The following is a 111,548-nucleotide window of genomic DNA, read 5'->3' as shown; positions in this document are numbered from 1 at the left end:
AGAGGTCCGGACAACAGGCCCTCCGATTTGACACACTGAACTCTATCAGAGAAGTAGTTGGTGAACCAGACGAGGCAGTCATTTGAGAAACCAAGGCTGTTGAGTCTGCCGATTAAAATGTGGTGATTGACAGAGTCGAAACCCTGGCCAGGTCGATGAATATGGCTGCACAGTATTGTCTCTTATCAATGGTAGTTATGATATCATTTAGGACTTTGAGCGTGGCTGAGGCGCACCCATGACCAGCTCGTAAGCCAGATTGCATAGCGGAGAAGGTACGGTGGGATTCGAAATGGTCGTGATCTGTTTGTTAACATGGCTTTCGAAGACCTTAGAAGAAGACATTTTACTGCTGCTCTTTAATTATTTGTTATTTCAATTTTTATTTAACACTTATTTTTCTTTCAACTGCATTGTTGGTTAAGGGCTTGTAAGTAAGCATTTCACTGTAAGGATTCAGCGCATGTGAAAAATACAATTTGATTTGATCTCAATTGGGCAAAGGTCCGTCCTCTCTTCCATTCTTCCATCGTCCTGTCCTCCGTGGCCCGGGAACAGATAAGTGGTCGAGTGTGTCAACAGAGACAGAAGAGCACGTGAGACACCTCTGGCTTTTTTCACCCTGGTACAATGAAAGTCAATGAACTTAGCAGACCAGACCTAGCTGCTATTGCATTGGTGTCTATGAGAGACCCACCCCGTACATACATTTGTCAATGCCTCGAGGCGGCAGGGTAGCCTAGTGGTTAGAGCTTTGGACTAGTAACCAAAAGGTTGCAAGTTCAAATCCCCCAGCTGACAACAAATCTGTCGTTCTGCCCCTGAACAGGCAGTTAACCCACTGTTCCTAGGCCATCATTGAAAATAAGAATTTGTTCTTTAACTGACTTGCCTAGTTAAATAAAGGTTAAAAATGGTAAACGGCTTTCATTTATCCACCATCTTTGGTGTCAATTCGTTAGTAGCCAAACCTGGGGGGTGAACGTTATTTATAATAAATACGGGTTACATGGAGAAAATGGGACCTCTCTGAAATGAAAATGGATGCCCCTCCCTTCAGTAAAATCTATTTTTCCTAAAACCCCCCCTAAACCAAAAACAATAATGAAAACAAAGTGGGTAGCAGAGAACATGTCTACTGTTTACCCTCACTTTGTAGATAGACCAGAGCCTTAGATATGCCGTTTTAGAAACTGTTATTCATGTTGTAAGCATTACATGGCAATGCAGGAATTTTGTTAGCACACTGGGCAGCGGGCCAGAAAGTTGTGGGTTCGCAGATCACCGTGGACAAGAGTAGTGGTGGAAAGATGTCCTTTATAGTAAAAGCATCGCATTAATCTATCATCGTATTTGCAGGTCCGAGAAAAAATTGCCTTTAATAAACATTTCATGCAATTCTACATCATTTTAGCAGAATATTTCTTAACCGAAATTACAGGCTAAGAATGGACAAAGAAATAGGCCTGTGTTCACCTTATCACATTTCTCCAATGCCAAATCAGTGTGTCTTGTTTGCAACAAAACTGTCCCTGTTTGCAAATAATTAAATCTGAGACGTCAATAGGAATCTGAGCATTGAACTTACAAAAGTTATGCCTACCTTTCCACCCCAGGGGCATTACGACGCAGAAAAACTTCAGCTTTAACTGCTGGCTAACTCTTTTTGCGTGGCATAACCCAACGAGAGGTCACAAGTGTTTCCCTAAAAGCTGTCTGGGTTTAAACATCTTCTATTGTACAGAATGTGAATAGCTTAAACAATTGATAGTGACATTATTATATTACTTCCCGCGCAAAGTGGATTTCTTTGTCTCCTCAGCTATAGGTGGTAGCTCAGCCTCTGAATGTCAAAGAAACAAAACAAAGATATCCCCATTTTTCTTAGCTATAAATTATAGATCACTTTATAAACAGGGTGGTTCAGCCCTGAATGCTGATTGGCTGACAGCCGTGGTATATCAGACCTAAGGGCTGTATCCAGGCACTCTGAGTTACGTCATGCATAAGAACAGCCCTTAGCCATGATTTATTGGCCATATACCACACCGCCCAGGGCCTTATTGCTTAATTATATTATATAATATGATCCAATATGTACCTTTAAGAGAGACCAGACCAAATGCACATAGAAATGTGTGTTATAGATATGTAATTATCATCGAAAGCTAGTCTAAGAAGTGGTAGTTCTGTTCTATGTGCTCTATTTCTATGCTTCCCGTTCTTAAGTCAATTTTTTGCATCTTTTACTTTTGTACACCAGCGGTTTTGTACACCAGCTTCAAACAGCTGAAAATACAATATTTTTGGTTATGGAAAGTATATTTCCCAGCGGTTTAAATGGTACAATGATTCTCTATACTTGCTTTGTCACATGAACTGATATCGAATTTTAGCAACCAGGAAATGGCAGAACGATTTCTGCATAGTGCATCATTAAGCTAACAAGGGGTAGGACTGTGCTTATTGAAATTTTCTTGAATAAAAGTTAGGTCTCACCCCTTCAATTCAAGTCTTGGTTCTAACTGAAAAGCCCTTCACTGACACTGAGATGGGTCATTTAAAGAGTGCGTGGAGGATTGACTGACAAATCTATGGATATAGCAGCGTATAGCCTAATTTAGTCTGTCAAACAGGTAGGCCTACCTCTTATTTATTAAATAGGAAGAAATATGCTACCAAACAAAGCCATCTTGTTGTTAGTGAAGTCTAATTAAAAGGAAGATGGTTGGAGTCAATTATGCATACTCAAATTTGCTTACTTTCAGCACCATGTGCTGTCCATTTCCGAATGATTGTGCCTCCGCTGCTGCTTCAATTTTCAGCACCACAATGTCAATTACTCAAATCTGGCTTATTGTGAGGTCAATAACTCTGTTGACCTCTTGTCCTCCTTATCAGCTTTGCGCTCTCTTTCTCCAACTGAACAGAACATAGGCTATAGGCTAGTCCGTGTGGAAGATAGTGATTTTTTGGGGGACTAGGCCTAATAAAAAAGTATTTTCGGAAGCCTATGACTCTCTTCCTGAATTGACACTAGGCCTACGCAGCACAGCCATTAGTTAGGCAGCACACAAAAAAGTTTTGGATCAGCAAGAGCAGAGCAGGCCGGGGCTCAGGGTTGGAATATCCATTGCAGTGTGTAATGTAGCCTAGTTTTATTTACATCATCCCAGCATTTATTGGGGTGGCAGGTAGCCTAGCGGTTAGAGTTTTGGGCCAGTAACCGAAAGGATGCTGGATCAAATCCAAGAGCTGACAAGGTAAAAATCTGTCGTTCTACCACTGAACAAGGCAGTTAACCCACTGTTCCCTGGTAGGCCGTCATTGTAAATAATAATTTGTTCTTAACTGACTTGCCTAGTTAAATAAATATATTTTTAGATATATAACTTTGCTCAGTTCTTCTCCGAGCATGCACTTCGTAGCCTATAGCATATAGGTTATGGATAATTTGATTGAACCACACTAAATAGGCTATAGGCGCACGTGATGGGGGGCGGCATTGGGCACACATCGATCAGTGGGGGCTCGTCAGAGGAGGAAATGGAGGACCATCCTCTTCAGTGAATTTCGGAAAAATAAAAATAGTGAAACATTAAAAAAGTTATCCTTTTTTAGATAAAACTATACTAAATATCATCGATATATAGCCTAATAAACAACAAATTCTAAAACACAGAAATATTTAAATGTCATCAATTACAAATTATATGACCCTTCCCTGGACTAAAATGTAAAAAGCATGAACCTCCTCCATTTTCCTCCAGGTAACCCTTCTGTAAATTTCGATCCATCCCTAAGTTAGTTGTGCAAGACAATTTATAGATCAGGGATGGGCAACTCCAGTCCTCGGGGTCGGAGTGCTGTCACACCTTTTCCCCATCCCTAGCAAATACAAACTGAAGATCACAATTAGTTGATTGGAGTCAAGTGTGTTAGCTGGGGCTGGGGAAAAAGTGGGACACCAAATCAGGCCCCCAAGGATTGAAGTTGCCAATCCTTGTCATAGATCAAAGGAAAAGTAGCAATACTTTCTTTTAAATGTGTGCATGCTTTTCTACTCCGACCATAGAACAGCTGATTCAAAGGGGGTGTGGCAGATTTCAAAACTCTAGCGGTAGGATACACTTGTGCTTCCTCGCCAAAAGGAGACTATTGAGGAGCGGAGGACCGTCTTCCATTTGCCTACTAACGAATTGACACACTCCTCCACCGAGAAACACTATTTTCACGCCACTGTGTAGCAAGTTAGGAGAACTTACGGAACAGGTTAGGATAATTAACATAGTAGGTTATGAAAATCACTTATAATCGAAGTGGAGTGAAAAGTGTCCCCCCTCCTTGACCATTCGACCACTTATTGGTTTCTGGGTCACGGAGGGGATGACAGACTTTTGCCCAAAAGAGAAAACCCATCTGAGTATTCTCCCCTCCTCGATAACCTACTTCAGCAGAGGATGCACGAGAATATCCTCTCAGCAGCTAGCATGGAAATGTTTTAAAGAGCAACTGCTCCTAAAAAACAACTTCTCATTTAGAAAATGGGTCGTCGATTTGAGTCAAACATTTATTCTACTGGCAAAATTGAGTACAAAGTGTAAATAGGATAATTTTTGTCATATGGTCAGTCTTGTCCAAAACTGAGTTTTGTGAGACTGGTGGTCGTGACAGCATCACAATGTAAATTATTGTTTTTTCCCCCTCCTGCCCACAGCTGGCAGCCCACAAGTAGTCTAATCATCAATTTGGAGTGCAGCTGCATGTGACCCAATCTCTAATGCCCATGGTCAATTTGGGTTTACTCTGGATATCCATATGGGGTAGTTAGGGGCCATCTATAAATTGCACAATGTCCTTGGGATAATGTTAAAATTCCAGTAGCTCCACATTTCATTGACTGTAAAAGCTCAAACCAACAATAAATTGTAGAAATGTATTTAAACATATTGAAAAGCATTCAATGAGAACTAAAAGGTGTGCAACAGACAAAACTTTTTATAACTTAGATTGTGAAATTTATTGACAATCCCTAACTAGCACACCTGCAGGCTAAAGCGAATCGTCAAAATAATTTGGCTAACTTTTCCCACCTGCAAACATACGACACCCACATCAAACCACACTCTGAAGCAAACTCATGTTTGAATTCAGTCACGGCCGCTAGCATTTCTTAACATCTTTGATGTAAAGTCCCCTGTTTAGGGGACCTGTGTGGTTCTGGTACCGGTTCCAACCTAGGTTTTTGCTTAAAAATCGATCTGTTGACACCGTAGATCGAAATGGCTTGCATTGAGCGGCAGCCCTGATTCACAAGGACACTGAAGTATTTGTCTTCTGCCTGTGTGAAGCAAGATGTCTGACACCACTTGAAGCTGGGATATCCTTCCTACCGCTCTTCCGACTGTCCATCAACTCCTGGCTGAATCCGACATCACAGCCACTGACAACGCATATGCCTGGAATCCTTACATCGTAACGCAGCAGGAGAGAAGTTTCGTTCCTGTAACACATTCTGAGATCGATTTATAGCCAGTAATAAAAAATAATTCATAGATTTTAAACAAAAACACTTTGTCATAGACAGACAAGATTAATATGAGATGAAAGGCGTGTTCCTAATGAGTTCAGGGCTAGAGCTCTGTGAGATGTTCAAGTTTTAATGTCACATGCATAGGTACAGTGAAGTGTCTTTCTTGCTAAGCAAAGTTGGGTCGGAGCTTGCAAGATGGCAGCATTCCAAGCATCTTCACAGCGAAGGGGGCAGATGTTTTGATCAGGAGATTCCTTTAGAAAACATGCACATTTTTTCTAACACTAAATATGCAAATGTATTTTACAGTTAAGGTGAAATCTTTGTCATTTTATACATTTAGAAAATTTTTAATTTCAAGCCTTATTCATACTTGTTGAAAAGGAAATCTTTTTTTGCATATTTATACTGTGTACTTCAGCTTGCACCTTTTTTACCAGAAAGGTGAGATTTTAACCTTTCTTGGAGTCTGTAGCATTACTATACTGAACAAAAATCTAAAACGCAACATGCAACAATTTCAACGATTTTACAGAGTTACAGTTCATATAAGAAAATCAGTCAATTGAAATAAATTAATTAGGCCTTAATCTATGGATTTCACAACTGGGCAAGGGTGCCGCCATCAGCCAGCCAATCAGAATTCATTTTCCCCCACAAAAGGACATAGTGGCAGCGGTGGGATGGCGCACCACAAATCAGTGAATTCCAAAAAGAGATGTAAAGGACCACATACAGGGTTGCGTTCTCAGCAGCAGCAACAACTTTCAGAAAAGGTACCTAAAATAGAAACGGGGTGGAATACCATGGTATCGTCCGGTGAAGAGGTAAATTATGAGAAACTTGGAGCCCGACCAAGGAGCCAAACTGAACAACTGCTCGAGCTGCCAACACAAGGACGATGGAGGATCGACGCAGCAGGGTCCCCAAGCAGTGATGAGGCCAGCCCCAGCACCAAGAGACCAGTCCAGCAGTGTTAACGTCCACCCCTCCACCATTCCTGAGGAAGGAGCAGAAGATGCCTTCATACCAGCAGGGGGAGGACATTAAACTACCTGCTGAGGTTTGAGCGAACGGCCAAGATGTGGCGATGGCCAGAGGTAGTGGGCCTGCAGGCTAGTCCCAGGCCTTAGTTTACACAGCAATGGATGAGGGGCTGTCCAACGTCAACAAGGACCTGAAGGAAGAGCTGCTGGTGAAGTTTGACATCTCCCCATAGACCTGCCATCGGGTGAGTCAATGGGCTTATGGCGGGTTTAGCTGGCACTGCAGTACCTTAATGCACAAAAAAGGGAGCCAGGAGAAGAGCTTCACTGCTGTACCCGAGTCAGAAGCTCTTGACCAGAGAAACCAAGTATTCGCCCATTGAGACGGAGTGCCTGGCTATAAAGTGGGCACAAGATAGCCTCCGGTACTACCGGAATGGGCACAAGAGAATTTGACCTGCACACAGACCCCTGACGTGGATCCAGACCATGAAGGACAGGCATGCTTGCGTGACCAGGTGGTATCTGGAGCTCCAGCCCTTCCGGTTCTGTGTCCATCACAAAGCAGGTAAAGAAAATGTCACAGCAGGCTGCCTATCCGGGCTTCCGAAACCTGGTCGCTTAGGGAGAGGAAGGTAATGTGATGGAGAAGTCCGTCAATGGCACCATTTGGTAAGCTAACACACTCATCTACCCCTCCCTGCTATGTTAGCAATGTGGGTCGACACAACTTAACGATCTCAGTTCATACATTACCTCCCTTCAGTAAGTTTGGTATGGTATAAAGGAATACAGACAAGCTTTCATGTTCAATTTGACATTGCACTTAATGTTCTGGATGAGCACTCTGTTTCTGTTCCAGTCTGTAGGTTATGGGTATGCTGGAATAAAGACCCGAGCTACGGCAATTGGGCTGGCTTTGTATTGCCTGTCCCGAATGGCGCGTTAATGTGAATAGGTATATTGGAAGAGACCATGCCAGTAGTGATGGGATTCTGTAAATGTGTTACATACCGATTGAAAAAAGGTTAAATTAAGAATTAATATGTTTAGCTAAGTGGAAAACGGAAGCTGATATTTGGTATGGGGACAGCTTTTTGATTGCGCTGTTGATGGGGCAGCACTGTTTAGCTGTCCTCATGTATACTTTGAGTTAGTGATTCCAAAAGAGAAATGGTACTATGTAAATGAACACCCTTGCACAGAAGTACTTTTGTGGCTTCGCCATAGTTTTATTTGGTAGAGGCTAAGGTTTTTCTGGTTTAGCCTCCTGGCTAACTCAGAGGCAGTTTCATTTAGGTGTTAATGAACAAAATCTAGAAGATTCTTCACACCCCCTTTGAAAATCAGCAGTTTTCTGAGAAACGCATGCACACTTTAAAAATAATATGCTTCTCATCCTAATCTGTAAAATGTCTTACAACTAATTTAAATGTATTATCACTTTACATTCATTCTCCTGATGACAGGCAAGTGGAGAAGTCATTAAATACAAGCACATTAGTTTCACAAAATGAGGGGAAGACAGGACAGGTGAGCAAAACCAATTGAGTCCTCTGGTTTCCCAGCTCTGAAATCAGTCTGTGAAGAATGAATGAAAAGCAACACAGACTGGAGCCATGTTCAAAACCAATATTGACTCAGGTAAGTCAGTGATATGCTCTAGACAAAAATCAAAATGTCAACCAGTTTAAAAAGTTTGGTTTATTTAGGTTTGCGGTACATTTCAGCAATGTAGTTCCACCTTCTCCCAAATATCAGGGAATATTCACTTTAGTATCCCCATTTCTAAAACATATTTTTTTCCCCCATATATTGTGGAAAATCTGATTACACATTTAAATAAATTCTTTCCGGTTAAAAAGTTTTCCATTTCATTTATTTTTTTGCTTTTAATCTTTTCATACAAATCTTCACTTCAATAGAAGGTGTAAGCTTGCAGAAACAAAAACACACAAAAAAAAAACCTACCCAAATAAAGACCGGTAGCTCTGTCACAATGCAGGACAACACGTTAGCCAGCTGTCACTTCAAATTATTCAGAAATAACATTTCAGAGTTCATAAAGACAAGCTTGAAACGAACATGGGATAAATGATTTAAAACTTAAAACAATCCATATAAAAAGCTAGACTTCCTTTTAATTCAACCATTTTCAATTAATGACAGATTCTGATGCATTTAATTCAATTAATGACATTGATTCCATCGACTTGAACGTAACTTAATTGCCCTATGAGCTTCTTACAATGCCTTACTCATATAACCCAAAATCTAAGGTTATTTTCCAGATTGCAGCTTTAAACTGTAGCTTTTATGAACCAGAAAAGAGCTACATCTGTATGTTTATCGATGTCAGCTGGCTAACGTTTTGACCATTGGTTGCGATCCACCCCTAGGTCAAGGCGAAGGCAGAGTTGAAAGTGGGAGGAGCCTGCCGCGGCTCTGAGGTAAGTCTTAGCATGGCGCCCCCAGTGGGCTGACCTCTGTTACCTCTTCAGACCTTTCTGGGCCTGCTTCAGTAAAGTGTCAAAGTCAAGTACATCAAACTTGCCCTTTGCAGGCGACGGGTCATACTCGCGGTTAGAATCTGGAGGGAAGAGAGAAAGAACATTAGTGTCACTGTTAACTCTCCTTGCATCACTGCAATCAATGTAGGTGCATATCAAGAAAGTTGCCAGAACAATAAATCTATGATCATTTTATCTGAAAACTGACAAGTTGTACCAGTGTTGACCATCCCCAAAAAAGTGTTCTACCTAGATCAGCGTAGCTGGCCTTGCAGAACTGTCTCCTTCCCCCAAAGCAAAGGTCAAAGGGGAGTTCGTCAGGCTTTCGGAGTTTGCCACCATTCTCGATGGCTGTGAACGCATCCTTCGTATCGTAGTACGTCACAAACCCATAGTTATCCCTATCACAGAGATGGAAAGCAAATATTAAAACACATGCGTAAGTCAACAAGGGTTGTATTGATTCATTAGGGCACACAATTGACAATATTTTAATATAATGCAGAGACTACAATAAACGTTATAGTCCAGGTAGTCCTGCTGGCCGGTTTTCTTCCATTTGGTGACATGAACACTACCGTGTGTGCCGAGGTGTGAGTTGTTCTTAAAAGAGCCAACTGGTGGTTTAGCGAAGAGGCCCCAGTTATAAACAAGCCAGGTTGTTGCTGTAGCAGCTGTAGATTGGCCTGAGAGACCACAGAAAGGGTCAACCAGGTTCAAAGACAGTGCACTGGGGGGGTTCATGTAACTGACAGGGTAAAGCCTAGGTGTTAGCCCTGGGATAAAATCTGGGCCAGTAAGCATAAAACCGAAGAAAATATTCTGTGATGAGGCAGTAAGACAGACTTGTTCTCTAGACACAATGTTTTTCGTTTCTAAATGTTTTCCATAATTGTGCCTACTGAACATGAGGAATTACTCGTTGTTGAAACAAAACATGACCTGTGTTTGAGAGTACTTACCCATGGTCTCTAAAGTGTAGAGTGATCTCCTCAATCTCCCCATAAAAAGAGAAGCGTTCCCTCAGCTCTTTCCGAGTCATTGTCCCCCGGATTCGCCCTACATAAACAACCCTACGCTCCTCCTGAGAGGGGGAGTGAGAATGACAGTCAGATAACATTTATTTTCCTGCGCCACAATTGGCTTAAAAGCAGCACCCCCCCAGAACTTGACCCAGAGACAAACTTTGTCCCGTTCCGATTTGTCATCGTGTATCAATGAAGAACCTCTTATTGAGGTTACAAATGGGCACAGATAGCAGCAATTCTTTTTAAAAAGAGCACAAACCGCCAACTTCACTTGGATAGAAATGTACTCACGATCGCTTTTTCTTTGAGTCTCTTCACCTCCTGGCTGTTTTCTCTAGATTCAGGCCGGTAGCCTGGTCTGAGAGAGGGGCTGTGGGAAGAAACAGAATGAGAGCGAGGTGGTCAATGTTGTATAATTAAAAAAAAATCTGTATCCATAAAGCCAAGTGCATTATCCCAAGTAGTCAGGAGAACATTGTGCCTTCAGAAAGTATTCATACCCCTTGACATTTCACATTTTGTTGTTACAGACACTGTTCCGACCAGCAAAATAAAGTTCTGAACCGGTTTCAAACCCCCAAAAAAACAGTTTATCGTTCCTTTCTCTGTAAACCTGAAATATTTTTTAAATTTAGCTAGACAAATTAAAACAAATCAGTGAGGATAGAGCAGCTTGCTGTGGAGCGGGTAAGCGATTTATATTGTGTATATGTATTTTGCCATAACAGCATGGTTTAATGATAATGAAAGACACTGTGCTGCCAGTCAGTGTAGGGCATGAGATTCAGAAATGGAGGGTGAAAAAGCTTTCCTTAAAGGGCAGCATCTGAATTAGGCCCACAGAATTATACCTACGGAGAAGCAGCGTTTACAGAGGAACTTTGAATGTCTTTGAACTTCCGAGTTGGTTTAGCATTGGACCAGAACAAACATTACCTGGCTAAAACACTTGTGTGCAGAGCAGCACTAGAATTAACGTCTTACCTTTCTGTAGTTAATAAATCCAACATGACATAGTATCCTTAACATCACTCCCTAATTTTGGTCAGAGGGGGAGAGGCAGGTAGCCTACAATACACACACCCACTGGTAAAGACTTCCAGCTGGCAGGCAGACACTGGAATAAGTTTGAGTTTGAGTGATAGTAGGGGCTTTGCATTTGCTCTTTGATTTGTGGGACTGGAAAATAACTCCTGAAAATGTAAAAGAACGTTATTAACCGGTTCCAATGCTTTAAATGGTTCTGTTCCAGAACAGATCACTTTTGGTTCATGGTTGTTTCCCAAATAGTTTAGAAATTTCAGTTTCCAGTTCTGTCCCTGAAACAGTTTCAACCCTCGATTTGCACATTTTTAAAATTCAAGTTGGTTGATCATTAAAAGACACCCATATAGTTGTCAAAACTCACTATGCCACTCAAGAACTCAGTGTATATTTCACATTGTGTTTTAAGTTATTGTACTGCTGAAAGGCAAAGTCGTCTCCGTGTCTGTTGGAAAGCAGATAACCAGGTTTTCCGCTAGAATTTTGCCTGTGCTTAGCTATATTCCGTTTCTAATTTGTAGCGACTGGGTGTATTGATACATCATCCGAAGTGTTGTTTTTTTTACCCACCTACCAACAGGTGCCCTTTGCGAGGCATTGGAAAACCTCCCTGGTCTTTGTGGTTGGAAATCACTGCTCTCCTGAGGGACCTAACGGAGTTGTATGTGTGGGGTAAAGAGATGTAGCAAAATCCTGCAGAGCCTTCACCGTGCACTGCCACTTTAAGAGCGCATCAGCAGTCAGGAGGAAATAAAAGATAGCTCTCTGTTGGCGCGGCAACTTGACAGTGTCCAACGCTGCAGAAGTCGTTTATGTTCCGCGTGCTTAGTTGTAAAGTGTTTAAGGCAAGTCAATCGCAAGTGTTACCACTCTAGGTCATGGCTGTAATCTTTTTGGAATGCTCCTGTCAATGTTCGCATGGAGTAGTAGCAACATTGTTGCGAAGCTTTGAAAAAACAAACCATCAGCTGTTGACTTCTGGCCTGAAGTTGCACTAAGACCCCTCTCTTTCTTTCATGTCCCCTCTATCGCTCCAGTGCTTTTCACTGCAGACTTTGTCCTACTTGCTCCTTTTTTATTTTTTTTAAACTCTGTTTATTAAGTTTTGAACATACACACATACAGACAAGACAAAGCAATATAAATAATATACTCAACTAGAAAAAAAATACAAATAAAAATACAAATAAAAAAATAGCTTTAAAGATACCATACTTTAGACAAGTTAAACACACCGGGCAGAAGGCTACAAAGTTTAAAGGGCAATCTATAGTACAGGGACAGGGCAAACACCTCACCATTGTTCCTGTAAACAGTCAAGGGATAAGGGTGGAGAAATGCAACCACTCACAGAGAGTCATGGCCACAGACCGGCCATCCACTGGACAAAAAAAAAAGTTTACAATGCTTTAAAATAAAAAAAAATAAATGATTATTCATGTAGGCGTGAACAAAATGTAAAAATAACTGGGAAAAACAAGCTCACACTTCAGTCTCTGCCTGGGCAAGATGAACAAGGCATCTGCGGACCACAATCAATAAGCACATGGATCTTAACCCCCCCCCCCCCCCCCAGCAAAAACACAGAGAGAAACTCCCCCAACCTTTAAGTCACAGACTTATTTTAGTATTAATTTAAATGCCATCAGAGGATGGACTGTTTAAAGTAAGACCGGAATGGGGTCCAAGCCTCAAACAGTTTGGGGTTCCCACGTGAATTGAATTTGATTTTTTCTAGTTTCAGAGAGCACAACACATCCCTCGCCCAATATTTATAAGATGGGGGAGCTGCCATCTTCCAGTTCTGTAGTATTAGCCGTCTAGCTAAAAGAGTTGTATAAGCAACAGTGTCCGACTGGATTCTTGATAGGGGGGTACCCATGGGCAGTACTCCAAAAAGGGCTGTAAGGGGAGACGGATCTATAACAGTGTCATATATATCAGAGAAACATTTAAATATTAATTCCCAGAAACCTGACAGTTTATGACAGCCCCAAAACATATGCAACAGTGTGGCTGGTTCCACCTTACATCTGACACAGTTTGGCCCCCGACCAGTGGATACGGTGAACCACCTTGAATTGAATGAGGCTGTGTCTAGTGCTAAAAGAGGACGAGTGCACCCTGTGCAGCACAGATTCCCAGGCGTCTTCCCCAAATCCTTTTCCCATCGAGTCTTTAAAGGCACCAAAGAAGGGTTCTGTAAGTCATGAATGATTGCATATACATCTGAAATTGCACCCCTAGGAAGCTTGTTCAGCTCCAAGATGCTCTCTACAGCTGTATTCGCAGGCCTATTGGGAAATCCAGGTGTATTAGCCCTGACAAAGTTTCTAGTCTGGAGATTGCGGAAAAAGTGGGATTGGGAGAGATTGAACTTTTCCTGCAGCTGAGAAAAAGAGGCAAATGTACCATCAAAGAATAATTGGGCTAGCGAGGAAAGGCCTAGTGAGTGCCAAATGCCAAAAGCCCCATCATTCAAAGATGGAGGAAATAAAATGTTCTGATTGATTGGGCCTGATAGAGAAAAGCCTCGGAGGCTAAAGGCTAAACGGAACTGATTCCAAATTTTAAGAGACTGCTTTACAATTGGGTTGGCACACCTTTTGCCTAGGGACACTGGGAGAGACGAGCACAGCACAGAGGAAAGTGCTGCAGGTTTACACGATTCAGACTCCATCTGGACCCTGAGTGGTCTAGGGCCAGTAGGATCAGTCTGCAGCCAGTACAGAACGGCTCTAAAATTTGCAGCCCAGTAGTATGTCTGAAAATTTGGTAGAGCTAAACCCCCCAATGACCTAGGCTTCTGTAAATGTTTTCTACCAATCCGTGGTACCTTGCCATCCCAAATAAAATGCATGAATGTTTGATCCAGTGAAATAAAAAAAGATTTTGGAATAAAAATGGGTAAACATTGAAATAAATATAGAAATTTGGCAAACACATTCATTTTAATGACATTAACCCTTCCGATAAGAGAAAGGGGTAGCAAATTCCAAAAAGTAAAAGATTGAAACAATCTGTCTGCTAGAGCAACAAAGTTTTCCTGAAACAAATTTGAATATTTCCTTGTCACTTTTACTCCCAAGTAAGTGAATTGATCCCGGACAATCCTAAACTGAGAACTTGTGAAAGAGCACTTTGAAGCAGCCTTGTTTACCGGAAAAAGCTCACTCTTGCCTAGATTCAGCTTGTACCCTGAGATTGATCCAAACTTTTTAAGAACAGATAGGGCACGTGGCAATGAGGTATCGGGATTGGAGATGAACAAAAGGAGGTCGTCAGCATATAGCGCGACTTTCTGCTCCCAGCCCGCCCTGATTATGCCTTGAATGGCATCATTAGAGCGTAGTGCAATGGCGAGAGGCTCGATTGCCAAAGCAAACAACAAGGGGGAGAGTGGGCAACCCTGTCTGGATCCGCAGTGCAAGGGAAAATAGTCAGAGGACAAGTTATTAGTCCGTACCGAAGCCATGGGGGAAAAATAAAGACTTTATCCACGCAATGAATTTGGGGCCAAAGCAAAATCAATAAAGGGCAGCTGTTAGGTAATCCCACTCAACGCGGTCAAACGCTTTTTCTGCATCAAGTGAGACCACCACCTCCGGGTCCTCCGACGCTGGGGAGTACAGTATATTCATAAGGCGCCTAATATTGAAAAATAAATGCCTATTTCTCACAAAGCCAGTCTGGTCAGAGTGTATTACTTGGTGCAGCAAGCCTTCCATACGGATGGCTAAAAGCTTAGCTAGGATTTTGTAATCACAGTTTAAAAGCGAGATTGGGCGATAGGATCCACATTCCAGGGGGTCTTTGTTTTTCTTTAGTAGTAATGAAATTGAAGCCTGATAAAGACTAGGCGGCAGCTTTGAAGTATTGAGGCACTCTGCAAATAGTCGGGACAAGAATGGGCAAAGCAGACCAGAAAACGTCCTGTAAAATTCGGTTGGAAAACCGTCCGGACCCGGTGATTTACCACTTTTCATTGCGGACACTGCTGTTACAATCTCCTCAAGCGTAAATTCTTCTTCTAGACAGTCATGGGAGTCTGTATCAATTGAAGGCATATTCAAGCCATTAAAGAAGGAGTCAATCAGCAAAGGGTCTTGAGGGGATTCAGAGGTGTATAGCGCAGAGTAAAATTGTTTAAATTGATCATTGATCTCTTTATGTATAACTGTGGTGGCACCAGACGGGGTCCTTATTTGTGGGATTAGCCGTGAGGCCTCAGATTTACGGATCTGATGTGCAAGGAGTTTACTGGCCTTGTCGCCTTGTTCATAGACTTTGTATCGAGCTCGCAAGAGTAACTGTTCAGCTTGCCTGGTAGAAAGCTCATCAAATTCAGATTGGAGTAGTTGGCGCTCTTTATGCAGATCAGAGGAAGGATCCGTAGCATACTTCTCATCCAATGTGGCTATGGACTCGCTCAGGTCCCGAAGTCGCTGGGAGCGAACTCTGTTTTGGTTGGCTGTATAAGAAATAATTTGGCCACGTAGGTTTGCTTTGAGAGACTCCCATATGGTAGAGCAGGACATACCTGGTGTTGAATTAGTTTCTAGGAATAAGGTAATTTCAGAAGAAATGAAATTGACAAACTCCTTATGAGAGTAAAATGGGGTTGAGACGCCATTGATAACACCTAGGGGGTCGCTGGGGAAACTCTAGTTCAAGCACTAATGGTGAATGGTCAGAGATAACAATACTCTCGTAAGTACACTGCCGAAGGTTAGGCAGAAGTTTTTTGTCCAAAAAGAAGTAATCAATCCGGGAGTATGTTTTATGAACATGAGAATAAAAGGAATACTGTCTATCTGTAGGATGTAGGAAACGCCAGACCTCAAACATAGCATATTTCTGAAGAAAGGATTGAATAAGTAGGGCACATTTAGATGGGCCTGTATTTATTTGTGAGGACTTGTCCAGAACTGGGGACATTTTACAGTTGAAATCCCCCCCTAAAATCAACAAATGAGAATCTAAATTGGGAATAGCAGACAGAAAGGAAGAAATGAAACTTGTGTCATCCCAATTGGGAGCATAAACACTAGCCAAAACAAGAGGGGTAGAAAACAGTTCACCAGTTACTATGACGTATCGTCCCTTAGGATCAGCAATAACCTCAGAAGCTACAAAGGGAGTAGCTTTATCAACCAGAATAGCAGCACCTCTTGATTTACTATGAAAGTTTGAGTGGAACACTTGACCAACCCAGTCCTTACGCATCCTAAAATGCTCACCAGTCCTCAAGTGAGTCTCTTGTAGAAATGCAATATTTGCATTCAAACCCTTTAAGTGCGTCAACACCCTCTTACGCTTCACCGGGTTGTTAACCCCTTTCGTATTCCAAGAAATGTACTTGATCGTATTATTTCGGCCCCTCTGGGCATTCCCGTTATTCAACCCTGTCATTAGAGCATAGAATGGAAAAGCAATGAGCGCCCAAAACCCCCAGAATAACTTGTCCCAGAGTAATAATGTACGGTGGTAAATGTTTGGAAAAAGTACAGAAAAAAAAAACAGAATAAAAAACTAAAAAGACAGAATGACAACATTAGAACTGAACAATTCAACCTGCCCCCCCACCCCCTCCCCCCATCCCAGACAATACCTCCCCAAACGAGGTACAAGCCTAAATAGAACATGTTCTCTTCGCACAGTATGTCTGTGAGAGTGCGGTCTTAAACCTAAACCCACAGTCCCGCTCTTTAAAGTCGTGTTTTGTTAGTGGATCAAGCAGCAAAAATAAAGATTTGTATGTATTTTTTCAAATAAAAAAAAGGCGAATCCCTTGTGCAAACGGAATGACAAAAGCACCACTTGTAGATGTATATAATTGTATTCACCCATCTTATAACAGGCATTGAGAGAGAAAATAAATAAAATGTATAAAGGCTCTCAGCCAAAAATCTAATTTGAAGTAAGGAAATCGTAGTTAGACAATCAAAAATAATAGTAATTATAATAGTAGTCTTGTTGAAGCTGAGACAGCTTACAACCAATACCAAAAAACTAAGTGTGCGCAACGTTGAACGTTTGCTGGGCATAAATGACGCTCAAAACTTTTAAAATGAAAGTGAGGCCCCAGAAACCGTGTAGCCTCGGGAGACATTTACTGTTTACTGGGTCAATGCAAACGGATGTAGTAAACAAATAACCAAAACTATTTTCAGTCACTGAGACAATGTGTAAACAAACTAAATAGGTGAGCGAGATAAGGCACGCACACTAGATAATCAAAACATTAGATCACATCAAATAAGCCTGAATAGTTTCACCAACTATAGAAGACTAGCCTGTTATATCTAAACATAATTGTACCACAAGTGGGGTACTTACAATCCACACTGTGAGCATATTCAAGACTTCTTGATGTGACGTTGAATGTGAGCCATAGCCTCATCCGGAGATTCAAATGTGTGGTCTTTACCCTCATGAGATATCCATAAACGGGCCGGGAATCGCAGTCCATACTTCACACTTGGATGGTCCCGAAGTACTCGTTTGGCCTGTCCGAAAGCTGCGCGCTGCCTGGAAACAGTGGGGGAGTAGTCCTGGTAAATGGAAAAGCTCTGTCCTTGAAAGTTCAGAGTGGTATTGCGGGCTCGTCGGAGGATCTCCATCTTCTCATGAAAAAAGTGCACTCGAAGAATTACGTCACGGGGCCTCTCCCCATCCCGGGGCTTTGGGCGCAGCGACCGGTGGGCTCGATCAATCAGGGGCTTTTCATCTAAGGCAAGAACATCCTTCAGCAGCCCTGAAACGAAATCCGTGGCGCGATGCATTTCAGCGGACTCTGGGACTGATACAAGTCTCAGATTATTGCGGCGAGAGAATCCCTCTAAACTCACACAGAACTCCCTCACCTTTTTCAAATCCGCAGCTAGGCGTTTAACTTCAGTCTCCAGGGATGTAGTTAAATCGGAGACATTAGTAGCGGAGGCCTCCAGTGCTGCAATCGTTGTAGTGTGTGACGCAGTTGTTGTTTTGAGTAATGTAATTGCCGGCACAGTCTCGTTCCGCAGGATGGTTAAATCTGCTTTTAAAGTATCAGAAACCTCCTGTATTCTGGCCTCAATCGTTGCAACCACCTGTGTTTTCATTTCAACTATCTCAGAGCGTAGTAGCCTGATGGCCTCGAGAATGTTCATTTCAGCGCCGCCAGGCCAAGCCGCGCCCCCGGGTAAAGTGTGCGTCCCCGGGCCCTCAGACTCAGGGGGTGATGGTGATGAGAGCGGGTCTTGTAGGCCGGGTTTTCTCAAAGTCATGCTCTTGGCCTTATGTTTGGTCGACATGCTGACATTCGGAAGCAAAGTAGTCTTGGTTTTTACGGAAAGGGATCACCAAATTAATATTTGAAAATAAATACGGTTTTGCTGCAGAATTCACATAAACTTTAAGAATACCACGGGAGCAAACGGAGAACACGTCAGTCACACATGGCGTCCCCTACCCTGTGTGCTACTTGCTCCTTTTGATGTTCAGTGTCGTTGGACTATTAGCTGCCGGCCAGTCGTATTTGGTGTGACATTTTAAAGTAAAGGGATTTTGCTCGAGGAGTTATTGTTAGAACTGTATTGATTTTGTGGGGGACTATTTACATTTCGCAGAGAAGATTGACATTGAGGCCTTTTGTTTTGTCTATGAACACACTACTGGGAAGTCATACAGAATATTGAAAATCCTCTAATGTTGACGACTGGGTTCTTTGTATATTGTTTCTATGAAACCTTTAAAATTCCTCTGCCATTATTATTGTATGAGGTGATATTGATTGTGATGTGTTTTATATGGTGTGCCTTAGCCAGTGGAGAGAAAAGTTAACTGGCAGGCAGCCTTCGGGTTTACTACCATTTTTATTGTTCAGAAATGTGGTGGGTACTCTTCGTTCGCAGGATTTTATCCTGCTTACTGTTCCGAATGGCCAAACTGAATTTGGTAAAAGGGCTTATGTACTCTGCGCCGTCGGCTTGGAACGCCTTACAAAATATACCTTTAAAACTGGAAGAACTTGTCCCGATTGGTGTTTTTAAATCACTGATGAAGGATTGAGACAGATTCCCTGACCTGTCAATGTTTTTAATTTGCTGTTTTATGATTGTTATACTCTTGTGAATTCTATGGTTTTTACTAGATTACCTGTAGTTTTTCACGTTGTCTGTAATTGTGTAATTACTTGGTGCTGCCCATCTTGGCCAGAACGCTCTTGAAAAAGAGATTTCAAATCTCAATGAGCCCTTCCTGGTTAAATAAATAGGGAATATGAACAGGTAGCAGTACAAAAAACCATATGAAGATACTGTTAAACAGAACTCCTGTTTTCCCAAGACCCCCTGCCACAGTTAAGAGCTCCCCCCATCAAACAGACCCCCCCCCCCACACACTTTTGGCAGCCCAGACGATGTTGAGCTGCTGTTTTTCCTAAGTGTAATGATACTTTCTATCCGGTCCCTTAACTGACTTAAAGGTTCTTGCCACCCTCCGCAGTGTTCTCCATGGTACAGCAAGAGACTGGTGGGAGATAGCCCATGAATTTGTCAACCTGGAAGGAGTTTCAAAATTATTCCTCTCAGAGGACTAGGAGGATGAACTGGTGGAATGGATTCAAAGTTCAGGGTGAAGCAGAGACAATAGGACGTTGCCAAATCCTATCGAGTTCTAGTCAGGAGATGGAAGGCTGACATTACTGAGCAGGAGATGGTCAAACTCATTCTTAAGAACATGGTTCCCCGCCTTGCCAGTCAACTTTGGGAACATGCGCAGAATGTGCATGAGCTGGTGCATCTTGGTGCTTCCAGCCCTTCTCAAACTCAAAACCCTGTTCCCTCATGGCGGTATGCAAACAACTCTCCTGGGGCTAACCCGTCTCGGCCGTACATGCCCACGATCCAAGACAAAAGTCCAGTGACATGCTGGAGGTGTAAAGTCACACACCCTCCAGGTTCTTGCTCCCTCTATGGCCAGCATCAGAATTTTTAAAAATGTCAGAAAGGATTGAAGACAATTGGGTCAGCCTCAATGTCCACCATGAAGCCTTTAGACAGCACAACTAGCTGTCTGTCTTCTATTTCGCAACTATTGTTTACTCTGGCTGTTAGGAACTGGAGAGGGAAGGCCATAATCGACACAATACAACTTACACCTTGATGCAGGAGGTCCCTGTAGCAAAATATGGCATTACCCCATGAGGAGCTTCAAATCTTGGAGGAAGGACCATTGTACTTGGCCAATGGAGAACCTACCACTCCCTCAGGCTGGATTTATATGAAAATAAAGCTGCATGATAGTAACCTTCCTGTGGCTATTCTTGCAGATACGAGCCTTGCATTTGCTGTAGTCCTTGGCCTGGACTTCAGTGGACTGACCATCTCGATGTCCGAACCTTCATATCAGCTGCGCTCTGACCACTCCTGGCCTCATCCATTTCAGGCTGGAGCCTGCTACCTTATCCAGAGTACTGGCTAGGTCAAGACAGACAAAAACAAGTTCTACCAGTGAAGCAAGAGAACCAGGCTATCACCCAGTTTACAGCTGTACCCCTCTTATCCGAGAGCTAAAGCAAACTTGATGCTGATTTCTACATCAAACAAGCATGTCTGTCAGATAACGAGAGTTGGCAGCTCTCCCAGATATTTGAGGGGAACAGTGAGGTCTGTGCTCTTACACCCAGACATGGTCTTCAAACAAAATCAATACCCAGCATGAAGTCCATAAAGCAGCGTCCCTACAGGCTAGCCCCAGCCAATCTGGCAAATCTCAGAAAGCATGTTGGATAATTGAGTTGTGGAACCTTTTTATGGATGGGCTTCGTCGGTTGTCCTGATTCCAAAGAAAGATAGTGGATATCGATTCTGTGTAGACAGGAACCAGAATGCCATAAAGCAATACCTACCCTCTACCGAGCATTAATGACATACTGGAATCTCTAATAGGAGCAGCCATCTTCAATGACCTCCTTCAAAATCATGCCTTTTGTTTTGAAGAATGCTCCAGCAACCTAAAGGCTGATGGACTGTTTAAACGCCACTAAGTGTGTACATGACACTGCAAAAAAAAATCCCCATGGGGACAATAAATAAGTAAGTCCTGGGGGATCTGAGAGGAAAGTCGTGTATCTAGATGGAATCATAATCTACTCCTGTCATTGACCATCTGCAAGACACAGTCCGTCTTCGACAGACTAGTGTTATTTCTGCTTGCCAGAACTCAAGTTCCTTGGTCATGTGATTAATGCTGAAGGTATCCATGTAATCCAGCCAAAGTTGCAGCAGTGCAGGAGTTCCCAATTCCCAGATCCTTCAAGGCTTTTCAGCACTTCCTGGGTATGGCACCACGGATTTGTGACTGACTTTTCAAAAGGCAGCCGAAACACTCAACCACCTTAAGGGAGTGAAATTGCGCTAAGTGTCTGGATGATGTGTGTAGAGAGCACAGCAGAATGATGCCACCATCACGGCGATCCACAAGAGTCTGTATAACGAAGACTGTCTCGCTTCAATGAAGTTCACTACTTTATCCTGAATTATGCTGAAAAACTCCAAGGGGAGAGGAAAAGCATAGCACCCATTAGCGTGTCGTCATCCCCTCTACATTGACTGACCAGATATCCAAGCTTATCATGCCAACCCCAATGAGTAGCCATCTTGGCGTTTAATAAGACCTACGGAAAACTACAGGAGGCGGCTTACTGGCCAGGCACGTGGGTTGATACCAAGAAGTTTGTATAGCAGTGTGAAGTCTGCAGTTTCACATTCCTGGCAGCAGACCGAGGTAACCATCCAAATGAAATGCTGGGAATTGACCTCATGGGACCTTTTCCTCCCAGCCAGGGGACCCAGAATGAATGTTTATTGGTGGTAGTAGACATCCACACACTGTGTGGAGTTGTTTCCCCCCCCCCCACAAAGCCACTGCATCTGCCATTGCTCCAATTCTGTGAAGGGAGGTCTTAACCAGAGTCAGGATTCCAGACCAAAATCTGACCGAGGTCCGCAGTTAACCTTTTTGGGATAGGGGGCAGCATTTTACTTTTAGATGAATAGCGTGCCCAGAGTGAACTGCCTCCTACTCTGTCCCAGATGCTAATATATGCATATAATTAGTAGTTTTGGATAGCAAACACTGAAGTTTCTAAAACTGTTTGAATGATGTCTGAGTAAAACAGAACTCGTATGGCAATAGAAAACCTGAGAAATCCAACCAGAAAGTGAGACATCTGAGGTTTGTAGTTTTTCAAAGCTTTGCCTATCGAGTACACATTGAGATATGGATGAGGTTGCACTTCCTAGGGCTTCCACTAGATGTCAACTGTCTTGAAAGTTGAAGATTTTACTATGAAGGAGGGGCTCATGAGACCTCTGAGTCAGTGGTCTGGCATAGTGCCTCGGTCTCATGACGCACGCTCCCGACAGAGTTCTCACGTTCCCGTGCTTTTTCTGAAGACAGGAATTCTCCAGTTAGAACATTGATGTTTTATGTTAAAAACATCCTAACGATTGTTTCCATACATCGTTTGACATGTTTCTAAAAGACGGTAACGGAACTTTGAGTTTTTGTCTGGATGAAGTGCCTGCGCCTCATGAAGATGGATTACTGGACTGAACACGCTAACAACAAGTGGCTATTTGGACATAAATGATGGAACTTTATGGAACAAAGTAATTTGTCGAACTGGGATTCCTGGGAGTGCCTTCTGATGATCATCAAATGTAAGTGAATATTTATGGTGTTGTTTCTAACTTTGTTGATTCCAAAATGGCAGCTTTTCCTCTGGCTGTTTGGGTTCTGAGCACCGTTCTCAGATTATGTTTTTTCCGTAAAGTTTGTTTGAAATCTGACACAGCGGTTGCAATAAGGAGAAGTCTCTTTAATTCTGTGAATAACACTAGTATCTTTTATCAATGTTTATTATGAGTATTTCTGCTAAAATCACCAGATGTTTTGGAATCAAAACATTACTGCACGTAAGGCGCCAATGTAAACTGAGATTTTTGGATATAAATATGCACATTATCGAACTGGAAAGCATTTTTTTTTGTTTTTGTTTAAATCGGACACGATGGGTAGATTAACAAGATGTTTATCTTTCATTTGCTGTATTGGACTTGTTAATGTGTGAAAGTTACATATTTCTAAAAAGTATTTTTTAATTTTGCGCGCCGCTAGTGGAACCCCTGCGCTAGAAAGGCTAATCTCAGGAATCTACAAAGAGCTCAGTACCTACTGGGCTGTAGCTGCCATGCTGACCACTGCCTACCATCCGCAGACAAACCTGACGAGAGGGTAAACAGTACCCTGAAGGGGATGATTGCTTCATTTGTGAAGGACCAGCACACAAGATGGGATCAGCATCTTCCTGAGTTTTGCTTTTCTGACTGACCAGCGTTTGATGCAGTACAACACCACACCTTGCTAGCCAGAGTGGCCAGCAGAATCAAAGCCAAACAACGATAGCTCAGAAACTATGACAAACTTAAGACGAGACGTGTTTCCAACCTCAGTCTCGTGTCAGAGTCCGTTCTCATCTGTCAAAGGCATCCTAGCAGTTAACTGCCAAGCTAGCATAGCAATGGAAAGGTCAATACGGTGTGGTGCAGCAATTGGGGCCGGTGAACTACTTGGTATGTTTGTAGGACACTTGGGAAGGTGTCAGGATAGTGCATGTTGTTGACCTAAAGCCCTGCTACCCTACGGCAGAAGAGCTGGCTCGCAGGCACAAGCAACACCCACAGGAACTCTTCTTGGATGACTGAGGACTTCCCTGGTGTAGCAGGAACATGAACCTGCCAAAGCCTGCATCCTGTTTCTTCGTGGGGGAGGAGTGTGGCGAAAATCTGCACGGACTTCACCATGCGCTGCCACTAAGAGCACATCACTATTGCAAAGCTTTGAAAAACAAACCAATCGGGTGTATCAGACAGAGACAGCAACTGCAGGCCAGAAGTCAATAGTCAAGAACAGCAATACAGCTATTCATTCTTAAATCCTATTAAACACAGGATTAGTCCATGCAACTTGTGAAAGCAAATATTTACTCTTGCCATAACGGAGTTGAATAATCAAAACATTTATGCTTTTCATTATTAAATAATTTCTCTAAACAAAATTCTGACTTGTGGTATTGTGTGTAGGCCAGTGACATGTTCAATTCAGGCTGTAGCAACAAAATGTGGAAATGGTCAAGGGGTGAATCATTTCTGAAGGCAATGTACACAGACCGCATGCGGTTCATTTCCAGATTCAAGTTTTTTTTTACCCCATGGCTATTTACAAGGAAAGTGCTTTAATTACCTGCATGGACTACTGCCTCTGCGCCATGCCCGTCTGTGGGGAGAGCGGGAACGGGACCTACTCCAGGATCCAGCTCGGGAAGAGGAGTAGGAATACCGCCGCCTGGGAGGAGAACGGGACACGGAAGGAGAGGAGGAACGAGAGGAGGAACGAGAGGAGGAACGAGAGGAGGAACGAGAGGAGCAAGACGAGGAACTGGAGCTGCTCTTAGAGTGACGAGGCCTGTACCTGGAGGAGAGGGGGGAATCTGTCAGTGATGTCAGATTAGGATGGACTAGATAGCCATTAGTCACATGTAAAACAATGACATCACCATTTTGAGTGCTACATTAGTATCAGATGGGGGAGGACAGATTGAGAACTCATACTAAGTGTTCAAAACTGACATCTGTGCCCATAGCATGAACCAGCCATTTCCCCCCTCACTGACCAGAGATGAATATGGACTTTCTCATCCCGTCAGACTTAAGACTCAGTGCCATTAGAGGACACTGCCTTGCCTCGTGAGAGGACAAATAGATTAAGACAGAAACAAAGAGGGGACGAGCATCTCACCTCTTCCTGGGTGGAGAGCAAGATCTAGACTGAGAAGAAGAGGAGTGAAAGTCAGACTCCGAGTCAGTAGAACAAGGGCTGGAGGAATGGTGGATTCTCCTTTTCCTCTCGCGTCCTCCCTTTTCTTCCCTGGGGCTGGGGGAGCAGGTAATGTTGTGGCCCCGGTAGGATCTCCCTTTCTTGGGACTCATCTCCAGGGCACCAACCTGTTGCTCCTGCCTGGTGGGAGAAGCGTCAGGGGTACCCAGCACAGAGCTAGTCCTATCAGTCCTTACATCCAGGGGTAGGGGAGCCTGCTGGGTCTTCGTACACAGGGCAGGAATGAGGGTCTGGAGGGAGGGGGCAGGGATCCTCTGGGGTGCCCTGGTAGTGGTGCTGCCAAGCGGCTCGATGGTCCTGATGGTGATGGCTGCTTGCTGTTTGACATTCCAGCGCTTGCCTGGCTCTTCAGCAATAGCCACAGGCTCCTTCTGAGGGAGGCAGTAGTCGTGGTCTGAGAAAGCCAGGGTGAGAGCCACCGTGTTGGGGGTGGGAGTTATAGGGGGGCTGGGAGGCTTGCTTCGGAGCTTGTTGGCGGGCAGAGGCCGCGCGTTTATCTGGATGGCCTTGGAGGGCGATGGTTTGGGGGTCTCAGCCACTCGGTTCTTCCCAAGGAGTGCCACAGGGACCAAGGGCTTCCACATCTGGTGAGGAGGAGTAGCTGGAGGGGTCAGACCTAGGAGACGGGGACAGAGAGTAGTCCACTACTGTTAAATCTGAAGCAGAACAACTCTGGTTGTCATTTGGAAGGTAGATTTTAGACCACAATAATGGATGTCAAGCATTTTACCAGGAGATACAGACCGGTGTTCCAATTACTCCATGAGTGACAGCAATTTATCTTTAGGGTGTTAACCTCTGACATGTTTTTAGTATGTTAGTGTATATGGCGGCAGGTAAACTAGCAGTTAGTGTTTGACCTACAACCGAAAGGTAGCTGGTTCGAAAACCAGAGCAGGGCACTTAAACACAATTTGCTCCAGGGGTACCATACTACTATGACTGATGCTGTAAAACATTTCATTGTGCCTATCCATTGTGTGACAATAAAACATGTTTTTTTATTTTTATTATTAGCATCGTACAGGCTGAATGGTTTATGATTAGCATTAGTAGCGTACAGGGCCCAGTTTCCCCACAGCAATGGAACTTAGGCTTCCGAGTGTTTTAACGATGCATTGTTCCTACAACGGCCAAAGATGTAGCATGCATTTCCCAAAACCATGGGAAAATAAAGTTAGTTAAGTGGATAGAGCATGCATCAATACCGATAGGCTCGAAAGGCAGCGCCTGCTCTCTGATCAGCTTTATCCATTCTAATCTTACCTTAATATTAGAATTAACCCACAATACTAACGACGGATCAGCTCCTAGCGATATCGCCTATGGCAGCAAATATCAACTTTGTAGTTATCGGCAGTCAGACAGATCATCTTGATTCTATGTTTAGCGGAGATTTGCGCATGAAGTGACGCGGTAGGGGGAAGAAAAAAAATATATACCTAACACACTTAGCCGTTCTACGAGTGGTCGAAAGCAGTCGGTATATACTAACTGTTTTCAAGTGCAACTTTCCTAATGATTGTTAAATCTCCCAAAAGTTTGCAAAACTATGTTCCTACGAAGGTTTGAATTATGAACTTAGCCTTAAAATGTTTTGGGAAACTAGGCCCCGGCTGATTGGTGTGCGATGAGCATTAGCAGTGTACAGGGCGATTAATACACTTAAAATCCTGGCGTTGCATAAATCATGCTCTACCAACTGAGCCATGCATGACCATTGGTGTATGACTAGCATTAGCAATGTACAATCAGCATTACAGTGTATTGTACTGGGCGTTTGGGATTCCACTAGATTTCAGCCACAAAGTCAAAATTGTCTATATGGGGGAGAAAAAAATTAAAAAGGCTTTGGTCACAATTTAAGGTTAGTCATAAAGTTAGCAGTGTGGTTAGGTTTAGATTTTGACAGGTTACATTTTAGAAATAGACCGGGTTTATGACCGTGGCAACTAGTGACGACCGGGTGATTGGTTTATGATTAGCAGAACACAGTTAGCATTAGCAGCTGACAGGGTGCTTAGTACCGTAGCTCTTACCTGCAGTGCTTGCCAGGTCATGTGTGCCGACTCTCTCCACAACTGTCCTGTCACATGGCCGCTCCACACTACAATAGAAACAAAAACACACACCTTGAACACTGCATCATTGAACAGGTACACTTCTAAGATGAAGTGTAAGGCTATGCCCAGAAGCCACACGGACTAGGACAGTAGAACAATTGGGTTGCTGGGGGGAAAAAAAATATTGTTTTTGGATAAAAAAAAAAAAACTAAATGGTGGATCCCTTGGCCCATTGTGTGGTCAGACAAAGGTCTTCAGTGTGCGGTAGGTCTCAAGATAACACATACATACAAAGTACCCACACGCACCCAGAGCAGCATGGGGCTGTAGGGTAACTCACCTAGAGTTTCCTACAGCTGCTGCTCTACCAGAGACCTCCAGAACATACTGCTCCTCTTTAGCTGGAGAGAGGGAAGAGAAGGAATGAGTAAAATCAAGGGAAGGAGGAGAGGTCAGTAAAGTAACATGCTCACCTTTCACCAACACATTCATAGGCATTCGTTTCCATGATAACATTTTGATTTTGGGCTAGATCTACACGTTTCAGCCATTATGCTAGGTAGGCCTGGACTAGTCAGTGGCAGTGCCACACACACACACACACACACACATCTGGCCAGTTGTTCTAGCTGGGGCCTGTACATCCAGCCGGACAAAGGCAGTGCTCAAAGTTAAATGGATCTGCGGACAGGGCAGAATTCCAGCTCAGTGGACATGTTTGCATAGCAGCCACCCTGACTATGCAGCACCTTATTTTAAAGGCACAGTAGCAATAGTATCAAATGTGAACCCAATTTCCCCCCCTTGTAGGGCTGGACAAAATGGCCAAAATATAATATATTCAAAGATATCTATGACTATATTTTTCATAGTAAGACAGTAACAGGTTTTTGAATAATTAAAAAGGCAAACTCCACCCACGTAACTTGCAAAATGCATCATGAGATGGCAAATTTTTATTTTGAAAGTTACATGCCATCTTAACTAGATTGCTGACATGCAAAACATTTGGGGAATATCAACAATTGACTAATGAAAACAACAATTTGGGTGGACTTTTCCTTTAAGTTCTAAATAGCAGTAGTTCAGGACCCTGGGGTGGCAACAAAATTTCAATGGGGCTTTCGCCCCGCTGAACAGTATAAATTAAATCTAACTTCAACCAAAAATCAACATTTCTGTTATAACTTGCACTGTTCCCACATAGGGCTGCATGATAGATATGGACAAACAATCTAGACCGAGATTATTGGTGAACTGCTGTAAATCATGGAAACGTAATTGTAAAATCTGATGGAAAATAATGGGCAGCACTTTTGTTATATTGTTGTTTGACATGCCAGAGAGGAATTGTGCCAGGGTAGGAAGCAAAATCTTGGTCAGTGTTTAACAGGGGACCACACACATGAGAGATTACTGCTACCGAGGATTCCTTTTCCCAAGCTATACAGAGGGTGCTCTAGCAAACAAACAGCAAAGACCTGAGGACACCAACCAACCTGGAACTGAGTGAGTAGTGTTGTCTAATGCTATTTTGAAATCAAAGAAAGAACATAAAAAACATTACAATATACATTGCTCAAAAAAATAAAGGCAACACCCCCCAATAAAGGAGTGGTTCTGCAGGTGGTGACCACAGACCACTTCTCAGTTCCTATGCTTCCTGGCTGATGTTTTGGTCACTTTTGAATGCTGGCGGTGCTTTCACTCCAGTGGTAGCATGAGACGGAGTCTGCAACCCACACAAGTGGCTCAGGTAGTGCAGCTCATCCAGGATGGACATCAATGCGAGCTGTGGCAGGAAGGTTTGCTGTGTCTGTCAGCGTAGTGTCCAGAGCATGGAGGCGCTACCAGGAGACAGGCCAGTACATCAGGAGGCGTGGAGGAGGCCATAGGAGGGCAAGAACCCAGCAGCAGGACCGCTACCTCCGCCTTTGTGCAAGGAGGAGCACTGCCAGAGCCCTGCAAAATGACCTCCAGCAGGCCACAAATGTGCATGTCTGCTCAAACGGTCAGAAACAGACTCCATGAGGGTGGTATGAGGGCCCGACGTCCACAGGTGGGGGTTGTGCTTACAGCCCAACACCGTGCAGGGCGTTTGGCATTTGCCAGAGAACACCAAGATTGGCAAATTTGCCACTGGCGCCCTGTGCTCTTCACAGATGAAAGCAGGTTCCCACTGAGCACGTGACAGACGTGAGAGTCTGGAGACGCCGTGGACAACGTTCTGCTACCTGCAACATCCTCCAGCATGACCGGTTTGGCGGTGGGTCAGTCATGGTGTGGGGTGGCATTTCTTTGGGGGGCCGCACAGCCCTCCATGTGCTCGCCAGAGGTAGCCTGACTGCCATTAGGTACCGAGATGAGATCCTCAGACCCCTTTGTGAGACCATATTCTGGTGCGGTTGGCCCTGGGTTCCTCTTAATGCAAAACAATGCTAGACCTCATGTGGCTGGAGTGTGTCAGCAGTTCCTGCAAGAGGAAGGCATTGATGCTATGGACTGGCCCGCCCGTTCCCCAGACCTGAATCCAATTGAGCACATCTGGGACATCATGTCTCGCTCCAGCCACCAACGCCACAGACTGTCCAGGAGTTGGCGGATGCTTTAGTCCAGGTCTGGGAGGAGATCCTTCTGGAGACCATCCGCCACCTCATCAGGAGCATGCCCAGGCGTTGTAGGGAGGTCATACAAGCACGTGGAGGCCACACACACTACTGAGCCTCATTTTGACTTGTTTTAAGGACATTAAAGTTGGAGCCGCCTGTAGTGTGATTTTCTACTTTCATTTAGAGTGTGACTCCAAATCCAGACCTCCATGGTTTAATAAATTTGATTTCCATTGATAATTTGTGTGATTTTGTTGTCAGCACATTCAACCATGTAAAGAAAAAAGTATTTAATAAGAATATTTCATTCATTCAGATCTAGGATGTGTTATTTTAGTGTTCCCTTTATTATTTTTGAGCAGTGTATTTTACTTTATAGGGACTGAATGCTGAGTTAAGGCAGCCAAGCTTGCTAGGACAGATCCGATACAACTGTTGTTCAAGAAATCGGCGTCCAGAAATAAGCCTCTCCCAAGTGGGTGACACCTACTCCCGTTGCCTGAAACTGGTGCTTGGATTCCACCTGGCAATCTGCTCACAGTCTGATTTGCTGGTTTTCAGCATTAAAAACTAAAAAGCTCTTTGTTGACAATTGCTGGGTTCTATTGTCCTCCATCAGCACCGGACTGTACCCTAGCTGCCCAAAGCTCTCTGCTGGCCCCTTACACTAGCTCTGAATGTGTCCTGCTAGGTGACCGAAACTGGGATATGCTTAAACCACCTGACCAAGTCCTAAAGCAAATGGGTCCCCGTAAATCTTTCTCAGATTACCAAAATCACACATGGTATGACTCCCAATACCCAGAAAAGGCTACTCAATGTTATCCTCACAAATATCCTCTGGTGTTTTCTGTAATGACCTTAATGGTGACTGCCTGCAGGGAGAAAATGAGTCTGAGGTGTTAAAAAGGAGCTCCTGAAACTTGACCCCCCACCCCCCCAAAAAAACATCTGGCTCAGATCTTTTAGACCCTTTTATAGTCCCGTGCACCTTTAAATTCAACCTCCAACCCCCTCTAGCACCATGGTCAGCACACTCAAATGTTTGTTTTTTTGCCATCATTGTAAGCCTACCACGCATACTATACACTGATTAAAACATAAGAATGAGTGTGTTTTCCCATGAGCCGGGTTGTGACAGCTCTTATAGGACCGGGGCACAAAATCAATAATTATGCTCTTTATTTAACCATCTTACATAAAACATTATTTGTTCACCGGAAATTGTGAATAACTCCCCACGGGTTAATTAAAAGGGTGTGCTTGAAAGGATGCACATAACTCTGCAGTGTCGGTTGTATTGGAGAGTGTCTTAAATCAGTTTCCACATAGTCTGTTTTTATTTAGTTTATGCAAGTAAGGGCAGAGAATCCACTCACATAGGTACATGGTTGCAAAGGGCATCAGTGTCTTAACAGCGCGATTTGCCAAGGCAGGATACTCTGAGGGCAGCCCTATCCAGAAATCATGCCGTGGCTTCTGACAAAATGTTCACAGAACCACTTGTTGCAATTGATGAGACGCTCTTGTTCAGATATCGGTAAGTGGACTGAAGGCATGAAAGGGATAACGAATCCAGTTGTGTCATCCGTTTCGGGAAAGTACCTGCGTAATTGTGCACCCAACTCACTCAGGTGCTTCACTATAATCACATGACATTGTCCGGAAGCGCAAGTTAATTTGCACAAAATAAATCATACAATAATGGAAAGACCTGTGTATCGTCCTTGTTAATGCAGACAGAGAAGAGCTCCAACTTCTTAATCATGGCCTCAATTTTGTGTCGCACATTGAATATAGTTGGAGTCCCTGCAATCCTAGATTCAGATCATTCAGGCGACAAAAAACATCACCCAGATAGGCCAGTCGTGTGAGAAACTCGTCATCATGCAAGCAGTCAGACAAATAAATGATGGTCTGTAAAGAAAACTAAGCTTGTCTCTGAATTTTAAAAAACGTGTCAATACTTTGCCCCTTGATAACCAGCGCACTTCTGTATGTTGTAAAAGCGTTACATGGTCGCTGCCCAAATCATTGCATAGTGCAGAAAATACACACAAGTTCAGGGGCCTTGCTTTAAAAGTTAACCATTTTCACTGTAGTGTCCAAACGTCTTTCAAGCTGTCAGGTATTATTTGAGCAGCAAGAGCCTCTCGGTGGATGCTGCAGTGTACCCAAGTGGCGTCGGGAGCAACTGCTTGCCCGCACATTACCACTCCACCATGTCTCCCTGTCATGGCTTTTTCACCATCAGTACAGATACTAACATCTTGACCACCAAAGTCCAGTTGATGTCACAAAGCTGTCCAATACTTTAAAGATATCCTCTCCTGTTGTCCAGAAGAGGATGTCTTCCTTAATTGACTGCCCAAAAATGTAACAGACATTCCAGGAGCTGTGCCAGGCCCACCACGTCTGTTGACTCATCCAGCTTTAACGCACCTAAAATCACTTGCTTGTATGTGACGCAGCAATTGTTTCAAAACATCTATGTCACTGATGAATCATGAAACTTGTTTGAGGCCTTCTCCCCCTAGCATTGTCCCAGCCATATCCGCGTCAGGAGGAAGAATTAAGTCCTCAACAATAGTACAAGACTTCCCTGTCCTAGCCACTCGGTAGCTCACCATATAAAGACACTTCTAGCCCCTTAAATAGTATGTGTTGCTTTTATACACATCTTACTCGAAAGCAGTCTTAATTCTCGCTCAAAAAACTCCATGGCTTATTTTCCAAATGGACATGTTTTGTTTCTAAAGGCCTGCACAAGAGTGAAGGTTTCATCGGGTTGAGAGTACTTTTGCACATATAACACACTGTGGCTGAGGAATGGCACTCCTCCCAATATAAGTGAACCCCTAAATCAATGCAGTTCTCATATTTGCGCCTCTGATGGTCCAACGTCCCCGTCTGTTCGGTGCTTTCCGGGGAAGGGGGCAGTAGCTCTTCGGCTGCATCAGATTCACAACTGTCAGTGTCCATGCTAGCTGGGCTAACAACAAAATGTAGAATTACTGACGCTAGCATTGGACGTGCTCGTGGAAGCAGAACTTGTCGTCAACAGGTGCAGCACTGCTGGTATGTCTATGGGCCTTACTTTTAACCATTTATCAATTTAAGCAAACGGAATGAGCAGCAGCTACATATGGACCATTAGCGGAATTCCCGTGAGAGTGTTAATTATTTGACTAGGCTACCTGTATTTGACATTGTGTTATTTCGCTGAACACTAGACATTTCACTGCCAGAAATAAAATTAAACTGAGGCCCCTCAGGGGAAATAAAACACCCACATGTATAGCCCCCAATGGAAAATATAAATTGACTATTTGAAAATGTTAAGTACTTTAAATGTATTTTTAAAACGTGAATCACATTTTTATTTGCTGGACCCATGACGGCATTGCACGTACACCAGTTTGGGAATACCAGCAGTAGACCATTCCATTCTTGGAGTATTGGTGTCTGAGGGGTCTTTGGCCTGGTTTGCTAACTACCCATCTCAAAAGAGTGCAGTGTATAAAGTCAGAACATCCGTCTCCGCCACTACCTGTCACCAAGGGAGTACCCCCAAGGCTCGATCCTCGGCCCCACGCTTTTCTTAATTTACTTCAACATAGCTCAGGCAGTAGGAACATTTATACGCAGATTGTCTTATTGATTGTCTTAGCTGGCCCCTCCCTGGATTGTGTGTTAAACACTCAAAGCTTTTAGTGTCCAACAAGCTTTCTCTGCCCTTAACCTTGTTCTGAACACCTCCAAAACAGAAGGTCATGTGGTTTGGTAAGAAGAACAAACCCTCAGGAGGTAGTAGTCACACCTGTGGGGAGAGGGGCGGAGCTTGAGGTAGTCACCTCATACAAGTACTTGGGGGTATGGTACACTGTCCTTCTCTCAGCACAAAGCTGCAGGCTAAAGTTAAATCTAGACCTGGTTTCCGCTTTCGTAATCGCTCCTCTTTCACCCCAGTTGCCAAAACCAACCCTGATTCAGATATGCTAGATTATGGAGACAATTCATAGATTGGCAGGTAAGGGAGGTCGAGTGCCTTAGATGGGCTTTACCATTCGGCCATCAGATTCGCAAACAGTTCTCCTTATAGGACACATCACTGCACTCTATACTCTTCTGTAAACTGGTCATCTCTGTATACCCGTCGCAAAACCCACAGGTGTATGCTTATTTATAAAACCCTCTTAGGCCTCACTTCCCCCCCCCTACCCGAGATGCCTACTGCAGCCCCATCATCCACCTGCCAGTCACATTCTGTTAAAAGGTCCCCACAGCACACATCCCTGGGTCACTCTTCTCAGTTCGCTGCAGCTAGAGACTGGAACAAGCTGCAAACATTCAAACTGGACAGTTCTCCCTCTTCATTTACATTTTTACCTTGTCAGCTCGGGGATTTGATTTTGCAACCTTTCGGTTACTAGTCCAACGTGCTAACCACTAGGCTATCTACTGACAGTTGTGGCTGCTTTGCGTGATGTATGGTCTTTACCTTCTTGCCCTTTGTACATAATGTTTGTACCATGTTGTCATCTTGTGTTGCTACCATGCTGTGTCATCTTTAGGTCAATGTAGCGTTGTCTCGTGGTGGTGCGTTGTGTCCTATATTCTTCATTTTTAATCCCAGCCCGTCCTCGCAGAAAGCCTTTTGGTTGGCCATTATTGTAAAAAATAATTTAACAGACTTTCCTAGTTAAAAAAATAATAATAAAAGACATTACATGTTGCTTGCTAGCTCTCTAACTAAACATTCATGCTTGGCCTATTCCGCTGATTGTGCAATGGTATCTTCTAAATCATGCTGCTTTAGGCCTACACCAGCACTTAAAATCACTATTAGCTAGCTACGTTTACATTTGGCTAACAATATTTACTTTAGCCACAACATGCTAAGAAAAGAAAGCCTTTTGCAGACTTAAGAGATACACAAACTACTTTGAACAAAAATAAAAAGGCAATATGAAACAATTCAAAGATTTCTCTGAGTCACAGTTCATAAGGAAATATGTCAATTGAAATAAATTCATTAGGCTGTAATCTATGGATTTCACATGAGTGGGAATAGAGATATGCATCTGTTGGTCACAGATGCTTAAAAACAAGTTAGAGGCGTGGATCAGAAAACCAGTCAGTGTATGGTGACCACCATTTGCCTCATGTAGCGCTACACGTCTCCTTTATGCATCGAGTGAATCAGGCTGTTGATTGTGTCCTGTGGAATGTTGTCCGACTCTTCAATGGCTGTGCAAATTTGCTGGATATTGGTGGGAACTGGAACACGCTGCCGTACACATTGAGCCAGAGCATCCCAAACATGCTAAATGGGGACATGCCTGGTGAGTATGCTGCCATGGAAGAACTGGGCCATTTTTCAGCTTCCAGTAATTTTGAACAAATCCTTGCGACACTGGGCCATTCATTATCATGCTAAACCATGAGGTGATGGCGGCAGATGAATGGCTCGACAACGGGCTTCTGGATCGCGTCACAGAATCTGAGTATTCAAATTCATCCATAAAATCTAGTACAGTTGAAACAGACTCCTCCGTGAAGAGCACACTTCCCCAGCCATCTAAGGTGAGCATTTGCCTGGCAAGACAAGCATGCAGAGGAGCTTCAGTTTGTGCAGAAATTCTTCGGTTGTGCAAACCTAGTTTCATCAGCTGTCCGGGTGGCTGGTCTCACACCAACCGTCCCGCAGGTAGAGCCAGATGGAGGTTCTGGGCTGGCGTGGTTACACATGGTTTATGGTTGAGGCCAGTTGGACGTACTGCCAAATTCCTTAAAACGATATTAGAAGCAACTTGTGGTAGAGAAATTAACAGTACATTCTCTGCCAACAGCTCGGGTGTCAGCATGCCAAATGCACGCTCCCTCAACTTGAGACATCAATGGCATTGTGTTGTGTGACAAGTGTACATTTTAGTGGCCTTTTATTATCCCCAGCACAAGGTGCACTTGTGTCATGATCATGCCATTTAATCAGCTCCTTGATATGCCACACCTGTCAAATGGATGTATTATCTTGGCAAAGGAGGGATGTAAACAAATGTGCAGAACATTTGAGAAATAAGCTTGTGCATTTGGAAAAATTGTAGTGTTATATCAGTTCATGAAACCAACACTTAACATGTTGCATTTATGTTTTTTTTCTGCAGTGTAATCGTGTAATTATACAATGCTTGGAAGCAGCATCGGTGTCACCGACATCTCGTTTCTTCTGTGCATGCAGACTGAACGGCAAGTGAAGTGCTCGTGACTCCGTAGTTGAGCAACATGCTCCCCTTGAGTGATGGGGCAGGGCTACGACATGCAGGAGAACAGGGTGAGACTCGACTTGCAGGAAGCAAACAGTAAACTATAAAAATTGACATATGCGATGGAGTTGGGCATCACATTTAACAAACCATATGTTGAAAAACCATTATAGAAAACACGGTAAAACCCAAACCGGTCAGCGCATCAATAACGTTATATAGTTAAATAGGTATAACGCCTAGCCCTACCCCTTTGGGGAAAATAAATGACCGCCTCATTAAAAGGTTAGAACATCAAAACCCATCTCCTGAAACAGCCATAGCCCATGTTAACAACTTTCACCTCAATGTTCGAACTTGAATACAATGCTTTCTAACTCGAAGTGGGCACTTAAGACTTACCATGTTCATTATTCACATGCAGAATACATCACAAATCATGTAACCAAACATGAACTCAGAACTAGGGATGGGCGTTTGAAAGAAATGTAATACTCAAATAATGGGGGGGGGACTGATATCCAGAATACATGATTTAATTGTATTTTTTTTTTACTTCTGTTTTTAACCTGAGCACAACGGGAGAGACTCCAGCTCTGCTGCTGCGGGGGAAGGACCGGATGGTGTGTGAGAAATGCGAGTGGAGCTGACAGGAGGGAAATAGACATGCAGCAATGCCAGCTCGTCAAAGACTAGTTAAACTGGCTAACTTGCAGCAGCCACAATGTTATTCATCATCCCATTTAACAGTGCCCACCTTGACTGCGTCAAATCGGCGTAACCTCAAGAAGCTAGCTAGCTAGCTAAACTAGCCAGGCTATATATTGCTGTGCTTTCTCCTTAACTCATATCACAGCCTACCTGCTGGTTGCTTGTTGTTGTAGCTACATTTTTATACCATCATTTAAATTCCACCTTGCATTGTAGTAGTGATCACTTCATTTGAAACAGGCTACATGCATGAAGGCTGAGGCGCACATTATAGGCTACTACATTCTAAAAGTTGTTTTATTTAATAAAACAAGTCCTGGTATATCCTAATATGTAACATCAAATGGATATTTTAAATCAAAGAAAATGAGTGTCAATCCACAATGAAGACCCATCTAGATAAGCAAAAACGTTGAAAACGCTGCTCCGCCAAGCTACTTACCTGCACCAAAACACACAAAACATTGAGCACATTGCAGATGGACCTGCAACGTCCAATGTTTGACAGCCTTCAACTTCGTACGGTGCCCGTTCTTAACCGCAGGAGTCTTGGCATGCAAATCCTCCACCCATCCCATACAGGGCCAGAGATAGCCCTGCAACCCTACACGCCACTTCCCTCCACTATACAGTCCAGTGAAAGTGATCCTGGTGACAGATTTAGTCTAGTACTACTGAACTGGCGGACCCACTGAGCTGTTAGCTAACATCTGACTTGCTGTTGGCTAACACCAAAACGATTAGGCCCACTAGCATGCTCGAGGAGTAAGGGCTACGTGGATTATATTTTCAGCGAGGAAGAATCAACCATTAATGCAAAATTCCCAACTTTTCTAACAGACTGTCTTGTTCAATAAACAGTGGGTTATTCGTTATAGATTAACTAATGCCAAAGAAACATGGAAATGTGAAAGAAATGTAGACTGAAGAAATTTGTCAGTCATTTTTTATAACTGTGTCCCCTACAGCCAGAGAGAACGCATGTGTCAATACTCAGTATCACTCACCTTGAGTCTCTTCAAACTGCTCCAGCAGGCTGGTGAGGTCAGCAGCTTCAATACCTGTGAGATAACAGAACCACTCAGTACTATACCAATAAACCACAAACTGTGGCAAGGCTAAACACATTTAAGCAACAAGAGGATCAGTAGAGTAGTATATGTCCAGTATGTCCACTCACCAATTTCACTGGTGAATGCCTCTATCAGCTCCTGAGTAGGGCTCTTGGCTTTGGGGGCCTCCTGGGCTGTAGTACACCTCACTGCAGGTTTGGAGGACTGGGTGGTGGAGGGTTTGGCTGGGGTAGACCCAGGAGTGACTGTAGGCAGCTCAGGCATCTTAGGCCGGGGCAGAGTAACTACTACTCCCTTCTGGAGAGTAGTAGCCACCTTCAAAGGAGCTGCAGGGGTAGGTTTCTGAACAGAAACAGCAGCAGCGTTGGTGGTGCAGTTGAAAGTTTTCTCAAGTAGAGCACCAGCGACAAGGGTTGGTTTTTGGGCTATAGTAGCAATTAGGGCGGGCCTGTTGGCAGCTGTAGTGGTTTTAGAAGAGGCTCCACTGGAGCTCTGAGATTTGATAAGGACCACAGTCTTGGAGGGTAGCTGGGACTGGAGCAGGGGGTTCGTGAGTGCAGGATGGGGGGCCTGGGGTATATTACGCTTCACAAAAGGGTTCTGGGGTGGTGGGGGTACTACACTCACAGTACTGGATGAAGGCACAACGGAGATGGGGGATTGGCTAGCTTTAGCTGGCTGTTGAGTAGGAACAGCCGCTTGCTGGGGAGGGGTTATAGGGGATGCATTTGCACTAGAAGCCTTGCTTGGGGAAGATGATTTGGAGGCCAGCATGTAAGCAGGAGGCACAAGCAGAGCTTCAGGTGTAGGAGGTGCTCCTGGTCCCATGGGCTGCCAGGCCGCTTTCACCTCCACCTCAGTTTTCCCTGGGGAGGGGTGGGGGCGACGAGGGTCTCTGGAAGAGGGGATGGGGAGGCAGGGGATAGGGGGCAACTCGGTAGGGGCATCAGGGAGGCTGGGCCACTTGGTGCTCTGGTCCTCTGGTCTCTCTAAGGGGGCCGGTTTCTTCTGCTGCCGCAGCAGCCGGTACTGCTGGAGGGACAGGGGCTTAGGCTTGGGCTCAATAGCCTGGGAGGCCTTAATGGGCTTGGGGATCACCTGGGGGGCCGCTAGAGAGGCACTGTTGGACTGCATTATTGCCTGGGGGGCCACTGACACAGGTCGTTCACTTGGGTTAAGCGCCTGGGGTGCTGCAGGGTTGATTGTCATTGCCTGGGGGGCTGTTGGGTTAGCTGCAGAAGCTAGAAGGCTTTGAGGCTTCTCGCAGCCTGTGGTTGTTTGGGGGAGTTTCTTTGGGGTCATAGTCACTGGCAACAGGTCAGAGGCCATGACCTTCAACACATGGTCTGAGGCGGGGATGACCTTAACGCTGGGGTGTGTGGATAGTGTTAAGGTTGTGACTTCCACATGGCTCTGTCGCTGTACGTGTTGTGCTTCGCCAGCATGTGTTGCTCTCGTCTTCTGTTTTGGGGCTTCGGGGGCAGCCATAGATATGGCAGAAGAAAACGTCTCTTTGTCCTTTTTCTCTGGTCTGGTCATCTCTTTGATGGGCTTCCGGGCCGAGGATTCCTGGGCGGCGCCCCTATGGGACGCGCTCCTCAGGACCCTGCCCTCTGCCTGGGCAGGTTCAGGGGTGACCTCAGCAGGTGAACGCTTCACTTTGTTTTTCCGTTTCTTTTTCCTTCGAGACAGACATCTTTCTACAGTCTCCTCCTTTGGTCTCCTGTAGATAACATTCTCACCACTTGCTTTTGCCCTCAGGGTCTCGGCAGGGTCAGAAGGGCCAGCCACCTTTGCTACGTCATCATCAACTACGACATCATTCGCCGACTCAGACTCTGGCGTCTCCAACATATCCGCTTCAGAAATTTCATCTGGAACCCTCTGCTCCGCTTTGAATGAGTCTTCTACTCCCGGCAAGGAGAGAGAGAGATGAGCATAAGGGATGCCCATATCTGGGATGGCAAATATAGTCTCGCCATGCTCTCCATGTTCGACCACTTCCAGCAGTATCCCTTCCTCCGCCAGCAGACGTTCTTCCCCTTCATCCTCCACGCACACTGCCATGCAATAGGGGTGCATGTGTCTGACCAGCTCTCCTAGACTCACTGACATGCTCTCTCCATCCATGTGCTGCTCCAGAGGCAGGGACAGGCCACCCCAGGTCAGGAGCTCTTGCTCTGGGGACGAGGGTTGTCTGTCTGGGCTCAGGGAGGGAGAACAAGCCTCTGCGTCCTCTTCCTCCTCTCCGTCACTCCTCTGGACAGACTCCTGTGTCCTGGGGAGACTCTAGATAAAGAGAGGGGAAACATTGGGTTAACGTCTGGAGCGTTCCTCTGTCCAACTTGAAGGTTTAAAACATCAGCTGGACCACCTGCATCTGCAGACTTTCACACCAGTTAGACTTTTTGGTGTGTCTGCACTTCACCGCAGTAAGTCTCATGATTTCTCTTAAGACTTATGCACATGTCAATATGAAAATGGAGCTAACGCTAGAAACTGTGTGCTACCTTCCCAGTGGAGAACTGTCGCGTGTTGCAGGGTGTCTCACTCTCTGGAGACGAGTGGGACAAGCAAAGCAGTCTCCTCAGCTACAATATCAGAAGAAAAACACAGGACGAAACAGCGAGTTAGGCATTTACATTTGTTTTTAAAGGCCATTGGAACAGTCACCAGTTTCTTATTTGTTTAGACAGCCCTGCTTCCTAGAGCTGGGTACATCTGAGCCCTACGAAGTACACCACCGTGTATACAGTTATATCTAGGGGTGTAACGGTTCACCAAACCATTGGTACGCATTACAGTTTAGGGTCACGGTTTGGTTTCGGTACAGCGAGAAAATGAAATGACAACAGTTCTTGTAGTTTGTTTATTCAAAGGCCTATTGCAGTCAAGTGATTTTCCTGTGTTTCATATGCACTTCCACATTAGGTTGGAACACTTCAATTGTGAAAAAGACAATGCCCTTTTAGTGTATGAGCCATTTGAAAAGTGTGATTGAGTACTGGCCTTCCATGGTGACACCACCATGCTGTAAATTAGTTAAGCAAGAGTTGTGCGTATATCTGCGGTTATAAATCGCTCCTGTCATTTCTTTGGCCCGGTCAGAGGCAGCTAAGAAAGGCTGCTTGGAGACGAAGCGGTGTTATTTTCCATTTCCGTCTTGCTCCGGTGGTAGAAATAACTGGGATGATGACGGCGTAAATGTGTCAAGATGTTTGAGGTGTTGGTAGTGGCATATGTTATTCTCGTTGAGCATTGGCGACATACTGTTAACTTCTCTAGGATAGAGAATTGCGTGCCCAAATTAAACTACCTGCTACTCATGCCCAGAAGCTAAGATTCACACATTATTAGTAGATTTGGATGGAAAAAACACTGAAGTTTCTAAAACTGTTTGAATCATGTCTGACTATAACAGAACTTATTTGGCAGGCAAAACCCCAAGGACAAAGCATTCAGAATTTTTTTTTTTTTTTTTTTTGGTCACTCCTTTCAACGGGCTTTCATTGGGAATCCAGATTTCTAAGGGACCTTCTTGCAGTTCCTATCGCTTCCACTGGATGTCAACAGTCTTTAGAAATTGGTTGAGGTTTTTCCTTTGAGAAATGTAGAAGTAACACTGTTCAGAATGAGGGAAGTGTACTCTTTGTTAGAGGCATGTGACCTGAAAGCTGGCTACACTTTGTTTTCCTCCGGTATTGAACACAGTATACCCAGTCTTCAATTTTACCTATTATTTACGTTAACAAATACCTAAAGTTGTAATACAAAAGTAGTTAGAAATGTTTGGACAATGCTTACAGGTAACTTTTGAGATATTTTGTAGTCACGTTGGAACCGGTCTTTTTCTGGATCAAACACACCAAATAAATGGACATTTTGGATATGGATATATATATATATATATATATATATATATATATATATATATCTTGATGGAATTAATCGAACAAAAGGACCATTTGTGATGTTTATGGGACATATTGGAGTGCCAACAGAAGCAGCTCGTCAAAGGTAAGGCATTAATTATTTATTTCTGCGTTTTGTGTCAGGCCTGGAGGGTTGAAATATGATGTTCTGTGTTTGTTTGCTTGGGTGCTATCCTCAGATAATAGCATAGTTTGCTTTCGCCGTAAAGCATGTTTTATTATTTTTTAAATCTGACACGTTGGCTGGATTCACAACAAGTGTAGCTTTAATTTGGCATATTGAATTTGGGATTTCATCAGTTTAATTTTTATAGTAATTTATTTGAATTTGGCGCTCTGCATTTTCACTGGATGTTAGCCAGTTGGGACGCTACCGTCCCACATATCCCAGAGAGGTTAATATTCTATCCAAAACTGTCCATCGGCGTTGTAATCTACTGGGAAGCCAAAATGTTCCAAACTGGAGATTTAAACGATGGAGAATCCTCGTTCATTGGCCCCACCACAGGCCATTGTAAAGTACAAGTTCCTGGCTGCACCTCACAAAATGACAGTTTGAAATGCGGATTACGACACGTTTGTAGCTCTCCTGTCGATGTTGAGTAAGGATGCTCACCTGACTATACATAAGTAGTCTTAGGCTACTTGGCGTCACGAAAATGTAGGCTTATAAATGTGCCTATTTGGGGGATATGATAGTATTTCTGATTGAAAAGTTCAATAGTGGTGGTGAGTTAAGTAATTTGTTCTTCACCTCAAACCGCAAGTTAACAAAGTCTGTCTTTACATGTTCAGAGTTGTGCAGCATGTCAAATAGGGATAAGTTCAGTTTGTATGTGGGACTCACCGGAGAGTGTTCCCGGCCTTTCTGGCCAGTCAGTAAATCAGAGTCTGGCAGTGTGTCGAAGGGGGACAGGTTCTCGTTGTCCACGTTATCCAGGATCTCAGTCAGAGCTGTGAGCAGCGTCGCCTCGTTATCCTCATCAAGTCCAACTTTATTCTGAGAAAAATATATTTTTAAATACATTTTCACAATTCAGTTAAATTTGAACTATTATACAGTTTGAAAAAAGTTTAATTACATAAGTGGCTCTGGTCAGAAGTAGAGCACTATATAGGAAACAGGAAGCGATTTGAACTATGTTCTGAGCCTTACCTCTCCTGTGGTTGTGTCCTCAAATATGGACATTATGGAGGGGTCCAGACAGCACAGGGCCTCCAGAGCTTCTCCTGTCTCCATCTCCAGACTGTCACTAGACAGGCCCCCATGGAGGATCACCGCCTGATGGGGAGAAACGGGGAGAGTATGGGTCAGTAAGCCTGAAGATATAACAGAACTCATATGGCAGGCATATGGCAGGCAAAAATCCAAGAAACATTTCCCACTTCCTGGTTGGATTTTAAAGTTTGTTGGTTCTCATGTCTTTGCCTATCCAATAATGTCTATGGGGTCATATTGCACTTCCTAAGGCGCCCCCCCCCCCTTGGGTTGTGCCGTGGCGGAGGTCTTTGTGGGCTATACTCAGCCTTGTCTCAGGATGGTAAGTTGGTGGTTGAAGATATCCCTCTAGTGGTGTGGGGGCTGTGCTTTGGCAAAGTGGGTGGGGTTATATCCTTCCTGTTTGGCCCTGTCCGGGGGTGTCCTCGGAGTGGGCCACAGTGTCTCCTTACCCCTCCTGTCTCAGCCTCCAGTATTTATGCTGCAGTAGTTTATGTGTCGGGGGGCTAGGGTCAGTTTGTTATATCTGGAGTACTTCTCCTGTCCTATTCGGTGTCCTGTGTGAATCTAAGTGTGCGTTCTCTAATTCTCTCCTTCTTTCTTTCTCTCTCTCGGACCTGAGCCCTAGGACCATGCCCCAGGAATACCTGACATGATGACTCCTTGCTGTCCCCAGTCCACCTGACTGTGCTGCTGCTCCAGTTTCAACTATTCTGCCTTATTATTATTCGACCATGCTGGTCATTTATGAACATTTGAACATCTTGACCATGTTTTGTTATAATCTCCACCCGGCACAGCCAGAAGAGGACTGGCCACCCCACATAGCCTGGTTCCTCTCTAGGTTTCTTCCTAGGTTTTGGCCTTTCTAGGGAGTTTTTCCTAGCCACCGTGCTTCTACACCTGCATTGCTTGCTGTTTGGGGTTTTAGGCTGGGTTTCTGTACAGCACTTTGAGATATCAGCCGATGTACGAAGGGCTATATAAATAAATTTGATTTGATTTTGATTCGATTCCACTAGATATCAACAGCATTTAGAACCTTGTTTCAGGCACCCGTGAGGGGTAGCTGTGTTCCTTTTCCTTTCTAAAGACAATTCTCTGGTTGAAACATTGAAGATTAATGTTAAAAACATCCTAAAGATTGATTCTATACATCGTTTGTCATGTTTCTACGAACTGTAATGCAATTAGACTTTGACTGGCCTGCGCTCGTGAATTTGGATTTGTAACTAAACGCATGAACAAAAAGGAGGTATTTGGACATAAATTAACTTTATCAAACACTTGTGGAACTGGGATTCCTGGGAGTGCATTCTGATGAAGATCAAAGTTAAGTGAATATGTAATGCTATTTCTGACTTCTGTTGACTCCACAACATGGCGGGTATCTGTATGGTATGTTTTGGTCTCAGCTCTGTACTCAGATTATAGCATGGTGTGCTTTTTCGGTAAAGCTTTTTTGAAATCTGACAGCAGTTGCATTAAGGAGAAATGGATCTAAAATTTCCATGCATAACACTCGTATCTTTTATCAATGTTTATTATGAGTGTTTCTATAAATTGATGTGGCTCTCTGCAAAATCACCGGATGTTTTGGAAGCAAAACATTACTGAACATAACGCGCCAATGTAAACTCCGATTTTTGGATGTAAATATGAACTTTATATCAAACAAAACACACGTCTTGTGTAACATGACGTCCTATGAGTGTCATCTGATGAAGATCAAAGGTTAGTGATTAATTTCTCTATTTGTGCTTTTTGTGACTCCTCTTTGGCTGGAAAAATGGCTGTTTTTCTGTGGTGACCTAACAATCGTTTGTCACTGGTGGGATTAACAAGATTACCTTTAAAACTGTATAAAATACATGCATGTTTGAGGAATTTTAATGAGATTTGTTTTGAATTTGGCTCCCTGCACTGTCACTGGCTGTTGTCATATCATCCCGTTAACCTGTTAAGCCTATAGGGGCGCTATTTCATTATTGGATAAAAAAAATGTGCCCGTTTTAAGCGCAATATTTTGTCACGAAAAGATGCTCGACTATGCATAGAATTGACAGCTTTGGAAAGAACACAGTCTAACGTTTCCAAAACTGCAAAGATTTTATCTGTGAGTGCCACAGAACTCATTCTACAGGCGAAACGTCTAACAGGAAATGAGCAGAATCTCTGAAGCTCTGTTTTCAAATGTCTCCTTATATGGCTGTGAATGCAGCAGGAACGACCATGTGCTTTCTGTGGTTTCTTCAAGATGTCTGCAGCATTGTGACGTATTTGTAGGCATATCATTGGAAGATTGGCCATAAGAGACTACATTTTCCAGGGGTCCGCCCGATGGCCTTTATCTAAATTCGTGCGTAATCTCCAGTTGCAGTCATTTTGTCCTGGGATTCAGAACGAAAAGCACACTTCCACGAAGGATATATCATCGAAGAGATATGTGAAAAACACCTTGAGGATTGGTTCTAAACAACGTTTGCCATGTTTCAGTCGATATTATGGAGTTAATTTGGAAAAAAGTTCGGCGTAATTGATGACTGGATTTTCGTTTTTTTGGGTAGCCAAACGGAGCGATTTCTCCTAAACAAATAATCTTTCAGGAAAAACTGAACATTTGCTATCTAACAGAGTCTCCTCATTGAAAACATCTGAAGTTCTTCAAAGGTAAATGATTTTATTTGAATGCTTTTCTGGTTTTTGTGAAAGTGTTGCATGCTAAATGCTAACGATAATGCTAACGCTAAATGCTACGCTAGCTAGCTACTGTTACACAAATGATTGTTTTCCTATGGTTGAGAAGCATATTTTGAAAATCTGAGATGGCAGTGTTGTTAACAAAAGGCTAAGCTTGAGAGCTAGCATATTTATTTCATTTCATTTGCGATTTTCATGAATAGTTAACGTTGCGTAATGGTAATGAGCTTGAGTCTGTATTCACGATACCGGATCCGGGATGGGTAGATCATAGAGGTTAAGCAATATATCCAGTAGTGATCGATAGCTTCAACTTGCCCTTTGATCGGCTGGGAATGTATTACTTTAACCCGGATCCATTCCTCTCTAACCTACACATGGAGAGCAGGCCTACCACTAATGGCTAAGTATAAAAACATTTACTTAAGTTATGGACACAATTTAGGATCCACGATTTTAAACCAATTGAGATATAGCCTATATTACAGATGTGAATCTCATTAACCTATTATGGCTGCATCCCTTTGTCCTCAATTTCTGCCTGAAGACATACCCAAATCTAACTGCCTGTAGCTCGGCCCGAGGCAAGGATATGCATATTCTTGGTATCATTTGAATGGAAACATTCTGACGTTTGTGGAAATGTTAATTGAATGTAGGAGAATATAACACAGTAGATCTGGTGGAAGAAAAGAGAAAGAAAGAGCATATGTTCTGTTTTTTATTGTTCACATGTACTAGAAAAGCCACACAGTCAGATAGGATGCTGGAGATAATTTTGATGGATAACACTAGAGGGCAACTGTAGGTGTGCAAAAGTTTCAGACTAATAACGTCAGGAATGGGTGAGCTACATGACATTTAGCATGAAGTCACCCAGGTGTCCCACACGAGTTGCCGAATTGGTGAAGTGACCTATAACTATATACAGCAGTGCAAATAACAATATACAACATATCAAAAAGGAATTCTAACACACAAAAAAAAAAAGTCTAAAAAAATATTACAAAATAAATATTTAAAAAAATAATAATAACAGTCCACCCCTTGGAAGTCACAATCGTCACAATATTTTGCTGCCTGTGCCATGTCCCATAGCAGTCTCTTTCTAATGTAAAGCAGAGGCAAACTGAACAAGTGGTGCATTTCATGCGACACAGAACACAACGACGCCTCCATGCTGTGCCCTTTTGGCCCTGAGGCAGCCATGCCTGCAGTAATGAACTGTGGCATATGAACACCACTGGGGGCACAGGTAGAGCGGGCAGCTTGGCACCGGGGGCTCCCAGTCGGAGTCGCTATCACTGTGAAAGAAAACATAAAAAAAAGATTTGTATTGTATGAGCCTTTTATCACATAAAATAAACATATGTATTGTTTAGAGCAGAGGGAACAGTCACTAAGGTGAAGTGCTGTTCCATTCAACTCCGGCCATTGTTGTATATATACACACACACACAAACCAACACACCCCTTAATCAAGATTTTTTATTTTTAAAATGTATAATATAATAATAATATAATGTATAACATTTTATATTTCATAAAACGGCATTAGCACTTACCCGTCCAGAAGTACGTCCTGTCCTTGCAGAAACAGCTCCTCAGTTCGTTTGAATCATAACACTCCAAGATTGCTCAAACAAAAAAATCTGTCTCACTTTCACTTTAGACTTTTTCGCTTTACCTGATTTATTCGCCATATCTTCAATGAAATCGTTGAAACTACAACTTTCCGAAATACAGTGCCGTTTAGGACTTCAAGCCTAACAACTCCCGAGATAAGGCTGGTGTAACCGAAGTGAAATGGCTAGCTAATAGCATTTCAAACGTCACTCGCTCGGAGCCTTCTAGTAGTTGATCCCCTTGCTCTGCATGGGTAAACGCTGCTTCGAGGGTGGCTGTAGTCGATGTGTTGCTGATTCGAGCCCAGGGAGGAGCGAGGAGAAGGAAAAAAGCTATACTGTTACACTGGCAATACTAAAGTGCCTAAAAGAACATAGATAGAAGTAGTCCTATAATAACTACAACCTAAAACGTATTACCTGGGAATATTGAAGACTCATGTTAAAAGGAACCACCAGCTTTCATATGTTCTCATGTTCTGAGCAAGGAACTTAAACGTTAGCTTTCTTACATAGCACATATTGCACTTTTACTTTCTTCTCCAACACTTTGTTTTTGCCTTACTTAAACCAAATTGAACATGTTTCATTATTTATTTGAGGATAAATTATTTTATTGATGTATTATATTAAGTTAAAATAAGTGTTCATTCAGTATGGTTGTAATTGTCATTATTACAAATATATATAAAAGTAGTTTTAAGATCGGCATCGGCTTTTATGGTCCTCCAATAAAATCGGTACCCGCGTTGAGAAATCATAATGGATCGACCTCTAGTGTGAAGCAAAAATCGTATAGAAAAGTGTGAATCAGGTTTGTGTAGCACATGTGCATGACATTGAGAAACGGGGATGTGTCTGGGACAGGACGCCAGGCCACTGACATTTTCCGTATCGGCATACTTGGTCTGGTACCGTATCATTAGTAAAAGTTTGGTATCGTGTAGGCAGTGTTTCCTCTAAGCTGACACACCCACCGGCGGTGTGCTGAAGAAATAGCAGTAGCCACCTGCAGAGAGCAGGCGGAATATCAGCCCACCAGGGAGTTGCACAAGATTGAACTTCACTCAACTTTAGAGTTTTCCCTGTTAACACTATCAGCGTTTCGCTTGACTGTGGCGATTGTGATCGAATCGACACAGCTACTTCCAATGCAACATACCGAGAAAAAGAACTATGCAAGAGATTGTTGTAGGCAGAACACGGATTAGTATTCTATAGTACATGACTCAGCCCGTACTCTACAGACCTGTGCCCCATAAACAATCCGTGCTGCAGTAAGCCTATATGCAAATAGACCATTGCCATATATGGAACTGTGCCATTTACTTTGAACTGGACGGTGTTTACAGCTGTGGTTGAGAGCAGATACCCTTAAGATATTAGGGCTCCCGAGTGGCACGGTCTAAGGCACTGCACCTCAGTGCTTAAGGCATCACTACAAACCCTGGTTAGTCACTTCGTCCCCACCTACATGTACAGAACCTCAACCAGCCTGTACCCTCGCACACTGACTAGATACCGATGCCCCCCTGTATATAGCCTCGTTATTCTTAGTGTTACTTTCTATTTTAGTCTACTTTAAATATTTTCTTCTTGAACTGCACAGTTGGTTAAGGGCTTGGTGACCATTTCACGGTAAATTCAACACTTTTTGTATTCGGCGCATGTGACAAATGAAGTTTGAGTCGGTTCGATCCTGGGCTGCATCACAACCGGCCATTAGGGTGGCGCACAATTGGCCCAGCGTCGTCCGGGTCGGGCCAAAGAAGTTTCTTAAACTAATATACACACACACACACGAATTGTTATAACTGGTAACGGGGACCTTCAGGCGAGTCGAGGCTTGTGGGTGTCCTAGAGTGAAACTGAGCACGCCATCTTGTCCTTGAGAGCCTAATCTTTCAATAGATCATAATAGTTTGTAGGTCAAACCGGTTGGACACTACAGATGATTTTGTGCAGACAGATTTTCAGGGTCTCTCATGGTAACAAACACCGCTATAGCGCTGCCACCTGCGGCTGAGGAAGGGCGCTACCTATTCTAAAAAATAAAAAAAAACACAGCTAGCTTAAGACGGATTTTGATGGGGACTTTTGCATTATGTTAGATTTCTGCGGGACATTGAAATCGTAGGCCAAGGGTTAATGGTAAATGTATGATCCATGTATAAAATCTATGTAATGGGGAATGATAGACAATAACAAAGGGCAAACAATTCACAATTAAGCTGTGAAACAATGAATACGCACTAAATGGCGGGAGAGAGCGCATTCTAGAGGAATGCGCCGTGTGCATCTTAGCCACACAGCGACTTTTTTTAAACACTTGCCTAAATAGGGTCAGCCCTACTATCATGACAACACTAATGCATATTGGTGAATCGTTACATCCCTAGCCTAGATGAATTCCAACTACTTGAACTACCTGAAGCACATGTGCACTAGAAACTGATACTGAATCCTGTAAATGCATTTGTTTATTACAAAATTCAAAAACCTTGATACAAATAGATTGAAAATGCAAAAAGTACTTTTTGTAAAAGCACTATTTTCCTATTGATATGCATTACATAGAAAATTGTACACTGTCTCCAAGTCAAGTTTGAGCTACAACATGCAAGAGATCTGTCATTCAATGATCTCCTTTTCTGTGACACCCAAATGTTTGGATTTACTGGTAAAGCTACCAGGTCGTAAGCTAACTACCAACGACTCGAGGAGTTTAATAAAACCACGTGACATGGTTTATGAAAGTAAAATGCAGTCAGCCAATCCGCTATAGCAGGGGTGTACAACTCATTCCATGGAGTGCAGAGGGTCGGCAGGTTTCTCCTTTCAATTAAGACCTAGACAACCAGGTGAGGAGAATTCTTTACTAATTAATCAATCAAGTACAAAGGCGGAGCGGAACCCGCAGACACTCAGCCCTCCACGGAATGAGTTTGACACATGTGCTATAGGAAGACTAGTTCAGCGGGTATCATGGGTCATACCTTTTGAACTAATTGGACCAGAAACCAGTTTTCGCTGGCGCATTCTACAAAGTTACAAATATATGCTCAGTTCTCTGTCATTCAGAAACAGTACAGTGAAGCTTAATCATAGACAAATGTTTAGGCACAATGCTTTTAACTCAGAATTCCAGGTGGCACAGCAAAATATTTAGGAGCATATGCGACAAATAGTCACACCCTGGGACTACCTACACACTAGCACAACAAGGTAATGTTACGCAACAGGACGATGAAGCAGGTTAGGGCTGATTTGATATTAGCAGGACAAACACGACAAGGATAGGAGCCCCGGGGAGAGCATTCCGATGCAAATTACCAACTGCCCCAGAATCTGAAGTTAAAGTCCAGGTGGTGCGTGCGAGAGGGGTACCTGTGTGTCTTTAGAACTAGGACTGGGTGGGAAGTGTGTCTTCTACAGTGAGGCACTCTGACAAGGAATCTGCCTCAGGCAGGGGGTTCACAACATCACATAGCCCAGATGTCAGAAATGCATGTAAACAATCATAAAATCAAACCCACAAACTAAATACCACACAGCACCCAATACTCGGTCCATTCAAATCAGAAGGCAGTGAGTCACTTATGAAGATCAGTCTCCACCTGAGCTTACCCTGCAGCAGCACAGCCCTAAAGAGGAGAAATCTTTGGAAGCTTTCCAACATACATAATGTTACATTGGGCCAGGCCATCATAGCACTGTAGAGATAAATGTAGCCTAGTATCTAGGCCCCCTGTCCAAGTGTGATGTCCCAAGGAAGAAGGGAAAAAAAAAAAACATGTTTATCATGGTGAACAGTATGCTGTTCATGTTGGGAGGACAGTGAAGTCTTCAGCAGCAAACAAGATGGATTATATTCATTTAAAAGGTATTCTTATGGCAGGACCTAGACAGTTGTGTTCACTACCGTCCACTTACACAAGACCCACCATCACGTAATGGGTGCCAGGGACAGACTTGGGCACTTTGCATTCCATTTATGGGGAGAAATCAAATAGGTACATCAACTGCAATAAAATCCCCGAAGAGCACATATACCTCATTCCTAATCTATAAAGCTGTCGAGTATTTAGGAAGAGATAATGTTTGGGCAAACTACCATCTGCAACCCACGTGTCGTTCAGTCCATGCAAAAGTAACTGACCCTGCGCAGTAGGAAATGTTGCTACCACGCACCTCGCCCAAAGGGGATCTCCTTCCTCATTACCACGTGTTGCACTACAACAAACGCGGCTCCACTGTAGGAAAGACCGTTGCTACCCTCGTGGATTCCAGACAGGCAGTATTTTATACACATCTGTGCTAATAATACCTCAAATACAACTCCGTTGTCTGAAATATACACAGACTGGTATGCAAGTTTCATGGTTGACCGAGAAAACGTAGCTAGTGCTTTTGGTTTTTAGTGAGTCAACAAGAGAACACCACGTGTTGCTCATGTTAATGAACATGGTAGTGGGAATAATATTACAATCTCATATACAACCTCGGGTTAAAAGAGAAGTGTTGCCAATCGCCCAAAGGTGTGCCATTAGTCTAAAACAAGGTTGCACGTGTAGCCAGGGGTTCACCCATTACAAACCATTTCTCAAGCCAACTTACCTGCAGCCATTGAACTGTAAAACGAGGTTAACGATCATGTCCAATTTTGTACATTACACTGGCAATCTATATACTTAAATTCACGATTTTGCACTTTCATTGAAAGGTTTACGTCATACATTTACAACCACGTGGGATTGAATCATCTTGAGACAGAATTTAAAGCTAGGCCCAAAATAACATCCGTTAACATGACGCATATAGATTGCCTTTACACGTTTATTCAATCAACACGTTTGGTTATACGATGTTCAAATTGCCAGACATCGACTTGTCACGATTTTATACGGATATCCAGCTAGTTGTCAATGGCCTCATCTTAGCCAAACAATCTGGACAACTCCCTATTAGTCATCCATGTGGTTTTACGTTAACTAAATTCGTAAGTTCATAAATGGCCTTAAGATAACTACACTATATGTTCACTGCCTTGTTTGGCCGATGTAGTAAACAATGAAATCAAATACTAAATTCAACACATTTAAAGCCAACATTAAAAACACGTTGTCTACAGCTAACCACACATCCGGGCATTATCCCGGCTAGCAATGCGTTACTTAGCTAGCCGGCTACTTCAGAAGGTTTGTATACTAACTAATGCAGCAGTTAACAAAACACCCATGAAAACATTCTACGTATAAATATATCTTAGTTGTAACCTTACCATATGCTAATAACCATGCCATGATTCGTCTGTGCAGCAGTGATTTTATCCACGTGTCACTTTTTCCCAGCGCATTATTCCCAGCACACGAGACATTCACATACAGCAGAAATACACGCGTGATACCAAATAAGAAACACATAAGAGTCAAATCATTGTACTTCACCTCGTCCAGTGTATTTGTAGAGAAAAAATCCATGTTGCAGGCAGTTAACATCGCCTCGCCTGCTCCCCACCGCGCCGCCATCTTAGCAACAACTCTTGCTCTTTGCGGGGATTTTTTTTTTTTTTTTTTATGTGAATCGTGCACTGATGGAACAAGACGGGGCGGGGACACGTGGTATTTGGATTCCCGGCTAAATGATCTATAGGGTCAGAGTTGAACTCCGCACTCACCGAAGTCTGGACCAATCTATGGCCTGGACCAAAGACCGTTGGCATAAATCACAAAGTGTCCCATACCCAGATGTGCAACATCGTGAGACTTTCGCGAACGCTTGCGTGGCAGACCAGGCCGGGGTTAGGGGGGTATGATATTATTCCGTAGTTTGTTCATATTCTAGAAATCCAAAGGCTAGATTCGAGCCAATGCCTTAAGTATTTGAACATGTCATTGCCCCAACCTTGTGACATACTGACACATTTGCTCCTTTGCACCCCAGTATCTCTACTAGCACACTCATTTTCTGCACATCTATCGCTGAAGTGTTTAATTGCAATATTGTAATTATTTCGCCAATATGGCCTATTTATTGCCTTTATCTCCCTTATCTTACCTCATTTATACACACTGTATATTAACTTTTTATATTGTATTGTTGACTATATGTTTGTTTATTCCATGTTTATTCTATGTTGTTGTTTGTGTCGCACTGCTTTGCTTTATTTTGGCCAGGTCGCGGTTGTTAATGAGAACCTGTTCTCAACTAGCCTACCTGGATAAATAAAGGTGAAATTAAAAATTGTCAAAAACGACATTATATCGAAGGAGTGGCTTTGACGGCCTGCACATGCGCTAGACTACCCCAACGTCGCCATGATATCGCATAAAAGCGTGATCGGGGATTTCTGAACAGAAGCAGTTTCTTCATACTCTACCGTTTTTTAAATTATACCTCAGTGGTCTGGCACAGGGATGGCCAACTAAATTGGCGGCCCGCAGATCAATTTCCAAAAACACTACAGTCAATTTTTTAAATAAAAAAAATAATTAATTTGGAACTCAGTCAGGGTCTCAACAAGTTGTGAAAAAGTACTTGATGGTCATACTTGAGTAAAAGTGAAGATACCTTAATAGTAATGATTCATGTAAAAGTGAAAGTCACCCAGTAAAATACTAGTTGAGTAAAAGTCGAAAAGTATTTGTTTTGAAATATACCTAAGTATCAAAAGTAAATGTAATTGCTAAAATATACTTAAGTATTAAAGTACAAGTAAAAGTATACATAATTTCTTGTTCCTTATATTAAGCCTACCAGACGGCACAATTATCTTGTTTTTATTTATTTATGGATAGCCAGGGGCACACTCCAACAATCAGACATCAATTACAAAAAAAGCATGTGTGTTTATTGAGTCCGCCAGATCAGAGGCAGTAGGGATGACCATGGATGTTCTCTTGATAAGTGTGTGAATTTGACCATTCCCTGTGCTGCTAAGCATTGAAAATGTAACGAGTACTTTTGGGTGTCAGGGAAAATGTATGGAGTAAAAAGTACATCATTCTCTTTAGGAATGTAGTGAAGTAAAAGTAAAAGTTGTCAAAAATATGAATAGTAAAGTGCATATACCCCAAAAAACTACTTAAGTAGTACTTTAAAGTATTTTTTTACTTTGCACCACTGGTCTCAGCTTACTGTTAGAATAGTAGAATACACAAGGTGCACCATGGCAAAATGTGTAGAATTGCAGGATATAACTCTCAAACATACATTTCTCTCTCTGGGGTCAAGACTGTGGTCAGTTAAATGCTTAGCCTGTGAGGTGGGGGTTCCCCCAACCAAATCTCAGTTAGGGCCCCCTAAACGCTACCCTACTGGTATATTGGATTTAGTTAAGAGAGGTAAGTACTCCACAAATAGATTACACAAATCTGCGTGGTTATGGGAACACAGACCCACGAGCCACTGCGGCCGCTCATGATGAGTTCAGATTTTTTTGTGTCCCCCATCAAAGTTGCCCATCCCTGGTCTGGACAGTGAAGTTGGTCGTGCTCAAACATTCTGAAGGCGTTCGCATACACAAGTTGGCTTTTCATCATTTAGCAGACACTCTTATCCAGAGTGACTTACAGGAGAAACTAGGGTTAAGTGCCTTGCTCAAGGGCACATCGACACATTTTTCATTACTGGGCCAACATTCTTAACACCTACACTATCCGTCGCCTCTTGCGCCTGCAGGAAGTGAATGTTTGTGCTCGCATATACTTTTTGGAAGGGGAGGGGGAGGGGGTCTTTTTTGTTGTTTAAATTTTAATTTTTATTTTTTTTCAACAGTAACACAAAATACAAAACCCGAATATATGGACAAGAGTACATCAACTTAACACAGGCATGTCAAAGAACATTTACATTTGTCAAAAAGTTTTATGGTACATACTGCTTTTTAGTTTTTACATTTACTGATCATTTCTAAATAATTATTCAGTTCTATCTTAAACAATTACAATTTAAATAGTTATTTTTTTCTCTGCCCTCTTCATCTTATGAATAAAGAAATCTTCCAAGAAAAATAATCAAATTAACAATTAAAAGGAACTTGGGGTCCGTATCAATTGGGTCAAAATAGAACACAATATCAGTTTTCCAAATAAACATTAAAATGAGTTTCCCTTAAAATAAAGTATTCTAACTCAATCAACAATCTTCTGACATGAGAACAGTCCCCAAATAAATTGTCAATAGTTTCTGGGTCACAACCACAAAACACACATTTGTCATCAATAGCAATTTTGAGTCTGTGTACAATAATGGTCTTTATAGGGTACACTCTGTGAATTAGTTTATATGATACTTCTTCTTCTTCATATTTTCTAGACAACAACAATCATTTTTCCAGTTTAATTGTCCCAGGGCTGCCTTCCAGTATACAGTATTTGAGCAGAAGGCATAGTAACAATTTTGTTTGTGTTTTCCCTACGATTTTTGCCACACATGCCAGCATCCACACACAACCCACCAATTAATTAATATTTGTTAGTAGTTAATACTCTGATCGATTTAGAAGTGTGGGGTATTTTTATTTGGTTTTAGTGTTTTTTTTCCCATGTTAGAAAGGATGCTGTACACAAATTAAAGTTTCTACAGTCAGAGTTTTGGTTGCACACATAAATTATCTTGATTAGAAGAACTGTACTGAAAACCGCAATGTAAATCTGATACAGATAATGTTTGAATTCTTTGAAATATCTTTAAATGGTGTCTGAGCTATAGGAAAATAAACACTCACTTAATAAGGCTGACTGACCTTTGAACTCTGTTCTGACTTTCTGGTGAGGCATGATCACCCTCACTTGGAAGACAGGGAGACATAGTTTTTTTTATTGGCTATGTAAAGAAAAATAATTAGGAAAACGTTTATAATTTATAAATAGCCCTATGTGTGATTTGGACCACGAGAAGGACAGAGAGAGAGCTGTCTCTATTTTTTTTTTACCATTACCTTATGTGATACAGTTATTTCTTTATGGAGTTATCAAGAGATAATTTGATTTGTTATTCTAATTTGTTTATTTTTGTTGTAGTTGTTTATTATTATTATTATTATTTTAAGTAACCATCCTTTATTTTTCTGTGCGCTGAAGAGGTTCCAATCAACTGAATGCACCATAGTATACGTCAGTCAGAAGCTCTGCCTGGGCAGTCCCAGCAATTGTCATATAAAATCCAGAAAATCACATTGTAGGATTTTTAATGAATTTATTTGCAAATTATGGTAGAAAATAAGTATTTGGTCAATAACAAAAGTTTATCTCAATACTTTGTCATATACCCTTTGTTTGCAATGACAGAGGTCAAACGTTTTCTGTAAGTCTTCACAAGGTTTTCACACACTGTTGCTGGTATTTTGGCCCATTCTTCCATGCAGATCTCCTCTAGAGCAGTGATGTTTTGGGGCTGTTGCTGGGAAACACGGACTTTCAACTCCCTCCAAAGATTTTCTATGGGGTTGAGATCTGGAGACTGGCTAGGCCACTTCAGGACCTTGAAATTGTTATTACGAAGCCCCTCCTTCGTTGCCCGGGCGGTGTGTTTGGGATCATTGTCATGCTGAAAGACCCAGCCACATCTCATCTTCAATGCCTTTGCTGATGGAAGGAGGTTTTCACTCAAAATCTCACGATACATGGCCCCATTCATTCTTTCCTTTACACGGATCAGTCGTCCTGGTCCCTTTGCAGAAGGGATGTCTTTGGATGCAACTCAGCATTCTTTGTCCTCCAAACACGACGAGTTGAGTTTTTACCAGAATATTATATTTTGGTTTCATCTGACCATATGACATTCTCCCAATCTTCTTCTGGATCATCCAAATGCTCTCTAGCAAACTTCAGACGGGCCTGGACATGTACTGGCTTAAGCAGGGGGACACGTCTGGCACTGCAGGATTTGAGTCCCTGGCGGCGTAGTGTGTTACTGATGGTAGGCTTTGTTACTTTGGTCCCAGCTCTCTGCAGGTCATTCACTAGGTGTGGTTCTGGAATTTTTGCTCACCGTTCTTGTGATCATTTTGACCCCACAGGTGAGATCTTGCGTGGAGCCCCAGATCAAGGGAGATTATCAGTGGTATTGTATGTGTTCCATTTCCTAATAATTGCTCCCACAGTTAATTTCTTCAAACCAAGCTGCTTACCTATTGCAGATTCAGTCTTCCCAGCCTGGTGCAGGTCTACAATTTTGTTTCTGGTGTCCTTTGACAGCTCTTTGGTCTTGGCCATAGTGGAGTTTGGAGTGTGACTGTTTGAGGTTGTGGACAGGTGTCTTTTATACTGATAACAAGTTCAAACAGGTGCCATTAATACAGGTAACGAGTGGAGGACAGAGGAGCCTCTTAAAGAAGAAGTTACAGGTCTGTGAGAGCCAGAAATCTTGCTTGTTTGTAGGTGACCAAATACTTATTTTCCACCATAATTTGCAAATAAATTCATTAAAAATCCTACAATGTGATTTTCTGGATTTTTTTCTCTCATTTTGTCTGTCATAGTTGAAGTGTACCTATGATGAAAGTTACAGGCCTCTCTCATCTTTTTAAGTGGGAGAACTTGCACAATTCGTGGCTGACTAAATACTTTTTTGCCCCACTGTATGTTATTACATTTAGCATTACAGCAGTATGTGCCGGTATGTTAGCTAGTTACCTAATGTTAGTTGGATACTAATACATCGAACTTGCCAGGCAGTATATTAACCATCTGCTATCTAACTAACTAACCAACGTTTATTGACTTGATTATTCACATAATTCTTAGCTAGGTGGTAGAGTTATTGTGCTTTCAATGGACAATGTTAATTCTGGCTGTGTACTCTGATTTCAGAGCACTCTCGTGCACTGATAAATATGGTCTGGGTCAGTAAACGTCTGCAAAAAAAAGTGTAAAGAATTGTTGCCAGCAGCACAGTTACAGTCACCAACGCTCTGGATAACATGAAAAACAGCCTAACCAGCTGTGCTGGGGCGAGTAAAGTGAGGTGTTCTCAATTTATTTTGGAAGTAACTAGCCACTGTTAGCCAGTTAAGGCACGCTGGCACTCCAGATTGAATTTACGAACACAACCGAAATTATAAAATGCTTAGCTAGTCATTTGTTATGCTAATAAGCTAGCAAGAGGTTGCATAGCAACAGCATCAACTTCCGGTAGACAGGTGAAGCTCTAGTACTTTCAACTGAAACAATATTGTTTGTTTACAGTATACTAAAATTCACTAATTGTATATAGTATATACACCTTAATAATTATGTGTGTAGTATACAGTATGTGAGTATGGGTAATCGAACACAGCTCTTGACTTATTCCACATTTTGTTGTTACAGTCTGAAATCAAAATGGATAAAATAGATTTTTACACACAATACCCCATAGTGACAAAATGAAGATTTTTTTGTAGTTGACAATTTTGCAAATTTATTGAAAATGAAATACAGAAATATCTCATTTACATAAATATTCACACCCTGAGTCAATACTTTGTAGATGCACATTTGGCAGCGATTACAGCTTTAAATCTTTCTGGTTAAGTCTATAAGAGCTTTTCACACCTGGATTGTGCAACTTTTGCCCATTATTCTTAAAGAAAAATCATTCTATGTCAAATTGGTTGTTGATAACTGCTCGACAACCATTTTCAGGTCTTGCCATAGATGTTTTTTTGTTGTTGAATTTTACCCCTTTTTCTCCCCAATTTCGTGGTATCCAATTGTTGTAGTAGCTACTATCTTGTCTCATTGCTACAACTCCCGTACGGGCTCGGGAGAGACGAAGGCTGAATGTCATGCGTCCTCCGATACACAACCCAACCAGCCGTACTGCTTCTTAACACAGCGCGTATCCAACCCGTAAGCCAGCCGCTCCAATGTGTCGGAGGCTACACCGTGCACCTGGCAACCTTGGCTGGCGCGCACTGCGCCCGGCCCGCCACAGGAGTCGCTGGTGCGCGATGAGACAAGGAGATCCCTACCGACCAATCCCTCCCTAACCCGGACGACGCTAGGCCAATTGTGCGTCGCCCCACGGACCTCCCGGTCGCGGCCGGTTACGACAGAGCCTGGGTGCGAACCCAGGGACTCTGATGGCACAGCTGGCGCTGCAGTACAGCGCCCTTAACCACCCGGGAGGCGCCATAGATTTTCAAACAGGATTGTAACAGGTACGCTAGGAGTCAGGAAGCAAGTACAGGAAGTGAATTTAATAATAAATGAAACATGGAACAAAACAAGAGTATGGTACAGACATAATGCACAGGAACAGAATCAATAAAGCCTGTGGAAAGAGACAAAGGGAGTGACAGATATAGGGGAGGTAATCAGGAAGGTGATGGAATACAGGTGAGTTTCTTGAAGCTCTCAACCTACTCCACTTCAGCCCCGTCAATGAGAATGGGTGCGTGCTCAGTCCTCCTTGTCTTGTAGTCCACAATCATCTCCTTTGTCTTGATCACGTTGAGGGAGAGGTTGTTGTCCTGGTACCACACGGCTAGGTCTCTGACCTCCTCCCTATAGGCTGTCTCGTCGTTGTCGGTGATCAGGCCTACCACTGTTGTGTCATCGGCCAACTTAAGGATGGTGTTGGAGTCATGCCTGGCCATGCAGTCAAGAGTGAACAGGGATAACAGAAGGGGACTGAGCACGCACCTCTGAGGGGCCCCCGTGTTAAGGATCAGCGTGGTGGATGTGTTGTTGCTTACCCTTATCACCTGGGGGCGGCCCATCAGGAAGTCCAGGATCCAGTTGCAGAGGGAGGTGTTTAGTCCCAGGGTCCTTAGCTTAGTGATGAGCTTTGATGGCACTATGGTGTTGAACGCTGAGCTGTAGTCAATGAATAGTATTCTCACATAGGTGTTCCTTTTGTCCAGGTGGGAAAGGGCAGTGTGGAGTGCAATAGAGATTGCATCAGCTGTGGATCTGTTGGGGTGGTGTGCAAATTGAGTGGGTCTAGGGTTTCAGGGTTAATGGTGTTGTGAGCCATGACCAGTCTTTCAAAGCACTTCATGGCTACAGACTTCTTGAGTGCTATGGGTCGGTAGTCATTTAGGCAGGTTACTTTAGTGTTCTTGGGCACAGGGACTATGGTGGTCTGCTTGAAACATGGTGTTAGTCAGGGACAGGTTAAAAATGTCAGTAAAGACTCTTGCCAGTTGGCAGGTGTGCGTAATTAAGATGAATAAACTGGCGACAACCAGCACCAGTGAGGGGAGCGGGAGTAGACGTGACATGGATTTAAGTCAAAACAGTAAATCGGTCACTCAGGAACATTGTCTTCTTGGTAAGCAACGCCAATGTATATTTGGACTTGTGTTTTAGGTTATTGTCCTGCTGAAAGGTGAATTAGACTCCCAGTGTCTGGTGGAAAGCAGACTGAACCAGATTTTTTTCTAAGATTTTGCCTGTGCTTAGCGCCATGTATTTTTTATCCTGAAAAACTTCCCAGTCGTTACTGGTACTCAGTATTTGTTTTATTGGATTTGACCCAAACACTTTATTTGTTAAGTGGAGTGACACATGGGAACCCAAGAGCAGGCTCAGATGAGGAAACAGGGATGAATGAACCAAAATATTTATTGTTACACAGGGAGATATGGAGAGCAGCTCCGGGAAGCTCGGATGAGTTGCAGCTAAAACAGGTGTGGAGACTGAGGTTGGAGTTAGCCGAGTAGAACAGGGTAAATAGGTCCTGAGGGGAATCCAAGGTAGTGGTAGGGAGTAAAATCCAGAGCAAGGTGGTGAGATGTGGAACAGGAGCCAGAGCGGTAACTGCAATGAGAGGATAAACAGGGCCAGGCAGAGTAACAGGAGCTTGAATAATCATAAATGGCTAGAATCATGAACTGACTGAGCAGAGATTACAAATGGCAGAGAGGTAGTGGCAGGACTGAGTATTTGTAGAGGCCTTGATTATGGAACGAGTTGCAGCTGGTAGGGATCTGCTCTGACTCCAGCACACCTGTCTCCAACCACACAATCACACAGAGAGGGAGAGGGAGAGAGAGAGAGAGTGTACAGGGGGAGTAATGAACACCAGAGGGCGTAGCAGGAGCAGATGTGACAGTATTCATGACAAAATGTTAATTGCTTTGCCAAATTTTTTGCAGTATTACTTTAGTGCCTTCTTGCAAACAAGATGCATGTTTTGGGATATTTGTATTCTGAACAGGCTTCCTTCTTTTCACTCTATCAATAAAGTTAATATTGTGGTGGAACTAGAATGTTGTTCATCAATCCTCCATTTGATCATATCACAGCCATTAAACTCTAACTGTTTTAAAGTCACCATTGGCCTTATGGTGAAATCCCTGATCGGTTTCCTTTCTCTCCAGCAACCGAGCAACTGTATCTTTGTAGTGACTGTTTAATAGTGATTTTACCCAAATCAAAATTGCATTTGACTAAGAGCTCCAGACCTGTTGGAATATTAAATTAGGGAATATATTCCAAATGCAATCATTATTTCTTCGATCATTTTGGATCTCTTTGATCTTAAAGATTCTGTTAGAGGTTTTAAAATCTAGAGCATTCAACACTCACTCACCTTGGGTGTTATATACAACCTATTCTCTTAAACAATTAGGTTTATTCTTCATATCAATTTAAATGATTGTGTATCAACCATTTTAGTTACTGACAAAGGAACATCTAAGGCAAGGGAAGTATAAACTAATCTGGACAAACCTTCAGATTTGGATAAAGGTACAATTACGAGTTAAATCTCTTTACAATTTTATTTTACCTTTATTTAACTAGGCAAGTCAGTTAAGAACAAATTCTTATTTTCAATGACAGCCTAGGAACAGCCTTGTTCAGGGGCAGAACGACAGATTTGTACCTTGTCAGCTTGCAACCTTTCGGTTACTAGTCCAACGCTCTAACCACTAGGCTACGCTGCCTCCCCATCTACAATAGGAGATACATTTAAATTGTCCTTTTCTTTTTGATCTTTGCAAACTTTAATTCCAAGATATGTTATCACGTCCTTTACAGGAATATTACATTTTGAGTTCAAGTCACATCATTTCAACGCTCATAATTCACATTTCCTATTATTCAGAAGAGACTTGATTGGGCCAAGATACACGAGCAATGGATATTAGACTGGTGTAAATCTTCCTTTGGTCTGAGTCCAAATCTGAGATTTTTGGTTCCAACCGCCGTGTCTTTGTAAGACGCAGAGTAGGTGAACAGATGATCTCTGCATGTGTGGTTACCACAGTGAAGCATGGAGGAAGAGGTGTGAGGGTGTGGGGATGCTTTGCTGGTGATGCTGTCTGTGCTTTTTTTTAGAATTCAAGGCACACTTAACCAGCATGGCTACCACAGCATTCTGCAGCGATACGCCATCCCATCCGGTTTGCACTTAGTGGGACTATCATTTGTTTTTCAACAGGACAATGACCAAACACACCTCCAGGCTGTGTAAGGGCTATTTGACCAAGAAGGAAAGTGCTATATCAGATGACCTGGCCTCCACAATCACCTGATCTCAACCCTATTGAGATGGCTTGGGATTAGTCAGACCGCAGAGTGAAGGAAAAGCAGCCAACATATGTGAGAACTCCTTCAAGACTGTTGGATAAGCATTCCAGGTGAAGCTGGTTGAGAGAATGCCAAGAGTGTGCAAAGCTGTCATCAAGACAGGGTGGCTACTTTGAAAAATCTAAAATATAAACACTTTTTTTGGTTACTACATGATTCCATATGTGTTATTTCAGTTTTGATGTCTTCACTGTTATTCTATAATGTAGAAAATAGTAAAAAATAATTAAAACTCTTGAATGAGTAGGTGTGTCCAAACTGTTGACTCGTACTGAATATAAATAAAATACAGATTAAATAAAAACTAAGACGTTTGGTGTAGTTTTTCTCAAGTGCAAAACATGTTTCATGAAAACTAGTCAGCTCTCGTTGAATGACAACAAACAGTTAATGTTCCCACTCTAGTTAGGAGTAGTACTGTTGACCAATCACTGACGAAGGGGCGTAGACTTCGGCTACTGATACTCGACTTGCCTCAAGAACATTTTTGGTGTGCTGGAACAGCTGAAAAAAACCCTGCCGAAGACCAAAACGAACAACAAAAAGTAATAGTACTGTATATGCACGAACTGTTTTGACTGGCAAGCAATACGGTAAGCTTTAGGATGGAATCAGTGTAGCCAACTGTGTGATGATCGTCAAAGCTTAGCTTATGTAAAAAAAAAACTGACATACCTATGAAGTATGTGTAGCTAGAGAGGCCTAATAGGAAAAGGGGGATACCTTGTCCGATAGTACAATTTGTGTGCGCATAATGATAATGATAATGATGATGGTGATCACTAGAGGTACTGTAGTAAAACAGTAATAAATGTGGTTTTGTGAGAATCATTCATTTGCTTACATCAACAACAGTAGGCATGGTTAAGGTAGGCTAGGCTACTACTAGGCCTATAGCCTAATCTAATTCTTCACTGGTCCAAAAAGTTGTACCTGACATGAACTGGAGCTGTTCTACTCGAACCGAATGATAAAAAAAAGACCCGACCAGATCGGACCTGAGTGACAAATGAAATGTTATTCAGCTAATTTGTCCTAGACTATGTAAGCTATACAAAGCTGCGGTCAGGTTCTGAAGGGTCCACTCGAATATATCAGCTCTACAACATAGACCTGATCCATGACAATAGACAACTCAACCTGACTTGGACCGGAGGGACAAGTTGAATTTTGGACCCTCATGGTACACTAACCCGAATACTGGACCCAGGACCAGAACAGGCCCAAAATTCTAACTTGTTCCTCTGCCCCGGGTCTCTTGTTTTGTTCTTTTGCACAACTTTTTGGACCCTTGAAGACCTTCACCTTCTCATCATCAATTGATAAAAAAAAAGAAAAAACTGCCATTTTGGTGGTGGCTTGAGGTGGCATTGCATTATTGGCAAAGACCAGCCTCTTTCCAGAGATTACATACCTCACCAAAACTTATTCAGAAGCTGAGAAGGGCAGATGGAGGGAGGGGGACCCTAAATTAGGTCCCCTTGTAGTGTGGTAGTCTGTCATCATTAGGACATCCACTGCTGCTCTGGAGGACTAGAGGGAATCACACAGGCTGTGTGCATGTCAGGAACAGACTGAGATAGCGTGCTCATTAAAGAGAGAGGGAGAGAGTGTGTGTGTGTGTGTGTGTGTTGGGAGGGGGGGGGGGCTGGGAGAGAACACTGCTGTGCCCCAGCGAGCTCAGTAACCACCGCTTACTGCTGCTCTGTAGTTGCCATGGATACAGTGCCCTCTCTCTCATGGGTATGGAGGGATGGGGTGGAGGAGAGGAGAGGAAAGAAGTGACTCTGGCTGCTGCCTCTGCGTCATATTTATACCATCGGAGAGCTAGCTGTCTCCATCCCTCCTCATCATCTCCGCGATCCATTTCATCTCTCTGTTTCACTCTCTCTCTCTTTTTCTGGCGGTCTATTTGTCTTTGCGGTTGACCTGGTGGATGTTATAGTGAACTGACTCTGGTGTTTCTACAGCCAGCCAAGGACAGAAGACTGGAGGAGACAAAAGGAGGGGGGGGGAAGGTAAGCATGGATGGCGTGTGTGTACATGTGCCTGTTTGTGTAGTGAGGTGCCAAGTCGACAGACCGACAAAGAGGAGAGGTAAAGATTTTTTTGTGTGTTTTTTTTTTTTTTTTTTTGACCTCACCCGAGATGGATGTCATGCCCCTCAGGCTAGATTATGCCAAAGTCCTTATTTTGTGTGTGTAACATGTAATGTTCATGATGACTGTTTGTTTACCTCCAGAGGTCAACATGTTCTTCACATGTTGTGTGATGCCTCTGTGATGAGGTGTGATGCCTCTCATTCAGTTGTGTTTGTGCAAGTACTTGACTCCTCCTCTGACATTACTGTTGTGCTGTTGCTGCATGCCTTATGACAGAGAAAGACAGAGCGACACCATCTTTGTTTTCAGAGAAGCTGCTTCGGAGGGTGAGTGACAGTGTGTGAGTGTGAGCACCGGTGTGATCAACATTGCCTGTTTGTGCAGTCAGTGGTGAAGTGTATATCTCTAGGCTTAAAGCCTACCTGGTATATAAACAGGAGCCATTTCTCCAAAGCTGCAGTGGAGACAGACACACAGACGTACTGTACATGCAAACAAAAACACACATACAGACACACAAACACTCTGTGTGTGTGTGTGTGTGTGTGTGTGTGTGTGTGTGTGTGTGTGTGTGTGTGTGTGTGTGTGTGTGTGTGTGTGTGTGTGTGTGTGTGTGTGTGTGTGTGTGTGTGTGTGTGTGTGTGTGTGTGTGTGAAAATACCCATATCTGCCTTTGTTCTCAGTTCGCCATTTCAAAAACAAGAGTTCTACTGCCAGCTGAGATAATTCTGTTTTGGTCTGGCTAGACTGAGAGAGGAAACAGAGTAGAGAGATCTAAGAGCGAGAGATGTGAGGACTGACAGTAAAGGCCTCAGGGAGGGTGGCGATAGTTCCTCAGAAATGTGTCTAACAGCATGTATGACATTCAGCTCTGATGGCTTGCTCATCGACATGGCGCTTGATAGTTTGTAGAGAATGTCGTGTCCCACTTGACATTTTTGTAAAATGGTTGTTGTGTTTACTCAACGCATTGATCCTGACTGACGGATAACAAAGAGCTGTAGCTTGTGAAGAGGAGCCCCACTCCTGTGAGTATATGTGTGTGTCACTGCGAGTGTGTGTGTGTGTGTGTGTGTGTGTTAATATTCTCTCCTCACCATTCTTGATGTTCCTAAGATATTATGTAGTGGAGCGAAGGAAGAGTAGACATGGGGCTCAGAGGAGTGTGTGTGTGTGTCTTTTTGTCTGTCTGTGCACGTGTGTGTGGTGGACTGTAAGAATATTGGGGTTAGAGAGCAGACATGCTTGATGGAGAGGGGAGGCTAAAGAGACGAGAGCGCTAGCGTGTGTGTGCATTTTCTATTTTTTATTTCACCTTTATTTAACCAGGTAAGCTCGTTGAGAACAAGTTCTCATTAATAACTGCGACCTGGTGTGTGTGTTATTAATTTATTTCTTGTCAACAAACTCTTGTTTTGGCAAGCCGGTTAGGACATCTACTTTGTGCATGACAGAAGTATTTTTTCCAACAACTGTTTACAGACAGATTATTTGACTTATAATTCACTGTATCACTATTCCAGTGGGTCAGAAGTTTACAATACACTAAGTTGACTGTGCCTTTTAAACAGCTTGGAAAATTCCAGAAAATTATGTCATGGCTTTAGAAGCTTCTGAGGCTAATTTGAGTCAATTGGAGGTGTACCTGTGGATGTATTTCAAGGCCTACCTTCAAACTCAGTGCCTCTTTGCTTGACATCATGGGAAAATCAAAATAAATCAGCCAAGACCTCAGAAAAAAAATTGTAGACATCCACAAGTCTGGTTCATCCTTGGGAGCAATTTCCAAACGCCTGAAGGTACCACATTCATCTGTACAAACAATAGTACAGAAGTATAAACCCCATGGGACCACGCAGCCGTCATACAGCTCAGGAAAGAAGAAGCCACTACTCCAAAACCACCATAAAAAAGCCAGACTACGGTTTGCAACTGCACATGGGGACAAAGATCGTTTTTAGAGAAATGCCCTCTGGTCTGATGAAACAAAAATAGAACTGTTTGGGCATAACGACAATCGTTATGTTTGGAGGAAAAAAGGGGAGGCGTGCAAGCTGAAGAACACCATCCCAACCGTGAAGCACAGGGGTGGAAGCATCATGTTGTGAGGGTGCTTTGCTGCAGGAGGGACTGGTGCACTTCACAAAATAGATGGCATCATGAGGAAAGAAAATTATGTGGATATATTGAAGCAACATCTCAAGACATCAGTCAGGAAGTTAAAGCTTGGTCGCAAATGGATCTTCCAAATGCACAATGACCCCAAGCATACTTCCAAAGTTGTGGCAAAATGGCTTAAGGACAACAAAGTCAAGGTATTGGAGTGGCCATCACAAAGCCTTGACCTCAATCCCATAGAACATTTGTGGGCTGAAACTGAAAAAAATGTGTGCGAGGAAGGAGGCTTACTAACCTGACTCGGTTACACCAGCTCTGTCAGGGGAATGGGCCAAAATTCACCCAACTTATTGGGGGAAGCTTGTGGAATTCTACCCAAAACGTTTGACCCAAGTTAAACAATTTAAAGGCAATGCTACCAAATACTAATTGAGTGTATGTAAACTCCTGACCCACTGGGAATGTGATGAATGAAATAAAAGCTGAAATAAATCATTCTCTCTACTATTATTCTGACATTTCACATTCTTAAAATAAAGTGGTGATCCATACTGACCTAAAATGGAATTTTTACTAGGATTAAATGTCAGGAATTGTGAAAAACTGAGTTTAAATGTATTTGGCTACGGTGTATGTAAACTTCCCGACTTCAACTGTATACACTACCGTTCAAAAGTTTGGGGTCACTTAGAAATGGCCTTGTTTTTGAAAGATAACTGATTAGTTTTGTCAATTTTTAAAGTAACATCAAATTGATCAGAAATACAGTGTAGACATGGTTAATGTTGTAAATTACTATTTGTAGCTGGAAACGTCAGATTAAAAAAAAATGTGTACAGAGGCCCATTATCAACAACCATTACTCACTCCTGTGTTCCAATGGCACGTTGTGTTAGCTAATCCAATTAGCTAGTTTAAAAGGCTAATTGATCATTAGAAAACCCTTTTGCAATTATGTTAGCACTGCTGAAAACTGTTGGTCTGATTTAAAGAAGCAATAAAACGGGTCTTTCTTTAGACTAGTTGAGTATCTGGAGCATCAGCATCAGCACACTCATGTACTTGTCGTCTTGTCCAGTTGTGCACCGGGGCCTCCCACTCCTATTTCTATTCTGGTTAGAGCCCGTTTGCGCTGTTCTGTGAAGGGAGTAGAACACAGCGTTGTATGAGTTTTTTTATTTTCTCTCAAAAACAAGGACAGTTCTAAGTTACTCAACTTTTGAACGGTAGCGTGCATGTGTGTTTGTGTGTGTGTCAGAGGAGGCTGGTCGGAAGAGCTGTAGGAGGACGGGCTCATTGTAAAGGCTGGAATGGAATTAATGGAACTGTATTAAACACAAAAAAAATATGGAAACCACATGTTTGCCTCCGGTCCATTGATTCCATTCCAGCCGTTACAACGAGTCCGTCCTCTTATAGCTTCTCCCACTGTGTGTGTCTGTGTGTCTCCCTTGGTCTCCAGTGTCGCAGTGCTCCAGGAGGGCTTTGCATTTTTAATCGATGCTGACTGTAGTGATTAACACTGCTGTTCTACACACGGATGCAAAACAGAGGGAGGACAAGGGAGAGAGTGAGAGGGAGTGTTTTTGAGGTTATTCCTATTTACACGAATGAACATTACAAATGGACGCTCAAATCAATGAACTGCACATCAAGGCCACCAATTAAATACGAGAGCCGGCACTGGCTGATCAATGTTTGCAAAGCACATAGCCTCTGCGTGACATCATACATTTAGAACAAAAAACAGGAGATTTCCCCGTCTGTTGCCCTGTATAATCATGTTGTTGCTCTGTACAAGCACTGATACGTTTGCCACAATAAGCCATTTCAAGAGACCTATGGTTTGTCTCCTTCTCTCTCATATCTTTCTCCGCCCACCAGTGTTGCAATTTGCATATTAATGAACCAACCAGTGCACTCTATTTCCTACTTCCTGATTCTCAGAGAGAGAGACAGCGAGAGAAAGTGAGGGAGTTCCGATCCAGTTTTGTTTCATTATATTCCCTGTTGTTCTACACCTTTTTTTCACACTCTTCTCCTTGTTTCTTTCTCTTTGCACGTGTCCAGTGTGTCCATGCGTACGGAGGGAGGACTGAAGGCAGCTGTTTCCAGCAGAGCAGAGACCTACAACATGTGAGAAGATGTCTGTTGGAGGCTGCGCTTGCCCAGGTAAGTCCACCCATCTCTATCTCTCTCTCATGTGACCTCTCGTGTCTTTGCTGCTGTAAAGGTTTGATGGTATCCACATATTTGTTTAGAATGTACTGTTAAAAAAAAGTCCAACTGGTTTACAGTGTTTTTTTCCTGACTCAATATTCAGGGTACTTTATACTGTATCTCAAGGAGACTGCACAACAACTTACTAGCTATTGCTAACTCACATCTGCACACATATGTGGCTTTCCCCCATGTTGAATGAGGTAAAGATTGTAAACAACTTGGGAGCAATGTTTTCTTGCTGGGACAAGTTTAGGCCAGTGAAGCGCTCCTGCGCCCACAGAACAATCATGTTCCTTATGGAGGGAGGTGGGGGTGGGTCGAGGAGGAGAGACTGAGGGAAAGAAAGTGAGAGAGTGAAAGAAAGTGATTAAGAGGGGACACACAGTAACTCAGTGGTCCTGTTTGAAAGCTAGTTTGTTTACATTCCTGTTTGATGTTGCACTGATGGATCCTCCCCCTCTGTGTGTGTGTGTGTGTGTGTGTGTGTGTGTGTGTGTGTGTGTGTGTGTGTGTGTGTGTGTGTGTGTGTGGCTCTGTGTAAGACTGAGTGTGGGCTGTGCTGTGGAAAACTGACATGACTACGTCCTAACAGTCCGTGAGAGTCTGATCTGTAAGTACTGCAAGACAGATCTCACTGCTCTATCATGGTGGAGGTAATCACAGCCTGGTAAAAATAGAACGCACGTGTGCTAAATTATCCCCCCCCCGCACACTCTCTCGCACATGCACACACACATGCAAGCTGCTCTTTCCCCTCTCATGTCTCTTCCTCTACCACTCTCCTCTCTTTACCTCTCCCACTCACTCCCTCTTGTCTCTCTCGCTTTCTCACTCTCTTTCGCCATCGGTGGCACCAGCTCATGCAGAATGTCACATGGTCTGCCTCCTTGATTGAAGGGAAAAGGACTTGACGCAGAACTAAGATGGCAGACAGGGGGAGTGAACCGATCCACTCTTTCCCCGATAGATTGGTACTGCCTCTGCTGACTGATACCACTCTCCCATTTTCACTGTCCCCTCCCGTCAGAAAGAATGCAGTAAGAAGAGGGATGATGAGAGGAACGGAGAGGGGGATGAGGAGAGGGGGGGATGCAGAGAGGAGAGGGGGGATGGAGAGGGGGATGCAGAGAGGAGAGGGGGATACAGAGAGGAGAGGGGGGATGCAGAGAGGAGAGGGGGGAATGGAGAGGGGGGGATGCAGAGAGGAGAGGGGGGGATGCAGAGAGGAGAGGGGGGGATGCAGAGAGGAGAGGGGGGATACAGAGAGGAGAGGGGGGGATGGAGGAGGGGGGAGGGGGGGATGCAGAGAGGAGAGGGGGGGATACAGAGAGGAGAGGGGGGATACAGAGAGGAGAGGGGGATACAGAGAGGAGAGGGGGATGAAGAGAGGAGAGGGGGGATGCAGAGGAGAGAGGGATGCAGAGAGAAGAGAAAGGGATACAGACAGCTTTCGATGTGATGTCACGTGCCGCAAGGAGAGAGGAGAGCAGAGCAAAGTTGGCATGAGCCACTGACTGGAGAGAGGAGAGGAGGAATGAGAAATGGGGTTTTCTACATGGTTGAAAATGAGATGGCAGGTAAACAAAGTCACTCAGTAGAACACAATCCTTCCACTGTTCAGAGAAAGCTTTGTTGTGAGGAATAGGTGAGAAGAAGAGCACAAAAAGATGAACAACAACATCCTTCTAGCATTGCATAGCTTTATTTTATAATTAGCCAGTGAGGTATGTGGTTTAGCACTGAAGGATAGGCAGCCTATGGTGAGTAATACAAGCAAAGAGACAGCAACTATTTGCTGTGCTTTTAAATTCCATCTCAGTGGATCATGTTTGTGCGTGCGGGGACGGTTACTCGGCATGCCCATGATTGTGCCCGGCCTCAACAACCCCTGCTACCCCATATAGACTCAGTAGAAGGGACAGAGTAGATATATAGGCTCTCACTCTTTTTCGTCCCCATTGTCTCCCTCTTTCAGCTTCTAACTACTTGCTTTGTTTGCCGTTCTGTTGGCCTCCTTGTTGCTATCGCAACCAGTGAGCAGCTATGACAATCCTGACGGGCTTGTGTTTTGAGAACCGTTTGTATGTAACTAAGGGGTTATATAACGGTAACTAAGTCTGAGCTTAAATCGCTTTGTTCATCTTCATTTTTTACTTTTCCATCATAAGTGGACAAACAAAGCGGACACACTCCAACTATGCTGTTTCTCTGAGACCTAAAACCTGGAGACGTTTAAAAGATAGATTCACGGGGTGTGTGTGTGTGTGATTGCGTGTGTATGAGAGAGAAGTGTATACATATGGTCTTTGCTTGTTGAGAGAAATTATCAGTGACTTTTTGTACAGTTCACCTCATTCACTTATCTCATCTCAGTATCTTTATCAGGGTCCGTTTTCATTTGCAAGTACAAGTCTGAATCACTCTATTCAGAACAAGCATGATGCCTACCAGGGCGTGGGAGTCAACGTCCGTCCCTTCAGGAAGTGAATTCAAATGTCATTAATGAACGGACACATCATCTTTAATTCAATCGATCATTAATTGCTTCATGGAATTTGCCTTAACCCTGCTGGCCTGTCAAGTCAACACCGCTATTGGAGGGGACATGTTGTCATCTTACAGCAGGGTCATGATCAATAGGCACCAATTGGAAGAAAGTCGACAAACAAGGACTAACCTGAAATATCAATAACAAACACTAATCCCAATAACAAATGCCAATTTTCGATTCGCATTAAAAAACCTTTTCCATTGTACGCCATACTAATACTCATCCCCCAGATCTGTGTAGCTGAAAGCCTGTTGGCCAGTGAAGCACACAGTGGCGTCCATCATCAGCTCTGCCTAACCTTTTACAGGAAACACAGAGAGCAGAGTCTTGAGTAGATGGGGTGATGTAAGACAAGACACATGCGTCAGGCTTCTAGGGTAAAGGTTAGACTTGTGAATGAGACTACAGTGGGCCCCCTTTTCAGCGAGGTCTGTCTGGGTTTGAACCTGGGCCGTCTGAGCTTCACTGTGAGTTTTCCATAGGGCATTCAAGGTTGTAAATTCCATCAGCATTCCAGTTGAATACAACTAAGTTATATTGAGCATTCTGATATGATCTAGATGGTTTGATGAAGCAGAGCACAGTAAGTAGATATTCAGGACGATCACAAGAGGACGCCAAAGCATCCGTTTCATGCGTGACATGATTTCTAAAATACACTACATTGCCAAAGGTATGTGGACACCTGCTCATCTAACATCTCATTCCAAAATCATGGGAATTAATATGGTGTTGTTCCCCCCTTTGCTGCAAAAGTAGCCTCCACTCTTCTGGGAAGGCTTTCCTCTAGATGATGGAACATTGCTGCGGGGACTTGCTTCCATTCATCCACAAAAGCATTAATGAGGTCAGACACTGATGTTGGGCGATTAGGCCTGGCTCGCAGTTGGCTTTCCAATTCATCCCAATGATGTTTGATGGGATTGAGGTCAGGGCTCTGTGCAGGTCAGTCAAGTTCTTCCACACCGATCTAGACAAACCATTTCTGTATGGGCCTCGCTTTGTGCACAGGGCATTGTTATGTATGCTGAAACAGGAAAGGGCCTTTCCCAAGCTGTTGCCACAAAGTTGGAAGCACAGAATCGTCTAGAATGTCATTGTATACAATTTAGATTTCCTTCACTGGAACTAAGGGGCCTAGCCTGAACCATGAAAAACAGCCCCAGACCATTATTCCTCCACCAAACTTTACAGTCGGCACTATGCATTGGGGCAGGTAGCGTTCTCCTGGCATCCGCCAAACCCAGATTCGTCCGTCGGACTGCCAGATGGTGAAGCGTGATTCATCATTCCAGAGAATGCGTTTCCACTGCTCCAGAGTCCGACGGTGGCGAGCTTTACACCACACTAGCCAACGTTTGGCATTGCTCATGTTGATCTTAGGCTTGTGTGCAGCTGCTTGACCTTGGAAATCCTTTTCATGACGCTCCAGGCGAACAGTTCTTGTGCTGACATTGCTTCCAGAGGCAGTTTTGAACCTAGTAGTAAGTGTTGCAACTGAGGACAGACTATTTTTAAGCGCTAACAGCACTTACAGTTGGCCAATGCAGGTCGAGCAGGGCAGAAATATGACTTGTTGGAAAGGTTGCATCCTATGACGGTGCCACGTTGAAAGTCACTGAACTCTTCAGTGAGGCCATTGTACTGCCAATGTTTGTCAATGGAGATTGTACGGCAGTGTGCTCGAGTTTGTACACTTGTCAGCAAAGGGTGTGGCTGAAATAGCCGAATCCCAAAATTTGAAGGCGTGTCCACATCATTTTATATATATTTAGTGCCCCCTATAGACACTGTTTAGCAACATAACCAACGTGTGCTTAACTATGGAGTTAAACAGACAGGGTTGGCTTAGACTTTTGACAACATGTCGACTATTTCTTCTCGAAATGTTTATTGAAAACATAAATACATTTGCACAACGAGCACTTGTTGTCTTTCAAATACATTATTACAGTTTTGGTTAGCTCGGTAGGGAATGTTAGCCATATTAGCATAGACATGGCATCAGTCAAAACAAAAAATGGCATCAGGAACAAGATGGAACGAGCTGAGACGAGCCACCTACAATTCCCCACATGGTAGCTTCTTGTCATTATTGCTAGCTATCTGATTCATATCAATGTACTCTACCTGGCCATGTCTATGCACGCACATCATTTCCGTGACGTACTTAGTCAACCCGTCTATTGTACTGAACACACAATGGCACAGTGGAGGGCATAGGGATTACTGGCTTTAACAGGATGTGCTGGCATACCAGCACATTGTCCTGCTGTTTCCAAGAACTCGCTCATGCACGGGCGCAAGCTTGCACACACACACTCCCGCAAACACACAAACACGTGCACACTTGCATGCACGCACACGTACAACCATATTGTTTGTGTCTTCCTCGGTCTCTGAGATAATCCCAGCAAAGAACCACAGAAAGGGCAAGCTGTGTGTGTGTGTCTACAGTATTCTACATTCTCAGCCTGATGTGACTTTTATTCACCAGTGATGTACAGTTCTTGGAAAGTGCATTTTTTTCCACCAATCTACACACAATTCCCTAATGATAACAAAGTGAATTAAAAAAATAAATTAATTTTTTTGCTAATTTGAAAATAGAGCTATCCCCATTTAGTCGATTGTTTTGTTGATGGGCTGTTGGTTGACCGAGATTTCGTTAGTCGAGCAAAAAATATATATAATGTGGGGCAGGACATATAATGGGGTGCAAGACATCTGTATGAAAAATTACTACACTACCGTTCAAAAGTTTTGGGTCACTTAGAAATGTCCTTGTTTTTGAAAGAAAAGCACTTTTTTTTTTGTCCGTTAAAATAACATCAAATTGAACTGCCTAGAAGGCCTGCATCCCGGAGTTGCCTCTTCACTGTTGACTTTGAGACTGGTGTTTTACGGGTACTATTTAATGAAGCTGCCAGTCGAGGACTTGTGAGGCGTCTGTTTCTCATACTAGGCACTAATGTACTTGTCCTCTTACTCAGTTGTGCACCGGGGCCTCCCACTCCTCTTTCTATTCTGGTTAGAGCCAGTTTGCACTGTTCTTTGAAGGGAGTAGTACAGAGCGTTTGTATGAGATTTTCAGTTTCTTGGCAATTTCTCGCATGGAATAGCCTTAATTTCTCAGAACAAGAATATACTGACGAGTTTCAGAAGAAAGTTTTTTGTTTCTAGCTATTTTTAGCCTGTTATCGAACCCACAAATGCTGATGCTCCAGATACTCAAGTAGTCTAAAGAAAGCCAGTTTTATTGCTTCTTTAATCTGAACAACAGTTTTCAGCAGTGCTAACATAATTGCAAATGGGTTTTCTAATGATAAATTAGCCTTTTAAAATTATGAACTTGGATTAGCTAACACAACGTGCCATTGGAACATAGGAGTGTTGGTTGCTGATAATGGGCCTCTGTACGCCTATGTAGATATTCCATAAAGAATCTGCCGTTTCCAGCCACAAATAGTAATTTACAATTTACAACACAGTATTTGGGATCAATTTGATGGACCAAAAAAATTGCTTTTCTTTCAAAATCAAGGACATTTCTAAGTGACCCCAATCTTTGGAATGATAGTGTATATTTATATTAATATTAACCCTTCTTTTTTTTGATCTCCTTATTGTTATTATTATGATCCTCATTATAATAATAAGTAATGTCATTATCATTAGCAGGCTTAGTATTGCAACTTCATATGAGCCATTCATGATTTGAATTGCAATTAAGCATTTTAGTAAAAAATAAATAAATAAAGCGACTCTTGAATAATTAGCCTTAACACATAAATAAACCGTTCCATGTCGGCAATTGCATGCGACTGTTTTTTAGCCTTTTCTGTTTATTCGTGGCGTCCTCTTCATCTGTTGGTGTTCGGAGTGTGTTATAACCAATTTATTAATGTGATTATGATATGCTATAAATCAGGCCCTATTGGGCATGCGATGCATACATGTGTCACGTTGAAAGAGCAAGGGTTGAGGGAATAGGGGAGAGAGAGAGAGAGAGATCAGTAAGTCTGGCACTGGCCAGGCACAAGCAAATCAATTGCGTCCCTCTAGTTATTTGTGCGTCTTCATTTTTTTCATCAAACAGTGCGCTTAAAGCATCAGACTAGCTCAGGGCATATAGTTGATTTGATTAAAACACATAGGATGTGTCTATATGTGGAAAAATAAGTTGAAACATTTCGACCAAACGATTGGTCGATAGATGACTCTGTCGACCAAGATTTTTTTGTCGGGGACAGCCCTATTTGAAAATGAAATAAAGAAATATAATTTACATAAGTATTCACACCCCTGAGTCAATACATGTTACAATAACCTTTGGCAACGACTACAGCAGTGAGTTTTTATGGATAAGCCTCTAAGAGCTTTGCACACCTGGATTGTACAATATGTGCATTATTATTAGTTGGCTGTTGATCATTGCTAGACAGACATTTTGAAGTCTTACCATAGACGTTCAAGCCGATTTAAGTCAAAACTGTAAGTAGGCCATTCAGGAACATTCAATGCCATATTGGTAAACAACTCCAGTGTATATTTGGCAAAGCGTTTTAGGTTATTGTTCTGCTAAAAGTTGAATTTGTCTCCCAGTGTCTATTGGAAAGCAGACTGAACAACGTTTTCCTTTAGGATTTTGTCAATGCTTAGTTAGCTCTATTCCATTTATGTGTATCCTAAAAAAAATCCATTGCCAATGACCAGCATACCCATAAAATGATGCAGCCCCCACCATGCTTGAAAATATGAAGTGGTACTCTTGTATTCAGGACATAAAGTACATTTCTTTGCAACATTTTTTTACAGTTTTACTTTAGTGCCTTATTGCATACAGGATGCATGTTTTGGAATATTTTTATTCTGTACAGGCTTTCTTCCTTTTCACTCTGTAGTTACTCCACAATAATAACCTAAATTATAATGTAATTAATCCAAGACTAACTGTTTTAAAGTCACCATTAGCCTCATGGTGAAATCCCTGAGCAGTTTCCTTCCTCTCTGGCAACTGAGTTAGGAAGGGACGCCTGTTTCTTTGTAGTGACTAGGTGTATATAACTTCACCATGCTTAAAGGGATATTCTATCACATTTTAGGAAAGACCCAGATGCAGACAGTGTCGAAGTAACAAAAGTGTATTATTAGAACAGGGGGCAGGCAAAACGACAGGTTGCGGGCAGGCAGAGGTCAGTAATCCAGTGTGGTGGGACAAGGTACAGGATGGCAGGAAAGCTCAGGGCAGAAAGAATGGTCAAAACCGGGAAAACAAGAACTAGAAAAAGTCAGGATCAAGGGGAAAAACGCTGGTAGGCTTGACAAACAAAACAAACGGGCAACAGACAGAGAACACATGTATAAATACACTGGGGGGGAAGATGGGTGACACCTGGAGGGGGGAGGAGACAAGCACAAAGACAGGTGAAACAGATCAGGGTGTGACATATTCAATGTCTGCTTTTTTTTTACCCATCTACTTATAGGTTCCCTTCTTTGCGAGGCATTGGAAACCTTCCTGGTCTTTATGGTTGAACCTATGTTTGAAATTCACTGCTAGACTGAGGGACCTGATAGATCATTGTATGTGTGGGGTACAGAGATGAGGTAGTCATTCATACATCATGTACACAGAGCAAGTCTATGCAACTTATTACGTGACATGTTAAGCAAATCTTTACTCCTGCACTTATTTAGGCTTATCATAATAAAGGGGTTGAATACTTATTGAAGGCACCGTATCAGATCACACAGTCTATTATTGAGTTCCACAGACAAAAGAGAGAAGCTGTTTTTCATCTGGTCCAGTAGAGGGGGATGCTTTTTCACAAGTCTCTCGCTCTACCTCTCCACCCCTACCTCTACCTACCTCTTCAGAAGGCAACAATTAGTGAGGCGTGACTGCCTCTCATATGGAACAAACAACAGGCTGGGAATTAGGCTAGTAGTGGGATTCTCATTCTTGTTTCATTAATACAAGAAAAATATATACTTTCCTCTGCTCCTTACATTCCCCCCTCTCCTTCCATCCCTCCTAACTTTCTTCCTTCCTAGCTTTCTTCCCACCTTTCCTCCCTCCCTGACCAGTCCACCAAAGAGTAGAGATTGGGTGGATTGGGTTGGGTTAACACAGATTAGTGATCACTGGTCATGAGTGAGTGTGTACTAAGACGGAGCCCTGTTTGCCATCTAGTGCCTGCCTTTTAGGACCCCCCCCAAAAATATATAAAAACATTTGAGAAAATATTGAATTTGGCCTTTACTACTATAGCCCAGAGAAATGCATTAAATAACATATAAATGGCAAAAAAAAAAGACAGTCAAGAAATAAATCATAAGGATCAAGGTTTAAACCGATACCGTTTTACCTTCAGACGAGTAAGAGCAAAACAGAGAATCTACCCTTTTCACGATTGGGGTCACGTTAGTTTGTAGCCCAAACGGTTCGGATGCTACAAACTGAAGTTGACACATCGACGGTGCAGACTTCAGAGTCCCGACACTTGTGGGGGTTCGAGAGCAAAACTGTGACCAACATCGTGTTTGTGAGTCTCCCCTGTCAATGGAATGGTCATAATAGTTCTGTAGGTCAAACCGTTCAGATGCTACAGATGTTTTCGTGAGAATAACGATTTTTCAGGATGTCTCAAGGTCTGTCCAACACTGCTCTAGCTCTGTCACCTTTCACGACATCGGCGGATGCAGAGGATTGAGACACATCCAATGCAAAAAAAAACACTATCTCTAGCTGTAATATGTTACTTAGATTGATACACCAGTGTGTCAATCGACTCGAGGGGGTTAAACACAGAGGGGAAATGTGTACAGCTGTCCCGACGCTCTGTAACCATTAATAATCACAGCGTGATTAACCTCAAACTCTACTTTCATATCGCCACGAAATAACTTTACAAATACAAAGGATCCACTTACTGTGCGACATTTTAACACATATTCCCACAAAGATGTTTTGCATTGTACTTCCTGAGCTAATTGAAACGCTGGAAGGAAAAAACAAACAAACATTGCAATCAAGGATAAATTGTTTCTAGATACAGCATTTCACACCAAATCAGCTCCGCTATTCATCAAAAGAGACTTTTTGGCCCTGACGGAGACATGGTCACCCCACAAAAACACTCCTACTCCAGCTGCTCTCTCTTCATCTTACTATGTGTTCTCTCATAGTCTGAGAGCATCTGGTTGTCATGGTGGCATAGGGATACTAATTTCTTCTAAGTGGAGATTTTCTCTTTTCCTCCCCTCATGTCCATCTCATTTGAATTCCATGTTGTCATGGTCACTTGTCCACTCAGGCTTAACATTGTTGTCATCTATCGCCCACCAGGTGCCATTAGAGTTCCTCAATCAGCTTGACACCTTGATAAGCTAATTTCCTGACGATGATTCGCCACTCATAGTACTGGGCGACTTCAACCTCCCGACGTCTACGTTCAATTAATTTATTTCCCAGTCCCCTCCCACTCAAGGCAGGCCACTTTACTATATGCTGTTCGCGTACTAATCTCACTGCAACCCCCCCTCCAGGTCTTTGATCACTACTTAGTTTCCTTTTCCGTCTCGCTCTCCTCCAGCCCCTACCAAGATGGTCAAGTGTCGTCGCAATCTTAACTCTCTTAACTCTCGCCCACTGCTCTCTCCTCTTATCCAATCATCTCTCCCTTCTGCTAAATCCTTCTCCCCTCCAGTCTCCTGATTCTGCCTCTTTGACCCTACTCTCCTCCTGTTTCGCATCCTACGACTCTCACTTTAACCTTTCCTCTCAGCCGGCTTGGCCCTCTCCTCCTGCTCCGTGGCTGTGACACCATTGCGAGATCACAGAACATAGCTGCGGGCAGCTGAGCGAAAATGGAGAAAACGTAACTTCCGGAGGATCTATCATCCTTTCTCTACCTTCTCTTCCAGCTGCTAAAGCCACTTTCTATCACTCTAAAATATCAAGATTCTGCCTCTTTGCCACCTTCTCTCTTCCTTAATCCTCCAACACCTAATTCCCCTCCCTCTCTACAGATGACTGTCAACCACTTTGAAAAGAAGGTTGACGATATCCGCTCCTAATTCACTCAGCCTATTGACTATTGAGTCCACTGGTCCCTCTCACACAAAACATGCCTTGGTCTCTTTCTCCCCTCTCTTTCCAGATGAAATCCTGTGACTAGTGATGTCAGTCCGTCCGACAACTTGCACATTCAACCCAATCCCCTCTTCCCATCTCCAGACCTTGTCCTACAGTTAAAGTCGGAGGTTTACATATAGTTAGGTCTGAGTCATTAAAACTTATTTTTCAACCACTCCACAAATTTCTTGTTAACAAACTATAGTTTTGGCAAGTCGGTTAGGACATCTACTTTGTGCGTGACAAGTCATTTTTCCAACAATTGTTTACAGACAGATTATGTGACTTATAATTCACTGTATCATAATTCCAGTGGGTCAGAAGTTTACATACACTAAGTTGACTGTGCCTTTAAACAGCTTGGAAAACTCCAGAAAATGATGTCATGGCTTTAGAAGCTTCTGATAGGCTAGTTGACATCATTTGAGTCAATTGGAGGTGTACCTGTGGATGTATTTCAAGGCCTACCTTCAAACTCAGTGCCTCTTTGCTTGACATCATGGGAAAATCTTTTAGAAATCAGCCAAGACCTCAGAAAAAAAATTGTAGACATCCACAAGTCTGGTTCATCCTTGGGAGCAATTTCCAGATGCCTGAAGGTACTACATCTGTATAAACAATAGTACGCAAGCATAAACACCATGGGACCACGCAGCCGTCATACAGCCCAGGAAGGAGCGGTCTGTCTGTTAGAGATTAAAGTACTTTGGTGCGAAAAGTGCAAATCAGTCCCAGAACAGAAGATGCTGGAGGAAACAGTTACAAAAGTATATATATACACAGTAAAAACGAGTCCTATATCGACATAACCTGATAGACCGCTCAACAAGGCAGAAGCCACGGCTCCAAAACCACCATAAAAAAGCCAGACTACGGTTTGCAACTGCACATGGGGACAAAGATGGTACTTTTGGAGAAATGTCCTCTTGTCTGATGAAACAAAAATAGAACTGTTTGGCCATAATGACCATCGTTATGTTTAGAGGAAAAGGGGGAAGCTTGCAAGCCGAAGAACACCATCCCAACCGTGAAGCATGTGGGTGGCAGCATCATGTTGTGGGGGTGCTTTGCTGCAGGAGGGACTGGTGCACTTCACAAAATAGATGACATCATGAGGCAGGAAAATTATGTGGCTATATTGAAGCAACATCTCAAGACATCATTAAAGCTTGGTCGCAAATGGGTCTTCCAAATGGTCAATGACCCCAAGCATACTTCCAAAGTTGTGGCAAAATGGCATAAGGACAACAAAGTCAAGGTATTGGAGTGGCCATCACAAAGCCCTGACCTCAATCCTATAGAAAATGTGTGGGCAGAACTGAAAAAGTGTGTGTGAGCAAGGAAGCCGACTAACCTGACTCGGTTACACCAGCTCTGTCAGGAGGAATGGGCCAAAATTCACACAACTTATTGTGGGACGCTTGTGGAAAACTACCTGAAATGTTTGACCCAAGTTAAACAATTTAACAGCAATGCTACCAAATACTAATTGAGTGTATGTAAACTTCTGACCTACTGGGAATGTGATGAATGAAATAAAAGCTGAAATAAATCATTCTCTCTACTATTATTCTGACATTTCACATTCTTAAACTAAAGTGGTGATCCTAACTGACCTAAGACAGGGAATTTTTACTTGAATTAAATGTCAGAAATTGTGAAAAACTGAGTTTAAATGTATTTGGCTAAGGTGTATGTAAACTTCCCGACTTCAACTGTATATCTCACTTCCCTCATCAACTCCTCCCTGACCACTGGCTGCATCCACTCGGACTTCAAAATGGCTTGAGTCTCTCCCCTCCTCAAGAAGCCAACAATAGACCCCTTTGACGTCAAAAACTATAGACAGGCATCCCTTCCTTTTCTTTCCAATAACACTTGAGCGTGCTTCCTCTGACCAACTCTCTTATTATCTCTCCCAGAACAATCTTCTTGACCCTAACCAGTCAGGATTCAAGACGGGTCACTCAACCGAGACTGCTCTTCTCTGTGTTACGAAGGCTCTCTGCACTGCCAAAGCTAACTCTGTCTATCCTCTGTTCTCATCCTCCTTATCCATATTAGATCTCATCATCTTTCTTTCCCTCTGATACTGCCTACACTGTAGCAATACATGCTCCACGGTCTCTGTTTCCTGTGCAATAATCACAATAGTCTTATTCAACCGGCTGTGTCTCACCCTTAATCTAGTAAAAAATTGCCTCCTCTCTTCTGTCCCTTTCTGCCGTCCTCCCCGACTTTCCTCTGTGCTTTTAAATAAATGCCTGCCCTTAGTATCTCTTTTCCATTGCTCCTGTCATCTCTGCACCGTCACTGTCCATATCAGGCTTTTTGCCTCTGCTTTGCTCATTGAAATTTCAACATCCCCACTACTACGTGCTTGTTTAGGCAGTACATCAACTGTCTTGTTCCCCTCCACCCCCACATGGGCTGGGATCCAAGTAAATCTTATCTGTATACCCATCTGTCTAATCTTGCCATGGGTTTGTAGTACCTCAAAGCAGGTCTTGTCTGTTACGTGACCTAAAGGACTGCAGACTCATCAACACTGCACATGAATCAGAGCAAATAACTACTTCTGTCTGTCTTGACTTCCTCCACCCACTGCAAGGCCAACAGTATGGCCATCAGCTCCGCCATATATACAGCCAGATGATCTGTAACACGTTTTCTGACTTCCACTACAAATGCTGACCCAGTACGTCCTGTCCTTGGATCTTTTGATCCATCTGTGTAAATGGCCACAAAATCCTGATACACAGTATCCAGACTTCTCTTAAACAAATCAGATGGATCAACACCCTCCCTATCTTTCTGTAGTCTCTCCAACACTTTTAGATCAACTACTGGAGGTGGGAGGGGCCATGGTGGATTTACAGGAATAGCTACCGTTGGACAAAACTTCCCATCTCCACAAAAGTCCCATCTCTTTCGCCTGGGTATTACCCCACCCACACAAAGCTTGTATTCTGTTCTAGCTCATGTTCCTAGCAAGCCTGTGAAATCCCTTTCGTAAGATGAGACACCCCATGTCCCTGTAGGTTGACCCAATAATTAATTGCCAGCTGCTGTCTCCTAATCTGCAATGGCATATACCAGCATCTCCACCTGTAGCGCAGCCACTGGAGAGGTCCGAAACGCCCCACTACATATTCTGAGCCCTTGCCCCTGTATGACATCTAGCCTTTCCAATTAGGTCCGGCCTTCGAACCATACGCTTTACTGCCATAGTCTATTACAGATCGGATCAATGCAACATACATGGTCATCAATGAGGAACGCCTAGCCTCCCCACTTCTTCCCCGTCAGACAGCGCATCACATTTAGCACGTTCTTACACTTTCCCACCACTCTTTCAATGCGTTCTACCAAGTTTGGTCTGGTGTCAAAATATACCCCGAGGAACCTAAATGACCCCACCCGCTCCAAGTTTCTCCCTTATAACCTCAAACATACCTCATCTCCCACCTTCCTCCTGGTAGAGAACACTGTCTGAGTTTTCTCTACAGAGAACCTGAATCCCCACATGAATGCCCACCGCTCTACCTCATCATTTGCTCTATGTACCTTCCTGACTATGCATGGCTTCTCTTCCATAAGGCCCCGTCATCTGCAAATAGTTACCTCCCAATATCCATCTGTACTTGAGAGTAAACATTATTGGTCATGATTGAGAACAACAGAGGACTAATCACGCTCCCCTGCGGTGTACCGTTATCCACCAGGTAGCTAGCTGCCTGGTATATACTTCCCAACCCTCACCGGGATAGAAGTTCCAAACAGGAAATCCTTTATCTAGTTGTACGTTCTTCCTCCTACCCCCATAATATCAAGCTTAATTAACAACCCCTCCTTCCACATCACATCATGCACCTTCTCCACATAAAAAAGACAGCTACAACAGTCTCCTTGTTCACCGGAGTCTTCCTGACCTCTGCTTCTAAGCAGAGCACTGGGTCCATAGTTCCCCTACCCTTCCTGAACCCACTCTGATGTGTCGATACTAGCCCCCTGCTCTCCAGGAAGTAAGTTAGCCTCTACATAATCATGCGTTCCATAATCTTACATACATGTGATTTTAAAGCTTTTGGCCGATAGCTTGTTGGCCTCGTTGGGTCCTTCCCGGGCTTCCGGATTGGTACCACTACGGCCTCCTTCCAGCTTCCTGGTAGTTTCCACTCCTCCCACACTCTGTTGTACAACACCAATACCTTATCCAGTGCCTCATCACTAAGATGTGGTAACATAGCACACCTCAGCTTTGAAGTTAACCCAGCCTTACTTATTGCCCTTTTCATCTCTGCCATGGTACATGGTGCATTCAAAGCAGCATTTATGTCCTCCCTCCTATCCAGGTGCCCCTCCCTCATTCTCCCTCTGACCCTCCTCTGACAAATTTTCAGAGCTATGCACTTCGACAAACGATTTGGCCATCGTCTCTGCCTTCTCCTCATCTGTTACTGCCACATCCTTCCCACTCCTCAACACTGGATAATCCCACTCTCTTCTGACCCCTCTCGTCCTCTTAATCATCCCCCACACTTCTCCCACGGGTGTCGTCCTTCCAATTGTATCACAGAACCCGTCGCCAACGTGACCTCTTTGCCTGACGGATAGTTCTCCTCGCCTGGGCCTGCTTATACTGAATCAGATGTTGGAAGTTATGCATCCTGGTCAGTAATCTAAATGCCCTGTTCCTACTGCTCACCATTGCCCCTCACTCCTCCAACCATGGGACTGCTTTCCTCCTCCTCCTCCTTGAACTCATAGGTATTGCCTCAGCAGCTGCCGCAACTAGAGCTGTTCTCACCCAGTTATTCATACGATCCACATCCCCTCTCTTATCCACTTGAGCCATCACCCGTTCCCTCGGCTCCTGAAACTGATCCCACTTTGCCCTTCAAAACACCCACCTGCCTACTCCATCCACAGACACCTCCTCTTCCCTCCGGTCCTACTGTGCATACTATGGGGTAATGATCACCCCCTACAGTGGACTCCTCCCATACCTCACAGATTCCTGCCATTGCACTAGATACCAGAGTGAGGTTCAAGGCAGACTCTTTCTCTATGGCTACATCAATCCTGGTCCCACAGCCATCATTCAGGCACATCAGATCTTTCACTTCTTTCCGATTTTACATTGCTTGCTCATCCCCCTCCTCCCCCTATGTCTCTGTCCACACGAACCACTACATATCCCTGTATGATAAACTCCACAGTCGGTTTGAGCCATGTTTCCTGCACACAAATCACATCAGGCTTAGCTGGCATATCCACAATGAACTGCTTGAACTCCTGCCCACTAGCCAACAGGCTTCGAGCATTCCATTGTAGTACGACCACCATAACTAAGATCCAGTAATACATGACTCCCCCCTCAGATGATTGAGGGCATCTCAAACCTCTTCCCATGTCAACCCTGTCGTACTCGGACGTCTCCCAGCCGCTTTCACTATTAGCTGAATCCTCCCTGTTGTAGACCTCTACTTTGGCAGTTATATCGATAGCTCCTGCTTTGAATGTCACCAGCGTTCTCTTGTCTATGTATGCCATATCACCCAATCGCCTGCCCTGTAATCCCCGGTCTATATGTTCACGCCCACCGCACCTCTGATTCAGAGGGGTTGGGTTAAATGCGGAAGACACATTTCAGCTAAATGCATTCAGTTGAACAACTGACTAGGTATCCCCCTTTCCTTTTCCAAACCCATCTCTCCATTGAACCTGTATCTCCCTCGACCTGGACCACCCTCACTGCCTCAGCATATAACTCTCTTCTCTCCACTCTCACTTGTTGCACCTCCACTGCCTGCTTCATTGCCTCACACCCACCATATGCCACTCTATGAGCACCCCCCCACAGCTGCAGCACTTTGGTTGTACACCATCATTACACTTTTAATACTCCCCTCCGCATCTGGCACACCCCTTTTTGTCTCTAGAGGCTGTTGCCACATGCCCAAATCTCTGGCAGTTATAACATTTCAAAGGCTTCGGTTCATACACCCTCACATAATAACTCCTATATATCCTATGGTTACTGTATTTGGCAGTACCCTGTCCTTGAAGTGTAACAGAATAGACACGGTATATACCTTAACTCCAACCCTTGTTGCTTGCAATCTTTGAACATTCAACGGAATGCCTCCTCAAGTTGTCGCTTACCTCTTTAATGCTAACACTCGCAGGCACTCCTCTTATCACCCTTTTAAGACGCTGCTTCCCTGCTTGATCAGTTCAGTTGCTCGACATCACCTTACGCTTCCCTTTTTTTCCCTCTGTGCCATGTCCTTACAGAACACCAACAAGCTCCCATCTCTTAACACTTTAGCATGGACAACTTCCCACAATCAACTCTTTGATCACAGCCGTCAACCTTATTGGACTCATCGCCCCAACTCCCCCTTCCTCCCTAAACTTCGGAATCACTTTATGCTCCTCCTCACCTCCACGCTCCCCTCGCAACTTATCTCGCACTTCTTCAGCACTCTCTACCGCCGAACTTCTACTAGCATTGGACACAATGTTGCTCTCTTCAAATGTAGTTTTCTGCCATCTCTCTGCCTCCGTAAACCTCTCACTTCCCTTCAAACCCCTACTCCCTTTCTCTCCCCTTTTCTTTTTTCTACTCCCCCCTTTATTTCTACCGCTATGCTCCGTACTTGCTTCTCTTTCTTCTCCACCACTATCTCCTACCATATCTGACCCAGTCACAGCACACCCGTGCCGAACCGCTGCCACACCGAGTAAAGTTTGAATGTTTGTTTATCAACTATTGATACCAGAGCTCCGATCAACCCACATCCCAACAACCGTCGCCAGCAATTCCGTACACACTAAATGAATTCCCGTCAGAGATACTTTTGAGGAGATGGAAAAACTCCATTGGAATTGTCCGCTGGGTGTGAGGTTAGTTGGTAAGCCAATTTTTCTTATTTCTTTCCCCCCATCCTTTTTGAGTCACAAAGTGTAATGAATTCACACTCTAGAACAGCAGGTGGAAACACAGGGCTAGAAAAGAGAAATATGAACAGGGACCGGCTTCACATTCTAGTACAGTAGGTGGCGGTCTATGCACCTTTCATTTGGTTTTGGTCCGCTAATACAAATTTAAAGAAGACAAAACAGCAAAAAGGGGGAAGCTGACTGTACAGAGAGAAGGAAGTGAGACAGTGGATGGTGGTTGGAAAAGCGTTGCAGCTGCTTTATTAAGTGGGATGCACTGTTGAGCGCTACATCCCGAGGGGTTCGTGCTGATTGTACGGAGATTGTGACAGCCGGTTAAATGGTGTCCCTTGAGAAGGCAAGAACAAGATGAATGTCAGGAGAAGTGTGATATCATAAGGCGATGTATACTTGGAATACTGAGTAGGAATGGGGGTGAAAAAGAGAGGCAGAGGAGGTCGTAGCGAGAGGGAGGAAGCGGGTGAGCTCGAGTCGGTTATAAATGGCGGGAAAAAGGGAGATTGTTTGTTAAAGAAGAATGGTAGAAGGTGTAAGCAGAGTGAGCTGAAGACAGGAGGAGAAATGGAAGTGAATGAGGTTGAAGTGTCGGAAGTGATAGGTGTGGGGAAGTTCTTGGAGCCCGAGGCTCGCACCGAGGGTCAGGATAAAGATGAGTCTGTGACCGTTTTTTTTTGTTGGAAAAAGTGGACCCCTGCCTTTTGGCTGACCCATTTCTGGTTTCAGGGTGGGTGAAATCAGAGTTGGGTGCTGTGGAATTGGTGAGGGTATCCAGAAGTGGTCTTGTGATTATTGTTTGTGTTTCTGCTGGTCAAAGGGAGAAGGCATTATATGAATGGGGGAGAGAAATGTGAATTATTTTGCCTTCAAGAAAAGGGTGCCATTGAAAGGAGTGATTACTGGGGTAGCAGTAAATGTAAAAGTTGACCAACTGAAGGGGAAGATTCCCGTTGTTTGTGATGCTTGTCGTTCGGTGTGAAGCAGACAGGGTGGCGTGAGTGGTGAAACAGAAGAGTCGTCCTATTCTTTTAAGCTTTAATGTTGTCTTTTCCCAACAAAGTGATGTTAGGATATACACTACAGTTCAGAAGTTTGGGGTCACTTAGAAATGGCCTTGTTTTTGAAAGGAAAGCACATTTTTTTTGTCCATTTTAAAATAACTTCAAATTGATCAGAAATACAGTGTTGACATTGTTAATGTTGTAAATTACTATTGTAGCTGGAAACGGCTTATTCCATAAAACAAAATATCTACATAGGTGTATAGAGGCCCATTTATCAGCTACCATCACTCCTGTGTTCCAATGGCACGTTGTGTTAGCTAATCCAAGTTCATCATTTTAAAAGGCTAATTGATCATTAGAAAACCCTTTTTCAATTATGTTAGCACAGCTGAAAACTGTTGTTCTGATTAAAGAAGCAATAAAACGGGCCTTTCTTTAGACTACTTGCAATAGCATCAAATAGTCCCCGCGATATCCAACTGTTCAGGGAAGTCAGGAACCAATACACGCAGTCAGTCAGGAAAGCAAAGGCCAGCTTTTTCAAGCAGAAATTTGCTTCCTGTAGCTCTAACTCCCAAAAGTTCTAGGACACTGTAAAGTCCATGGAGAACAAGAGCACCTCCTCCCAGCTGCCCACTGCACTGAGGCTAGGTAACACGGTCACCACCGATAAATCCATGGTAATCGAAAACTTCAACAAGCATTTCTCAACGGCTGGCCATGCCTTCCTCCTGGCTACTCCAACCTCGGCCAACAGCTCCACCCCCCCGCAGCTACTCACCCATGCCTCCCCATTTTCTCCTTTACCCAAATCCAGATAGCAGATGTTCTGAAAGCGCTGCAAAACCTGGACCCATATAAATCAGCTGGGCTTGACAATCTGGATCCTCTATTTCTGAAACTGTCCGCCGCCATTGTCGCAACCCCTATTACCAGCCTGTTCAACCTCTCCTTCATATCATCTGAGATCCCCAAGGATTGGAAAGCTGCCGCGGTCATCCCCCTCTTCAAAGGGGGAGACACCCTGGACCCAAACTGTTACAGACCTATATCCATCCTGCCCTGCCTATCTAAGGTCTTCGAAAGCCAAGTCAACAAACAGATCACTGACCATCTCAAATCCCACAGTACCTTCTCCGCTGTGCAATCTGGTGTCCGAGCCAGTCACGGGTGCACCTCAGCCACGCTCAAGGTACTAAACAATATCATAACCGCAATCGATAAAAGACAGTACTGTGCAGCCGTCTTCATCGACCTAGCCAAGGCTTTCGACTCTGTCAATCACCATATTCTTATCGGCAGACTCGGTAGCCTCGGTTTTTCTAATGACTGCCTTGCCTGGTTCACCAACTACTTTGCAGACAGAGTTCAGTGTGTCAAATCGGAGGGCATGTTGTCCGGTCCTCTGGCAGTTTCTATGGGGGTACCACAGGGTTCAATTCTCGGGCCGACTCTTTTCTCTGTATATATCAATGATGTTTCTCTTGCTGCGGGCGATTCCCTGATCCACCTCTACGCAGACGACACCATTCTGTATACTTCTGGCCCTTCCTTGGACACTGTGCTATCTAACCTCCAAACGAGCTTCAATGCCATACAACACTCCTTCCGTGGCTTCCAACTGCTCTTAAACGCTATTAAAACCAAATGCATGCTTTTCAACCGTTCGCTGCCTGCACCCGCACGCCCGACTAGCATCACCACCCTGAATGGTTCCGACCTAGAATATGTGGACATCTATAAGTACCTAGGTGTCTGGCTAGACTGCAAACTCTCCTTCCGGACTCATATCAAACATCTCCAATCCAAAATCAAATCTAGAGTCGGCTTTCTATTTTGCAACAAAGCCTCCTTCACTCACGCCGCAAAACTTACCCTAGTAAAACTGACTATCCTACCGATCCTCGACTTCGGCGATGTCATCTACAAAATAGCTTCCAATACTCTACTCAGCAAACTGGATGCAGTTTATCACAGTGCCATCCATTTTGTTACTAAAGCTCCATACACCACCCACCACTGCGACCTGTATGCTCTTGTCGGCTGGCCCTCGCTACATGTTCGTTGCCAGACCCACTGGCTCCAGGTCATCTACAAGTCTATGCTAGGTAAAGCTCCGCCTTATCTCAGTTCACTGGTCACGATGGCAACACCCACCCGTAGCAAGCGCTCCAGCAGGTGTATCTCACTGATCATCCCTAAAGACAAAACCTCATTTGGCTGCCTTTTCTTCCAGTTCTCTGCTGCCTGCGACTGGAACGAATTGCAAAAATCTCTGAAGTTGGAGACTTATCTCCCTCACCAACTTTAAACATCTGCTATCTGAGCAGCTACCCGATCGCTGCAGCTGTACATAGTCCATCAGTATATAGCCCACCCTATTTATCTACCTCATCCCCATACTGTTTTTATTTTATTTACTTTTCTGCTCTTTTGCACACCAGTATCTCTATCTGCACATGTTCATCTGATCATTTATCACTCCAGTGTTAATCTGCTAAATTGTAATTATTTACTCCTATGGCCTATTTATTACCTACCTCCTCATGCCTTTTGCACACAATGTATATAGATTATTTTTTTTCCTACTATGTTATTGACTTGTTTATTGTTTATTGTTTACTCCATGTTTGGCTCTGTGTTGTTGTCTGTTCACACTGCTATGCTTTATCTTGGCCAGGTCGCAGTTGCAAATGAGAACTTGTTCTCAACTAGCCTACCTGGTTAAATAAAGGTGAAATAAAATAACAAATAAAATCTGGAGCATCAGCATTTGTGGGTTAGTGGTTAGAGCGTTGAACTAGTAACCGAAAGGTTACAAGTTCGAATCCCTGAGCTGACGAGGTACAAATCTGTCGTTCTGCCCCTGAACTAGGCAGTTAACCCACTGTTCCTAGGCCGTCATTGAAAATAAGAATTTGTTCTTTACTGACTTGCCTAGTAAAATAAAAATAAATAAATAGGCTCAAAGTGGCGAGAAACAAATAACTTTCTTCTGAAACTCAACAGTCTATTCTTGTTCTGAGAAATTAAGGCTATTCCATGTAAGAAATTGCCAAGAAACTGAAGATCTCGTACAACGCTGTGTACTACTCTCTTCACAGAACAGCGCAAACCGTCTCTAACCAGAATAGAAAGAGGAGTGGGAGGCCCCGGTGCACAACTGAGCAAGAGGTCAAGTACATTATTTTTTTAAATTATTTTTTTATTTTACCTTTTATTTAACAGGCAAGTCAGTTAAGAACAAATTCTTATTTTCAATGACGGCCTAGGAACAGTGGGTTACCTGCCTTGTTCAGGGGCAGAACGACAGATTTTTACCTTGTCAGCTCGGGGATTCGAACTTGCAAGCTTTCGGTTACTTGTCCAACGCTACCGCCTCATTAGTGTCTAGTCCTCAACTGGCAGCTTCATTAAATAGTACCAGCAAAACACCAGTCTCAAACATCAACAGTGAAGAGGCGACTCCGGGATGCAGGCCTTCTAGGTAGAGTTCCTCTGTCCAGTGTCCTTTTGGCCATCTTAATCTTTTATTTTTATTGGCCAGTCTGAGATATGGCATTTTCTTTGCAACTCTGCCTAGAAGGTCAGCATCACGGGGTCGCCTCTTCACTGTTGACGTTGAGACTGGTGTTAGGCAGCTGCAGTGGTATTTGGGTGTGCGAGACTATAACTCCTCTGATGTACAGGGTGTGGTAAGTGGTGGTGTCCCATCCTTTCAGATTGTTGGTCTGAGGTAGGACTACATAGATTTATATAATGGAGTTGGGTGGTATTTTTTAAAGTTTTTTTTTTGTGAGCGTAGTGTTCGATGGTAGGGTATTTGTTTATTCCTTTGTTTTTTCAAGCAAAGTACAAGGGAGTTGTACTCCAGTCTAGTAGGTGGCGGTAATGCAATATTTATTAGTTGCCAACCGCTGTTAAACTTCATCGAAGAAGAGCAAGTGCAGAGACGTGGGGGGGGGCATTGTTCGCTGCTGGCTAGGAACAAAGGGTTTGGCTCATTCACCACTTCTCAACAACTGTGTTGCTAAAAAAAAAACGCTACCCCGGAGGAGTAAAAATAACGCACCTGAGAAAATACTAATTATTGCCACTTTTTTGTTTTGCTTTTCGTTTTGTTTCGGAGGAGCACTGAAGTAACGGCTATTTTTTTAAGCTGAGCCTGAAGGTGCTTCAAATTGGGACAGCTAGCATTCAAGCTAGCCTGCTAACCGAGCAGTGGTGTTGGAAAAAAACCCCACCGCGTTTCGTTTAACCATTCGGTGCAGGTATGGTGGCTTGAAGTGTTCGCAATTAACTCTAGGTACTAGTCTTGTTGCAATTTTAAGTAGCAATGGATTATTAGGATGCAAACGTGAAATTTCGAATGCGGCTCGTGCAGCTAGCTATCGTACTTAGTTCCTTAACAGTTAACGTTAAATGGCTAACGCCACAGCTAGCTAACTTCACTGCCACTGGTCAACACAGGCAATCTTGCTGTTGTAGCTAGCATGCTATCAGCATCCAGTCAAACCTTGTGTTCAACTGATCTCACGCGTCAGTATTCCTCAAGATAAGACAATTAATGAAGACTTCATGTAGTTGGCTGCTAGCTTCTCAGCTCTGTCACTTCGATGTTTAACTAACGTAATCTGTACTAGGCTCATAATGCTGTCTTTCGGTGTGTTTAATTGAGCAAATGTCAATTGGCGATTGTTGTTTTGTTATTCAAATCTCGTTCTAATCAATCATAACCCCCAGCCTACACAGATAGAGTATAAGCTCATCCAAATCTCTTTGAGTGGAAAATTCAAAACAGGCCGTAGATCAGTTTCTCTAGCAGTAGAGGCAACTTCACCCATTCCAAGATAGGTCAATGGCGCTTTCATTGGATAGTGTGTGTCACCTGGGGAATATAGGAGAGGTTGTCTGTGACTCCTCTATATATGACATCTCTCAGACAGTGACATGATGCTCCTCCAGTGTTACTCTATGCTTCTGCCCCAGATCTCTGGAAGCTTGGACTGATGTCATCCATCTACATCTGTCATAAAGACAGGATTGACCCCAGAGTAGAGTGAGTGGATGCCACCAACTGCTTATCCATTCTATTCTCATGTTGGCATGGCTATATGCAGAGGTTGAAGGCTTGAAACCAGTCTGTGCAATGAAAAGTATTTTTATTGATTGTAGGATGATTAATGAGTAATTTAATATGACGTACCTGGCTAGCCTAGAGAAAGAACTGTAGAACTGCAGTGAACCCTGTAGAGAAGGGCCGGAGAGGGGAGGATAGACAGCCTCTCTGGGGTGCAGTGAAACAAGGGGGATTTGTGTGCTTTTTGGGGGGGGGGGGGGGGGTATATAATATGGGTAATGTTGTTCTCCAAACAATGCTTTATTGGTGAGATGCAGGATTCTGCTTTTGGGAGCATATTAGAGTTGTTGTAATAGAAGCTATCGTTTTTCCTGTGTTAAGGCCTCAGCATGCTTCAGTTCGGCTGGTGCCGAGTTAAACTCGGCTAGCCGAACATGTGTACTTGCATACTCCCGTAAAAGACCTTCCCTTGAAAAACGAGAAAAAAGCGGCAGTAGTACTGCTTGTCCATATTGAGAAGCCGTAGCCAGATCTTCAAAATAGTCCGAATTAATCTATGATAACTCAAGATATCTGTTATTGATTTGGAAGTTTTTGCAGAGGAGATCTTTTTCGTGCAATTTCACATCTAAATGATGATTTTGGTGCCGTATTTCTCAATGAAAAAGGTATTTGAAAACGAGTCCTCTCTCGTTTTAAAAACAATACTTTATTGAAGAATCCCTACTGTTGACCAATCACAGAGGAAGGGGCGTAGACTTCAGCTTGCCTCAAAAAAGTGTGCTGAACAGCCAAACCCAAAATGCCATAATATATGCAAACTCTTCCGAACAGTTTTGGCTGGGAAGCATTTTGGATGCCTTTTATAATGACCTGGGCTGGCTGAATTGTGCACTAGAGAGGAAGGAGGGCAGACAGCTCAGGACAGTGCACATAACCGCATCTCTCCCTCTCTAATCTCTCTCTACGCCCCCCCCCCCAACTCCCCCGTTGTTGACGAAGTAGGCCACAGAGAGTAGCCTTTTAAAAAAAAATTATTACAGCCTTACTTCTACAGATGGAGATGGGATGTTATTGAATACAGGTTGAGGCTCAATGCAGTGTTTCTTTGTCTTCAAATTCAGTAAGCCTTAGATGGGGTGTTTAGTTACAGCAGCGTTGTAATGAAGGCCTGAGTGTTTCAGTATGCACAGATCTAGGCAGGAGAAGGTTAACACCACAGCAAGCTGGAGGGGTGGGGGATGGGCAGGACAGGACACCACACACACAACAGGACTGTGATCACATGATTTTAGGCTGCTGTATGCAAGAGGGGCTTAGTGTTATATGGTATACTGAAACTTCTGTATGTTTTTTTTTTATTTTAAAAAGCTGTTTGGTACTGTCTGGGCTGCTTTAGCTTCTGACTCATGCTGCACATAAATTAACACTTGATTAATGCAACATGGCATGTAAAAATTAACAGAATTACTGTTGGCAAAACAATGTTCATACAGGCTAGAACACTTTTACAACGCAAGACGATACTAGCTTTAATTGAAGGCTAACTTTACTTGCTAGCTAACAGCTGAAGCAACACAAATTCACTACCCTTGTACTTTCTTTGTGATAATATGCAAGTATAATGAAAAATATGCACATTTCAAAGCTGATTTTCACCCAAAACTTGACTCATTCACTTTGTCTATCTCGCCACCATAAACTCATTCACTTAATTTCCCTCCTGCCTGGTTTCCCCTATATTCCATAGCCACCCACAAAGCCAGAATCTACCGCCATGTTCTGCCTCACAAATGACGTCATTGCCTTCTTAGAGACAGCGCACACTTTTATAGAAGACTGCTTCTATGGAAATGTTAAGTACAATAGAATAAGGCCTACATGGAAGGGATTGTCATCTGTAGCCCCACAAAAATCAGTTAAAACAAGCTCGATAGCTCAATGCATTCACACACGTATTGAATAATATGCATTAATCTGTATCATGAATAGACCTAGGCTACATCTTGATTTGCCCAGTTTATAAAGAGAGATTTAGAGCAATTCCATATTAAGGTCAATTTGAGCATGAAATGGCTTATTTACCTAGCATGTGTGTATTTTGAAGTAGACTACATTTGGCCTTTTATATTCGCCTAGTTTAATGTTTTTACTACAAAGTAGGATACAAAAGTCTAAGTAGTTTCAGTCAACCAGATTGCATAGCTTTTGGCAATGGCTGTAGGCATATCACTGTAGGCATATGATTGGTTTGTATTTATTTGCACACAAGAAAATACAATATTGGTAAAATTTCCACAATGTAGTCAACTTTTTTTAACCTGTTTTCTCATCTGTACTCTGAAATAGGCTATAAAAGGAATTATTTTAGTCAACCTACCTGGTAGAGTAAATAAGATTAAAGATGCATATTTGTCTAATAGTCTGCTTTCACACATGGAAGGGCAAAAACAAGCAAGTAAATGAGTTTGCTGTAGCTGGCTTAATGGTGGAGCGTGTTGGTGCGAGGCTGCAATTCATTGGTAGATTTTTTTTGTGAGCACGGTCTGTGTAATCAGTTTGTACAAATCGCTCAATCTCTCTTTCTCTCTAGGCTGTTCGTCTAAGTCGTTCAAGCTGTACTCCCCCAAGGAGCCCGGCCCTAACGGCAGTGCCTTCCCCCCCTTCCACCCCGGCACCATGCTGGACAGGGACGTAGGGTAGGACACGCACGCATTTGCCACTTAACTCGTACTGTTAGTACATTACTATTAGTACCTATATAGTACTGGGTTGTTTTAATTTGTACTTTCACCTGTCTTTCCGTCTGCAGGCCAACACCAATGTACCCCCCGTCATACCTAGAGCCTGGCATGGGGTGAGTACAACGACTGACGATCACAGCATCAACCTTGACCCCCCCAGGCCTCAAAATAGTTTTAGAGCAAATGTTTTAATTAGAAAAAAGTTGTTACGTCCAGTCCATCTGTACTGACCCTGCTCTGGCCTGTTGCAGGAGACCAACACCATACGGCAACCAGACAGACTACAGGATATTTGAGCTCAACAAACGGCTACAAAACTGGACAGAGGTGGGCGATGATGGCGATTTAGATGTGCCCTTAGTCTGTGGTGGGAGATTGATTTATTGAATGATTGATTCACTGATGGTGGGAATATCTTCTCTCCCCTCTACTGTTGGACTGATTTGGTTGTGTGTTGTAGGACTGTGACAATCTCTGGTGGGATGCCTTCACCACAGAGTTCTTTGAGGATGATGCCATGCTCACCATCACCTTTTGTCTGGAGGACGGGCCTAAACGATACAGTACGAAATATTTTGAATTCCAGGGCGGCTATGCTTTATTATGGGATTGCATAGATTTCACCCTCTAACCATAATGTGTTAATCTGCATTTGATACTAAATAATTTTATTGAAACAGTAAATGTATCCTCTTCCTAGCTATCGGCCGGACATTGATCCCGCGGTACTTCCGGAGTATCTTTGAAGGCGGCGCCACTGAGCTGTTCTACACATTGAAGCACCCTAAAGAGTCCTTCCACACAAACTTTGTGTCTCTGGACTGTGACCAGTGCACCATGGTTACACAGAACGGCAAGCCCATGTTCACACAGGTATGAAAATACACTTTCTGGTACATTTGAACATTTGCAAATACACATTACATTCCCCACTTACAATTCCACAACTCCACCTTTCATTTACAAATCCAAACATGTATGTCTTTCTCCCCCTATTTTCTGTGCACTGTATGATAAGAAAATATACCTTGCTCTAGGTGTTTGACCTCTAACCTCTCTCTCCTTTAGGTGTGTGTGGAGGGCCGTCTGTACCTGGAGTTCATGTTTGACGACATGATGAGGATCAAGACGTGGCATTTTAGCATCAGACAACACAGAGAAGTCCTGCCTCGCAGCATACTGGCCATGCACGTGAGTCGCACACACACACCAAGGTTTCCGTTAGCCAGTAATAGCAGGCGGTTGGTCAATACATGTTAAATTGGCACCGGCCAATTGTCCCTGAGAAGAGAGAAATCCTATTGTGAAATAATTGATGGAAATACGAGTCGATCGATCATGCTTATCATAAGGTCGATATGTTAATTTGCATAATTTTGTTTGTGTATGGTATATTCGTTATGTTTCAGCATACAGAGCCTTTGAGTGGAATGTCTGTCAGGCAGCGCTAGAGCTTCTGCTACAGAATCTCAAACAAATGCATAGGCAACGGAAGTTGGGCTTCATCGTTGCGTCACACCACTTTACACTGAGCTGGAAGCAGTATGCATTTTGAAAACAGTGCCTTCGGAAAGTTTTCAGACCCCTTGACTTTGTTCACATTTTGTTAAGTTACAGCCTTATTCTAAAATGCATTAAATAAAAACATTAAATCAGACCATATCCGTGGAGGCAATTATTTTATATAAACTTTCATTGTCCAGTCGCCTAAAGGCACAATCCTAGTCATATTAGCAACCCATGCTAATTGTTGCATATTAGATTTCCTCTTTCAAAATGTCTAACTGATATTTTCATCTGTCACATGAAACCGCTCGCGTGTGCTTTGACAATGGTCTTATCCCCACTATGGAATGGACATTGCTGCGCTAATAATGTGAAGAAATAATAGTTGAGCAACATTAAGCTAAACGTTCTGATCTGTTGCATCAGGCTACATAGGCTAGTCTATCCTCCCACAACGGTCCCAGAGTCTGTTAACCTATCAATAGAATAGGTTAACTTCCATAGTAGATTCATGTAGGCTAGTGATTTTGCTGTTACTTGTCTTGTTGGCTGAAGAAAATATGGCTGCCCAGGGGAGTCAGAGGTGAAACTCACAAAATAAGAGGGAGACCGTTTTGCTGTGCTCAAACAAGTTGTTCCTTACTAAATTTTTTGGGGAATGGGGAGAAATAACTGAAAGGCATCTCAGGTAACGGGTGGGTCACTCGGTGTTCGGTGTAGCAGCTCCTCGGACCGCCTGTGGTAATGAACAACAAAAGAGAGCGCTGAGTCCGGGGTTTCAATACTTGTTCTCAACTTGCACCAGGTGGCATGCTGCCTGGGAATGGGTCCTCTTCTCCAGTTCTTCTAAGGTCTAGGCATACCCTCTGCCTGTCTGCTCAAGCACCCGAGTGACTGCACCTCTACTTATACTCATTTGGGTTAACGAGGGACAGGTGGGACCAATTCCAGGTGCCAATTGGTTTGCATCACCTGGACTGGGTAGTATTAGTGTTGGATCACCAGCCTCAGTTGGTGCCTGTAGAGCTGTCCATGGTGCTGACTCAACTTGGCCTCTCTAGCCCTCTGGTGCTGACCATGGTCCTGCTCCTTCCTTTGTAGCTCCCTGCTGGCCCCTGGGTTGCCACACAGTAAATGTGGACAGTTATTCTAACATCTTCAAAGTACGCATCAGATTTCAGTAAGAAGGACTGCACATCGTTGGATCCTCGACCTGCATGTTCTGTTAATATGAATGACCATAATCTAAATGTGATTTCTGTCATTCTGAGCACTGTGGGTGGACGCCCTAATCAGGTTACGCAATGCATATGGTCCGGTATAAATCTCACATTTCCGGCGCCACATTTTCCTAACGGAAACCCTGACGCACACCACAGATTTGGTGGATTGATTTATTAATTGATTTCCAGACCCGTGTTACTGACCACCTTCCCATGTTTGTTCTCTGCTCTCTTTCCACCCTTCTCTCTTCACTCTCTTCCACGGTGCAGGACCCTCAGATGCTGGATCAGCTGGCTAAAAATATCACAAGATGTGGCCTGTCCAACTCCACACTCAACTACCTCAGGGTATGTCCAGTCCAGTGGAGGCTGGTGGGAGGAGCTATAGGAGGACAGGCTCATTGTAATGGCTGGAATGGAATTCATGGAACAGTGTCAAACGTGTTTTCCATAAGTTTTATTTTGTTTGATACCGTTCCATTAATTCCATTGCAGCAATTGCAATGATTCCGTCCTCCTATAGCTCCTCCCAACAGCCGCCACTGGTTGTCTCGTTCAGTGCTTTAGTCAGTGGAATGGTAAATGTGGTTAGAGATGCTGGTACTTAAGCAGTATTGGTAATCTGTTTCTCTGACCCTCTTTCTCTCATCTAGCTGTGTGTGATCTTGGAGCCGATGCAGGAGTTGATGTCCAGACACAAGACCTACAGTCTGAGTCCCAGAGACTGTCTCAAGACCTGCCTCTTCCAGAAGTGGCAACGCATGGTGGCCCCACCAGGTAACAAACACTTATACACATGTTTGGTAGGGATGGGCATTTGACATTTTTTGACTGTTCCAGTGCTCACATAAAAAAAAAAAATCAGAGTACTCAAATACATTTGAAAATGTATTTTTAGAATGCAAGGCCGGAACATTTATCTATAGGCCTATGCCAACAGTGTGCGACAATGCCTAATTTATCATAACCATTACAGAATAATCTATTCAGTCAATAAAAAAGCAAGTGCCATTTAAGATTAATTTATTGAAATCGTAATCTCAACTGTCTATATTGTTCAACAATAATCTTCAAAAAAGGCAGTAATCTCAGCAGTGGCGTTGGTATGCAATGGCATAGCCTTGTTTTGTTAATTATTTCCTGATCCCTTATCAGTCAAGACACCTTTTTTTTTATTGTTTAAAAAAAACATGATGTAATATAACAGAATAAAATATAATATTTTTCCAAATGCATCTAGCATCTGGAACAGTTATTCTCAGTGATAATTTGAAACAGGGCTCAATTTAGCGAGTTGAAAGAAGATTCAGGGTTACAAAACAATCTGTCTTTTCGATATACAGACTCTAATTTATTTATTTTTTTCCATTTTTTTTCGTTTTTTTTTTCTCAAAATGTATTAAGAATTTCACAGTAATTACGGCCATTGCATCTGTTCGGTGAGTAGGCCTAGGCCTAATGATTCTGATAAATACAATTTTGTGTATTTTCAGTGTGGAACCTGTCTATATTTAGAGGGTTATAGCATTGGCTAACCAATTTTTAAATGGCACTAGCATTTTGCAGAAAACGGACGGGACACAATTATTCCAAAACTGCAGCTCGTTGTTGGATCACATATCTTCCTACTTCAATCAACCAGTCCATTTAGAATGTGATAACTGTCGCCATTTGGCAATGAATGTAGCTTGTTTATCCTATCAGTTAGATATATTTTTATAGGTTTTTATTTTTGTAGGCCTAACGGGAGCTTGTGTGCACACTCAGCATGCGTTTGTGTAGGGGGTAATGTTCCCTCTAAACCAGGGGCGGGCAAACTTTTTGGCACGAGGGCCTCATGATTTTGAAATTCAATGGAGGGATGCATTTTATGGGGGACCAATTGATTGTTAAAATCAATTTGCGGGGGCCTCCTGACTGGCACACGCGGTCAAAGGCACTGCATCGCTGCTTGAGGTGTCACTACAGAACCGGGTTCGATCCCAGGCTGTCACAGCTGGCCGTGACTGGGAGACCCATGAGGCGGCACACAATTGGCCCAGGGTTGTCCAGGTTTGGAAAGCTGATATTTCCTTGTCCCATCGTGCTCTAGCGACTTCTGTCGCAGGCTGGGCGCATGCACACTGACACGGTCGCCAGGTGCACAGTGTTTCCTCCGACACATTGGTGCGGCTGGCTTCCGGGTTAAGCGGGCATTGTGTCAAGAAGCAGTGCGGCTTGGCTGGGTCGTGTTTCAGAGGACGCACGGCTCTTGGCTTTAGCCTCTCCCGAGTCCGTACGGGAGTTGACGCGATGGGACAAGACTGAAACTATGAATTGGATATCACGAAATTGGGGAGGGAAAAAGGGGGCTGGATTGAAGTGCCCGTGGGCCCGAATATGTCCCGTAGGCTGTACTTTGCCCCCCTTGCTCTAAGCTGTGCAAGGGCGCGCAGCTCCCCGGAACTGCTGTGCAGAAGAAATATCAGCCCGCTTAGAGAAGCAAGAAATTGAACTTCACCCAACTTTCTAGTTAACACTATCAACGTTTTCCTCTACTGTGCGAATTGTGGTCGAATCAACGCAATATTAGTCACTTTCAATGCATCATACCAAAACAAAACTAACTATCCAAGAGATTTTCTTGTAGTCAGAGAGCATTGGAGTTGGATTCTATTGCATTGACGGGCACGACTCAGGCCCATACTCTACACAGACTGGTGTGCCATAACCAACCAAATGAACCAATGCCACATGGATCTGTGGGTAGCATAATTTGTCTGATTCTCTGTAATAATGAATTGTATTTTGCATCAAACAACACATTTCAGTCACCTTGTCTGAAGTACAAATGGATAAACAGGTTGTCAAACCCTACATGTTTTTTTTTTCAAAAGTCATGGAATGTAGACCTACATTGAGCACAACGCATTTGGCTTCTACTGTTGGCTGAATGATAGAACAGTTGTTAAAATGTTATTGGATGCATTTTCCCCATTGTTTTTGATGGTAGGCCTACATTTGGATCAAATAGCCACAGTAGCCTACTTGGCCACTGTTAAAACTAGAGGTCGACCGATCATGATTTTTCAAAGCCGTTACCGATTATTGGAGGACCAAAAAAAAGACGATACCGATTAATCAGACGATTTAAATAAAAATAAGAAATAATAATAATTTTAATAATAATAAATAAATAAATTGTTTTTATTTATTTGTAATAATGACAATTACAACAATACTGAATGAACACTTATTTTAACTTAATATAATACATCAATAAAAATCTATTTAGCCTCAAATAAATAATGAAACGTGTTCAATTTGGTTTAAATAATGCAAAAACAAAGTGTTGGAGAAGAAAGTAAAAGTGCAATATGTGCCATGTAAAAAAGCTAAAGTTTAAGCTCCTTGCTCAGAACATAAGACCATATGAAAGCTGGTGGTTCCTTTAACCTCTTAGAACCACCATCGCGGATCCGGGAGAATTGTCATCAACAACGCTGAATAGCATAATAGCAAATAATATTACTAGAAAATATTCATGAAATCACAAGTGCAATATAGGAAAACACAGCGTAGCCTTTTGTTAATCCACCTGTCGTCTCAGATTTTGAAATTATGCTTGACAGCGAAAGCAATACAAGCGTTTATGTAAGTGTATCGATTGCTCGACAAAACAATAAGTACACCTAGCATCAGGTAACTTGGTTACAAATCAGAAAAGCAATCAGACTTCAATATTCCAAGGAAAGGGGTTTTATGTTCTAGTTATAGTACTTATAGGACTATTTCTCTCTCTAACATTTGTATTTCATATACCTTTGACTATTGGATGTTCTTATAGGCACTTTAGTATTGCCAGTGTAACAGTATAGCTTCCGTTCCTCTCCTCGCCCCTACCTGGGCTCGAACCAGGAACATATCGACAACAGCCACCCTCGAAGCAGCGTTACCCTCGAAGCAGCGTTACCCATGCAGAGCAAGGGGAACAACTACTCCAAGTCTCAGAGCGAGTGACGTTTGAAACGCTATTAGCGCACACCCTACTAAAAATCTATCCATTTCACATCGGTTACACCAGCCTAATCTCGGGAGTTGATAGGCTTGAAGTCATAAACAGCGCAATGCTTGAAGCACAGGGAAGAGCTGCTGGCAAAATGCACGAAAGTGCTGTTTAAATGAATGCTTACCAGCCTGCTGCTGCCTACCATCACTCAGACAGACTGCTCTATCAAATATCAAATCATAGACTTAATTATAACATAACACACAGAAATACGAGCCTTTGGTCATTAATATGGTAGAATCCGGAAACGATCATTTAGAAAACAAAACGTTTATTTCAGTGAATTACGGAACTGTTCGGTATTTTATCTAACGGGTGGCATCCCTAAGTCTAAATATTCCTGTTACATTGTACAACCTTCAATGTCATGTCATAATTACGTAAAATTCTGGCAAATTAGTTTGCAATGTGCCAGGCGGCTCAAACTGTTGCATATACCCTGACTCTGCGTGCAATGAACGCAAGAGAAGTGACACAATTTCACCTGGTTAATATTGCCTGCTAACTTGGATTTCTTTTAGCTAAATATGCAGGTTTAAAAATATATACGTCTGTGTATTGAAGGCATTGGTGTTTATGGTTAGGTACAGTTGTCCAACGATTGTGCTTTTTTCCGCAAATGCGCCTTTTGTTAAATCATCCCCCTGCGTTGCATCGATTATATGCAACGCAGGACACGCTAGATAAACTAGTAATATCATCAACCATGTGTAGTTAACTAGGGATTATGATTGATTGTTTTTTATAAGTTTAATGCTAGCTAGCAACTTACCTTGGCTTCTTACTGCATAACAGGCAGGCTAATCGTGGAGTGCAATGACAGGCAGGTGGTTAGAGCGTTGGACTAGTTAACTGTAAGGTTGCACGATTGAATCCCAGAGCTGACAAGGTAAAAATCTGTCGTTCAGCCCCTGAACAGGCAGTTAACCTACTATTCCTAGGCCGTCATTGAAAATAAGAATGTGTTCTTAACTGACTTGCCTAGTTAAATAAATAAAGGTGTAAAGAAAATCGGCCAAATCGGTGTCCAAAAATACAGATTTCCGATTGTTATGAAAACTTGAAATCGGCCCTAATTAACCGGCCATTCCGATTAATCGGTCGACCTCTAGTTAAAACTGTAACTTAAAGCGGGTACAGCTTCACTGTTCACAGTGAACACGTTCCAATTGCACAGAATTTTGCACTCAGCAGACTTGAAATTTGCTCAGTGCCCCCAAAAAATACAGGGAACTTTTGCTTTTCAGCCAAGAGAGTGGGCTCACTCACAATTTTGCCTAAGACCACAGCCATGAATAAAGAATGGTACCAACACATCCTCCGAGAGCAACTTCTCCCAACCAACCAGGAACAGTTTGGTGATGAACAATACATTTTCCAGCATGATGGAGCACCTTGCCATAAGGCAAAAGTGATAACTAATTGGCTTGGGGAACAAAACATCAATATTTTGGGTCCATGGCCAGGAAACTCCACAGACCTTAATCCCATTGAGAACTTGTGGTCAGTCCTCAAGAGGTGGGTGGACAAACAAAAACACACACATTCTGACAAACTCCAAGAATTGATTATGCAAGAATGGGCTGCCATCAGTCAGGATGTGGCCCAGAAGTTAATTGACAGCATGCAAGGGCGGATTACAGAGGTCTTGAAAAAGAAGGGTCACCACTGCAAATATTGACTCTTTGCATCAACTTCATGTAATTGTCAAAAGCCCTTGACACTTATGAAATGCTTGTAATTATACTTCAGTATTCCATAGTAACATCTGACAAAAATGTCTAAAGACACTGAAGCAGCAAACTTTGTGAAAATTAATATTTGTGTCATTCTCAAAACTTTTGTCCACGACTGTACAAATAGAAAACTAGAGTCAAAGGAAATTAACATTTGTTTTCAAGAGACAATAAAAAAACGTTTTACTTGCCTGTTTGGGCAGCCACAAATGACATTCCACCAAATAGTTTTACAATGTTTTTTTAATTTCTGGTTAAAGATTGAGCTTTGACGACCGTTCGAGTCCTCGATTACTCATGCCCATCCCTAATGTTGGGTAAACCACACAACCTTACTTGAGAATTGAAACCTTTAGCGTAGTGCACAGATGAATTGGATTCTCTCTCTCACACACACACACAACATATGTTTAACTATCCTTGTGGGGACCTAAAATTTATTTTCATTCAATCTTATTTTCCCCCACCCTAATTGTAAGCTAAAAAATAGCCTTGGGGAATGATGTCCCAATAAGGGCAATTTTTCCTTGTTTTTCTATCCTTGTGGGGACTTTTGGGATTCCGGTACCCACGAAGATAGTAATACAAGCCACACACTCACACGCTGCAGATCTGTTACACTTCTCCTCCTATTTCTTTCCAGCTGAGCCAGCCAGACAAGCGCCCAACAAGCGGAGGAAAAGGAAGATGTCTGGTGGAAGCAACATGAGTGCTGGTGGAGGAAACAACAGCAAGAAGAAGAGTCCTGCAAACAACTTCCCTCTCTCCACACAGGTACCTGTAAGCATCCCATCTTTACATATTGTTTTTGTTTGTTTTTAATTTAACCTTTTATTTAACTAGGCAAGCCAGTTAAGAACAAATTCTTATTTACAATGACGGCCTACGCTGGCCAAACCCGGACGACGCTGGGCCAATTGTGCACCGCCTTTATTTGACTCCCAAATAAAGGCTGGGGGGGGGTTGGGACAGGTAATATAGGGGTAGACATTTCTGGTCAGATGGGAGTGATAGGACAGGTCAGAAAAGAATAGGGCGGGTGTGGGGGCAGGAAATATGGGGCTGGTATGATAAGGAAATTAGTTTTAAGACAGGTTTGTAGTCTATAGGAGAAGGCAGGATATGGGGTTGAGAGGAAGAAGGGTGGAGGTCCTTTTGGGCCTTTTGGGTTTAGGATCAGATTGGGGAAATAGGCTATGGGGAATGGTGGAAGTGTATTAGGTTTATGATGCCAATGACTCCCTGTCTGACGTGAGCCAGTGTTGGGCAGTCCCTGGTCCTCTGGCCTACGGGTCACACACATACAGGAGGTAGACATTACCACTGGTCCTGAATCAGATACTATATCAACCCTCTAAATGTTAGTTAGGAGTGAAGATGCACCAATCTGATTCTAGGTCTGTGGTTAGGGGTAACTTCTACTTGGAGCAGGTGAGGCAATCCGCTCAATCTGCTTTATTGTCCTACAAACTTAGGCACAGCGGTAGTAGCTAGTTTTATCAAAACGTAGAATTCACAGACAGCTTAGGTGCTATTGGTTGGTTAAGTGAGCCAATGAGACCCGAGGTGGAATGAAAAACCCCATGATGCAGCACTCGAGGATCAGGGCTGCCCACCTCTGACCAATGGGGGAAGGGCAATACTACCCAAATCCCTGGAACAGAGGCTGGCATTGGTCCTGCTGTAGATGGTGTTGAATATTTGGGCTGTATGCCTGAAACTCAGAGCTATGTCTGGTTGTGAGTGGGGTGAGCATTGATGGACACACACTGAAACATGAGTTATCCTTATTTTCATAGGTACTGAAAGGCTTCATTTTAAAATGTCCATATCATTTTAGGCCTTCAAGGACCTAAAGTTACGTAAAATATTAATCATAAGTTTCATCTAGCCTAAAATCCACCATTACATGTAACCACGGTAGTCCCAGCCCCATCCATCCCATTTTCGAAGTCCTTTGGGATCGTCCATGCTCGGTTCTCCCCCGTGGTTATGGGGATAATGTTCCGGCCCTTGCTGTCCCCCTCTAGGACGTGATGATGGTGGGCGAGCCCACACTGATGGGAGGGGAGTTCGGAGACGAAGATGAACGTCTGATCACGCGGCTGGAGAACGGCCAGTTCGACACGGCCAACGGAGCAGGGGGCCTGGAGGATGAGGACAGTTTTGGTGGCTCCCCTGCTCTGGGGGGCGCACACTCCCCCTGGAACAACAAGACGCCCAGCAGCCAGGACAGCAAGAATGACGCACAGTAGAGCCACAACCATAAACCCTAACTCACCACCCAGATACGCTACTCATCTACCTGCAAAATGAATCCCACTCACGCTCTCTCTCGCACATGCTCAGTGGTGCTCAACCCCGGCCCTCTTCCCCTTGCTCATCAGTGCTAGGCCTGACTCTGTTCTGTTTGTGTGTGTGAGGGAGGGAGCCTGTGCTTACTGGTCAGAGTGTTTGAGTCAGAGCTGGGTTCGGCCGTCTATGATCAGTGCTAGCCATGTTGGCCATTTTGCTGGCGGACATATTGGCGGGTTCTTGTTCCAACCTCGGGTCTCTGGGTGTGTTGCCTTGACAGCGTACCTCTATTTCTGTTGTGCTCACCTCACAGGGAAGGAATACTTTATTTATTATCTCTTAGATTTTAGCAGAGTAAAACGTATTGTGTGCACTACAGCATAAATCCAACGTTCAGTTTTTAAAAACTAAATTATTTGTTTTGTAGGACCTGGTTGGAACAAAAACCTGTACACTGCCGGAGCTTGAGGACCGGAGTTGAGAACCGCTACGCTAAACCTAAAACACACAACACAACACGCATGCAACACACACACACACACACACACACACACACACACAACTCGCTCGCACGCACGCACACACACACACGCAGACACTCTGAGGTACTGGAGAGAGGTCCTACTTCCCCACCTGGACCAGAGCACCAGGCCATACAGAAGTGGGTTTTAATTTTCTATGTTTTTAGTTTGATTTAAATTTTTTATTTTTATATCAATTTCTAAAAATGAAACAGATGAGCAAACAAATAAATGAAACAAAAATGCACCCCAGAATATTCTTTACTGTTTTCCACTATCGTCAATCTATATTTCTTATGAATTGATGGTGTATTTTGTTCTTTTTATTATGGCTTATATAAAGAAATTGTAAAGCATCAGAAACCTGTGACTGGAGAGGAGAATCTACGGTATGTAACTGTATAAATATTACTGTTAGATCATTTGTATTATTGTCATTAAGATACTACATCTATGTAATATTGAATTGTCTATGCCTGATACAGTATGTTGCCTGTCAGTGTCAGACATGGTAATGACATTATAACGAATCCCAGTAATTCGGATCTGAAGGGAAAAGCCACCTCTTTTAATGTCAAAGCCTGCACCTTAAATGGCACCATATTCCCTGTGAACTACTTTTGACAATGACCCATAGGGCTATGGTCAAAAGTGGTGCACTATATAGAGCAGTGGTTCTCAACTGGTTTGTCCTGGGGACCCAATTTGAACCAGGTCTGTCGCGGTCCAGTATTTGCATTGCGTTGTTTGTTGTTGCCAAAATGCATACTATTTTCAATGCTATATTGATAGTAAATGTATCAATTATATGACAAGGGAACTGCAGTCCCACCTAAATGTTTCAATTTTGCCCCTATTCTTGAAGAATGTTAAACTCACTTGTTTGAGATGACAAAATCAACCCAATCTGCTAAATAGTGCTGCTAATAACTCTATATTGAAAATACTGTGGTTTTAAGACAAATAGTTGAGATTAAATTAAATATAGGTTAATTATAATTGTTTGTCGTTTAACTTCAGACTTGAGGATGTATTTTATTTTTTAACTCAGACACTCATTCCACCCATTCAAAACCTCACAAGACCCACCAGTTGAGAATCGCTGATTTAGAGGATAGGGTGCCTGTTGAGATCCATCCTAACTCCCTGTCTACTTATCTGCTCAGTACCTCATGTCCACACCTCAGACAGTACAGATACGTATTTTCTCTCTCCGATATGTTACGAAAACTTTTGAAGACAATTTTGGCACGGCATTGTAAGATATAAGAAAACAACACATTTTGTATTGGCTTGCGTTTCCCAATAATTTGTAATCACTATTTTTGAAAGCTACAAACCAAGAAGCTACTTTGCAAGATCCTTTTAAATATTGATCCCTGAATATGCTAGTTGTTTGTATTAAGAATAATTTTGTGCGCTTTTTCCTCTTATGTTTTTGTGTCTTTGTGCTTGTATATTTAAGGTAGTTTCTGTATAATTGTTATTCTACGTATCCTTCCTTAGATCAACACCCTATGGCATCTCTCCAATGTAAAGATACATTTTTTTCTCCATTTAAAAAAAAAAACTGTTTGGAAATTACATTCAAGGGTACAACCACCATTCATGAGAGCTGGCTATGAATTTTTGTTCTACATACAATTTATTTATTTTGATACTGATGCCAATAGCTAGGTTTCCATCCACTTTGCGACAGATTTTCATGCAAATATTCTGAAATCTGCATAAAACAATATGCGCATTTTCCTACCAGAGATGTTTCCATCAAACTGACTTTTTGCTCATAAAAGGCTTTGCGCGAAGACGTAGTAGACAAAAACTATTATTGGTTAAACTGCAGCCAAATATCTATCATTTCACCAGAATAAGACTCTCAATATTTAGTGGAAAGGAGCATCAAGTTCATCACTTTGCACATTCACCACCCTATGAAGTTCATTTATTTAATCTGAAGCCTACTTTAAACTGCATGGTTTCCCGAGTTGTAGTGGGAGAACCATATACCATATCATCGCGTGACTCCCAAGTTTACTAAAATATTATGGTTATTATATCAATATTTGCGCATTACGGTGTTTCACCCCCATTGCACAATTCATTTTAGAGACACAAAAAGATGCCACCATAAAATTGTACCAGCATTTCCTGTTTCCATCAGCCCTGTCAATAATTTTATGCGTCAGGTAATTAATCTGCATGAAATGGTTGGATGGAAACCTGGTTAATGAGTTTGCAAGTTCATGTACAATATCTATGCCTTTGCCCCCAATGTCATTTTGTAGGCTTTTCTGGCTATGTCATCTCAACTATACCTCACATTTTCAATAAATGACCCCAATATCACGATCAACAGTCAGATGTCTGAAAAGACTAGAGAATTACATTATTTTCACATGCTTTTCCATACGTTCCAGTCAAGTCAATAGGATAGGAAGTCAATAGGAAGTCAAGTCAATAGGAAGAAATCACCATAGGGGGAAAAAAGATTATAGAAAAAGGACTACTTAAAAAAATAAAATCAATGTAAAATCCATCAGGACCTAAGTTGAACGAGTAATGCATTTCTCGCTCTCTATATATTAATCTTTAACGCTGCATTGTTGAACGACCTGTGAGTAAGCATTTCACTGTAAGCCTACACCTGTTGTTTAGGAAGCATGTGACAAATAAAATTTGATTTGACAGTGATGAATGATTCCTCTAATTTCTCTGTACATAACTTGGTGTAGATGCATAGTTTCACCACCAGGGGTCTCCAGAGCTTTAGCAGCCCACAAGAATGCAAGATCAACCCTCTCTTTCCTAACTCCCAAACTGTCTCTAAATCCATTCAGACATCACCAGGCTTAACTGTATAATGTTTAACTTTCCAGTCATGTTCCCTTCAGCAGGCTGACTGAGTAGAAACTGGCACGTCTCAAATCACACCCAATACAGGGCACTATCACGTTTGGCGCTGGTCAAAAGTAGAAGCGTCTGAGTGGTGTGATGCACCCATACATGTCCCTGTTAGCGCATCATAGGCGTGGTTTGATATACGGTTTATATGATATTTTGCCGAGTTTCTGCCATTTATTCATGTAACGGTATCAATAAAGACACTTTCAATTGAGCGTAGTTGACTGATGTTCTTCACTTGCTATGTCTGTTCTCAGCACAGAGGCAAATCCGTTTAAGTCAACTTTTTTTGCATTGATGTTCATGGGAGACAGTGAAAATGTGACAAGTGGAAGTTAGGTTAGCACGGAAAGCCCAAGACTAGAATGCAATTACCAAGAATGTTATTTCCGTTCTAAAATATCACGTCTGGTTATAAGAAGATACATTTTGGCAGATGTGATGTGGGAGATGATAATGAGTAGAATTGATTATGACTGACATTTCCTCACCGGGGTGCCACTTTGGTTTTTAAGTGGGGGGGTCTTCCCCAAGCATTCAAATGTGTGTGTATATATATAATGTGTATATATGTATAATGTGTGTATATATATATTTATTGCCGTCTAAAGCTCATTTCCTGCATTTTTACACAATCCAATATGCCGTCTCTATTTAGAACAAAAAGTAAGCAAAAATGCCCACAGTCATCAAGCTTGGTAAGAGATTAAATATGTTTAAGTGATTTAATAAGACTGAACTAGATCAAAGGTAATTCAATAATACATATTGTGTTGCACCTTTTTAACCAATAGCCAAACAAATGAACAACTCTTTGATTATTTTTATTAAGACATAATATATCAAATTTCAGCCAGACCAGCCAGCCCGAACCGACTGCACGCCAGACCCCCACCAGTGTAGTCAATAACTCAAAATATCTAACATATTTAATATACTGCAACATACACCTGAGCTCTGTAGACTGGTCTTCTCTGGCTGTCTGATCCTGTTAACATGATGAGCATAGTGTTGCGTACTGACTGCACGAGATGGCTGTATTACCACAGGATGCCAGGTCCTGAAAGATCATTGCGCGCGAATGGCATTTTTTATGCTGCCGGTCAGTACAGACGAATTCAGGATTACATATTTTTGTTGTCCCACAGATTATTTGGAAACTGTCCTCTTTCTGCTTTGTATGAGTTAGCCTACCAATTGTATTAGAAGCACACATTTTTTCAAATTGTACACACACAGAATTCGCTGCTTCAACTTCAGTAGCCTACCTCTCCTAGTTGGGCGTGAGAGTCCAAGTGGGCTTAGTATGTGTGGTCTCATTGAAATAGAGTTGGCTGCAAATTCAGAGAAGCACGTAGCAGTTAACTTGAATATGAAATTAACTTAAATATGATTAGACTAGTTTTACTGCAGTGTCTAAATGCGTATTGATAATGGAAAGAATGGGAGGGCGCTCAACCAACGTCAAAGTACTATAAAAAAAAATGAATAATTGAAAAAGAAAAGGCACAACGCGCATGTAGGTGAGGCTACTATGGTGAGTGAGCATTGCGCCTTTTTGATTTTCAAAAAGTATTGATGACCTATTTATTTGTATCTGCCTGCAAATCGTCCTCCTAAAA

General features: G+C 43.0%; 2 protein-coding genes and 1 non-coding gene across 36 annotated transcripts; 1 reads left to right on the top strand and 2 right to left on the bottom strand.

Moving 5' to 3' along the window:
* Positions 1–7,727: 7,727 nt before the first annotated feature.
* Positions 7,728–52,825, bottom strand: LOC139409245 (peroxisome proliferator-activated receptor gamma coactivator-related protein 1-like). The gene is made up of 14 exons (XM_071154132.1): positions 52,692–52,825; positions 42,857–42,982; positions 42,548–42,700; positions 40,279–40,359; positions 37,876–40,057; positions 37,703–37,756; positions 27,450–27,510; positions 27,085–27,152; positions 24,947–25,661; positions 24,392–24,619; positions 10,349–10,427; positions 9,992–10,113; positions 9,279–9,430; positions 7,728–9,109 (listed from the first exon to the last, which is right to left on the bottom strand). The coding sequence occupies exons 1-14, from the start codon at positions 52,770–52,772 to the stop codon at positions 9,009–9,011; spliced, it is 4,203 nt and encodes a 1,400-aa protein (XP_071010233.1). The 5' UTR covers positions 52,773–52,825; the 3' UTR covers positions 7,728–9,008.
* LOC139418392 (small nucleolar RNA SNORA76) lies at positions 9,619–9,758 on the bottom strand. Its single transcript, XR_011635320.1, has one exon. It is a non-coding gene; the product is annotated as a small nucleolar RNA SNORA76 (small nucleolar RNA).
* Positions 52,826–63,198: 10,373 nt separating the features above from the next.
* On the top strand, positions 63,199–110,145 carry LOC139409590 (LIM domain-binding protein 1-like). Of its 34 annotated transcripts, XM_071155134.1 has the most exons (16): positions 63,226–63,361; positions 64,739–64,786; positions 65,147–65,196; positions 65,867–65,898; positions 68,451–68,579; positions 69,059–69,160; positions 95,546–95,651; positions 95,765–95,809; positions 95,948–96,023; positions 96,157–96,259; positions 96,397–96,569; positions 96,765–96,887; positions 98,696–98,773; positions 99,079–99,202; positions 104,853–104,983; positions 106,932–109,716. In XM_071155134.1, the coding sequence occupies exons 6-16, from the start codon at positions 69,133–69,135 to the stop codon at positions 106,983–106,985; spliced, it is 1,041 nt and encodes a 346-aa protein (XP_071011235.1). In that variant the 5' UTR covers positions 63,226–63,361; positions 64,739–64,786; positions 65,147–65,196; positions 65,867–65,898; positions 68,451–68,579; positions 69,059–69,132; the 3' UTR covers positions 106,986–109,716. The 34 variants fall into 34 exon arrangements, 33 of the variants coding, with proteins under 33 accessions (XP_071011190.1, XP_071011141.1, XP_071011229.1 ...); XM_071155095.1 differs by lacking the exon at positions 68,451–68,579 and having other exon boundaries at positions 63,216–63,361; positions 104,853–104,989; XM_071155075.1 differs by lacking the exon at positions 68,451–68,579 and having other exon boundaries at positions 63,222–63,313; positions 106,240–109,716.
* The last annotated feature ends 1,403 nt before the right edge of the window (positions 110,146–111,548 follow it).

Source organism: Oncorhynchus clarkii, chromosome 1 (genome assembly GCF_045791955.1).
Source record: "Oncorhynchus clarkii lewisi isolate Uvic-CL-2024 chromosome 1, UVic_Ocla_1.0, whole genome shotgun sequence".
In the NCBI taxonomy this organism is placed as follows: domain Eukaryota; kingdom Metazoa; phylum Chordata; class Actinopteri; order Salmoniformes; family Salmonidae; genus Oncorhynchus; species Oncorhynchus clarkii.
Note: the sequence above shows the minus strand (reverse complement) of the source record. Positions and strands in the feature narration are given on the sequence as shown.

Coding starts and splice junctions, on each gene's coding strand:
- LOC139409245 (XM_071154132.1), bottom strand. CDS start 52,772: ATGGCGGCGCGGTGGGGAGCAGGCGAGGCGATGTTAACTGCCTGCAAC. Junction 40,360..42,547: donor AAGGCCGGGAACACTCTCCG/GTGAGTCCCACA, acceptor CTGATATTGTAG/CTGAGGAGACTGCTTTGCTT. Junction 9,431..9,991: donor CTACACTTTAGAGACCATGG/GTAAGTACTCTC, acceptor TCTCTGTGATAG/GGATAACTATGGGTTTGTGA.
- LOC139409590 (XM_071154978.1), top strand. CDS start 69,133: ATGTCTGTTGGAGGCTGCGCTTGCCCAG. Junction 95,652..95,764: donor ATGCTGGACAGGGACGTAGG/GTAGGACACGCA, acceptor TTCCGTCTGCAG/GCCAACACCAATGTACCCCC. Junction 95,810..95,947: donor TACCTAGAGCCTGGCATGGG/GTGAGTACAACG, acceptor GGCCTGTTGCAG/GAGACCAACACCATACGGCA.